Here is a 144,179-nt window from a genome sequence, read left to right as displayed (position 1 = left end):
TTGCTTGGCTTTATCTTAAATTAATATCCTAATAGAACCCATGCTGTGGAATTTGCAACAACTTATTTGGGGAGGGAAGAGGAGGGTTACTTATGACAGCCTTCTACTCTTTTATGCCAACCAAAACATTGCAATATAAATTAGCCTGTCCAAACTGCTTACCCCCCGTAATTATCTCTGCTCTAGGAATAGCTGTTTTATAACTGTTGCAAATCAAAGTACTATGCCATTGAAGTATTCACTTGCCAGGAGACCGTGGCATCTCATCCATTAAAGGGATGATGTTTAGGATGATGTTTAAAAGCACCCTTTTCTTTTCTTTTTGAAAGATTGTTTCACTGAACGGACCTTGCCTTGAGTTGTATGGGGAGAAATGGGAGTTGAATCAGCAGCACTGGTACAATGTACATAACTCCCCTGTTGCTCTCCTCCCAGGTGCTTTGGAATTTGCCTGGCTTAGCAGGCTGGAGGCTGCAGTGATAGAACTCAGAGTGGGCCGACAGCACTGGAATGTCTAAGATTGTACTCGGCTCATAGTCTCCATTTTTCAGAATTTACCTCTTAAGAGGCAGACAGTGCTTTTGAGGACAAGGCTAATAGTTCCTAATTCCTTGGGTGTTCATTGTGAAATGCTATTATCCATGCTAAGGTAATTTGCTATTAATATGGATGTAATACACAATGCTATCAAAATTTTCACTGTAATGCAGTCTTCATAAACGTCTATTACCGTTTCAACAGCTCCTGATTCCACAGTTTGAATTAACCCCCTTGAAGAAGAGTGAAAGTTATTCTGCACAGTGCAGCAGTGTATATAGTTAGTTGCAAATGGCGTGGGGGCCGAGAGCAGGGAGCATCAGTTACTCACATAGACTGCAACTTTCTCCCATGGATGTATGATTCATGCCTGGACAGTATGCATCACACAAAATATGTCTCCTCATTATGAGAAATTCAATAGCAGAATAAAACTCATGCCTCTGAAAACTTGCTCATTATTTACTTCAAGTTAATGCTATCAATGTAATGTGTTGAGTATATTGGTTAGATGTTTCTGCTTTTTATGCCTGTAATGAGAGTAGCTTTATTTTGCCCCATCAGTTGTTACAATCAGGAGTTAAGAAATTTTCTGTACTTGAGACACAAGATAATGTTAATGACAAATTGCTGTTAACAAATTTGAGGGATTTTAACATGGGGATTTGGAAGAGAATAATTAATCTTTGAATAAACACAATTTCAAAATGCAGATAATTAAAATTTTATCTTTGATTTTGCAAATAGCTTTGCAGAAGCAGGAGGTCCATGAAAAAAAAGCAGTCACTCTTGGCAAATGGCTTTTTCCCCCCATTTCTTACTTGTTCAAATCCCATTCTTCATATTCATCCTGCACAGCTGATTTTTGTTCTTGCTGTACAGGGGTCCATGATCAACTCCCTTATTGGACTGTGAGCTCAAGGTAAGAAAGTAAGTTCCATTCAACTCTATACCCCCTTCAGTGCTTAGCATATTTTGCAGAGTAAGTATTTAAAAGCTGTTTGTTGAATGGAAATACGATGTAAGTGGTGGTGGTTTGCCTTGGTTCAATATAATCCACAGTCTTCAAACAAACCAGTAAACATATTCTGATTTTTTTTTCTTAACAGATCCCCTACTCTATTTACTTTGGACCTCTCCTAATTTCTTAATGTGCATTTTCACCAGTGTTAGGATGCCTGCCCATATTTAGCTCTGGTGACTCTTTGCCTCATATTTATCATTCAAAGAAGGTTGCATAAAATTTCCTGTGCCAACCAAGCCTGCAAAAGTTGGTTAATAAACCATATGATACTTTGCACACATAAATCCAATATACCAGCATTATGCAATTTTCAATATGCAGAATATACTCACACCCCATTTTTTTTGAGAAAAAAAATAATTCTTGGCCTGCAAAGCAATGCAAATAGATGTCCTAAATTTGCAAATATTTGCCTGGCACTGACACTAGATTTATTTAATGCCATGACTTAAACATATTTTAATAGATTCTCAACATAAAAAAGACAGTGAAAGAGTTTGGCCTGCTCAAATAAAATGATGAATAAATAAATATAGCAGCTAATAATAGAAAGAAATATGACACAAATTACGGTAAGCTGGAAAGTAATTGTAGAAGTTTATGGTTATTGGGCTGAATCTAATATGATGTTCAATTTCTACTGGCATTTCAAGAGCTGTCCTAATTAATCAATTGGTAATTGCAGCTATGATTACTGGCTGTGATGATGATTAATTGCCAATTTTGATTGATCCTCCAATAATTCTGGCATGTTCTTCAATATAGAATCTCTGCTGCATTAAGTAGGATTTTGGAGGCAGAGTTATTAAAAGCAAATAATCAAACCCTTCACTCTCATTATGGATCTGTCCTCAGGGGACAAGATTTGTGATGGTAGAATCATGGATAGATTCACAGTAGGGGAAAGCCAAGAGAGGACAACATTATGCCAGAGATTATTTTAATAAAATAGACTCATTGTGGAGATGGAGTGTACATTTTATAATGATTCATTCACTTCAGGCTTACATTCATTACACCCCCTACTAGTTGAGCCTCCTTCATTATAACAGTATGATCTCTTCAGCCCAGTCCAATCACTACTACCTTTTTCAATCCTATGGGGAGTAGAAATAAATATCTCTGTGCTTTTCCAACTGTCACATAAGAAATGGTTCATTATCCAGTTCTTTAGGCAAGTACCATGAACCTAAAGTCACAAACAGAGGAAATATTTCTGGGATTACATCATAAATAAGAAAGTCTTGAAAGTCATCTTTTCTAATATGTTATTAACCTGGTGCAGGAGGGGCTCTGCAACCATTTTAACAGGGAACAGTCTAAAAAAGCAGCTTGGTACCGGGAGAGTCACCCGCCCCAAGACCATAAATACAATTTCTCTTTGAAGAGCCTCACACTTCAGGCTAAAGCAGGGACTTCAGAAAGGTGAATTCGGGCACCTGGGTGGCTCAGTCGATTAAACGTCCAATTTCGATTCAGGTCAGGATCTCGTGGTCTGTGAATTCAAGACCACATCAGGCTCTGTGCTGACAACTCAGAGCCTGGAGCCTGCTTTGGATTCTCAGTCTCTCTCTCTCTCTCTCTCTCTCTCTCTCTCTCTCTCTGCCCCTCCCCTGCTTGCACTCTGTCTCTCTCAAAAATAAATAAACATTTAAAAAGCATTTTAAAAAAGGGAGAGTTCATTGAAAATACTGAAAATCAGATTCATTTTCAATGAATAAGGAAAAGAAATCAGAATACATGTGCCACAAGGGCAGAGTACATATTTTTTATGCTCTGCTGCAAACTGAGTACTTTTAAAGTACCCATACCAGGTAGAAATCCAAAAAATAACTAATGAATAAATGAAAAAATGAGCATTTGTACATACTCCCAAGGGTAGAGACTTGCCATATATTGAGAATTGATTCAATATACACATTTATATATTGTTTACATATATTTTATATGTAACATGTATTGAACGCACATATATTACATAATACATTACATTGCCTTACATACATTTAATCCTCCTAACAACCCTGTGAAGGAGGTATTATTACTCTTATTTAGAACTGTGAAAACTTAACATTAGAAAGGTAAATAACACAGTTAAATCCATATAATGAATAGTTGGCAGTTGAACAAAGGAGTTGAACTAAGCTCACTACAGCTCCAAAGCTCATGCTTTTAACTATTATGCTATTCGGCCCAATTGTCAGAAAAATCTAGAGGGCCAATTGCTTTGTCCCCATCTTATAAAACAATGGTTAGCAGAGTTTATAGAAGAGTTTGGACTTGAATCCAGCAGTCTGTTGATGCAACACTGTCCTCCACCCACTGTCTCCCCCTCATCTTTACTTTCTGTGTGTTTGCTTCCCCAAGGAGCTGTGCTAGGAGGGGCTGATCTTCCAGCTCTGAATGAAGCCACCCTCATTCCTAATTCTGTGGTTGGTATATGGGCTTGTACCAGTTTCCTATTGCTACTGGGACAACTTACCACAAACTCAGTGACTTAAAACACCACACATTTATTGTTTTACCTTTCTAGATGTTCTAAGTCCAAAAGCAGTCTCACTTAGCTAAAGTAAATATGTCAACAGGGTGGGCTCCATCTGAGGCTCTTGGGAAGGGTCTGTTTCCTTGCCTTTCCCTTCTAGGAGCCCTGTACATTCTCTGGCTTATGTCTCTTTACTCCATCTCAAAGCCAGCAGCATAGTGTTCTTACATCCTGTCTTCTTTATTGACTTGCATCTGTCTTCACATCATCTTCTCTGATTCTGACTCCCTTGCCTCCCTTTTATAAGGAGATTTATGATTATTATGTTGAGGGCAACCAGGCATCCAGGATAATCTAAAATAACCTTCCCATCTCAAAATCTTTAATTTAATCACATCTTCATAGTCTCTTTGGCCATGTAGGCTAACATTTTGAGGATCTAAGGATTAGGGCACAGACGTCTTTGGGGAGTTGTTACTCATCCACTGTAGACCTATATGTGAACTCATCTAGAATGTCTTGCCCTTCAATTTACCCAAAGCACACCAATTTTCCTGCTCCTGGGTTTGGATTAATAATATATCCATCATCTAAAAAAGACTGAGAACCACAGTTCAGATGTGACCATGACAGTATTAGTTATTCTTGGCAAATCTTGGAAGCCATATCACTATCATTTATTAATACTATTAGTTCTTGAAATAATGATGAAAACAGTGCTAGAAGATGAAGACTTGTTTATATTGTAATTTAAAGAGGCACGATACAAGATAGTGTCAGCCTTGTAACATTTATGTATTCAAATAAGTCTAGAAGAAAATATAGGAATTTGAGTTTAATTTATGGGAAATTATTTTATTTACCTTTCTGTAGCATTGTTATCTTATTTTCAGAGTGTCATCTCCCCCATGTTATATCCACTACACACCAGCCTTCACTGACATTCTATCTTTCCTAAATTATGCCTTATAAAGTGCACCTGAAAATGCAGTTTACGTATAGTATGGTATGCTACAATCATTTCTACCCAGCTTGATTGTATGTTTTGGATTCCCAAATCACTTACGTGTAACTGAACATTCAATAAAATATCTATAAATTATGTCAAACTCAACAAATATTTGTGTTTTAAATGTATTTAAATGCATTGTTACCAGGTGTCCTACTTTGGACTAGAACAATTTATGTTGGTCTTCCTGTAGTAATTATTAGTAAGACGGCCTCTTTCATTCACAAAAGTATCCTGATTTGAATGATAGATTATGTAATTACCCTAAATATATAGCAAGTGTTATGAGTTGGTCTTAGTAATAACAGTAAACTCCTAATCTCAACAAATGCGCCCTCGGCAACTTGAGACAGCATAGCGGGTAGAATAATGGTCCCTCCCCAAATGCCTACATCTTAGTCCTGTGAGCCTGTGAATATGTTACACTATATAGCATAGAGGAATTAAGGTTGCAGATACGATTAAAGTTGCTGTTCAGTTGACCTTAGAATAAGGGGATTATCCTGGTTTATCTGGATGTGCTGAATACAATCACAGGGATCCTTAAATGGGGAAGACAGGAGTGGAAAAGAATAAGAGGGAGACGTGACTATGGAGGAAAGACACAGAAAGATGAAACATTGCTAACTTTGAAGGTGGAGGAAGGGTACCATAAGCCAAATAACACAGGCCACCTCTAGAAACTGGAGAAGGCGAGGGAGCAGATTCCCCCCTAGAGCCTCTGTAGGAAATGCAGCCCTTGCCATCACTTTAATTTTAGCCCAGTGATACCCAGGATAGACTTCTAGAATTGCAGGATAATACATCTGTGCTGTTTTAAGCCACTAAATTAGTTAGAATTTGTTATAGCAGCAATAGAAAATTAGTACATTTTTACAATTCTGCCTAGACTGGAGTAGAGGGGTGAAGAAGTGCGGTAGTCCTGGGGAGAGCAACCAGCCTGTGTTGAGGAGTGGGTTTATGAACTGCTCCCGGCGTGCTGAGGGTGAGCCTGGGGCACAGTGGATGGTGAAGCTGCAGGCCGTGGCAAGGCTGAACAAGCAGGCTGGGCCAGTATGCCAGGTTCACTGACCACAGGGTAGATTACTTGTCTTTGCCTATTCCTTCATTGCTTTAAAATGATAAAATGGCTGGGACGCCTGGGTAGCTCAGTGAGTTAAACGCCTGACTTTGGCTCAGGTCATGATCTTAACGGTTCGTGAGTTTGAGCCCCATGTCTGGCTCTGTGCTGACAGCTCAGAGCCTGGAGCCTGCTTCAGATTCTGTGTCTCCTTCTCTGTCCCTCTCCTGTTCGCTCTCTGTCTCTCTGTCAAAAATAAATATTTAAAAAAAAGTTTTTTAATGATAAAATGGTCAATCAATTTTTTAAAAATTCTCCCTATTTCCTTTCTCAACAAGATAACTGGCACTAATGGGGACCAACTCTCCTGGTCTACCCAGGACTAAGGGATTCCCTGGAATGAGACACTTTCAGTGCTAAAATGAGGACAGTCCCGGGGCGACTAGAATTGTCATTCACCTTAAATATGGCACTATATTCCATTCACTCCAAAAAGATCTTTAGGTGAGAATGTTTAGCATAAAAAGCCATAAAAAGAAAATAGAAATAAGCAAAAGCAGCCTTTGACTATTACAGTTTTGAAACTTTGGTTCATGACTTCAAAGTATACAAAGGAATACTCTTAGATGTTCCTATAAAAACAGAAACTATATAAACTCAATCTTGACAAATAATGCCACATTTAAAATTTTGTGGGCTGTCTTAATCTAATAGAAGACACAGAAGGAAATGAACCAAATTGGCTTAAAAAAATTTTTTTTAAATCATGGAGTCATGGAACTGTATATTTGAAGGGACTATAAATTTGTCAAAATGTGTTTCTGATAGGCCCTAGTGGCTGTGGGATACTTCAGAGACTATAGTCAGGAGCAGGAAGAGGACCAAATGAGGCTTTCCCCCTCCACTCCTGCCTAGACTAGAGCTAACTACAGTCTTTATTTCACATTATCATTTGCAAAAGCACTCTTTGATTGGAATATGAGAGAGGCCACTGTTTTCTTCCAAACCTGTTTTTTGTCCCAAGTGAGGAAACGAAATCCCAGAGAGAGAAATTATTAGTCCAAAGTCATATAAGTTCAACTTAAGGCTCCTGACCCGACCCTATTTCCTTGCTACAGGCACCTAGAATTGTCTTAGGAATACATGTAAATGTTGTTCTTTTTTGAAAATATCTTGCCTGATCGTAAGACAGATATCAACTACCTAGTGATCTGGAAGGTCAGAACTTTTATAATGTTTTTTATTGTATGAAATCATAACATCATTAAATGTTAGAGCCAGAAGAAATCATTTTCCAGTTCTCTCCTTTTAGTTAGGATCCAAGGAGGTTAAGTGAGACTTTCTGAGGTCATTTCAACTAATGGATGGCAGCATCAGTACTGAAATTCCCAGGAAATTTCATGATACCACACTTCTTTTGGTGTCAGTTGTCGCTACTGTTCTTTTATTTGCTTAAATGAACGTCTGTGTATTCAAGTCCAGCCTTTTCTTTTGAAAATAACTATAATAAATATTGCCAGGATAAAATATTCAAGTAGTAAAGCTTTAATTGCTGACTAAGAACTGAAAAAGGGAAAACAAGGACTAAATTTACTTATCAAGTCAAGTCAATCTGCAAGAGTCCTCAGACATATGATGATTTCATAAAGAACTGGTCTAATCCAAAGGCTGCTTTGACTTAGTCCAGCCATTTCTCTGAATAGAAACAGCACTGAGTGTAGTTTACTTCCTAAGTAAATAAAAGCTATGCTATTCGGGATTCCAGGAGAGATGTTGTGTGTACCACGTGTCTGATCAAAGTGCTGAACTCAGGTACAATTGTGGCTGAAAATTAAACTTGAGATTGCTGCTTCTTGAGGTGACAGAAGTGAAAGTGGAGGAAGGAACTCCCACTCTGTATAGCCTCTTCTTGAAACTTTTCCAGATTTGACAACAGCCTTCTCCTTGAGTGAAGGGTTCTGGAGTCTTTGATCTCCATCCAACGAGATAGGTCACCCGCTTTCTCAGTGAAATTGTTCAGTAGTGAGAAGGAATGAGTGCTTCAAATAAGGAAAAGAAAGAGAGGAACATTTGGAAGGTCTTGGGCTAGATACGTGATATACCATATCTCAGTCAACACACAACACCCTAAGGGATATTTTTGCATTAGAATTCTTTCTATTGCAGTGAAAGAGTCATAATGCAAACCATGTTAAGCATATATGGGATTTGAGGGTCTCATGCAGTTGAGAATTCTAGGAGCTTTGGACCTTAAGAAATGGGAGCCTCAGATACTTTCCTTTCTCTCTCTTTCTACTTCTTTCTTCTCTCTTTCTCTTCCTAGTAGAGCATTATGCCATGCACAGCAGGATGGACTAGGCAATTGGGACTTCTGGGTTTAAATCACTTGAGTAACTCAGAGGATTCTGGTTAGACTTGCATGGGTCATGCGGCCAGCCTTGAGCCAATCTTCATAGCTAATGAGATGGATATTAAGACTGGTCAAATCTACATTACATGAGCAACCCTGTAACAAAGGAGGGGGTAGAAATGACTGAAATGGACAGACCCACAGAGGCCATGTTAAATGGGGGGAGGGGCAGTTTCCCAAAAAAAGAAGACTTATGCTAACAGAAGAGGGCGACTGAATTAGCAAATGTAAAGAAGTGTTGATTAGAGTGTAATTTTCCTGATGTAGAAATGAGTAAACAAAGTATCAGAAAGGTTTCATTGTTCTTTTAAAGTTTGTAGGACTAATTCATACATGATAGATGAGAACCGGACCATTTTATTGGACCCTGAAGTCTGTACTATGTCTGCTGTGCCCTGTGCCACTGCAATATTCATAGACGTTGAAAAGGATAGCTTTTTTAAACATTAAAATCACCATATTCAATTTAATAAGAGAACTAAAAATTGTGCTATTGAGTTGTAAAAATGATTATTTTGGGGGAATATAAATGTTTCTCTGGAAATTGTTTAGCAAGGAGCTTGGCTTTCATTGTGTTCTAAAATGTTTTAAATGGGACATCGTGATCTCTTAAGACCTCATTAGAGGAGTCTTTTAGTGGCTTAAAATGTTTTTTTACATGATTCAAAGACTTTCCTCACCCATACAGCTCATCATCAAAAAATTACTATCTTAACTGTTCAAATGGGGTAAGACAAATCTTTCATTCCTAGACAATGCTAATAGGATTTCAAATTGGTCCACTTTTTTTTGGCATGGGGAAATTTGGCCACAGAAATCAAAATCCTAAAAAAAATTAATTAAATTAATTAAATTAATTTAAAAAAAAAAGAAAAAGAATCCTGCACTTTGGAATTCACTTTAAATGATTTCTCCTACAGAGGTACCTGGGTGGCTCAGTCGGTTAAGTGTCCGACTTTGGCTCAGGTCACGATTTCACTGTCTGTGGGTTCGAGCCCCCACATCAGGCTCTGTGCCAACAGCTCACAGCCTGAAGCCTGCTTCGGATTCTGTGTCTCAGTCTCTGCCCCTCCCATGCTCATCCTTTGTCTCTGTCTCTCTCAAAAAATTAAAATGAAAACATACAAAAAATTTAAATGATTTATCCTACAGAAATAATCAGACAAGTACATAAGTTTGATTTCACAAGGAAACTCCAAAGTGTTAGAGATAATAGAGAACATGGAAACAACCCAAACATGTAGAGGACTAGCTAAGTAAATCATGCAATAATGTCCAGTGTTTACTGAACCCAAGCAATGTGCTAAATATTGTATATAATATTCAAGGCACTTATTTATCTCATTTCATTTCTGACAATCAGTGGTTTACAAATTAGATATTATCTCCCTTTTCTTCTTCAGTTAAAATAATAGAACAAACAAACTATGATTTGGAGAGAGCAGATTAAATGTCAAGCATACTTATTTTCTAATTAGCTGAGAGCCTGGACTCAAGTTCAGGTTTATCTGACTCTAAAACCCTTGCTCTTAATTATTATACAATATTCTTATTTATCTATTCAATGGAAAAATATCCTGTGATTTAAAAAAAATAGTATATTTATCTATGTAAACATGAGAAGGTATTTATGAATATTATTAGGTTAAAAAAAGCAGGTAACAACTGAGAATACATATTGGGTCCCAATAGTTATTTAAATTCATATTTACTTTATGCATGTAGATACACTAACTTGTTAAGCATGATTATCTTTCGGTAATGAATACAGGCCATTTTTACATTCCTGATTTTATTTTTCTATAATGAATTAATTATTTATAATAAGCATGAGATACTTTCCTAATTATAAGAGTATATTAATTACTTCCATTTTGGAAAAGAAAAAAAGTATTTGCCCATCATTTCTTAGCTCATTCCATCTAACTTGGTAATTCACCTTGTCAGATACTCTAGTCAGTGTGATTTAGATAATTTGCTATTTGTATCCAAACCTTCCCAACAGCAAAGTTTTGATATGTAGGATACTGGGTACCTGATTAACAGCATAACAAAATTGAATTCCTAGGGCAGAAGACTCCAGCTTATAACTGAATCTTTATGCTTCTACTTGGGAAACATCAGCAAGGGCTAAAAATAATTTTTTAAAAATGAGTTCATCAAATATTTTCAACCTCCAGAAAGATTCAGGACTCATTCGACTCTGGGAAATGATTAGGCTTTCTGTTTAATCCCCTGCTGAATTCATATCTTGCTAATCCTGTGCTGTTCTGTGAATGATTACAAAGCTCTGACTCACAATGCTCCAATATAAAAAAAATAATCATTATTATTCCCTTGACCAAAAGGACTTTTGAAAACTGCAAAATATTCCTCTGCATTTGAAAAATGGAGCAAAAACTATAAAACTAAAGTTGTTTAAAAAATAAGACATGGCTAAAGAGGTTAGAGTGGGAGGGAGCCAAAGCATAAGAGACTGTTAAAAACTGAGAACAAACTGAGGGCTGATGGTGGGTGGGAGGGAGGGGAGGGTGGGTGATGGGTATTGAGGAGGGCACCTTTTGGGATGAGCACTGGGTGTTGTATGGAAACCAATTTGACAATAAATTTCATATATTGAAAAAAAAATAAAGAGATCTCAGGAAAAAAAAATAAGACATGGCTTTAATTGAATAATTTACTTAATGATAAGACAATTTTGAAGGGTTTCCTGTCTTTTGTGTTTCTGAAATTATAAGCAGAAGTTCTGAATTGTTTCTGGCCTCCTTTCTTTCAATTGCAGTAATACTAGGAAGACAAAACAAGGCTTAGAATCACATCCAAATTCAACACCTTCCATTGACAGACAACTAATGGATAGGAAACATGTTTTTTTCATGATGTAAGAAAGCTTTCAAACAGGATGTCAAAATGAAGATGGGTCTTGGATTTCACAGTGACATACCACAACACCAGTCCCTTATGACTTCAGTCCATTTTTCTCCTTCTGATATTACAAGTCCACAGGGATTCTTGCCCCAAATCTGTGAATAACAAAATAGCTTTTAAAATACTCTTGAAGTTTTTGGCCTAATTGTTAAATCTGCTGCCATCATATGGTGACAAGTGAAAAGAATAAGGGCACTCATAGCTCTTAAAGCTAAGGTCCTAATTATATTTATGAAGGGGCAGAAAAACCCCGTCTGCTTTTTCTCTAACATTGGTACAATTCCCCAATACCAGTAAACAGAATATACATCGTTTCTTTTACAGAAATATAAGTGCTCCCACCAGAAAACCAACAGAACAAATCCTATTCTACTCTGAGCTTCACAGTCAAATTCAAGATATGTTGAGAAAAGCGATGCAGGATAGACTGAACTGACAACTTCTGATAAGACAGAGGTAAGGATAGAGGTGAGTATCAATATATGACAGGTTTCAAACCTGACAGGTTTGCAAGCACTCTCTGTACATGTGATTGCCTGTCCACCAAAATTCTCCCTGACTCTTGACTTTCCTACCATAGACATTTCTTTGCTATCTAGAAATTTCCTCACCTCACACATGTAACACTGGGAAAATAGTTCCTTTGCATCAGGGTATTTGTAATAGAACTAGATCATAAGCAAATCACTGAACATCAAATCTGAAGGAAACTTCTGTGATTACCCCATTTTAAGGATGTAAAAACCAATAAGTACAACTACTTTCTCCCAATCATGGATAAATTCGGGACTACAAACAGCATCTCCTGATCGTCAGTCCTGCCACCCTCTTTTGTCTACTCCTTGTCCAGCTGTGGCTAACCATTGATATAATGATATGTGTTATGTACCGGTTTAACGATTTGCAAATCAAAACTAAATACAACTAGCACCCAGTGAAGTCCAATCTTTGTGTAGAGTCAATCCAAAGGAAAAAGAATCCAGCAGAAAACTATTACCAAAACAATTTTAATGTTTACTTCATCTCTGGAGAAAATGGTAAAAGGTAGATGGCTGTGGGGGTTGGGGGTAGGGACAGTAATGAGCAGGGAAAAGGGAAGAAGACATTTTAATTTAAGCAATGATTCTCCATTTGGCCCCTCAGAGAATATTTAGCATTGACTGTAGACACTTTTGTTTGTTACAACTGAGGGCTGCTACTGGCTTCTAGTATAGGAAGTAGAGGATGCTTCCAGGCATCCTTACAATGCATATGACATTCCTCCACAGCAAAGAATTGTCTAGTCCAAAATGTAAACAATGCAGAATTTGAGAAAATCTGTTCTGAGGTATATCTTTGAAAACTTATTTCCATCCGTATCAACTGTTGGGCTACCCCACCTTTTCTTCCCTTCACTTTCAATTTCTGTCACTGATTCTCCTAATGCTGAAAAGAACTCTTTTGTCTTATAGCTCTTTCTTTTAGCTTTCTATGCATTTTGATTGAATCTTTGTCTTCATGTTCCATATCTGCAATTTCCTTCCTTTCTCAATATAACCCCTCCTTAACCATAGTACAAAACGCAGAAATCCTCTTGGAAAGACAAAGATAGGATTCTTGTCAGTAGGCAAAAGGGAGATTTACACACATCATCATACACATTTTAAAGGATCAGACTGTGAGAAATCTCTATATTTTTATATTTCAACTCGTGTAATTGCAGACTAATTCCAGAATTTCCCAGCATAGAAGAAAGGAGTTTTCTCTTTGTATGTGGCAGAAACCAGAATGTGAAAAAAAGCAAGTGAGGGAGGCAGGGATTTACAGGAGACTTCAGACTGAGTGTAAGGACAAGCTGTCCAAGACTGTAAACTGTGGGAAATTCCATTGGTTCATAAGGTGACCTTCACTGAGCTAGTTCCATTCCCAGCTCCATTTGGATTAGGATCAAAAGTTATCATCTGCAGGAATAATAAACTCCTTGATCCTATATTCTCATATAATATGAGAATAGATAAAGGGAATTTTATGAATTGATGCAAATGGACAATTAGAGGGAGAAATAAAAATTTGTTTGTAGAAGACAGGTATGTATTCTTTGCTTTTATCAATTGCAATACAAAACACTATGACACAAAGATCTTAAAATGTTTATGAACCATATGGGCCTACCAATAGGCAAGCGTTTTATGTGACCATTTTGCTATTTTATGAAAAATATGCTAGAGAAAATTTCATTTACCCAGAAAAATGATAGTCCAGGGAGAAGAATAAAAATAACCCCATTTTTAAACCTGCTAACTTTTTGATATGTAGAAGATTCCCAAATGCATATTCATGTTCTATCTATACAATTCTAGATGTCAGGGCTTCTTGTTTTCTCTTCTTCTTTTTTTTAAATGTTTGTTTATTTATTTATTTTGAGAGAGACAGAGACAGCGAGCAGGGGTGGGGCAGAGAGACAGGGAAAGAGAGAAACTCCCAATCAGACTCCAGCTGGCTGTCAGCGCCGAGCCCAATGCGGGACTCGAACTCACAAACCACGAGATCATGGCCTGAGCAGAAACCAAGAGTCGGACGCTCAAACGACTAAGCCACCCAGGTGCCCTACCTCTTATTAATCTTAATGGAAACTTTGTAATCAAGAATTTTAGAATAAATTATAGATTATTTCAATGTGAATATATAAGTACAGAAACTTACTTTTAACGAGCCCTTCATAAAGAAACTACAGATTAGATTATACCAAAATGTTTAATAAGCCATTACACATATATTTAACTGATTATTTTGCAGACACTAAAAAATAACATTTTTAAGTATTTTAAAGAACATAGGAAAAAAGGCATATACAAATTATCTCATTCTTATTTTATTAAAAATAAACTTACATTTTTTTTTTAGAAAGAGAACTTCTATAAAAATTCCAAAATGGTGATTTTATCATTACTTCCATGATTGTGAACAATTTTTACTTTTTCCTTTATTTCTATGCTTCCAAAATTTGTTTCTGCAATGAAAAGATTTTACTCTTTATAAATAAGGGGAGAAAATGAATGCTATTTTTAAATGGGTCCTACAGGGAAATTTTTCTTTTTCTTTATCTAATGCATTGCTAAAACCGTTTCCATATCAGTTCCATCCACTGATCTTGGAAAATACGGAAGAAAATGCATCGGTAATAAACGAAGGCAGCAAACAACAAAATGTGGCCAAATCTATAAATCCCTTTGCTTAGCAAAGCAATTTTTTGCTGCTGCAACAGTTGGAATCTATTACTGTAGACTTTAATATCATAATGTCGAGAGTCTTAACTTCTGGAGTTGAAGCATGAGAAAGAATCTCTTGCACTGGGCAGAGGGGCTAAGAAAAAAAGACCAATTTGATCAAAAATGACTTCATTTCACGAATCGTTATGCTATTACCCTGTGCTTGAAGATAAGCTGTTTAGGTGGGGTCTTGATTTAGCAGTCTCTTGAGACCCTGCTGTCTAATTAGCACGGCTCTGGAAAAACTGAGCTCAGTTCATTTCTCATTGGGCCGGTAGGAAAGGAAGGCGTGTTTTTCTCTACAGTCAGCATTATGCTAGTTTATTAGTCCTGTGTTATATGTGTTACAAATGGGAATTTATTTTTGACTCAGTAAAAGTCAATGGGCAGAATTCAGCCAAGACAATATCTCCAAAAGAGTCAAGAAAAGCACAACTTTCTAATGCTCAGGACCCACGAACAGACCATGTCTGTTGCTTTAGTTTTGCAAACCTTGATTTGCGTTGCTTTTGCAAAGCCTGTCAGCAAATCCTCAGAATCGTCATTGCAAAGGTCACCTGGTCATTTGAACTTTGAGAAATGTTGCTTCTAATAGTGATTGTCATATCATTCTTTGGACCTAGGTAAAATTAGGCCAAAAAGCCTACAAAAAACTGCTTATAATGAACCAATCCATGTATGTGACCAGGACAGCAGTGCAGAGGTCTCTTTTAATCTAAAAGCTCTTATGTGGTGGCCTACTAGAAATCTCCATTTGAATGCCTCATGCACAAGTCAAATTAACATGCTAAACATTGAACACTGTTTTTCTTCTTTGTTCTTTCTCTTTTTCATTTTATTGTGGTAGAACACTTAACATAAGATCTATCTTCTCAACAAAATTTTAAGAGCCCTTTACAGTCTTGTTAACTACAAGCACAATGTTGTACAGCAGATCTTGAGAATTTACTCATCTTGCATAACTAAAACTTTATGCCCTTTGGCAAGCAACTCCTTATTGAACTCTGGATCTCCTAATCTGATATTTCACCCATCCCAGTGAAAGTTCTTTATTATTCCTGAAGCAAGAAACTTTATAATTCTTGACAACTTCCCTTTTGTTAGCACCACATCTCACTTACCAGCAAGTCTTTTTGACTCTATCTCCTAGATTCTACCTCTGAGATTACACCTTCTTTGATTCTGATCTAGTGGCTGTGCACTTTTCTCTGTCTCCACTTTCATTTCTTGGTTTGCGCCACTATTCTAGCCTTTCTCGGCACATAGGTGGACCTTCATTCTTCCCCCCTTCTACTCATTCCTCATAAATGCTTCTGACACTTCCTAGAAAAGATTCAAGCACTCCTTTGGCCACAACCTATCAACATGTCCTCATTATAGGTAGATTAAAACTCAGCTCTTGAATACATGGCCTATCGTCACTTGCTTTTGGTCCTTTAAAATTTCCCTGCTGCTACTTCCCTGTCTTACATGTCACACTCCAGTCACCATCAAATACAGCAGTGTTTTCCAGCATTAAGGCTCTTCTCCATGTAAGTTTACACCACTTAGTTTCTCCTGGCTAAATATCTGCCTGTTCTTTAAATCACAGCCAAAATGTTGCTTTCTAGACACAGCCCAGCCTGAGTGCATAAGTGAATACTTCTCCGAGTTGCAGACTGTGGAGCGCTAACTTGGCATGGGGCTGCAGAGGAGATTCCTCATAGATCTGCAGGAGCAAAATCAGGGGCTGAAACTCACACTTGAAGACTCTCTTGAGTGCCTGCGTAAGCTCACCCAGCTTCCTCTACTGCAACACCAGAGGTTTGGCCCTGATGAGTTCTTGGACTCATTTACCCTACCAGTATAGTTCCAATATGACTCCTCTTGCAGTTAGTAATAATTGGAAACCCTTAATACACCATAAATCAAATCTGGATGCTCAAGAAAAGTATAAACTTTGGATACAAAGTATGGGTTATTTTTATAGGGTCCTTATTTTTTCAAAATTGGGGCAGAGTGTTGTTTAATGGCCCAGCTCCTACATTTAACCACAGGAATAAATATCAATTCTGCCTTAGCACCTGCTAAAATCCAGGCCATGATGTTACCTAATATTTGATTCACCATCATTAGTCGTCCTCATCGAAGAAGCTGCTTGGAGTTATACAACCTGCAGAGACTTATGCAGGCAGTGCTATAGACACAAACATATTTTTATAGTGTGTTTCCCTTCTGTATTATTTCAACTCCTACACTACTTACATATTTATAGAAGCCTCTGGTGATTCTTAATGATGTTGTTCAGTTTAGTTTCTTAATAATTTCCTTGGTTTTATGCTAACATTCCTGCTGTTGATTGTTCTTTTATTTTAATTATGCCGCATTCTAAGCAGTGCTTCTGGGAGTGGGTTGGGGTTTACACTGCAGTACATTACAGGTGAAAATAACTTTTAAAATCCCATTAGGACGAAATCCCTTCACACTTTGGCAGGGGTAGGTGGGTAGGGCCCCATCAATGCTAAAAAGTTATACTGCTTGACTGTAAGGGGTGACAGGCAGCTCTAGTAAGTTAGCAACTACAAATGATGGTAGTTAACGCATATTGGACATATATTACCTGCAGAGTCTGGGTTAGGTGCTCTATGTTCATTCTATCCTTTAATCCTCACCACAACCCTGTAAGGCATATGTTAATACGCCCATTTGCCTCCCATGGAACAGAAGCGTAGAGAATCTCAGCACTTTGTCCAAAGACACACAGAGCCAAGCAGTGGTAAGAAAGGAAGCCTTATCTGACTCCACAGCCCCTGCTTTCAACCACTCTGCTGCCCTTCTGTTCAAGTAAAAGTAAACCTTAGCCCATCATAAAAGTTGGAAGGAAAAAACACACCTCTTAATCCAAACTTTTCCTTGCTTACAAGCACCAAGGATTTTAAAAACTGGGACACCTGGGTGACTCAGTCGGTTAAGCATCTGACTTGGTTCAGATGCATGAGATCATGGTTCGTGGGTTCGAACCCCGCATCGGACTCTGTGCTGACAGCTCAGGGCCTGGAGCCTGCTTCAGATTCTGTCTTTCTGTCTGTCTCTCTCTGTCTCTGTACCTCCCTGCTTGTCCTCTGTCTCTCTCTCTCTCTCAAAAATAAACATTAAAAAAAACATTGTCTTACTGTGAGGGGTTAATCATTTAAGAAGAGGTAGTTGCAGTGTTCAAGGCTGAAGAGAAATCAAGTCATTTTTATTCAAACTTGGATCAAATATCATGCTCAAAAGAATGTAACGTTGGAATCACAGTACTGATTTTGCATGCTGTATTGCTGTATACTCTCAATAACGTTGGGCAACGACTTAAACTGTCAAGTCCTACCTCTGCAGGTAGAAATAATAATAATAATAATTACATAGATAACTTTGTAGGAGTGCTAACAGCACTGACCCCATCTTTGGCCCTCCATCTTGTTTATGCCTGTGCCATGACCTCCCTGAGGCTTTGATTTCTAGGCCCCTTGGAGGTTAATGTATGTCCCGACCAGAATGTAGGAAGGCTTGTTTTGATCTTCTCTAAAGTGGCCTACAGAATGCGCCACTATAGGTGACAAGTAGTGCTACCTGATGTACAGGTGGGATCACTTTAGAGAACTAGTAGCAAAGACTGCCACACAGGTGGCAACACTTTAGGTAACTACCCTTTGACCTCACCGCACTGCCTCTCACTCTATAAAAGCTATGGGTTAAGGTCCCAGGTTGAGTCGGGGTACGGTTGCGTAGTACCTAGGTTGTTCATCTGCCCGATCCCCCCCCGTCAGTAAGTTACCCTGAATACATCTCTGTAAACAGTATGGAGGGGCTTGATTTGTCTTTGTCTCAATATGCCTTGTCAGTTTGGGGGATCCTTTACCCTCTCTCCACCTTCTGACATAGCTGATGGGTAGATATCTAGAACCAAATGAGGTAATCTATAGAGGATGCCACACATAGTGTCTGTCACGTATTTACCTAATCAATATGATTCTCCCCTGTCCTCTATTTCATCTATAGAGCAATAAATAATTCCATATTTTTGTCTTATAGATGTCACTTAGGAGGAATAGATGCCCAGGGGGTGGTCTGCCAATCACTTTACTGGCCCTTCAGGGCCTTTACAGGGTCTTCAGCTCTGCTGTCCCCGTTGCCACTTCTTTACCACATCAGGCACATCTCACTGTTGGGCCCCTTGCACTGGCTCTTTCTTCTGCCTGGAATGGTCTTCCCTAGACATCCACCTGAGTTACTGCCTCATTGTCTCCAAGTCATAGCTTAAAGATCGCCTTCTCAGTGGAGGCTTTTCTGACCATTTTATTTAAAATTGCACACATATACTTCTCCACTTCAAGCCTTCTGGGCTTGATTCCCTTGAACATATAATTTATGTTTTGTATTTATTATATGTGTCCTCCACCCCCTGTAATGTAAGCTACATAAGGATAGAAATGTTTGCCCTTTTCCCCCCTACTGGCTTATTTTTATTATCTAGGACAATATGTGGTTTATAGTAGAAGCCTGTTAAATATGTGTTGAATAAATGGATGGTTTTCAAAATGAATGCTTTCAATAGAAAATTCAAAGAAGGTAAATATCACTGTGGAATGTGTTGAACTGAACATTCCATGGGATTGGATGGAAGATTGAAATATTACTATGAGTAGTGGTATCCTATTAGGATAGCTTAGTTTTCTGGACGGCAGTGGGAAAGCAGTGTAGCATGATTTTAAAAAAGCAAAACAAAACAAAAAAACCCCAATTATACCCATGATAGATAAATCGAAATGAATTTCAAAAGAAAAGGACTTGGACATCCAGTGATGTATCTACTCGTTGAAATCCCATAGCATTTTCTGTGACTACACTTAAAAAAGTGTAATGACTTATGCCTTGTTTTTTCCCCATTTCTATTTGTGTCGCATACAAACATATGGTATTGATTTAAGAACTTGAGCTCAGAATTCAAATAAAACTCAATTAGACTGAATCCAAATCTTGGCACCTCCACTTTCTTAAGTCCTGAAGCTTGGAAAAGTTAGCAAACTTCATAGGTTCCTCTTTTGTAAATAGGGATAATGTCAGTACCTACCTCATAGAGTCATCGTGATGGATTAAAGTGGTAAACCTGTGTGAAGGGTTTAGAACAGGCACCTGCCCCACAATATGTGCTCAGCTGGTGAGCTATTACAAATTTTATTGTTCTTACTCCCTGGTAGACTATAAGCTGCAGGAAAAAAAAAAAAATATATATATATATATATATATACACATACATGCATGCGTCTATATGTGTACATATAGTATTAAATACATATATTTGATTTCTCTGTTCACAGGTATTTTCCCATTGTGAAACTTGTTTGAGAGGGATTGAAAAGGGGTAGAATCTTCCTAGAGGATTCATCCATTAGTCTTAACACATAACATGAAGTGAAATGGATTTCTTAGATTACAATAATAAGGACTACTTTTCATTTGACAGCCTTGCAGGGCGTGAATGAAAACTGCTGTTTTAAAGTGGTTATGTTCTATGGATGAAACTGGTCTTATTGAATGCACTGATGAATGTTTTATGGTTTTATTACAGATTTAATCATAAATCATTTTTATGAATTAATGAAAAATAGTATTTGTAAAGGTTAATAAATTTCTTGACAAAAAATGTATTTTATATATATATATATATATATATATATATATAAAATTATTGAATAAATGAATATAGCAGACACTACAATGGGAGGTAAGCCAGAAAAAACAAGGAGATGTTGTCAGTATTCAAGGAAATTAACAATATCACAAGGTAGAGAGGAAGTGATATGAAGAGGTAGGGAATATCTCAGTTTAAGGAGAGTCATTAAAAGTGGCACCTGGGTGGCTCAATTGGTTGAGCATCTGCCTCTTGATTTCAGCTCAGGTCATGATCTCACGGTTAGGGAGTTTGAGCTACAAGTTGGGCTATGTGCTGACAGCATGGAGCCTGCTTGAGACTCTCTTTCTCTCTCTCTGCCCCTCGCTTGCACGCTCTCTCTCTCTCTCTCTCACACACACACACACACACACACACACACACAAATAAATAAGCATTAAGAAAAGTGGTGTCATAAAACAAAGAGTGATGAGATGAAATGGCTTTAGATCTCCAAAAAATCATCTAAGGATCCCTCCCGATCTACTTACCTATAAATTAGCATTTATAGGTATGGTGATTTTAAAATATGTACACAAATTCTTTGATATCTCCATTTGAAGAAGCAGAACATATTCTCTCTTGGATCTAGTGAGTTGCTTTTGATAAATAGAATAAAGTGGAAGTGATGATTTCCAGCTACTGAGACAAGGTCATAAAAGGCATTGGGACAAAAAAAAAAAAAAAAAAAATACTGTTCTCAATCTAATCTTTAAAAACAAAGTGATCCCACTTTTCACATATTCATGTTTTTTTCACCTCCTAAACCCTAAATTCCTTGAAATGATAGCCCTTGCCCAGATCTTCTGTGTATGCCTTAGAATCTAGCGCATAGGTTAACCTGGCTGACTGAGCCCTCAGTCAGAGTATATTTGATTGGCTATCATCTCCATATTTTTATGAGGCTCTTCTTGATTAGAAAAATAACTTCATTATTTGAAATAATTATTTTTTTAATCATTGTGCAGAATTTTACCGGGCTAAAAATAGAGATCCGAAGAAGAATGGCAGAGAACTCCTATGGGATTCTGAAGGCTCCATCTCTAGATGTGACCATGTTCTGATCAGTTCGACATTGAAAGAATCATCCAGCTGGTTCATGGTAAGTCCATGAGCTTGGTGGTACTGATCATATGATCTAAATCTCAGTTTCTTTTCCTGTTATGTGTGAATGATAAAAATAGGGTTATCCTGAGGAAACAGTAAGATAATCTCTGTAGAGTCCTTAATAAGTGTCAACAACTATTTTTATTTTTACCTTTCCCTTTTGTCCCATTTCCTCCACTAAAGGACATGTATTGACTTAGATGTTGCTTTAGACTTTTTTTAGTATTTCTTAACCATGGAAGACCTTTTGATACATGGAGTGGGCCTTAAATATATGCTATGTAAGGAAGAAAAGAACAGGGATAAAGGTATTCATATCAGCCCTACATAAAATCTGAAACAATGCAACCAGGAAGATGATATTTAATGTATTTCAAAGCCATAGCCAGTGACTGGAACAGACCAAGATGAGACCAAGAGAAGACATGGTAACACATGGAGAGAAATTTCAGAGGAAAAAAAAAATCTTGCCCAAGGTTCTTATTCATGCAAAGTTGTAATCCCCTGGTCACCAGCATCTCGGAGGGATACAAGTAAACATGCAGAATACTATAGGGATATTTGCATTTTTGTATGTACAATTTTTTAATGATGTCACTGAGAAATGTTAACTAATTGCATTTTTAATTAGTTTTAGGGTATAGAAGAATTAAAAGTGGTTATATTTAGAACTTATTTAATTAAAATGGATAAACTATATTTCACGTGCATAATATAGATAATCTCACTAGGTTCTACTCCTGGCTATACTACTGATTTAATTAATTGGGAGAACTGCAGCATATTAATGAGAAGAAAATAGAAACCATTGCCTTCTTCCTTTATTGTGATTGCAAGCCATTCCAGGTTCTGGATAAGTGGATAGTTGATATTGAAGGCAGGAAATGTTTATTATTCAGTGCAGCAGGCTGTGGTGACATTTCTTATCATTTCAGCATAACTGTGCCGGAGGGTCTGTAAATAGTATTTGCCAAAGGCAATTTTACACATTCATAATATTCTTTGATGTCTGGGCTGGGCCCAACTGACAGAGCCCCCGAGGCTATCTTTCTCCTCCTCCTCCTGCAGGCTGATAAACCAGTGTGTGGGTTTACAGAGAAACAAAACAAACTCAAGAAATTTCATTTAGTAATTTCTGAAATAAATTCACCTTAAGGAAGCCAATGCCTAGCAGATAGTGGCCGTTTAATAAGTAGTTATTGAGTGAGGGGTGGTCCACTTGCATCCAGGTTATGGAGAATCATTTCAAGAGGGAAAATTTACCTGCAGGAAACATTCTGGGTAAATTTGATTTTATGCTACTTCTGCGTAGGAAAGAGAAGATGAGAAAATGTGAAACCCTCATTCTCAGCAATATGAATAATAGTTAATAATGAATTAACATTTATTGCATTCTTACTCTGTTCACCAGTTGAGGAAACTTTTGTACATTGACTCATTTATCACAGCAGTAGACCTATATAAGATTGATGAGAAAACTGAGTCACAGATTAGCCAAGAGCACACAGCTAGTAGGTAATAGCACATTAAAAAAATAAAACACTAGGGGCACCTGGGTGACTGAGTTGGTCAAGCATCCAACTCTTGGTTTTGGCTTAGGTCATGATCTCTTGGTTCCTGAGTCAAACCCCACATAGGGCTCTGCCCTGACAGGGTAGAGCCCACTTGGGATTCTCTCTCCCTCTCTCTCTGGCCCTCCCCTGCTCCTGCTCTTTCACTCTCTCTCTCAAAATAAATAAACTTTAAAAAAAAATCATAGTCTATTAAAAAAAAAAATTAAATAGGGCTCCTAGGTGTCTCAGTTGGTTAAGCTTCTGACTTTGGCTCAGGTCATGATCTTGCAGTTTGTGAGTTCCAGCCCCACGTGGGGCTCTGTGCTGACATCTCAGAGCCTGCTTCAGATTCTGTGTCTCTTTCTCTCTCTCCCCACCCCCTGCTCACATTCTGTCTCTCTCTCTCTCAAAAATAAAGATTTAATAAATAAATAAGACACTAGACATATTTCCTATCATTTACAATACCACTATTTGTTCAGGCTCCAAATAACCCTATCTACCACCTCTGACCCAGGAAGTACCCATAAAATTACCCTGTACATTTTCTTTCTAAAACATACAGTTTTCTGAAATTATTATATTCATATAATTATGTTTTTTGTTGTTTTTCCATTTATGTTTATTATTTGTCTCTATCAATTAGAATATAGGTGGTTTGCATTCTCATCTTCTGCACTTATTTATTCCACATCCCTCTGTGAGTTTAATTTTTAAAAGTCTGACATCCATAATGAGATAATAGTTCTGCTTTTTTTTTTTTTTTTTTGAATGATGTCCAGTCTCTTCAACCTGGCCCTCAAGGCAATCTGTCATGTGATACCTTTTTATCTTTTCAAATCTGCCTCCTTCTAGTGCAAAACATCCTTGCTGTCTCCCTGTTGATTAGTATATCCTCTGCCTCCTTCATCCATGGTGTGCACAGTCTTCTCTCTTTTGGCACCAACAGACCTATTCCCACCTGCATGTTTGAACATAATTCTGCTTTCAAAGATGTAACCATAGCCAAGCTCTCATTCCTGTTGATTTCATTAATATTCGTCACCATCTTCTCCCTGAGCCTGTGGTTCCAAGTTTCTTTCCCTTCAGCCATCACTTTGTAGCTTCATGTCTTGTACTTTGGTAGTGCCACATGAGTAAATTTAAGTCTCAAACAAAATATCCTGTACCAGTTAGGTTTTCGCTCCACTGTATCTCTTGCGGTGTTGGACATAGACTGTGTTACAAGTAAATAATAAACTGATAGCTAGCTACCTATACTGCTCATGCAGTCCATTGCTAGGTAATGAAAAATGATTATTCCATTTAATATAAAGGATGTTGTGCTGTCCTGCCTGGACTTCGCGTCAGGAATGATGATCTTTTTCTCCCAGCTGCTAAGAATGCAGTGGGAAGAGAACTTTGACTACTGGCCCATTTCAGAGATTGCCTCTACTGAAGAGACCCCACCCTGCCTGATCCTCTGTGCCCCTTCCTGGGATGCGTATATCCATGACTGCTTTACGTGGGAGTATAAAAGCCTGACACCATCGCTCCACTGAGAACAACTCTGAAGCATCAGAAAAAAAAATTATATATATATATATGGCTCTTCAGAGTCTGTTTTGCAGAGAACCCAAGTAATAATACTCACTAATCATACATTCCATGATCACACATTTTTTTTTTTTCTAATGAAGATTAGGGGATATGGATGAAAAGTAGTAAGAGAGAGAATCAAAAAAGACAATGAGGGGGAATCAGTGAACTTCTCTTTGCATATCGTGGAAAGTTTCTGTTTCGTTTTCCTTATTCATTGGATCATTTGCCTTAGACAATTTTGCTCTGCTTTTTAAAAATTATTATCCCTATAAGTGTAGATGATGAACATTGTCTTTAGAAAATGATGCATAGGAATATATGAGAGGAAGAAAATTAAAAGGACAATTTAGGTTGAACTGCACAGTTGTGGTGAATGAAATGGGGACACAGGGCCAGGACACTCAATCTCTAGCCTCAAGGAGAGCTGATTCTGTCTTTTATTTTATCCAAGAAAAAGTAGGGAACATACTAGAATCGCCTGAGAATGCTCCCTTTATTTATGTATTTTCAAAAGCCCAAAGTTGGACACTCAGAATGCCCTAAAATAGGAAGAGTATGTCATTCCTTTATCTGAGACCCAAATACCAGCTGTTTAGAAGGCTCCAGCAGCATACATCATCATGCATTTGCCCCCTCAGTGAAATCAGCTGTGTGCAGTCACTCTCACAGCCCCGACTAATTGGCTCCATCCTGCCAAGAAGGGCCTTTGCCAATGGTGCCACTCTTCAATTTTATAAACATTCAAAAATATTAAGTCAAGTTGGCCAGCTTCTTAGCAACCATCTCTGCAAAAATGAACACCTTTGATGGTGAGAACAAGCATTTCAACCTCTTGAAAATAACAGTGAGGTGTTGTTTTTTTTTTTTCCTACTCTCCCTCCCCAATGAATATTAAGCCTCTTTTTCTTGAAAAGAAAGAACAAATCAAGCACAGAATTTTCATTCCTCAACTTCATGTCAGTGACAATGGCGCGTTGGTGTGTCTTTGGGGGCTGCCTTGATGCTTATTTTTTCCTTCTGAGCAAAACTGCATTAGACCAAAAAAAATGCCCCTGAGATTTAATTATCTTTCTATATTATTTTTCACTACAAAGACACTTACTCTTTTATTGTGTTGCTATGTTGGGGAAAAAAAAAGTCTTTAATAGATGCAATTTTTTTTTCTAATGGTAAAGGCAGTATCACTTCAAAGATGGAGAGCTTGCCTTTTTTGTGTTTGACAAAAGGGGCTTAGTGCTTTGACTAATTTCAAGGTGACATGAAAGTTGGTGGTCAAGATGGCTATAGAAAATAAAGGAGTCAGGAATTTGGGGTATTGTCCCTTCAGGTGCCTCATAATTTTGCCTGGTTTTAGGTCTATAATGATTGCTGGTAACACAAACTGTATGTATTTAAGTTATTCAAAAGAGCTCTTTTCTATAAAACTAATAAATTGTTTTCATGGACCTACAGGGCAGGGATAACAATGGACATCAGAAAGAGATAGAAGCCAAGGACTGTAACATGACAGGGACCCGAGGAAATCCTCTCCTGGATCTTTGATCTCTGCTTCTCTTTGTACATCTGTTGTTGTTTTCTTTTCTCTTTCTTACCAGGTTTCCCAGTGTACCTGGTGGGGCATAACTGCCATCAAACATGGCTAGGTTTATGATTTCACCACTCAGCCAGACTGAGACTCTCATATTCCTTCAGTTTTAAATTTTCAGGGAAGACTTTTGCTGATCCAATCTAGAGTGTCTATTGTCTCCCTGTTGTCCAGAAATTATATCAGAGTCAGTCATGCTGGAAAATCATGGCTGGTCCCTTCTCAATCATGTGGATAAAGAGAAGGGGACATATTCAAACAAGTAATCAGGACAGTTACCTGAAAAGTAAGGGTTGTATTTGTATTACTGTTTGTAGCATGATGGTCAACTATGAATCTGAAAATAGGAAAGACATAGGAAGAAATGTTTGAGGCAAAGTCTAAATGGCTCAATTTTTTAGTTTGAGCAATATATGTTTGAATTTGGCATTAGCCTATCAGGGGAAGCATCTGGATACTTAATTGTTAATTAATTCACTTTGTGTTCCCCTGTTTATTCATTCATGTATCTATTCACATGCTGAAAGTCCTTTTGTGTATTTATTGAAGGGATACAGAATTAGAAGTGTATCGGAGCATTTACATAAGAAATACATCCAGAAAAAATCTCAAGGATAGTGGGTATGTTGGGCAGAGTATGCTAGCTACTAACGCAGACACATACGCACACACAGTCACAATGGCTCAACACAAAAACTCTTTATTAAAGATGGGGAGGCGTTTTCTTTATGCTGATACTTAGAGACTCAGGCTCCTTCTCATGAGTAGGCCATCCCTTAGACTGCCAGAATGTTCTGCTGGTCCTCTGCATCTGATCAGCTGATGAACGAAGACAGACAATGGGAGGATTTCATGGAAATCTTTAAGGACCAGACCTAGAAATGGCATGCTTTACCCCTTGCCGCATTCCTTAAATAGCTGGACCTAAGTCCTAAGGGGTCTTTGATATGAAATCACACAGGAAGAAAAAAGATGAGTACTGCATTTAGTCCCTGAGCAAGGGAGTCTCCTGCTCTGGGCCAGGCCTTTTATTCTTCTTCTTATTTTTTAAATGTTTGTTTATTTATTTTTGAGACAGAGAGAATGAGCTGGGGTGGGGGGGAGGGGCGTGGAGGGGTAGAGAGAGAGGGAAAGAGAATCCCAAGGAGGCTCCGCTCTGTCAGCACAGAGCCCAACATGGGTCTGGAACTCAAGAATTGTGAGATATGACCTGAGCCGAAACCGAGAGTCAGAGGCTTAACCACCTGAGCCACCCAAGTGCTCCTGGGCCAGGCCTTTTAGACAGATAGTCTCAGGATTTCCTCCAGTTACACCGCCCCCTCTGGGAAATGAGACTACAGGGCCAAGATCCACGGGTGCCTGGGAAGTCGGAGTTCTCTGGAAACAAATCCTTGTAATTATTTCCAGGTGCAGCTTGGTTGCTCTTCTCTGGGTTCACCTTCCAAAGGTCCCATATACACATCCTTAGGTGTCAGGCATAGCCAAGTACTGGCCATTTGTGAGGCATTTGGACAAAACTTGCATGGGCAGAAATGGGTGTGCATGGCGCCTCTTGTAGTGCAGGATGAAGCTTGGGCTGGCTGGAAAGGGGGAGGCCATGGTAGAGGGATGAGGGCCTGGGCCTAGGTCTTCCCGTGTGTTTCTAGCATGAAACTCTGAGGAATTCCAGAAGTCTAAATTCAAACCTACCTTTCCATGTTTTTATGAATGTACTTGATAATGCAGGAAGCTAGAATATATTTTACCTGGCAGGTTGTCAGCTTGGTTTATAACATTTAAACACTGAGATGTGTGGTATGTGGGCCTCTGCTATGTTCTTGTCCCCAGCCTGGACAGTATTAGGGATGCTCCTTGTGGTGAGCTGTGGCAGCCTCTGACACCGTGCACGACCAGGGTGATTTTATGCTCCGCTTTGTATGTTTCTCAAAGGAAGGAGAAACTTAAAATAGTTCACTTCTATTAGACAAAAATAAAAATTTAATTGCTGTGTTTCACCAAGCCTTATTCAATGGACCATTTCTGCCTGTATTACCCTAAGCACTAATAAACTCTAGAAAGTTACTAATAAACACTCTGGTTTCATTTAATAATAACTACCCTTTTTTTCCCCTCAACTCCTAGTATGTGCTAGACACTGCCATTAATGCGTTATCTCATTTAATTCTAACAATTCTTTTAGTTATTATCCCTATTTGACAGATCAGGAAACATAAGCTGAGAAAGGACCTCACAGATTTAAAATTCAAATGCAGGTTGGATTTCATGAAAAGTTTGCCTTCTTGGGGTACTTGGGTGGCTCAGTTGGTTGAGCGCCCGACTTCGGCTCTGGTCATGATCTCACAGTCCGTGGGTTTGAGCCCCACGTTGGGCTCTATGCTGACAGCATGGAGTCTGTTTCAGATTCTGTGTCTCCCTCTCTCTCTGCCCCTCCCCTGCTCATTTTCTCTCTCTCTCTCTCTCTCAAAGATAAACATTAAAGAAAATGTTAAAAAAAAAAAAGTTTGCCTTCTTTCCAGCAATGGCACACAAATGTTTCAAATTAGAATGCATCACAGGTATGAGAAAGGCCAGTCCCCTCCATGCCCATTTTGATTCTGGGATCATCTCTGTCACAGTCCAAAAATACTTGACCTGTCTGGATAGAGACACTTCTGGTGACATGTTTCTTTATATATTAATAATTAATTAAATAAACACTGGGACCATTAGCATAGTAAAGCAATTTTTATTTTTATTTTTTTATTTTAATCTTTTTATTTATTTTTGAGAGAGAGAGAGACAGAGCCTGAGCAGGGGAGGGGCAAAGAGAGAGGGAGACACAGAATCTGAAGGAGGCTCCAGGCTCTAAGCTGTCAGCACAGAGCCAGATGCAGGGCTGGAACTTAGAAACCGTGAGATCGTGACCTGAGCTGAAGTCGGACGCTTAACCGACTGAGCCATCCAGGTGTCCCTAAAGCAGTTTTTAACTTACAAGTTGGGATGCATTTATGTGTTTTTTTACAGTAAGAAAAAAAAATTCAGCCAAACCAATGGGACTTCTATGTAAATCACAGTTCATCTTATTTTTATTCCATGTAAAATTTTGAATATTCCAAGGCCAGTGGGTCATGCACATGAATGTCCATTTGGGAAAAATAACTGTATTCAAAATTTAAAGATCTAAACTTGGTAAGTTGTGTTTGTGTTTCCTTTGTTTTCCTGGGTGAGTGGAGATTTTTTTTTTTCCACATGCAGCCTTAAACCAGTCCTCTCTGGAAACGGGTGTGTGTGTATATGTGTGTGTTTGTGTGTGTGTGTTGTTACTATAAGTAGAGAATCTTTTAATTTATTATCCAGACTAGGACACTTTTGAGAATGAAATGGGGTGCTATTGATAATTATGCATAAACTGAAATAATCCCGGGAAAATGGAGTCCTGGTCCATCCTAGTCATAAATAAAAATGAATGGGCCAGGTTGCTTATTTATAGGACATTCTCAAGAAGCCCAAATAAAGGGAGACACACAGATGAATAGCTGACAGAGACAGAAGGTGGAGTGAATGGGCACAAAGGAATGTTTGGAGATGATGGGATTGTTCTATATCTTGATTGTGATCATGTGTTCATAACTGTATGTACTTTTCAGAACTCACAGAACTATGCACCAAAAGGGGGATTTTACTCTCTGTATAATTATACCTCAGTTACAAAAAGATAGCAGAGTGGGGCAGCTGGGTAGCTTATTCAGATGAGCATCTGACTTCAGTTCAGGTCATGATCTCACAGTTTGTGAGTTCAAGCCCCACATTGGGCTGGCTTCTGTAGCCTGTCAGCACAGAGCCTGCTTTGGATCCCTGTCCCCTCTCTCTGCCCCTTCCCTGCTTGCACTCTCTCATAAATAAACACTAAACGAAAAGTAGAGTTAAGAGATCCTATAAAAAGAATGGCAGAAACGTGAATTTAGAAAGATCCTTTCTTTTTTACTTTTGACTATAAAATGAAAAAGAAAAAGAGCATATGCCCTCTCAAGAAGAAACAAAATAAATGTAATAGTTATAAGCTCTGCTTTATGGCAAAGTTAAAGAATTAGCACCACTCAAATCATTCTACAAGAGTAAAATCTGAAAAAAACAAAAACAAAAGAGGTTTCTTCCTCTATGACCACCACCACCACGTGGTGGCCAGGGGACATCATGGACTAACAGAGTCACCCTTGTGCTGTTGTACTCTATGATGGGACAGAAGTAAGGTGGTCCTAGAGAGATAGGACCGAGGCATATCTGAGAAACGTGGCAGGTGGATATGGTGAAACTCAAGAATAAATAGTGGGAAAGAGTGCTCAGTGAACTATCTGGACAATTCTGATTTGTCCATGAGAAATATTTCAGACATCCCCTGAGTAAAAGCGTGAATAGTTGGGAGGACTGTTTTTACAGATGACTAAGGAAGCAGGATAAGAGTAGTTCAACACAGGCTCTTTACATTAACGTGAAGCATTGATATCCCCAGATTGGTGAAGTCAGCAATGCTTGACTTCTGTAACACAGTACGTCAGGGAAGAGCATTTTAATTGTAGGACATCTTTCTAATAGCAGATATCATTTTCATGTTGGCAATAACACCACTACTCAATTTAAATAACAATAAGCTCCCTGATCCTTAAAAGAATGCTGTGTGTAATTAGCATTAGTTCATTTGTGACCCACAATTGCTTTATGCTATATTTTGTCCTATTTTTCTACTTCAAAAGAACCATGTCATTAATTTTCCTGTGGTGCACTGAGATCTCTGAGACCCATTACAGCTCTAAAATTCAAAGATGCCACAACTGAATTTGTATTTAAAAGTCCAAACCAACTTGGTGCCACCTACTGACATTAATGGAAGGCAACACACATGGTGTTAGAAGAGCTTTAAGTTCTAGCCCTACCTCTTACTATGGGAACTTAAGCCCCATTTCCACATGTGTAAATCCCTGGTATTTGCTTACTTTCCACATCTATTTTTTTAAAAAGAGGAAATCCCTGGTATTTTCCTACATGCGTAGGGGTGTTGTAGAGATAAAATGCAGAGATGAAATACTTATACTAGCCTTGGCTACAGGGTGGATATTCAGTTGGTGTTGACTATATGGTGTAAGGCCAGAAATAAAGATTCAGTATTATATGTGGCCTTGATATCTGAAACCACAAGGGTATGTATGACTAATCAACTGCTGTTGATCACATCTTTCCAGCTTTAGGTGTTGGGTGTGTGGTAAAGAAGAGGCAGTCAAATCAAACTTGTTACGGTTAAGTAACTGTACAGACTACAACAGGATACTGATCAGTATAACTCCCTCTGGACTTGTGCTTCAAAACTTTACACTTTGATGATTTAGATTTCTACCTAAGAGGTTAGCTAAACATTATGGTTTACACGGAACTGTTTATGCCATAAGAACAAACTTTAACAGATTCACTGTGGGATATGTTAGTCATTCCCAAAGATTATTTTGGGGAGCCTAACATACAGCTGCAGCTTCTCCCTAAATTTTGAGGACTTTGGGAATATTTATGAGGATTTTAGTAAGTTTACAGAAACTACTCAGGGATTTTTGCACATCCACTACCCAGACTAAACTGAGTGGAGATTGAAACGATAATCTCTGGAGATCAATAAAGATGGGGGGGGACTGCTGTGCCCCCAATGACTTACACAAAATCCAGATATCCCCAAGCCACATCAGCTATGAGTGCTAATAATGTTCTGTACTCACACACGTAAATAAATCATTGTACACTGTTGTGGCCCCCACCTGATTAACTCAGGTCCATCACAAAATCCCCAGTGAATTGATGGCTTAAGGATTCTCTGGGATTATGTGACATGATTTTATCCTTCTCTGCTATCATTTCGTAACTTTTCTTGGCCATTTAATATGTGATTGCTGCCACTGCTATTTCTGTCATTTTTTGCCTTGTTAATGCAAATTTCAAGGTTAGTAACTTCCAGTGTTTCAAACCCTTATTGTATGGAGTCGAAACAGCCCTCCTTTCGCTTCTTTCTCTGGTGAAGTCCTACTAACTTGTGCAGGAAGACAATTTTGTTTTTTCCTCCCCCTCACTTTTTGCTTGTGTCCATCAGGCAAAAAGCACCTCAACAGCTCTCTGAGGCCCTTCCGACCACAGGCCTGGGCACCATCATGCTCTGCCCTTCGTTGTTTCTCTTTTCTTGGCAAGAATTGATAGTCATTTTCTTGTCACACTGACAAAAGTGTCCTAAGAAAACCAAATCCTCGATGTCAATCTATGCATTTTACCAAATACACAGACATGTCTGAAATTTCAATTAGTCTCAGGCCAGGATCTTTAATTTATAAGATTGGGGTGGGGAAGAGAGAGAGAGCTCTGCAGCCTATGTGTTCATTCCAATATTCATTTCATTTCTTTCATTCATTCATTCATTCATTCCATCAGTAAATACATATTGAGACCCTTCTTTGTAAGTTCTTTGTTAGGCACTAGAACATATTGGTAAACACAAATAGATCCCTATGTAATTTATGGTCCAGGGCAGTGGTTCTGGAATGAACCAGTGAATGGCTGCAACAGGGTCAAGTAAAGTATTGGCCAAAAATATGTATTCCTGGACCAACCCCGGACATACTGAATAAAAATCTCTCTCGTATGGGGAGACAGGATCTGGGAAGTAGGGTTTCCTTATTGAAAACAGAAGACTAATTAGAAAAATATCACAATTAGAATAGTTATGGAGCTCTTGGACAGAAAAGCTAAGAAGATTAGAATAAATAGCAGAAGTGAGGAGTTAGTTAAAGAGGAGATTTGAATCAGCCAAGCATGTTAACCACAGGAGGCTAATGAATAAATGGGGTCCTTCAGAAATTTCCCAGCAGAATCTGAGATATTCACCGATCTCAAGGTGGAGCAGGCCTTGCCGAGGCTTGGCAGTTTTAGTCCAATAATCTGGTGCCTGCATCCTAAGAAGTGGGCTTTGGGAAGAGGTCTTGAGATCAGGCTTGTTAAAGCACAGAGCATCGCCTGCTGTAGTGACTCTATCAGATCTATGACCTTCCTGTTTAGGCCAAAGGAAGGAATAGAAGTTCTAGGGAATGTATTCTGAGAGCCATCACTGATGCTTCTCCCCTCACCAGCTTGCAGCCCTGGCTGCCTCTCAGGCAAGACACCTGACTGATTTTTCTATCACTCTTTAATAGTTAATCCCCACCTTGTCAGTTAAAATATTTCAGTAACTCCCTTAGGCCAGATAAATCCAACAAAGTTTAAATTAGATGCCTCAGCAACATCAGTCATTGAAAAAGCTTCCAGATAGAGTAAGCCACACCATCTCCCTCATTATAGACAGAGGGTCTTGAATGAAACCCCTTAATGGGCTTTCATCACGGCTCTGGGGCAGAATGGGATACATTTGTATTACACCTCAGTCAGGATTTTTTTGATAACCCTTGGGAAGGATACATTTTACATTAACATGAAGCCTCAACATTTCTCAACACAGCTGTAAAATTCTGCTTTTAGCAGAATGCTGTTAGCAATGCAGAAATCTGATCATGTCACGCCTCTGCTAAAACACTTTCAAGGACTCTCACCACCTACTGAATTGTGTCCTACCTCCTCTGACTAGAATAGAAAACCTACCGTAATTTAGTAAGACACTACTTTGCCAGTGTCACCTCCCCTTCACACCCCAAGCACTTTTACACCCGCAGCCAAACAGCTCCGTGTACTACTTTCTAGGACCTGCTTTCCTGAATCCTCTACCCTGCTGGGCTCCAGTCTGCCTTCTGTTCTTCCAATTCTGTTTACCCACCCTTCCGAATCTTTTTCAAGTACCAGCTTCTCCATTTTGCCTTTCTATACCTGAATGTCTCCAACCTATAAATTCTCATAATATCCTTTACTTCCATTATCTGATCGTAAGTACACAAATTGCAATTCAACAAAGCCTTCCTTCTTGGTCCTGATCATATTCATCTTTGTATCGATCAGCTATGTCTAGATCAATGCCTTTCATTTACTGTCTTCTCAATAATACACTCTCATTTCATTGGATATAATTTGCCTTGTTCTTGCCTTTTTTGTCTCTTTCATATAGTAACTATTAAGTCCACTTGAGGTCCAATGAGAAAAGTGATCTTCAAACAAACGCCAAACCCTACTGTAAACTTTAGGGGAATAAAGTTTGCTTTTGGCTAGGAGGATTAGAGAATATTTGTAAAGCACTTGGGAAGGGAAAATCTCTATGCTCCTGTTAATTGCTGTTATTATTAGTGATTTCCAAGTTGCAGGAAGTCTTAGAGGCTTAACTAACACTCACAAGAGTGAGTCTGCATGGTGCACTCACAAATTTAACTCGTGGGAACTGGTGAGGAAGTTTTAAATGGCAGAGTCTCCTTGAGTTCTGAGCTTAACCCTAAGGATAATGAATTTCCATTGTGGAAACCTGGTCAATGGCAGTGGCATCTGCTTTGAGGAAGAGGAAAACTTGTTATTACTAGTTCCTATCTGGACTCAATTTTTGCTTGCTTTCACAAAAATTAAAACATTTAACTATGCTTTATGTTAGTGGATTTTCTGTTTCCAAGTTTAACCACCTTTTGGTGCTTAATAGACACTTTATGTTTGCTAAAGCCAGTTTTCAAAAATGCATGATGATAAATGCATGATGCGAAAAATCTTACCTCTACCTTGAGACCTATTTGTAAGTGACCTCGGGGGGCCATTTTCTGAAATTGTGCAGTGAGTGTTGATTTGCAAACTGCATAGCCTCCCTTCCAAGGGAGTCAGTGCTAAAAAAGGGTTGAAGGCCCTTATTTATCTTCTACAAAGATAGTTAAACAGTAGGCATCAAGATGTAGAAAATGAGACTGGAGTGAACCATGAAAACGTGCTTTCAATTCCTTTAGTCTAACTCAGGAGATTTCAACAGTTGAAAACATAGTAATAATTTTTCTCAAAATATAATTTCTGTCAGCATCTATTTTGCAGAAACTTAAGAGTGTACACAAGTAAAATCATAACACTTTGGGCACAACGGGAATCCAAACAGTGGAAAAAGTTATAAAGAAATTCATATGCACACTCTATGACCAACGTGGGGTTCAATCCCACGACCTTGGAATCACGACCTGAGTCAAAACCAAGAGTGGACACTCAACTGACTGAGCCACACAGGTGCCCCTAAAATACTTTGGTTTGTGATTAAACAGGGCCCCAAAAATATATATTTTTATAATTAGGACTTTTTTTATAGTAAATGTGTCTAGAATATTAGGTAGTTATGAATCTCTTTAAGCAGAAATTTCCCCTTCCCAATTTCTAAAACTGTATCAATTTGTATGGAGTACATTGTACTTAAAGTACAAAAATACATTTCAGATGAGAGTGAATTTAATCAGCTGCATTTTACATTTAAAGAGCTCAACCTAAATTAGTTTGTATATTAACTTATGTATTTAATTATGTTAATTCATTAACTTATTTAACAAACACACTGTAAGCAATGTGCTGGGTACCCAGATTGCCAAAAGAAAGAAAAAAAGTACTATATCTTGACCTCAAAGGATTCATCCTATCTCTAATCTTAAATCCAACCCTTACTCTACACATACCCTATCACACACAAACTGTAAGTCACATGTCACCACAATAATGTTCATGGTAGAAGGAAAAATGAGATATAAAATGACACAAAGGAATGAATGCCTCATGGGAGTTTGTATATTATCTACTAGAACAGTGGAGGAGTCCAAAGTGGAGTGAGCCAGCCACAGAGGTGCTGAAGACAATTCACTGAGATAATAACTAAAGCAGAATAAGGAATATCTATTTACATTTATTTTTATCTTGTATTTATTTTATGTGTGTGATTTCTGATGTGCACATTTTATGTGATACAGAAATATATAATTTATAAGTAAATAGACATAGTCTGAGAGTGTTTGCTCTTTTTGTCTTTGACTTACCGTATGCACAATATAAAAATTCCAGACTACTTGGAATTGTCAAGCCACTGGATGATTTTAAGATGGCAAGAATATAGACTGGCTTATATTTTAGGAAGACTACTTGGTGACCATGAGGAGAGTAAATGCAGGGAACTGAAAAACGGATAAAGATGTAGCTGAAAGATGATGCATTTCTGAGCTGAAGTAAAAGATTGACATGAAATGCGTCGGGGAGAATGAATGAGTAGGAATTAACATAATACGAGGCATGAGGGAAGAAGATGTCTGGAGAGACTCTGCCTCCCAGTTTCAAAGTTGGGTGCTAGAATAAATGGTACATCATTAATGGAGATACTTAATACAAGAAAGGATTGGAGCTGATTTAAAATAAGAAGAAGCAGGAGTTCAGTTTAGCATTTGAGTTGGAGATGTGTGGAGGACATCTTTCTAAATAGAAATGTTCAGGTAGCAGCTGAATAATTAGGTATTTTACTGAAGAGGGACCAGATGGTGACCAGATTTATGAGTGCTTTTAAACATAGATGCTAGTAGAGTTGTTTATCTTTTAAAGGAGGAGGCCAATTTTAGATTTCTTGGAAGTACTTAAAACCTTTTGCATGGATAGAATAAATAGTTCCATAGTATCATTTCTTCGTGCCAGAAGTTAGTTTTTTTTTTTCTGAAACAAATTATTTGTTGTATAGGCCTATATGCTGTTTTAAAATCTTAAAGGTAGGAATCTTGGGGTATACACATTTGAAAGAATGAACAAGATGGCCTAGCCATTAGGATGGCTGCAGCAATCAAAACAGAGCCAAATATAATTGTAAGATTACAGCCAGGCCGAGGGATAGAATAGCATTATGAAGGGTCTGCATTGAACTGGGATCGTGATAAAGATTTAAGGCCAAGAAAAATCTGAGAGATATATCTAAACAAGGAGAGAAAAGGGACAGGCTTTGAACTTACGTGTCCTGTCCTCTCTGTACTGCCCACAGTTTGCTATGGCATGGGTTTTGATTACTGTTGATGTAATGAAAGCTGAAAGAGTTACACACAGGAGAAAATGACATAATACCAAACGAGAAGCCAGTTTGTTGTGAACATTATTAATTGATGGTCATTGGATTTTGAATCACAGAGTCATGTCTGTTACATCCTTCCCCTCTTGTAACTAAATGTTACATTGAGGGAGTACTATAGCAGATTCCAGTAGCTTTTAAAAATTTTTTCAAACAATTAATCTCCCAGGGCTGATGAGTATCAGTGTATTTGTATGGCACATCCTGGGCCTGTGTGTATGCATGTATGTGTCTGTAGTGGTAAACATTTTGAGAATGTGTAGATATGTGTGTGTTTGTATGTGTGTGTGTGTATACATATGTGTGTACACATATATTTTAATGAGATCACACAAATTTAAACTAACATGTAGTCGTAATGTATCGTTCGCCAATTTTTTCAATATATTTCTCATTTTTAAAAGGTGCATAGTATTCCACACTAAGGGTATTGTAATTTGCAAAGCAGAGGCCCTTTATGTATGTCTCCAGTTCATTCACTGTGATAAACAATGTTTTAGTGACCCAAGGGGTAGTGTTAAAATTATAACTTCCCAAGAGGTAAAGTCTATTATATGAAAAATACTTATTTAAATTTATAACCATCAACATAAAACACTTCTAGTATGAGAGGAATATACATACTAAAATCATCTGGGGGAAGAGAATATTATAACTGCCATCTCAAGTTCATTCTGGGCAAGCAGAATCACCTGAAAATTTTATATTTTATTTATAAAATGTGTATGTGCATAAGCATGTGTCTATGGGTATATGTATATCTATGTGCCAATAATTGGATTTGTAGAAGTTAAATACATGGATGCATGTCTGATATGACTACTAAGCCTTAATTACCCAGAACTATGAGTTGGGGTAAGATAGAATCATGTTGTCTGAACAACACCTAAGCTCAAGAAACTTAAGTTTGGAAAACACTTGATATTTTTCAGGTGTTTTCTTTGCTGCCATTAACAACTAAACAAACTATCTTAAGCTATAAATATAGACTATAGACTTTAGAAATGACTTTTAGTGAGAGCCAGATTCTGATATTTAAGTAATGTTATCAGGCTTTGATTTTCTTTTAGTTTTCATCTCAGGGAGACTTTCCTTGTGAGGGATGCAGAGCTTGGTTGCAAGTATTCTTTGGAAAAGTGAGTGGTGGTGAACTGTATTATACTCAGAAATAAAGAAGACCATTCTTTTTGCCAACATTGTAGAAAAATCCCATAATTGAGCCCCATAGCTTGAGTGTGGGTCACTGATCTATCATTGCACCAACTTTGTGATCAAGAGTAGAAAATGCACAGACGGGCCAGGTATCAGTCTCTGAGATATACAGGGAAGGATACAATTTGGCCAAACACATCTGTATTGTAAAGCACAGATTTATGACTGGTAGTCTACTAGATGTTCTAAAAGATCTCAAGATGTGTATTATATCTTCTCTGTCTTAGAAGAATTCAACACCTAGTAAAGAAATTAACAACTCAGACATGGACTGGTAAATTTGATATTATCTATCCCTTCTATTTCAAGAAACTTCTAACTAGTACACATCATATAATCTGCAAATGAAACCATATAACTCTGTCAAAATACTTTATCAAATTATTATTATAAAAAATAAAATGGCATTCAACAGTAAAGTGTTTTTATAATAAGTTCATGCATTTTGTTTTCTAGATTTAAAAAGTTATGTTTATTTATTTTTTGAGAGAGAGAGCGGGACAGAGTGTGAGTAGGGGAGGGGCAGAGAAAGAGGGAGACACAGAATCTGAAGCAGCCTCCAGGCTCTGAGTTGTCAGCTCAGAGCCCGACACGGGGCTTGAACTCATGAACCATGAGCCAAAGTCGGCTACTTAACCAACTGAGCCAACCAGGCACCCCTGTTTTCTAGATTAATCATTACTACATTTCTGTAAACTTCTCCAAAGGAAATTTATCCCAAAAATCTAATATTGTTTATTTATCCAGAAGAAAATACAAACTTTAAAAAGTCTATTTTTTTTTTTGGAGGATGTAAAAATAACACTGCAATGAGATACTTGAGTCAAAGCTGTGATCATGCACAGAGAGCCATGTTATAGTTTATTCTTCATGGTGAGGCCATATGTTCTGACTTTACTAAAAGTTACAAGTTATAACTCACTCTTGAGGCCAAATGCATGCAGTTACTTGGAAAGCCAAATGGAACTTGGTTGCTTATCCTATCAACTTTTCCATCAGTTAAGGTCTTGGCTTAGGACGTTTTACTGATGATGCAAGAAAATGTAGCATGGTTTGTCAGCAACTGGAATGAATGGAAATGATGTTTTGTCTATCATCAGAGTTTTTGTACTGAGAGGATTAAAGCTTCTAAATTGACCCATATGAAATTTCCCTTTTTTAAGCTCAAAACTGCCAAATATTGGGGCACCTGGGTAGCTCAGTCAGTTAAGCATCCGACTTCAGCTCAGGTCATGATCTCATAGTTTGTGGGTTCGAGCCCTGTGTCGGGATCTGTGCTGACAGCTCAGAGCCTGGAGCCTGCTTCAGATTTGCCTCTCTCTGACCCTCCCCCTCTCAAAAATAAACATTAACAAAAATTTTTGAATGCCAAATATCAACATATGATTCCATCTCATATGTACATGAATAGAGAGGACATGGTAAAAATAGATTCAACTCATTTCCCCTTTGTTGTTTATATTTCTGTGTAGGTTAGCCAACCCTTCACTGACAGTTCAAGCACAGCTATAGTATCACAAATATTTAATTAGTGTGGCCTAAATTAATGAGATTGAGGTTCTGCTGTATTGCCTTGTTAAACTCACATACGTCGACTTCTTACGGGAGGGGAGCCTCACACAAGTATTTCTCCACCTCTACCCAGTACTCCAAATTCAAATAATACTGGCTTTAGCATCTCATCATGGGAAATTGACATAATTAAGCACTCTTCAAAGAAAAATAGACTCTGCTGCCTCTAATGCTATTAAATATTTACTATGCACATCATTGCAGTAAATTTCCTGACGGAAAGTGATTCTACCAAAGTAGATCAAATGAGAACATCACATCGCCTTGTAGCAACTGTATCCAGCTTTATAAATTATTAAACAATATATATCTATATGCATAAAATATAAATGTGGTAGCCGCACAGTGTGAGGCTGAAGAGTCTATAAAAGTATGTCTGGAATATGTTTCCCTGTACACCCAATTCTTAGTTCAGTCATGAAGCTTACTATGCTGATGTCTGCAGGCAGGGATTCCCTCATACTGAATGTTGGCCCCACGCTGCAATTAGAATCAAAGAGAAAATACTAACAATTGTAATAGTGCAGTTCCTTGCGGAAAAAAAATAGGAATAAAGGAATGAAAAAAAGCTTACTGAATTAGAAAACCCACCCAAGTTATGTCGGGTCCAAAATTGGCCTTTTCTGATGTGAAAATCAAATAGGCAAAGAAGAGAAAAATATCTGGCTGATGTGTGTTAATTTGTTTTCACACTGTCCAGAAAGACTGGGGTCATCAGGAAGACAGACCTAATGAAAATGGCAAAGCTATCTTTTGTTACAATGCCATTAAATTGTAACCTTTGAGTGTCTCTGGATTCCAGATGGGAGAACAGAGGTGCTAGACATTTTTCACAGTGACTTTGTTAAAACAATAACTTGAAAAACCTAAGACATTTGGTAAAGACTAAAAGGAGAATTTGTAGTAAGTTAGTTTGAACACCTATAAACTATATTCTAATTACTTAACTGGATAAATATTACCCCAGCCATTCTCAAAGAAAACATACTGGTTATAAAGTTAATTAGTCACTGGCATCACATTTCAAAAAGAATATCTTCAAAACACCAGATAAATACAAACAGACGTGGAAGGGAGAATTGAAACATGATTATTGACCAAACATGAACTGGATACAATCATAGTGCTTGCCTGCCTTACAATTTTTAATCAGCAAGAGGAATTTGAAGTAAGTAATAAAACAATCCCTTTCTAAATGAGCAACTGAGGTTTATACAGGGAGAATATTTCAGGCCTTGAATTCAAATCCAGATCTGATTCAAAGATTCATGCTCTCATTCATGCATAACATTGCTTCTCTAAAAATAAATTGAGACAGAATAGAATTAAGTGACAAAATGCTGTATTGCAGAGTTCAGATAGAGAGATACAAAAATAAAATAATAAGGAGTTTGTAGGATTTTTTTCCAAGAGATCTCTTACTAGGATATACCATACCTTTCTTTTCCATACTATCAGCTCCATTACGTGAAGCAGGCAGAATTAGAGGTAAAACCGAGTCAATAAAGTCAAGATACTCTGTTTTGTTTGTTCATTGTTTCATTTTGTTTGTTTTTTTACTTCTTGAATTCTAATTTCAAAATAGACCGAGCATTTTCTACTGATTATGGTAGATCAGCTCTGTTGTATTTTTTTCAATATAATCATGATATGACTGGTTCTATAAATTTCACTCTTAATAAATAGAAAGCACTTAATAATAATGATTCTTAAACATTCTAAGAAATCTCCAGGGATCTGAAAGCTTTATGAAATTCTTTATAAGATAGCTATATTTTTCTTTAGCTAACTCTTTAACTTTTATGATCAACTTTTTTTTAATTTCAAAAAGAAAAATTCCAAAAAATTTCAAAAAAATATTTAAAAAATGGCTTACAGACAGAAGATAATTCCCTAAACCAGTTAAAAATCATTTGCTTAGATAATTGTTTATTCCTTTACTAGTTATCAAATAAATGAATGTAAGCATGTATACATATTAGATAGAACAAGAAAATCACCCATAAAATAATTGTTAGCATTTTGGTATGCTTATTTCTTATTCTTTCTATATTTACCTTTGTAAACTTAATTTTATATATATCCATATATAGATAGATAGATACACACACAAATTGTTTATCTAGCATTTTAATTAAATGTTTTAAGAATTTTTCCCACATCACTATAAATTCTTCATAAGCATAATAATTCAAGTTTCATTAATGTTTAAATTCTCAAGCTGCAAATTATCACCCAACAGTCAGGTGGGTTTTGTTTGTTTGTTTCTTTGTTTACCTACTAAATAATACTTTGATCAATATCTTTTGACAAAATTATTTGTCCACACTTTTAATGATTGCTATACCGTTGCTTCCCAGAAGGGAACTAGTTAAATTAAAGGATGTGAAATTTATTTTATTTTGTTTAACTTTTAAAGTTAAACTAACTTAACAGCAGTTTAATTTTTTTTTTATTTTATATATTTATTTTCAAGAGTGAGAGAGAGCAAGGAGGGGCAGAGAGAGAGGGAGAGAGAGAGAATCCCAGGCAAGCCCCCCCACCAACCTCCCTGTCAGCAAAGAGCCTGACCTGGGGCTTGATCTTACAAACTGTGAGATCATAACCTGAGTCAAAATCAAGAGTTGGTCGTTTGACCGAGTCACCCATGTGCCCCAGATTGTGAAATTTAAAAAGAAATCAGACTTTCATTCTGAAATTTTTCAAAAAGATGTAAGGGTAAAGAGCATAACGTAATAAACCATCAACCATCCCCTCATCCGTACACCACAGTTAGCAATATTTTTTCCCCTTAGGTTCGATCTATTTCTTTTCTCTCTCTCTCTCTCTCTCTCTCTCTCTTTTGTTATCTTTTAATCAGTTTTGCAGAAGCATTTTAAATCCCAAACTATCATTATATTTCACCACCAAGTTTTTCATTATGCATTTCTAAAACATAAAAAAGAAAAGAACACTTTACATAATGGCTGAATCATTATTGTACCTAAAAATTCATAGCTAGTTTTTGAAAATTAACAATGATTGCTTTATGTCATCAAGTACTTAATCCATATTCACGTTAAAAAAGAAAAACAAAGAGGCCCGTTATCCAGTTGGTCAGTTGAAGCCATGATCCATCAGGTCTCAGCGATTGCACTTGTCATCCTCTATTGTTTCTTACATCTCGTAATTTATGAGTGTCTGCTTTTCCATTTTACTTGCTGTGCCAGTAATTGTTTTAAGGAAACAAGTTGGTTTCTGAGTAGAGCTTCCCACATTTAGGATTCATTTGATTGCTTATTCGTGGGTCCTTCAACTTACCTTTGTACCTTTTGTTCTTGTAAACTGGAGGTTGGACACCCAAATCTTGGCAAGGTTAGTCTCTAAATGCTGTTTTGTCCTTCATATTACATCACATCAGAAACCATACAAGGCCCTGCTTTTAGTGATGGTAAGATGATCGATTTCCTAGTGTCATCCTGACTCTACTGTAAAGTTGCAAGTTTCCCTATACCATCAGTAAGTCATTCATGGATTCATGTTTTATTCTCTGTAATAAGCTCTTTGTTTTTTTTAAATATATGAAATTTATTGTCAAATTGGTTTCCATAGAACACCCAGTGCTCATCCCAAAAGATGCCCTCTTCAATACCCATCACCCTCCCTCCCCTCCCTCCCACCCCCTGTCAGCCTTCAGTTTGTTCTCATTTTTTAAGAGTCTCTTATGCTTTGGCTCTCTCCCACTCTAACCTCTCTTTTATTTTTTTTCCCTTCCCTTCCCCCATGGGTTCCTGTTAAGTTTCTCAGGATCCACATAAGAGTGAAACCATATGGTATCTGTCTTTCTCTGTATGGCTTATTTCACTTAGCATCACACTCTCCAGTTCCGTCCATGTTGCTACAAAGGGCCATATTTCATTCTTTCTCATTGCCACATAGTACTCCATTGTGTATATAAACCACAATTTCTTTATCCATTCATCAGTTGATGGACATTTAGGCTCTTTCCATAATTTGGCTATTGTTGAGAGTGCTTGTAATAAGCTTTGTTTACTTTTCCTCTAGAGGCATTAGCAACCGTAGATGAACTTTACTTAAATCAATTATTTGGTTAGGGATTGCAAAATGAAAATACAAGCTTTTAATTTATGTTGCTTAATTGTTTTCCTGAAAGATTTTGATCAAATTAAACACTCATATCAATGTATAATTATATCTTTACCAACATGCCTTTGCTGCAGTATTGTTTTAAGGAAAGTATTTATTTACTTGATAAATAAATATATATACATATATAAATATATATATAGTTATATGGACTTTTTCATCACAATTTAATAAATTTAAGCTGTACTAATAGACACACTTTATGAGAGACTTTTATTTGTTCGTTATCTATCAAACATCTTTTTTTTTTTTTTAATTTTTTTTTCAACGTTTTTTATTTATTTTTGGGACAGAGAGAGACAGAGCATGAACGGGGGAGGGGCAGAGAGAGACGGAGACACAGAATCGGAAACCGGCTCCAGGCTCCGAGCCATCAGCCCAGAGCCTGACGCGGGGCTTGAACTCACGGACCGCGAGATCGTGACCTGGCTGAAGTCGGACGCTTAACCGACTGCGCCACCCAAGCGCCCCTCAAACATCTTTCTTGATTTGTGTTTGTTTTTGCATTCAATCTTCTAACTATAGTTAGATTATTTATACCAAACTGCATATTGATTACTGTGTTTCATGCTCTTAAAAGATTTTTATCTAATTTATAACCATAAAAATTGAGATGTTTTTATTATTCTTTGCCCTCTTAATAATAGCTAATATACTGAGAATGTACTTTGTGCCACACACTGTTCCAAGAACCTTATATTAATTACATTGTTTAATACTCAAGGCATCTTCACTCTCAGCCACATTTTGAACATGAGGACATCAAGGTACCATAAAACCAATGGTGTAATCTTCACCTCAAAGCCAGACTGTCTCTAGAACCTGCATATGTAATCAAGATACTGCACTGTTCCTTAGCTATGACACACCTTCGAGTTGTTTTCCTTAAGGGCTATTTAAATAATCAGAAACACTGGGGCACCTGGGTGGCTCAGTTGGTTAAGAGTCTGACTTGGGCTCAGATCATGATCTCACAGTTCGTGAGTTTGAGCTCCAGATAGGGCTCTATGCTGACAGTGGGCTCTCTGCTGACAGCTCAGATCCTGGAGCCTGCTTCAGATTCTCTGTCTCTCTCTCTCTGCCCCTTTCCCACTTGCATTCTGTCTCTCTGTCTCTCTCAAAAATAAATAAACGTTTAAAAATTTTAAATAATCAGAGGCATAAAATACCAAGTGATGACTTATTGTCACCTTTACATATAAATGAAAACTTATCTGGGTATAAATTTCTTAAATCACAACATTTTCCCCCTCAAAACTCTGGAGAAAAGTACTTTTAAGTAATTTGCTTCTTGGAATAACATGTGTTAACATAAAATAATATATTTTATGATCAAACAAGGCAGGGAGTTAATAAATAAGTCATTTGATTTTGTTTCATTCAAGAATCAGTGAAATTTTCCTGAAAAGGGCCAGATTAAATATTCATTGCTATGTAGTCTCTGTTGAAACTATTATAGTGCAAAAGCATTCATAGGCAATCCATTACCTAATGAGTGTGGCTGTGTTCCAATAAAGTTGTATTTACAAAACAGGCAGTGAGCCATATTTGGCTTATACGTCATAGTTTGCAGATTCCTGATTTTATTCTTAACTCTTGGGTATTCAGAGTATTTATTCTGTTACCATACATTACTAATTTATTTATTTACTTATCTTTATTTTTAAATATTTATTTACTTATTTATTTATTTATTGAGAGACAGAGAGAGACAGAGAGAGAGTGGGCACACATGGGCTCACACGCAGAAGGGGTAGAGAGACAAGGAGAGAGGGAATCCCAAACAGACTCCTTGCTGCTGTCAGCATGGAGCCTGTTGCAGGACTCATCACCAACCACGAGATCATGACCTGAGCCAAAATCAAGAGTTGGACGCTCAACTGACTGAGCCACCTAGACACCCCACATTATTATTTTTAAGATAGCTCTGAGAGGCCACTTTTACACATTGTATAACATTTAGTTGAAAGAAGAAAGGAATGCAGGTCAACAGAAGTCATTTTCCCAATTTTCATTATCAGTTCTCTACTCAATACCTAATCTTGAAGCCACTGTCACATATTTTGGGTGTTATTATTATTTTTTTGTATCTGTCTATGTGGGGTTTATACCCCATATCTAGGTACAAACTTCTATCTAGTCACTTGTGCCTTATTGGCAAATAAGGCAAATCTCAGGGGCATAGAAAGAAAAAGACTGTGTAATCCTCACATTATAAAATGTCAGTTGAGAGTCAGTACTGAATTCATTCCTACTCAATTCTTGCTCTTTTCCGTTGCCAAAATAATATCATTCTCCATATTGTAGCTGCTTCTTCAGCATAATCCTAGTATAAAGAAAATCTCTGGAACACAGCTGAATTAAAAAGAGCTGTATCTGAGCCATCATCAACTTGCAACTGGCATGTAACATATGTGAGAAATAAATCTTTGTTTGTTATAAACCACTGGGATTATGTGGTTATTTGTTACTATAGCAAAGCTTACAAATACCCAGTCTTTTAATAAATGTACCTAGTAAGAAAGGAGCCTATGGGAAATGGGAAAGGTAGTCTGGGGCAAATGGCAGAAGGGCATACATTTGGCTGTTGAGTTAATTTCCATGTAGTAGAACAATAAATATATATGGGTTTATGTGTGTTTGTTTGCATATATGCATTTGTGTGTACATGTGTATATATAGAGAGAAGGAAGGAAGGAATGGTGGGAGGGAGAGAAAAAAAAAGAAAGAATTATTTTAGGGAAGCTCCCTTACCTCAGATTTAGGAACAGAATTATGGGAGGAGGTCAATGAACCAAACACTTTTTAGCTTCCTATGGCCATGTGGGCTATTCTGGTTCAGAAAAAAAAATTACATGTGTAGTATAAAAATATTCTTCTCAATCCATCTTTAGCGGTTGTGTTGTTATTAGAGATTTCCCCTCACACCTTGCTTTATGGTCTTATTTTTCATTTGTAATCTGGTCGTTAGCTTTTGCCTTTTTATATCTTTGTAAGTATTTTTAAGGAAATTTATTGAAGAACATATTGAGAATTATTAGTTCTTCAATATTAAACTAGGTTTATTTTTCTAATAGTTTTGAGCTGGTGTTTTCTCTTTCTGTTTTTTTAACAATATAAATAGGACATTGCATATTTTTCCTAATGTGATTTGCTTACTTAGAAACAGAATTAACCTCTTGGAAGTAAGGAGATAGTAGTTTGGTTAGATTTCTTTGTGGCCATGATCATCTCAATTGTTGGCGTGTTTTGGAACTATAACAGGAAAGACTAATTTGGGGGTTGGGGACAGATCAGAGCCTTGGTATTATAACTTTCCCTTTCTATCCTCAACACATGTTCCATTCATGGTAGAGAAGTGCTGTTTCCTTAGCCTTCTCTTCTATCAGAAGACAGTATCATACTGTATGTCAGGGAAGATTTATAGCCTGTTGAATTCACTTTTTTTTTCTTCTCTAAGAGTTAATATAAGCAATAAAGAACACAAGCCCATGAAAAGACATAACTCTTTTTGTCAGTTGTGTCACTACGATTCAATACATCTACGTACTCGAAGACAGTAGTGGTACAGCTTTACACACTCTTACCCTTCCCCCAGCCCACTTTCCCAGAGAAATAACAGGAAAAATAGTACTTTGTCATATTAAAATTTTACCACAGCAGAGGACATATTTGCTGAGAAGCTAAATCTCCCACAAAATCCAACGCTGTCATTAGTTGATTTATAGTCTTATTTCAGTATCAAGCTCTTCTTTTCCTACAGGTTGGGGAGAAAAGTTGGACTAGACTTTTAAATTATTATTCTTTATTTTTTATTTTTTAATGTGGTTTTTTTTTAGAGTAGCCTTTTTAAAATTCACTCTTTTTAACTTGTTTATATTTGCCACTCAGAACAAATGGTGATTTCAATAGATGAAAAACACAAATTATTTTCTTTTTCTTCCAGCAGGTACCTAGAAAAATCACTTTCTCATTGAGAGAGAAGTATATTTATTGCTGCCCTCACCTCCCCACCCCCCTTCTTCTCGCAAATAGAATTTTTTCTATTAAACAGACTTTTTAACTATTCTTAAAATAGTTGTTTAGGTCAGTATTTCCCCTCTCATTGGTAGTGTAGAAAACATATCAATAACGATCTGGCATTTATAGAGAAAGAACTATATGATTTCCCCAAAGTTGAACGAATTTCTTCTCTGCTATAATCATTAGGCTTCTGTGCATAAGATCTCACAGTGATATTTTTAAAATTAAATTTCAAAATTTATAATAAAAATAAGTATATTTGGCTGTTTTTTTCCTTAATGTCTTGTAGAATAAGGAATAGGCAGTCAACTATTGATAGTAAAGGCTGAAACTGGGAAATTCATAGAAAATATTATATACTAACGATAAAGAAAAGAAAGGAGAAAGAGAACGTGAAGAAATTATACAGAAATGAGTCTGACCAAGAATTTCTGGTATTTAAAGAAGCACTTACAAATCTCATAGTACAGAGTATAGCACATAGTAAGTGGTCTATAAGTGTGTGCTAAATAAACATAAAACCTCTCCTCCTCTGTACCTCTGAGCTGAGTGGTTAATGAAATTAAATCAAATAGCAAAATCTAATTGATATTGGGAACATTATTCTTCCCTTCACTCTCAGACAGCAGTATCATTAGCACATTGGAAGGAGTTTTCAATTTTTGTTCCCCTTTTCACTTCATCTTGACAGGTCCTATTGATGATGATGAATCATTTGTGCATCTGTTTCCCTTTTGGACCCTCATTGCATGCTGACACTGGCACATTTTTCACTGCCTCTTTTTTTAATTTGGTGGCAATGAGTGAAGCCCTTGGTGTTAGCACAATTGCTTCGGTTTTGAAAAACCAAATCAGATAATGAGACCCCAAGAGTCACTGATGGAGAGGAGAGTAGATCAGATGGGGTGATGACTTTTTGTCTCCAGAGATTCTCAGTAGCTAAGAAGCTGCTTAAATGTTCATTCCATAATGAGTCTGATTTCCCTGGGTTTAAGCTGTGAACCAAGAGCAAATTTGGTGCTTGATAAAGTTTTGTAAAAGTCAGGGTACACGCTTACAGTCAAAGAAACTAACTTGATCTCTATAAGTAGAAACAGGCCAACAATGAGTACCTGGTGAGATGACAAAAACCATAGAGAAAGACATGTGCAGTTTTACCAGAGTAGAATGGACAGTCAAGATACTGGCATGTAATTATGTCTCTTACCAGTTACTAAGTACAACAGGCCTTTTCAAAATTTGAGACCATTGCACAAAAGAATCAGTACCCTGGATGGTTGTTAATCTGTCATTTTAGAGTCTCCATTCAGTGCCTCCGATGCTCAGTTAATGCTGAAATATCCTTGTTCTAACATAGTAAAGGTGAAAAATGTGCATTGCTAATGTCTGAAAATGTACCCAGGCCCTTATTCCACACAGTTGTTTTTGGATACCTAGAAAATGTTTCTAACATGCATGGACCTTCAGCCATTACATGTGTATGAGATATGATGAATAGCTTTAACTGGGATTAGTCTGGGATACAGACTGACAGAGTTACAGATTAGCTCAGGGAGTGAGTATTGCAAGGACATGCAGCAAATGTGGCATATGATCTTGGCAAGATATAATGTGATTTAGTATTTACATCTTCGTTTTGTCGCTTTTAATTACATGGCTTTAGCCTGCTGCTTGCCCTCTCTGAGAGTAACACGGGTACAATAACATGTCTTTAACATGGGTACAATAAGAAAAAGATGATGATAAATGAATTGCCAACTGCGAAGTAGTGGATATACAAATATTAGTCTTTATGATGCACTAATTTAATCATCATGTATTAAATCAGTATAAAGCATCAAGTTTTGTAATAAGAGCTGGAAATGCAAAGCTCACTAAGACTCAATGTCTGACCTCAAGGATAAATACATAATTATTAGTACAATACCCCAAATTCAAAGCTAGTCTTAGAAACTTCACTTCCTAGTTTCATAAACAGTAAGAAGGATGAAAGCGTGTTTAATACTTTGAGAGACAGGCCTGTTTCAGAGATCTTGCAGGTTTGGTTCCAGACCACTGCGATAAAGTGAATATTTCAATAAAGTGAGTCAAATGAATCCTTTGGTTTTCCAGTGCATATAAAAGTTAGGTTTACACTATACTGTGGTTTATTAAGTGTGCAACCTGTGGTTTATTAAGTGTGCAATGGCATTAAGTCTAAAAAAAAAATGTGGATATCTTAATTAAAAGTGCTTCATTGCTATAAAATACTAACCATCATCTGAGCTGTCCGTGAGTTATAATCACTGATCGCAGATCACCATGGCACATTAACAATAATGAAAAAGTTTGGGATATTGTGAGAATTACCAAAACGTGCCCCGGAGACACAAAGTGAGCAAATGCTGTTGGAAAGATGGTGCCGATAGACTTGCTTAATGAAAGGTTGCCACAAACCTTCAATCTGCAAAAATGCGGTATCTGCCGATGGCCATCAAGCAAGCACAATAAGGCGAGGTATGCCTGTATTTATATTTCTGATAGAGTAAGTGCTCAAAAGGAGTGGCTACTACTTCCTAAGGTATTAATTTCCCCATCTGTTTCATTTCTATGTGCAGACCCGCCAGTGTAGACAGCATTCCCACCATTGCTGTAAAGTGGGCAGAGACCAAAAGACACTGTTCACCCTCCTCTTGTAAAACAACAAACACGAAGAACTCTTAGAGTTTCGGACCACATCTCTCCATTTCTCAAAGCCTCCACTGACTGCCGATTGTACTTAGAACAAACCCGCCATATTTGCTGTGACAATGCCTTAGAGCTCATCTCCAGTCCTCCGCCATGTCCACCTTGTCTCAGTCACACTGCCCCTTTCTGTGTGTGACACAAGCCTTCCCCGAGCGCACCTCTCCTCCCTCTGTCAGTGATGAAATCCCGGAGATATCCATCTGCACAAGACTCTCTTTTCCACTTTCCTAGGTCTCTTCAGAGGCCCCATCCACACAGAGGCCTTCCCTATCACAATACTTTCTGCCTTTTTATAGTTACACTCACTGGGGTACATGGGTGGCTCAGTCAGTTAAGCATCTGACTTCAGCTCGGCTCATGATCTCACAGTCCATGAGTTTGAGCCCCACGTTGGGCTTTGTGCTGACAGTTCAGAGCCTGGACCCTGTTTTGGATTCTGTGTCTCCCTCTCCCTCAGCCCCTCCCCCGCTTGTACTCTGTCTCTGTCTCTCTCTCTCAAAAATAAATAAACATTAAAAAAATTATCGTTACATTCACTTACCAATTCTTGATATCTTATTTTTGCATTTTCCTTCTTCCATGCAGTTCCCTCTACCTATAACTTGCTATTGCCACTTAGGCTGCATCTGGCATCTGAGGCTGGTGGAAGTGAGTTAATTACCCATCACCTCTGCACAAGTACCACTGGAATGTTATCTCTGGAAAAATAATCTAACCTCATTATATAGTTAGCTATGATTTTGCAAAGGGTAGAAAAAGGAAAGTGGATTTGAATGGCCTCTGTTGTTTTCTAGATTGTTTAAGGACTAAGTATATGTGCCATGGAGCTGAAGCAGACTTGATTTCAATGTTATCTTCCCCTTTGTGGTCCATAGAAAGTTTTTCCTCCTACAGCCAGTAGCCCTCCACCTAAAGATCAGATGCTTAATTTACATATGCCTTTCAACTGTGTACCAGTCCCAGGCTATTCGTAGGAGGATCTCAATTGTACTGATGAGGAATCTGAGTTTCGGGAATGTCCCGTAACTTGTATAAGGCAAATGGAGGTGGGGGGCAGGGAATCAAGGTTTGGAATCCACCTCTCTATGATCTCAAAACTGCTACTCTCTAAATTATGTAATACTTTTTCTCCCTTCTTCATACTTCAAAATCATCACATTGTTCTGGTGACTCTCAAGGAAAGTACTAAAAACCACCAACAAGATAATGTACTGTCTTCTTATTGTCGTTAAATTGCTAGGCCTTTTATAAAAATTAACCAGTTATACCCAGCCCTTCTACAGTATTTAATGTATTTAGTAAGTTGGTAAACTGAGGCAACTTGGAAAACGACAAGATATACCCATGCACGTATATCCCCCCAAAGGAAAATCAATGCTTCTCAGTAAATGCTGACATTGCCCATATAGCACTAAGCAGATCTGCTCCAGCAAGAAAGCACTTTTCTCCCCTCTACAATCATGACTGTACAGGCAATAAACATGAAAAAGATTATAAGACAGTAAGCATATACTTTAATTAGCCGTTATCTGCTATCCCAACAGAAAACAAACTTCAACTACAACAGTCACAACAGAAGGCTGAACATGGAGCTCCCTTGATGAACGCAAACCAGAATTGTTATTTCTATCTAAGACAAGTGGAGGTCAGCACAAGTGATTAGTTAGATGATTAGAACTGCTTTCTCCAGTGAGTCTGAGTTAGAATATATGGGCTTTGGGAATGTGCAATAGATGGGGTCCCTCACACTGTGTTGTGCAGGAGTGATTCACCACCCACTCCTGTTAGTTGCTATACTTAGTTTAGGAAGGTGTATCATCAATGGAATGAGAGAAGATGAAATAAAAAGGCAGAGAAATAATAACTCATTAAGTAAAAATATCAACCATCAAGTGCAGTTTGGGAAATGATTTTTTAAAAATCTTTGCACCCTAAAATCAAGGAAATTCTGTATCAGTGACTACTTAAAACTTCTTACAAAGATCCTTAGTAAAAATTCTTAGAGAACTGACAATTGTCTTTAATTATTCCTGAATTGTAATACCTCTATGAGGAGTCATTTTACTTTTGATATACATATTAGCCTGCAACATTTATTGAGTATTTACTAAATGCCTGATACCATACAAACACCATTTAATTTAACCCCTATACCAACTCTATTTTGTAAATTCTTTTATCTCCATTTTGTGAGTGCAGAAATTGGGGCTTAAGTAGAGCGAAGAATGTACTAAATATCTTGTGATCAGTAAATGATAGAAAAATATATAAATTTAGATATAGAGATTCTAAAGTCCTCACCTGAGCTCTGCATCAGTTAAAATCTCTTGGTTGTAGGCAATAGAAACTGGCTATGACTAATATAAGTAGAAAATGAATTCCTGGAAAGATACAGGGATTAATATAAAGGAAGACTTGAGAACCAGTGAAGCTCTGGGCATCCAAGTTGCAGAAATTATTGGACAGCGTCTATGGTTTCTATCATTATTATGAATCCACTCCAAACATTTTACATCTTTTGGTCACCGTTGACAAATTTCAGAGAAAGAGCACACAGTTGTTTAATCTTGGGCCACCTTCCCACATTTTAACTATTGATGGGCAGTGTGCCATACTTAATAGTACAGAGATAGAGCACGCAGTTGTCCAATCTTGGGCCACCTTCCTACATTTTAACTATTGATGAACAGTGTCCCATACTTACTAGTCCTCCCAAATTGAATTTAATGGTGGGTTGCAAGTGATACCCAAAGCAAACAGTATGTTGTTACTATAAGAAGACAGAATAGGTGGTAGACATTAAAGATCAAATGACCATTAAAAAAGGTTTTGTTGATGGGGCATCTGGGTGGCTCAGTCGTTCAGCGACCGACTTTGGCTCAAGTCATGATTTCACAGTTCATGAGTACCAGCCCCGTGTTGGGCTCTGTGCTAACAGCTCAAAGCTTGGAGCCGGCTTCAGATCCTGTGTCTCCCTCTCTCCCTGCCCCTCCCCCACTTGCACTCTGTCTTTCTCTCACTCTCTGTGTCTCAAAAATAAAATAAATGTAAAAAAAAATTTTAAATGGTTTTGTTGGAAGGCATCTCTTTTATGACAACAGAATTATATTTTTTCATAATAGGAGGATATGGATTTAAATTTGAATAAACAAAGATGAGGCACATTTTAATCCTAACTCTTTATTTACATAATGTCAATTTACAACACAGCAGGAAGCCAGCCCTCCTGCCACAGTCCTGACATTCTTCCTCTTCACCTAATGCTCTAGTTCTGCCATCTTGTTTGTGCTTGGACCTCACGGCAGGAATGACTACCTTAATAAAATATCCAATCTGTCCTTTACTTTCTCTCCTGGAATTCATTTTTATCTGTTAATTATTGATGATCTCATAGGTGGTAAGCAATGTACTTGGTTGTGAACGCATTTAATCCCTATGCTTATGGAGTTTGTATTCTAATGACCTTGGATAAGAAAACCCCAAGTAAACATGTAATTTTGAATTAAAATATTACAATGACTGATAGCTAAATTAATATCATCAGAATATATAATTCTATCCTTAAGTAGTTTGAATATTAATTTTTTTTCTTGAATCATATATTTCCATTTTTTAAATTGTTTTTAACATTTATTTTTGAGAGAGAGTATGCAAGTGGAGGAGGGACAGAGAGAGAGGGAGACACAGAATCCAAAACAGGCTCCAGGCTCTGAGCTGTCAGCACAAACCCCGATGCGGGCTCGAACCCATGAACTGCAAGATCATGACCTGAGCCAAAGTCGGCTGCTTAACCAACTGAGCCACCCAGGAGACCCTTTTCCATTTCTTTACTAGCCTATTGACCTTAATTTTAACCTCTGGAGCATGTTGTGTATATGTTTATGTGTATATGCAACGTATCCTTTATCCAGATAAAGACCTGCAGATGGTAAAGACAATTAGCAAGCTGCAGGTACTTCCAGAGTCATACTTTATAAATACACATATTTTTAAAGCAAGCTGTATGTAGCACCAAACTGTTCCCTGAAGCAAACCATTGGCATTTAATTCAGCTCCAGTGCATAAAATGTATTACCATCTTTCATGAAGTGTTTGTCAGACTTTTGACTGGATGACCTGCTGAGGACCCCTGAAATGCTAAAATCATACTACAAATTGGAAAATCAGGATATTGAATCAGTTGACCTTTAAGATCCCTTCAAGTTTCAGAATTTCATGTTTCATTATCATTATTTATGCAATAGAGTGACTTAGCAAACTAAGTTCCAGTGAGACCACATATACAAGCAGATTCCTTAATCTCACAAGTCAAGGCAATAGAATGGAAAAACACTGTAAGTAAATGAATTAATCCATCTATCCATTCAGAAGCTGTTTATTGAGTCCTGTTTGCACAGTTTCCAGGACACACAGCGTGAGTGGACTCACACATAATTCCAAGAGAGGACAATTCTGAAGGAGTGAAGGCAATTCATTAGCTAATTTCCAAATACAAGGTATCGGGAGAGATTTATATTCACTGCGGTGTGTGTACAAAGTCTGGAAGTGCGTGCTCTCTATTTGTTAAAGTGATTTTGGTTAATGTTGCTAATTGTTTTTTGGCTCCTATCTGATAGAGGCTGTTCAGGAGGTCATAAACACTTTAGGGATGAAAGTCCCCTCCCTTTCTTTAAAGGGACACTAAAAATGGAAAGATTAGATTGTATTTTTTTTTTTAATGTTCCTGACTTAAGTCTGATAACCAGTGAGGGAAAAACAAGTGCTATCAATTATTACATAGGAGAAGAATGGGAATTTCTAGTAAAGATGTCTTCAGAAAAAAAATAAAGAATGACTTTTCTTCTACCTGAGTGAGACGTTTAGCCATAGTATCCAACACTTTGTGGTTTCTCTAATAACAATTTAAAGGAAGGTAGTTTACCTTCTCCTAGAGTTTAAAACCAAAAACTGGCCCCCGTGTGGAGTATTATTTCTCCTTGAAAAAATTGTTACATATTTCATTGAAAACTTCTTAGCCTTAATTACATATTAGCTAGGGTGGTAATAAACAAGCTGACCATTAATAAAAACCTTTATTTAGCACTGGATATTGACTGCTGCTTATGCTAGTATCAGGGCCAGAGATGGAATCCTGGGGTCCTGGAGTCTAGCCATTCTCTCTCTTCTTGTTAAATCATACTTGGCTCTGATGTGAGTGTAAGATGTTGGGCAGATGTTATCAAATATGCTTCAATGAGAGGGGATCATAAAGCTCTTAAGTCATTTATCCTTCTAAATGTCAAGTAACTAAATTGATATTCCCATCTGCTTAAAACCTTACTGGGAAGAAAGGAAAATGAGGAATGGAAATTCTAATTTTCTTTCAAAATGACTTCAGTGTGTTATCATGCCAGGGACATCTATTTTTGATGTTTCAAGTTTAGAAAAGAGGGATAGATAACTTTAGCGACTCTTTCAAATTTTATTTCTTTGAAATGCCAAATAATTATGTGCATTCTCTATGCCCATGATTGAGAGCAAACAGCGTTGTCCTTTAAAGAAAAAAGTGATAAAATGTTAGGTTAAAAATGGCAACCGGTCTGCCATTGTTGTGAGTTTTTTACATAGTTGCCTTTCTTTCGTTTTCATTATCACAGCTGAGAGACCCTCTTTTTTCTTGCCTCTGCCTTCCCTACCAGCATGACCTCAATTTTCATAGCTGGGTGTGAATTCTAAAGTCTGTCAACCATCCTCCAAGTTTATGCAACAAATAATTAAGAAATGTAGATGTGCCCAGCATTTTACGTTTACATATTTATATATTGCATCTTTTGTAAATAAGATGTAATATGTAAATACGTGTTTATCTATGTATATACTGCATTTAATTACAAATTATATATTGCGTTTTTCAGTGTTAAAAGGATAGAGACCAAATCACTGAGACAATTATTGCTGGCATCCAAGAAAGTGCTTAGAGCTAATGCATATTAAGTAATTGCCATAAGCTAAACACTACTTTAAGTGATTAAGCTTTGCATTAACTCTTTTAGTACCCTAATACTATGAGGTTGTTAGTATCATTATTCCCATTTCACAGATGAGGAAAAATGAGACATGGGGTGTTTAAGAGAGCTCTCTAAGATAACAGACCTAGCCAGTGGCAGAACAGGAATTAGAACTCAGGTCTACTGGCTCTTAGGTTTTATGTTGCTGTTGCTATATATAACAAATTAGTACAACTTCAGTGGATTAAACAATACAATTATATTACAGTTTGGAAGTCAGAATTCCATGGGTTGGGGAGTATGGGTGGCTCTATGGGTTGCGTGTCTGACTCTTGATTTTGACTCAGGTCATGATCTCACGGTTCATGGGATTGAGCCCCACATTGGGCTCTGTGCTGGCAGCACAATGTCTGCTTGGGGTTCTCTCTTTCCTTTGCACTCTGCCCCTCTCACTCACATGCTCTCTCTCTCAAAATAGTAAACTTCAAAAAAATTTTTTAAAAATCTGAAGTGGGTCTTCCTGGGCTAAGATCACAGTGGTAACAAAGCTGTGTTCCTTCTCAAGGCTTTAATGGATAATTCATTCCCGTTCCAGCTTCCAGAGGCCATTGCTTTCCTTGGTTCCTGTTCTTTTCCTCTCTTTACAGCCAGCAACAGCAATGTCAAATTGAGTTGTTCTTATGTTACCAGCTTTCTGATTTTCTCTGCATATTCCTTCTTCTACTTTATAGGATCCATGTGATTATATTGGGTCCACACAAACAACCTAGGATAACCTGACTATGTTAAAGTCAGCTCATTAGAACCTTCATTCCATCTTCAATTTTAATTCTCTTTTGTCATGTAATATAATATTCACAGGTCCCAGAGATTAGGATGTGAACCCATTTGGGGTGCCATTATTCTACCTACCATAGTGCTATGGAGTGAAGATGTGTGTGCCCTCAAAATTCATGAGGTTGAAACTTAATCCTCAGTGTGAGGGTATTTTGGAGTTGGGGACTTTTAGAGGTGGTAAGGGCTCTAGATTAGTGCCCATAGAAAAGAGACCCCAGAGTGCTCTGTTGTTCCTTCTGCTGTATGATGACACAATGAAAAGATAGCTGTCTATAAGCCAGGAAAAGAGTCACACCAGACCTTGAACTCCCCATCCTCCAGAACTGACAAATAAATGCTTTTTGTCCATAAGCTACCAGTCTATAGCATTCTATTATAGCAGCCAAAATGGACTAAGACGTATAGCTTTTGCCATTATACTACATTACCTTCCTAAAGATTGCCTTAATAATATTAGCTACCTTTTATAGACCAGATTAGGTTTTATTACATACATTTACACTTGGTCCTCCCTGAAAGTAGGCAGGCTTCTCTCCTATTAACAGGTGACAAAATGGTTTCAGAGAATTGAGTCCCTTATGTATAGTAAATATGAGATGTGAGCTGGGGTTTGAATCTATATCTATCTACTATTAAGTTCTTGTTCTTTGCTATACTGCGCAATTTCAGCTAACTTGTCTGTTCTTGTGTTAGGATTTTTAGATAATAAAGTTATTATGACCCTTTAAAAAAGTATAGTTTTAGCCAGTCTTTCTAAAATTCAAGACCCTATTCCTTGCTTTGGTAAGAATACTTGGCTGAAATTGCTATGAAATATTCTAGTGCAATGTCTAGTATATTAAAAGTGATAAGTGGCACTAGGTGGAGCAGATGGTTGAGTTTCCAACTCTTGATTCCAGCTTAGGTCAGGATCCCAGGGTCATGGGATCTGTCCTTGTGTTGAGCTGTGTGCTGAGGATGGAGCCTGCTTGGGATACCCACCCCCCCTTCTCTCTCCCTCCCTCTGCACCTCTATTCCTCTCTATCTCTCTCAAATAAAAATAATTAGGGGTGCTTGGATGGCTCAGATGGTTGAGCATATGACTTTGGCTCAGGTTGTGATCTCATAGTTCGTGAGTTCAAGCCCCTCATAGGGCTCGCTGCTGTTAGCACAGAGCCTGCTTCAGATCTTCTGTCCCACTCTCTGCCCCTCTCCCACTCGCACTTTGTTAAATTAAATAAACATTTTTTTTAATGAAAAAAAATTTTTGGAGGCGCCTGGGTGGCTCAGTCAGTTAAGCGTCTGACTTCACCTCAGGTCATGATCTCACACTCCGTGAGTTCGAGCCCCGTGTCAGGCTGTGCTGACAGCTCAGAGCCTGGAGACTGCTTTGGATTCTCTGTCTCCCTCTCTCTCTGCCCCTCCCCTGCTCATGCTCTGTCTCTGTCTTTCTCAAAAATAAATAAAAACATTAAAAAAATTTTTTTAAGTCATAGATAAAATTGGACTTTTCCCTGATGATGGAGGAAACAATACCATGTTAGGACTGCTGTCATGGTCCTTAATGATCATTGTACAGTAATGTAGAAATAGCTCTGAAGGCTTGAATACATTAGGCCATCCTTGTGGATCTTGCATATTTTGTGTTTCCTTATCTGTAAAATGGGTATGATAAAATCTACCTTGAAGGTTTGTAAGAATTATAAATGATAGATTTAAAGGAAACTGCCTGTTGAAGGTTTGACTCTTAATAAATGGTAGCAATCAGTGGAATTTCAAAAAATATGTCTCTGGTTGTCTTGGCTTTTTGTGATTACATATACCTCCTAATAGTATAATAATAAACACCAAAATGTTTGAAAAGATGGAATTTATCAGGTTTGGGTTAAATTGTTTTGTTTTGTTTTGTTTTGTTTTGTTTTGTTTTGTTTTTAGAGAATGAGAAAGAGAGCACAAGTGTGAGTGAGGGGGAGAGGGACAGAGAGAGAGAGAGAGAGACAGGGCTCACCTGAAGCAAGGATCCTGCTTACCTGAAGCAGGGTTTGAGTTTACCTGATGCAGGACTCAAACTCACAAAACATGAGATCATGACCTGAACTCAAGTCAGATGCTTAACTGACTGAGTCACCCAGGCGCCTGTGGGTTAAATTCTTTATGAATAATTAACCATCCAGAAGGCTCAGAGGAGGGATCCAGGAAAACCATGGCAGAGACTGTCTTACTCAAGGGTTTGTGGGAATGGCAGAGAACAGTATTCCAGAAACCTGTGGCTCAAAACTTCTGTTTGAAGTTAAAACCCTCAGAATTATGACACCCTGTAAGACATTCCCTACTAAAGTCTAATAGCTCCTTTGATCACTGTCATTAAGCATGCAAATACCACATTGTACCAACTAAATCTTTTACCAAAGCAACTCAACTCTATCATTTCTTACCCCGGAAAGGAGAGGTTTAGGTATTAAAGCATATCTGTAGGGGTGGTATATTCACTCATACCAAACACTTTAGCATTATCTTTGACCAACTGCCGATGTCAATCTCATCCCATCTGTCCCCTGGCTCTATAGGCAAATCTTAAAAAATTCCACCTTAAAGGACCTGAATGTGAGACAGGAAACCATCAAAACCATAGAAGAGAAAGCAGGAAAAGACCTCTCTGACCTCAGCTGCAGCAGTCTCTTATTCGACACATCCCCAAAGGCAAGGGAATTAAAAGCAAAAATGAATTACTGGGACCTTATGAAGATAAAAAGCTTCTGCACAGCAAAGGAAACAACCAACAAAACTAAAAGGCAACCAACGGAATGGGAAAAGATATTTGCAAATGACATATCGGACAAAGGGCTAGTATCCAAAATCTATAAAGAGCTCACCAAACTCCACACCCAAAAAACAAATAACCCAGTGGAGAAATGGGCAGAAAACATGAATAGACACTTCTCTAAAGAAGACATCCGGATGGCCAACAGGCACATGAAAAGATGCTCAACGTCGCTCCTTATCAGGGAAATACAAATCAAAACCACACTCAGATATCACCTCACGCCAGTCAGAGTGGCCAAAATGAACAAATCAGGAGACTATAGATGCTGGAGAGGATGTGGAGAAACGGGAACTCTCTTGCACTGTTGGTGGGAATGCAAATTGGTGCAGCCACTCTGGAAAACAGGGTGGAGGTTCCTCAGAAAATTAAAAAAAGATCTACCCTATGACCCAGCAATAGCACTGCTAGGAATTTACCCAAGGGATACGGGAGTACTGATGCATAGGGGCACTTGTACCCCAATGTTTATAGCAGCACTGTCAACAATAGCCAAATTGTGGAAAGAGCCTAAATGTCCATCAACTGATGAATGGATAAAGAAATTGTGGTTTATATACACAATGGAGTACTACATGGCAATGAGAAAGAACGAAATATGGCCCTTTGTAGCAACGTGGATGGAACTGGAGAGTGTGATGCTAAGTGAAATAAGCCATACAGGGAAAGACAGATACCATATGTTTTCCCTCTTATGTGGATCCTGAGAAACTTAACGGAGACCCATGAGGGAGGGGAAGGAAAAAAAAAAAAAAAAAGAGGTTAGAGTGGGAGAGAGCCAAAGCATAAGAGACTGTTAAAAACTGAGAACAAACTGAGGGTTGATGGGGGGTGGGAGGGAGGGGAGGGTGGGTGATGGGTATTGAGGAGGGCACCTTTTGGGATGAGCACTGGGTTGTTGTATGGAAACCAATTTGACAATAAATTTCATATATTGAAAAAAAAAATTCCACCTTTAAAATACACCAAAATTCAACCCCTTCTACCACCACAGCACTCCTTGGATCTACACCCTTTGTTTTTTAATGTTTTTTTATTGATGTCGAGAGAAAGAGAGAGAGCACAAATGGGCAAGGGACAGAGAGAGAGCAGGAGAGAGAATCCCAAGGAGCTCTGCATTGTCAGCACAGAGCCTGACACAGGGCCCGATCTCATGAACCTCGAGATCATGACCTGATGCTAAGAGTCAGACCCATTACCGACTGAGCCATCCAGGGGCTCCTACACCCTTTGATAGAGTCAGTTTCATTCATAAGACAAACTGAAGTCCCTATGGTCATTTACAAGTCTACACAGGATGTGGTCCCGGGTCACTGCTCCGGGACCTCAGGTCATATTCTTTCCACTTTCTCACTGTGCCCCAGCCACACTTATCTCCTTGCTGCTTCTCAAATATACAGGCCACAGCTGCCTCAGGGCCTTTACATTTGCTAGTCCATATATCTATAATGATCTTCTCTGTATATTTGCATGGTCGGGTCCTTCACATCCTTCTGGTTTTTGCACAAACATCACATTTCCAAAAAGCCTTCACCCTATTTAAATTTATCCTTTCCAGAATTATAACTCTTTCCTGTATTTTGCCCCCATGGTACACTGTATATTATCAAGTCTTAGATACCAATGTTATGAGATACAACATTTGTATATATACTGCAATAAAATAAAAAAAATTAAATTAACATGTACTTGAATGTAAGATGTACCCTGATTTCAGAGGTATTAGAAATATACAAAACAATGTGCATTTTAGGATTAACAAAATACAACTGTATGCATTTTCTTTTCTAGGATGCATATTTGTTTATTTTTTTTTTTTGAGTCAAATTCTATAATTTATTTATTTTTTATCATTTACATCCAACTTAGTTAGCACATGGTGCAACAATGATTTCAGGAGTAGATTCCTTAAGCCCCTTACCCATTTAGCCCATCCCCCCTCCCACACCCCTCTAGCAACCCTCTGTCTGATCTCTATATTTAAAAGTCTCTTATGTTTTGTCCCCTTCTCTGTTTTTATATTATTTTAGCTTCCCTTCCCTTATGTTCATCTGTTTTGTTTCTTAAAGTCCTCATATGAGTGAAGTCATATAATATTTGTCTTTCTCTGACTAATTTCACTTAGCATAATACCCTCCAGTTCCATCCACGTAGTTACAAATGGCAAGATTTCATTCTTTTTGATTGACGAGTAATACTCCATTGTCTATATATACCACATCTTCTTTATCCATTCATCCACTGATGGACATTTGGGGTCTTTCCATACTTTGGCTATTGTTGATACTGCTGCTATAAACATGGGGGTGCATGTGTCCCTTTGAAACAGCACACCTGTATCCCTTGGATAAATACCTAGTAGTGCAATTGGTGGGTCATAGGTTAGTTCTATTTTTAATTTTTTGAGGAAACTCCATACTGTTTTCCAGAGTGGCTGCACCAGCTTGCATTGCCACTAACAATGCAAAAGGGATCCTATTTCTCTGCATCCTTGCCAACATCTGTTGTTGCCTGAGTTGTTAATGTTAGCCATTCTGACAGGTGTAAAGTGGTATCTCATTATGGTTTTGATTTGTATTTGCCTGATGATGAATGATGTTGAGCATTTTTTCATGTGTTGATTGGCCATCTGGATGTCTTCTTTGGAGAAGTGTCTATTCATGTCTTTTGCTGATTTCTTCACTGGATTATTTGTTTTTTTGGGTGTTGAGTTTGAGAAGTTCTCTGTAGTGTTTGGATACTAATCCTTTATCTGCTATATCTTTTGCAATTATCTTCTCCCAGTCTGTCGGTTGCCTTTTAGTTTTGCAGATTGTTTCCTTCGCTGTGTAGAAGCTTTTTATTTTCATGAGGTCCTAATAGTTCATTTTTGCTTTGGTTTCCCTTGCCTCTGGAGATGTGTTGAGTAAGAAGTTGCTGCGGCCAAGGTCAAAGAGATTTTTGCCTGCTTTCTTCTCTAGGATTTTGATGGCTTCCTGTCTTACATTTAAATCTTTCATCCACTTTGTGTTTATTTTTGTGTATGGTGTAAGAAAGTGGTCCAGGTTCATTTTTCTGCATGTTGCTGTCCAGTTTTCCCAGCACCATTTGCTGAAGAGACTGTCTTTATTCATTGGATATTCTTTCCTGCTTTGTCAAAGATTAGTTGGCCTTACATTTCTGGGTCCATTTCTGGGATCTCCATTCTGTTCCATTGATCTCAGTGTCTGTTTTTATGCCAGTACCATGCTGTCTTGATGATTACAGCTTTGTAATACATCTTGAAGTCCCAGATTGTGATGCCTCCAGCTTTGGTTTTCTTTTTCAAGATTGCTTTGGCTATTCGGGGTCTTTTCTGGTTCCATACAAATTTTAGGATTGTTTGTTACAACTGTACATATTTTAATTATTTATTTTGCTTGTGGTGTGTCTCCTTCCACTAGGAGATAAACTTCATTAGGGAAGGATGTCTTATTTATTTATTTATTTATTTATTTATTTATTTATTTATAGAAAAAGAGAGTGAGAGTGGGGGGGGGGGGCGGTGGGGGCAGAGAGAGAGGGAGAGAGTGTCCTAAGCAGACTCCACACTGTCAGCATAGAGCTCAACATGGGGCTTGAACTCACAAACTGTAAGATCACAACCTGAGCCAAAACTAAGAGTCAGATGTTCAACTGATTGTGCTACCCAGGAGCCCCTTCTTTATGACTTTATACTGTTATTTCCCCCAGCATCTAAATCATTGCCTGAAACACAGTTAATGCTTAATAAATATTTGTTGAATCAATGAATGAGGGTGATTTCTAAGGGCATTAATCATAATCTTGCCCTATGAGAATTCCCTGTATAGTATCAAGTGACAAAACAGGATACATATAATAATAAAAATTTCCTTGCATATAACTTGTCATTTTCTCAAAGTAGCTCAACATACATTTTTTTTTCCTTTGCATATTACCTCCATGTGTAACATGGTGTAGAAAAGAAAAGTACCTTGCCCAGGCATGGCCATGGTCAGACAAGGACTCTTAGTCTGACTCAGAAACTATCTTTTTTCCCCCTATATTATACATTATTGAAAGTTCCTATGGAAAAGAAGTAAACTGAATGAATTATATTTATGAATTGATTGCTGTATTGATTTACCTGGGTCAGTCTGCCAAAGTGGGCTGATACTGGTGGATTCAAGATCATGATTTACTGTGGTTGGTTGTTATAAAGTTTAACCTTTGGGCCTATCACATAAAATTGTCCAGAGAATTGATGAGATATGGTAATCATGAAGATCATCACAGGGCCAAGAAAAACTGAAGCCAGGACAGGCCTATAGGAAATGTTGGAAGCAGATTAGAAAGCAAAAGACTTATAAGAAAAATTAGATGATAGATAGATAGATAGATAGATAGATAGATAGATAACATATGTCTATGGGTGTATATAAAACAAAAATACATATAAATATATGTTATGGTGTAACATTATGTATAAGGAAATAATATTTTCTATACTTAAACATTTTTTAAAAGGATTTTGTAAAAAATAAAAATAAAAAAATTTAGATAGCTAAGTTCCCTACAACTTTTCCCATGCCCCTATATCTCCAGCAATAACAATGATCATTAACAATTGGTTATTACATTTTTAGACACATGTTCTAAATGAACTCACATATGTATATACACAGTATGTAACAAAAATGGTATCCTACCATGCATACATTTTCATAAATTGTCTTAATCACTGAACTGGATCTTCTTCAAGAACATAACTTATACTTCTTTTTAAAAGCTGTTAGTTATTAAATAGTATGGTGGTATTAGGATTAGTTTAGCTAGCCTGCATTATTTCATATGTGTGTTTCTCTCACTGCGTATAATATACAACTGTGCATAAATATTCTTTAAATGTATATTGTTTCCCTCTTTTCAGTGTTTTCTTATGAAGTTCTCTTTCATATGTGTTTTTAGTTGTGCACTGTATGTTCATGTCCTGAGATGAAGGACAGAATGTACAAAAGGGAACGTAGTCAGCGGCAGTAAATGTATGTTGAACTGAGAGCAAGCGTTTTTGTTTTTTTAACTATCATTTAAAAATTTGTTGGTTTTTACATCGATAAAACCTGTTTCAAAAAATTGAACAGTAAAAACTTAGATTTGGGAAACTCTGACATGTTATCCAGCTTGACCACCCCACTTTATGAAGAACCCTTCCCAGTAGACCTTTGAATCTTATCATAAGCTTCTCTCACTGTGTGACAACCTTTGGTTCCTTCATCTAAAATATCTGTACCCTTTAAAAGTCAGCTTCTGACACTGCCTCCAAGAATCATCCTCTGATTGTCCCAAGGAGTTAAGATGTCCCTCTAGTACTCAAAAAGCACCCTGTGTTTGTATTTATCAGTACATTTTCCAATCACTGTTGTAATTGTAGATATGTTTACCTGTTTTTTCTGCTAGATTATAAGTGGCCTCATTGGTGGGAAATCTGTCTTCTTCACTCATTTCTCTGTTTCTAAAGGCACAAAATGATGTCTAAAGGCACAACACTTCACTTCTTTTTTTTTAGTAGAATAACCAAATGAGTGAATACATATATGATCATTTTTTTCCTTTTCTTGGCTAATAAGTGTGTTTGATATTTTAATAAATGTATATGGTGCATCAGTTTGAGGAATAGAATGCTGGTTGGAAAGATGGTACTTAACTTTGTTTTTCTTTAATTTTTATTTATTTTGAGAGAGGCAGAGACAGTGGGAGTAGAGGAGGGGCAGAGAGAGAGAGAAAAAGAGAGAGAGGGAGAGAGAGAGAGAATCCCAAGCAGGCTCCACACAATCAGTGCAGAGCCTGCCATGGGGCAGGAACTCACAGACTTTGAGATCATGACCTGAGCTGAAACGAAGAGTCGGAGGCTTAACCAGCTGAGCCACCCAGACGTCCCTTGGTACTTAACTTTAGATAACCCTATCCAATAAGTAACTGTGTTGTGAAAGAAGGAAGAAAGAGGTGGTTACTTTTGCAAGGAGAGCTCATTTGCATCAGCTTATTGATGGAGAAGGGTAACCTAGGTTTCATTCTGTTTGCTATTTCTATGTGAAACCATGCAGCTCATCTTTGCAGTATCTGTCTCTCATTGAAGAGTTGTCTTAAGGAAACAACTCAGCAGCTGTCAGGAGGTGTCAAAATGACTCATTGATTTGAATGAATCATTGGTCAGGATGACCAATGCTAATGGATTCACCAGTTTTTCAGGGCCTCTCAGAGCTCACCTTCTTGTCACATCATGGTGGCTAACTTTGAAGTGAGGAATGTCCTGTCACTGGGACCCAAGCGGTCTACCCCTCTGTCAACAGGTTTTAGCTTCTAGGATAAGTTTGTACTTTTCACACCAATGTGTGTTACTAGAACTAAGGGTTAAGAAATTCTTCTTGATGTTTTCTCCAGATAAACCGTGATGGTAAAGACACTCTCATGTAAGCAGTTGAGGCTCCATTTATGTGGGAGAATGAACCCATTCAACCAAATTCCCGGTAGTTCAACACAATCTGCAATGTTAATTATTTCTTGATTATGAAATAGCCAAGGGACCTGAAAAACCAACTAATCTTACTTCAGTGGAAATTGAAGCCCAAAGGGCTAAGAGTTTCTGTGGTCTCTCATCCAAAATCGGGTGAATCAAGGTTCAGATCTGAGACTGATACCCTTCTCACGTTGCTAGAAACAAATCCTTTCTTCTTCTTCTTCTTCTTCTTCTTCTTCTTCTTCTTCTTCTTCTTCTTCTTCTTAATTGATAAGAAGTCCTGGAGATTAATATGACTGGTTGGTGAACAATTAGAATATTCAGTGGCTGGTGCAGTTCTTAAGAAAGCCATCCTAGATCCTTCTTCCCTCTTCTCCTATTTTCAGAAGCAACATAGTACAGCCTTTAAGTGTAGCAGCTCTGAAGCTAGACTATACAGGTTAGAATCAAGGATTCATCTCTTACTAACTAGAGGAATTGAGCATGTCGCTTAATATCTCTGTGCTCCAGTGTCCTCAAAAAAAAAAAAAATAGTATAGTCATAGCACCTACCTCATATGGTCATTGAGAAATTTAAAAGAGTTAGTCAGGGACACCTGGGTGGCTCAGTTGGTTGAGCATCCAACTCTTGGTCTTGGCTCAGGTCATGATCTCATGGTTTGTGGGTTCAAGCCCCACACTGGGCTCTGTACTGACAGCATGGAGACTGCTTGGAATTCTCTCTCTCCCTCTCTTTCTCACCTTCTCTCCCTTTCTCTTTCAAAATAATAAACTTTAAAAAAAGTTAGTCAAAGTTATGTACATAGAATAGTGGCTGACACATGTTAAGCTTTCACTAAATATTTGCCTGTGCTTATCATAGGAGTGTGTGGAAATGAAATGGGAACTTCAGGTTTCTTATGTCTCCCTTCATATTTAGAGTGGGAGTGAACTCTCATTTTACTGTATATTTCTCACATTTTCATCTCCATCTCCTTTGTTCCAGGAAAATCTTAGGTCCTCTGCTAATATATGAGTTATAAAGGGATTAAAAACAATTTTAATTTTTTTTGAGAGAGAGAGAGGCAGAGAGAGAGGGAGACACAGAATTCAAAGCAGGCCTCAGGCTCTGAGCTGTCAGCACAGCTCTAAGGGCTTAACAGAATGTTTTCTGTATCAACATATTCATCGTGATGTCACAGAGGACTAAGGGACCCACTTTATAGCAAAGGTGGTGTGAAAGTGTATAAAACGTGTATGAATTCACTTGTACTTTCATATATCACACCACCCAGAAACTGCTGGCCTAATAGAGCAACAGACTGAGCTGTTGAAGAGACAGATGAGGAACCAAGGTGAAGATAATACCCTGTGAAGATGGAGTGTGGTCCTCTAAAATATCACATACAACTTATACCAACATCCATTATACTATGCTGTGTCTCAAGTAGGTAGAATAGATGGATCCAAGAAACAATAGGTGGGGGCTAGAAGGACTGTACTTTCCATTATTTCCAGTGATCCATTTCAGAAATTTGTGATTGACACTCTGTGGACTCTGTGCTCTTCAGGACTAGAAGTTATGCTTCCCAAAGAGGGAAATGCTTCCCCAGCAAAAGATCCATTGAACTTTGAGCTAAGACTGACACTCAAGTATTGTGTTCCCTTCTTGCCAAGAGACCAACAGCGAAGAGTAAATTTCACAATCCTGGTAGGGACACTTGACCTGGATCATGAAGAGGAACACTGTCACACAATGGAAGCAGGCAGAAATATGTTACACATCCACTTGGCTATCTCTAAGTTCTCCCTAGCCCAATATTGATGTTACATGGATAAGTTTAGTGGCCATCTTCGGAAGTGGAAATACAGACTACTCAAGAGTGAGGGCCTTTATTCACCCCACATAGTGAGCCACCAAGACCAGCTATGAGTGAGGGAATCTATAATGGGTAGTAATGGATGAAGATAATTATAATCATTTACAGCTTCAGGACCAGTTATAACAATGGGAACTGCAGTTCACTGTGTTTTTTCCAGCAGAAGAGGCCCACGAAAGGCTTGCATTGATATGATCCAACTGGATTTAAGAGACAAAAAAGCTAAACTGTCATAAATTCTGTGTCATGTTGCATTGATATCTCTTTTAGGACTGATAGAGTCACCCAACTGCAATTAGGTTGCTAGCTGAAAACTTTCAGTTCAGTTGAAGAAGGTTGACTAACTCAAAAATCATACCCCTTTGCAGGGTAATCTCATAACCAGTTACTGATTGTTGCTGTGATATGAAGCCTGGACCTCTCAACCTATTTTGTGATAACTCTAAAGGACTATCCTAGCTCCAGAGCTTCTGGTAGGATTGGCCAAGGCCTTAGTTAATACTGTAATGTAGTCTGATTTCTCCTATTCAGTCATGCTTATTTTTTTTTCCTTCCAGGGTTTCAGACTAAGTGCTTTTCCAATAAACCCCCTGCATGCTAATCTTTGTCTCAGAGTTCCTGGGGACTTGTACCAATAATAATTCCTGTATAGGTGTGTATACACCTATATAAGCAGGAAACAAGATAGGCATAAGTCATTCATTTCAGTAGTAATCATAAGAATAACATTTCATTACAAAGCTGATCTGCTCATTGAATATCCAACTATGGCACCCTCACAGTGCAGTACCATGTAACTATCAAAAAGAATAAAGATGTCTGTAAAGTATGTGGAGATACTTCATATTTGTTTAATGTTTATTTTTGAGAGAGACAGACTACAAGTGGGGGTGGGGCAGACAGAGAAGGAGACACAGAATCCAAAGCAGGCTCCATGCTCCAACTTGTCAGCACAGAGCCCAACACAGGCCTCAAACCCACAAACCATGAGATCATGACCTGAGCCGAAGTTGGATGCTCAAGTGATATAGCCACCCAGGCGCCCCTGAGATACTTCATATTTTAAATAGAGAAAGAAAATAAAGCTGAAGAACAATGTATGTAATATACAATCATTTCATATGGAAGAAAAGGAAATTAAAATATGAAAATCATTTTCCAATTTTGACATAATAGATAATAAATAATGAAATGGCTACATATAGCAGATTGGTATGAATAAAAAGGAAAGGAAAGTGTTAACAGGACTAAAATTTTCCGAACTTTAAAATATCATCCTTAAATACATGTAAACATTTCACAATGAAACAACAAAGATAAATTTGTAAAGAAAATACAATGAATCTTAAAATTGAATTCAAATACCAAGATATAAAGCATTTTAAATTGATGACATAAACTCATAAGGACAGTAATTGTTTCAAGGAACTGTGGAACACAGTACTGTATGCCTAATAGAATGTATTCTCAGGGGGAAAGAAAAGAAAACAATTTAGATTTTACTTAGTAGAATTATTAATCATAATTTTGATATTGAAACTGTTATGTGTGGGGCACCTGAGTGGCTCAGTTGGTTAAGCATCTGACTCTTGGTTTCAACTCAGGTCATGATCTCAAGGTTCATGGGACTGCACCCCGCATTGGGCTCTGTGCTGACAGTGTGGACCCTGCTTGGGATTTTCTCTCTCTCTCTCTCTCTCTCTCTCTCTCTCTCTCTCCTCTCTCTCTCTCCCCCTCCCCATCTTGTGCTGTCTCTGTCTCTCTCTCAAAAAAAGAAACTGTTATGTTTATATTGGAAAACAGAACAAATAGTTAACTGTTTTGATATCATTAGTAACAGTGGGAAAGAATATCCAAAAATAAAATAATAAAAGGTATTTTGAAAAGCTCTGTAATGTTAACTTTGAATTAGAGATATCTATGAGTTTATTTGAATATATTTGAATATATATAAATATCAAATAAATATATACATGAGATATATTTTAAGTCTGTATATTTAAATAATACATAGTCTAAATATATTTTAGAGACATAAAATTAGTATAAATATGTAAATAATCTATATTAAACAATGTCTATAGAATTCAAATATTCCCAATTTAAAATTAACATTAATTTAATAATAATGACTATTTTAAAATTAATATGTTAAATTATTCAAATGGTGTCAAGGTATCACCCCACAGAGTGTTTATTCATTACTAATTGGAAAGTATACCTTTACAATGGAAAGATGTGGCCGTTACCTTGTCGGGGAAGATTCTAAGGTGACCCCCATGATCCTTGCTTCTGGGTGTTCATGACCTTATGTAATTCTCTCTCCTTGAGTGTGGGCAGGATTTGTGACTTGCTTCCTAATAAGCAGAATATGGCAAAGGTGAAAGAATGTGCGTGATTAGGTGTATGTGATTACATTACATAATACTATAATACCTGTTCTACTGAGAACTTTTCTTTCATGGCTTTGAAGTAGCAAATTGCCATGATTTGAGCTGGCCTATGGAGAAAGCCACATGGTGAGTAACTGAAGGCTACCTCTAACCAAAAGCATCCAAGACACTAAAGGCCTTCAGTCTGGCAGCCTGAAAGAAGCTTAATGCTTACTACAATCATATGAGCTTAGAAGTAGATCCTGTCCCAGGTGAGCATCAGGTGTGACCATGTCCATGGACTTTGTCTTGATTGCCTCATGTGAGACTCTGAGGAAGACCAAGCTAAGCCATGCCCAGACTCCTGATCCAGAGAAAATATGAGATGATAAATATGAATTGTTTTCTTTCTTAACATTTATTTATTATTGAGAAACAGAGAGAGACAGAGCATGAGCATGGGAGGGGCAGAGAGAGAGGAGGAGACACAGAATCTGAAGCAGTTTCCAGACTCTGAGCTGTCAGCACAGAGCCCGATGCGGGGCTGGAACTCACAACCTGCAAGGTCATGACCTGAGCCGAAGTCAGACGTTTAACTGATTGAACCACCCAGGCACCCCAATATGCATTGTTTTAATCTATATTTGTGGTAATATTGTTAAGCAGTACTACTGTATAACCAATCAATATACCTCTCAACAAAGTGATAAAAATTAGCATCACTAATATTAGCACAATTTAACAATATTTATACCCTGTGGTGATTTCATGTGACATTTCCAACATCACCTATAAAGTGAATATTCTCGCCAAACTCAAAACTCATCAAGTCCTGAGGCGCCTGGGTGGCTCAGTCAGTTGAGTGTCCAACTTCAGCTCAGGTCATGATTTCACGATTCGTGGGTTTGAGACCCTGTTGGGCTCTGTGCTAACAGTTCAGAGCCTGCAGCCTGCTTCAGATTCTGTGTCTCCTTCTCTCTCTCTCTCTGCCCCTCCCCGACTTGTTCACACTTTCTCTCTCCCTCTCTCTCTCTCTCTCTCTCTCTCCCTCAAAAATAAATAAGTAAACTTACAAAAAAACTCAAGTTCTTAGATCTAATTTCTGGATTGTAGAAAATACGGATGACAGAATGAGAAGGTTAAGTGAAACTGTAAGGAAACAGAAGAGTCTAGAATGTTGTACATTCTTTATGTCAGCAGACCTGGAAATGGAGGTGGGGAGGTGGCAGAAAGGTAATCTACATTATAGAAGCTGTTAGAGGCAAAAGGGTCAAAATAGAATGTGTAAGCTTTCTTTTGCTCCTGGATCAATACAATAGAAATAAAAAATAAACTGTAGAAAACACTTGTTGACAATTGGAGAAATATAGACAGTAACTAGAGGTCAGATGATATTAGGAGATGCTTGGAAATCATCTTAGCTGTGACAACATTATCGTAATTACGTGATAAAATGTTCTTATGTGAAGGAAAAAATCCTCCTGTGGGTCTCCTCCTATCATCAGTACTTCACTTTGGTCACCAAATATGGGGGTTTTCCCCACACAGCAAGCAATTCTGCTACACGAGGTGGGTGTCCCACAGTTGAACTCGATTGTTACACTATCTACTGGGAACAAAGTCAACTCCCACAGGTTAAGGACTGAATCCTACAAAACTGCTTCCCTGCCCTCCACTTCAGATGCCAATTACAGATTCAGGTTGTTACCTGTTCTTCCGATTGGCTGGCTATAAATTACAGTTTCCTACAACCTCCCCCTGCCCCAGGTTTTGTTTAATTTGCTAGAGCAGCTCACAGAACTCAGGAAAATACCCTGTAATTTAGGAACAGCCATCTGGAAGGGATGCATGTGGCAAGGTATATGAGAAGGGGCATGGAGTTTCTGTGCCCTCTCTGGGCATGCAACCTTTTCAACATTTCTTCATGTTTACCAACACCACAGACTTTTGTTTAGGGCTTTTTGGAGTCTCCATTATATAGGCATGGTTGATTAAATCCCTGGCAGCTGGTGGTTAATCCTAGCTCCAATCCCTGTCCTCATGCTGGAGACTGGAGGGGGCCACTGAAAATTCCAACCCTCTAATCACCTGGGTGGCTTCCCTGGCAACCAGTCCACACCCTTAGGGGCTTCCTAGAAGTAACCTCATTAACATAAATTCAAGTGTTTTTGAAAGATCATTATGAAAAACTGGAACTATTTGAATGCAAAAGACCAAATAACAAAAGAGTCTCACATTGTTCCTATCATTTAGGGAATTACAAAGGTTTTAGGAGCTGTGGGCCTGGGATAGTAGGGACAAAGACTCAATAGTATTTCTTATATGTTGTAATATTACACCTTGTTTTTAGAAATTGGAAGTTGGAAGGAGCCTGGGTGGCTCAGTCAGTTAAGCATCTTGACTTTGGCTCAGGTCATGGTCTCACTGTCCATGAGTTTGAGTCCACATAGGGCCCTGTGGTGACAGTTCAGAGCCTGGAGCTGCTTCAGATTCTGTCTCCGTCTCTGCCCTTCCTCTGCTTGCACTCTGTCTCCTTCTCTCAAAAATAAATAAACATTAGAAATTGGAAGTTAGTAGGCTTGAAGTGTCATGATGATTGAACTTTTTTTTAAAGGTTCATCAAAGTATTATGTGTGCGTGTGTATGGAAAGATACACACACAGAATGTTAGCCATTGTTGAATATAGATGAGTACATGTTTTGCTATACTTTCAACTTTTCAGTAATTTGCTAGAGCAGCTCACAGAACTCAGGAAAATAGAATGTAACTCAAGAACAGCTAAATGGAAGGGATGCATATGTATTAGAAATGCTTGAAACAAAAGTTTGGGAAAAACATAAATTGTTGGTGTTTAAGCATGATGTCAGAAGACCAGTTTGGCACAGCATGCTGTTAACAAGAGGCACTCAGTGCAACTGTAAAAAAAAAAAAAAAAAAAAAAAAAAGGTCCAGTACAGCCAGAGGTTTGGACCTACTTCCTTCTTCTATGTAACTTATTACTATGGATCAGTTCACAGACTTTGTAAAGTTATTTTATCTATCTAACTCTTCCAGAATAGTTTTTGTTTTTAATGCTTACCAATCATTTTGACATATTGATTGTATGTAATTATCAGGGTCCATCTTGTCTTGAAGGGTGAAATACTTAACTCTGCTTTGTTAAAGTTCCCAAACTGCCATCAAATCTAGCAATAGCATTTATTTTACTTTGGGCATTTGTGTACAAGGAAACACAAATGGGGGGCTAATACCACTTGTTTAGAGCATTTGTTTTGTGTAGGTAGGATCTTCTTATAACACACCTGGGGAGAATACCTGCCAATCTCTTCTGATAAGTAGATTTATGGAAATTTGCAGAAAGCAAATGACTGTATTAATAAAATGTAAGAAATTCAGGTATGTTTGAAAATGGGGGTCTGGTGATCTAATGACACAGATGTGAGCATACAAAAAATTTAAAAGGTACTATGTGCTACTAACACATGGAGTTTATCATTCGCACCCATGAAATAAAAGTACATTTTCTTTTGTTTTCTGTCTGTACATCTTTCTCTTTCTGTCTCTCCTTTCCCTCCCTTCCTTTTCTCTTCTCTCCCTCCTTTCCTCCACAAACTGGCCTCAGGTTAACATTCTTATCTCAACTGTTGATGCCTTTTCCAGAGAAAGTGAAGAAAAGGGATATTTCTTTTGTTCTATTTTGTTTGGGAGAGGAAACCTGACCTTCTCAATTTATTAGTTGGGCTTTGCAGATTGAGAACTGATTATAAAAATCGTTTAAAACTGGGCCAATGTAAGTTTTATAAACAAAAAGAATATTTGTTAATGATAATAAATAACGATCAGATAGTTAAATGTAATGATTTTTCTCAAAATTGGATTTTTTAAAGTGGACGTTCAAAAGTTGAGTGGCCCAGAAGGAGAATGTAAGTAATTATAAATTTTTGATTTTGGAACGGAAATTATTGAAGTAGGATTGTGCGACACGTCTTGGGATGGTGATACATTTATTTGGGAGAAAGGAAATAGGAATGGACTTCCTTTAATGGCTCTAAAAGAGAATTAATGTAGTATTAACTTGGCCGGATTCTAGCCCCAGAGTAGTAATAGTTTAGTTCTGTCACTACTTATTCTTCATTCCCCCCACTGTGATACCCTCTGACTCTTACAAATGTAGGTGTTTCTGCTTTAAAGAGATGCATGCCTGGGCAGGCAGGCAAGGCTGAGACACATTGATTAAAGTGCTTGGCATCTGTTAATAGAATTGCAGATGGGGACAGAAGTGTTTTGACTCAATTATGCCTCAACACGTAAGGAAGTGGCTTGTATTGATTCTCCCACCTGACACTTAAGGCTTCAGCAAATGGAAAAAAAAAAAAAGGCAAAGAAAAAGCAAAACAAATAGGACAATAACAATAACAAAAACAACAACAACAAAAACACACCTTTTTTCTCCACTGCTGGATTCTTTCATGATTATTGTTTATTGAAAGATTGCCTGCTATGTGTCAAACACTTTGTGTTTATTTTCATAATGGGCAATATTATTGTATATTACATATATAATATAATAGTAATATCATAGGTAATAGATTGCTAGTAATAGATACTATAGATACTATATTTCCCATTTGACAAATAGGAGAAATGGAAGAGATTACCAATGAATTAACTCAGTCCTTCAGCACAGCAAATTGTAGAGTGTATATGAGAACACGCCCTAACCCAAAGCTACATGGCTACCTCAGGAGAATGCTTTTAACTCTATCTACCTCAGCTATGACACAGGGTTGGTTGTGTAAACACTTCACAGGTGACAGATGACATGATTGCTCTGAAGTGTAATAATCATGACAAGAAGCAAATAAATACTGCGAATGAAACTTGGAGTAGAGTAGATAAATTAAGGGATTAGAGTAATCTCTTTGGAATTTGGTATTTTTCTTTGCAAGGCTCTCAAAGAATTCAAGTAAGTAACTAAATTTGTGAAATTATAGCATTTTAGAATTAAAAGGACATTGAGGAGACTAGTTTAGTGGCTCAAAACCTGGTAGAGTATGATGATTCTTTGTTACAGTCAACCCACCAACTCAATAGAAATTGCACTCTTGCTGTATAGTCCTGTGAAAGTGTAAAATAGGGGGAACTGACCTAATCTAAGAGGTCATGGAAGACTAGAAAGGGAAATGTAATTGAACTGACATCTCTAAGAATGTTGAGAGGCAACCAGTCAAAGGGAGAGTAGAGATTGGGAAGAGAATTCCAGGCAGATGAAGAGAAGGTCCCCATGATAAGAGTAAGGAACAGCCAAAACACAGAAAGTACCAAACAGCTAATGTACAGAGCTACCAATGTAAAACTGAAAAGCAATTGGAGCCTGAACACCCAGAGCCTGTGGACCAGGTAAAGAATTCAATGCTTAATCCTAAATGCAATGACAACCCTTCAAAATGTTGTAAGTATGGATGGGACAGGTCTAATTTGCATTTCAAAATCATCACTCTAGTTAAGGTTAATAATGAGTGGATGGCAGGTGCACCTATGGGAACTGCAAAGAGGTAAAAATATACCAATCATACTGAGGAAAATAACTGAAAATTTCAACAATTTTGAGATGTAACTTATACAAACTTAAACTCACCTATCTTGAATGCTGTGACAATGTAGCCACTACTATAATCAATTAATATACAGACAATTTCCATCACTCCAGAATTTTCCTTATGATCTTTGTCAATCCATTTTTGTCACATTGGCTTTGTCACCTTCCTTTTATCAATGTTTTGTAGTTTTCAATGTTCAGATCTTTTACCTCTTTGGTTAAATTTATTCCTAAATGATTTATTATTTTTCATGCTGTCATAAATGGGATTGTTTTCTTGATTTCCTTTTCGGATAGATCGTTGTTGATGTAAAGAAATGCAACCGATGTTCAAACATTTATTTTGTATCCTGCAACTTTACTGAATTTGTTTATTGCTTCTAACAGTTTGTGTGTGTGTGTGTGTGTAATCTTGAGGGTTTTCTGCATACAAGATTGTATCATGTGCAAACACAGATAATTTTATTTCTTCCTTTCCAATTTAGATGCCTTTTATTTCTCTTCTTGTCTACTTGCTCTTTCTTATACTTCAGTACTACGTTGAATATTGAATAGAAGTCATGAAAGTGGGCATCCTTGCCTTGTAGCAGATCTTAGAAGTTTTCAATTTTTTCCCCATTGATTATGACGTTAGCCCTGGGCTTTTCATAAGTGGCCTTTATGTGTTATCTGATTTATTTCCATATAATTGTTTATAATCGTTCCTTTTAATGTCTTTTTTTTTCCTTTTAATTTCTGAGGCATCTATAACAATGCCTCATCATTCATTTCTGATTTTATTTATTTGAAGTTGTCTTTCTCTTTTTTTCATTTTTCAGCTAAAGATTTCTTGATTTTATGTTTTTTCAAAAAAAACAACACTTAGTTTTTTTAAGAAAAAAAGTTTTCTCCATTTTTCTATTTTCTTTTTGATTATTTCTGTTCTGAAGTTTTATCATTTCTTTTTTTTTCTGCTAATTTTGGATCTAGTTTATTCTTTTTTTTTTCTAGTTCCTTGAGGTTAACTCAAGATCTCTTTTCTCTTATAACATAGGTGTTTATTGTTATAAACTTCCCGTTTAATACTGCTTTTGCAGCGTCTCATAAATTTGGGTAAGTTATGTTTTGCTTTTATTTGTCTTGATATAGTTTTTACTTATTTGTAAAAAAATTTAAGTTTACTTCTTTTGAAAGAGAGATCCGGTGGGGGAGGGGCACAGAGAGAGGGACAGAGGACCCACAGTGAGGTCTGTGCTGAGAGCAGAGAGCGGATGCAGGGCTCAAACTCATGAATCACGAGATCATGACCTGAGCTGAAGTTGGACACTTAACCAACTGAGCCACCCAGGCTCCCCTGTCCTGATATATTTTTTTAATTCCCTTTTAATATTCTATTTGACACAGTAGTTGTTAAAGACTATGTTAATCAGTTTCCAGGTATTTGCCCAACTCCATTTGTTGAAGAGACTGTCCTTCCCCTGTTGAGTATTTGTGGTACTTTGTTGATTATCAGTTGACAATATATGCATGGATTTATTTCTGGGTTATTTGTTCCATTTGTCTATATGTCTGTCTTTATGCCAGTATAATACTGTTTTGACTGCAGCTTTGTCATATATTTTGAAATCAGAAAATGTGATACCTGCAGCTTTACTCTTTCTCAGGAATCATTTGGCTATTCATTAATGGTATGTGTGGGTGTGTGGGTAGGTGTGTGGGTGTGTGGTTCCCTATGAATTTTAGAATTGGTTTTTCCATTTCTGTAAAAAAAAAAATAATAACATGCCATTGGGATTTTGAAAGGCACTGCACTGAGTCTGTAAATGGTTTTGGGTAATATGGGTATTTTAACAATATTGTCTTCCAATCCATGAACACAGTATATCTTTCCATTTGTTTGTGTCTTGTTTAATTTTTTCATCAGTGTTGTATAGTTTTCAATATAGTAGTCTTTTTCACCTCCTTAATTAAGTTTATTCCTAAATATTTTATTCTTTTTGGTGCTATTGTTGATAGGAAGGTTTTCCTAATTTCCTTTTAGAATCGTTTGTTGGTAATATATACAAATGCAACTCATTTTTGAACATAGATTTTATATCCTGCAACTTTAATGAATTTATTAGTTCTAATAATTTTTAATGGAGTCTTTAAAGCTTTCTATATATAACATCATATCATCTGCAAACAGCGAGGTTTTACTTCTTTCTTTCCAATATGGATGGCTTTTAGTGCTGTTTCTAGTCTAATTGTATTTTTCTAGTCTAACTGGAATTTCAAGTACTATGTTGAATAGATGTCAAGAGTGGGTGTCTTTGTCTTGCTCATGAACTTAGAGGAAAATGTGGTAGTTTTCCACCATTAAGTATAATGTTTGCTGTGGGCTTGTCATATGTGGGCTTTATTATGTTTATTTTACATAGAAGGAGATATACTCCTTCTAAACCTAGATTATTGCTTGTTGAGAGTTTTTATCATTAAAGGTTATTCAATCTTGCCACATGATTTTTTTTTGCATCTATTGAGGTAATCGTATAATTTTTATCCTTCTTTCTGTTAATGCACTGTAGCACAATAATTGATTTTTGTATGTTGAGCCATCCTTGTATCCCAGGGGGTAAATCTGGCTTGATCATGATGTATGATCCTGCTAATTGCTTCAGTTTGTCAGTATTTTCTTGAGGATTTTGCATCTATGTGCATCAGGGATTTTGATCTGTAGTTTTCTTTATCTGGCTTAGTATCATAGTAATGCTTCCCTTGTAAAATGAATTTGGAAGTGTTTCCTCTGCTTAAATTTTCTCAAATATTGAAAGAGATTAATGTTGTTATGTTTTCTTTGAATATTTGGTAGAATTAACCAGTGAAGTCATTTGGTCCTGGGCTTCTCTAAGTTGAGAGGGTTTGATTACTGATTCAATCTCCATACTACTTATAGGTCTGTTCAGACTTTCTATTTCTTACTAGTTTAGTCTTGGTAGGTTGTATATTTCTAGGAGTTTATAAATTGGCATTATCTAGTAAGCTTTAAATTATGTATAGCCTGGAGTTTCACACCAATACATATAACTTACAAAAATGTTTGCCTGTTGGCAACAGGGGTTAAGTTCCAAAGTATTTAATTATCATCCTTTACAGTAGCCCCCAAATGGAAACAATCCAAATGTCCATCAGAAATAGTATGGACAAATTCATGTTTATACAACTGAATCCCAAGTAGCAACCAAAATGAATAAAACATAGCTCACATGGCAATGTGGATGAATTTCCCAAGCAATGCTCATCAAAAATTCAGACATGCAACAATTCCCACTGGCCATTTTTTAATATAAAGTCCAATGAGGAAGAACTAATCTATAGTCTTTAAGGATACATATACAGGTGGTTTAACAATAAAAAAAAGCAAGACATCAATTACTTTAGATGTCTAGATAGTAGTTACAGCTGAATGGGTGTCAAGGAGCTCTGACTGGATTGAGCTGAGAGAGAAGCTGCTGATGGAATGCTTGTGTTGGTTTCCTGACCTGAGTATTGGCTCTAAGTGCATTCCATGTATAAGAATATGGTGTGATGTAGATTTTCATGTTTTTCTGCGTGTATGTGATGTTTTATAGTTGCCATTTTAATTTCGTATTAAAAAGCAAATTAAAGGTAGGAAGGGCAGTTAGGAGGCTACTGCCCAATTCTCCAAGGGAGAGAAGATGGTACATTGAAGAAGAAAAGATGTAAAAAAAGTTTAAGGGATCTCAAGAGGCATTTAGAGGGGGTGAGAGCTAGGGGAAGTAAATTAAATTCTTGTGTTTCACAGTCCAAGTAGCTAACACTACTGGGTCAGTTTTCATTCTTTTCTATATGGATACCAATTAGCCTAGCATCATTTATTAAAAAGAGTTTAAACTTCACATCAGTCCCATGTAGTAGGATTTATTACAGTCCTGATTTTATGGGTGAACCAACTGAGACAAAGAATAGTTAAGCACCTTTCAAAAGAGCAGCATAACGTAATATAGCAACTTCTACTTTCATTTGAAACTAAGGACTATTCATTTATTGAATAGCAGTGTTTTGAGGCATGAGGTAAGTGCCTTAAATGCATATTCACGTTTATTTATTTTAAATGTTTATTGAGAGAGAGAGAGAGAGAGAATGCGAGCAGGAGGAGAGAAAGAGAGAGGGGAGAGAGAGGGAGGGAGGGAGGGAGGGAGAGAGAGAGAGAGAGAGAGAGAGAGAGAATTCCAAGTAGGCTCCATGGTGACAATGCAGAGTCCAACATGGGGCTCAATTTCACAATCTGTAAGATCATGACCTGAGCCGAAATCAAAAGTCAAATGCTTAACAGACTGAGCCACCCAGGTGCCCTTATATTCTCTGAGAAACCTGTGAAGCTAGTCCTACACTATGTCCATTTACACCAAAAGAAACTGTCTTAAAAGAGATGAAAAGCAAAATATTTGTAAGGGTGGAACCAGGTCTCAAGCAGATATCTATTACTCTTTAAAACTTAGGCTCCAAATTATTAATGTGTACTGCTTTGGAAATAATCTAAAAGTGATTCTAGATTTGAAATTATAATTTCTACTTTTCTATTATAAAGCATTCACAGGTTTTATTTGAGGATTTCAACATAAATAATCCTTGCTCCATATTTCTTCTAAATCACAGAGGAAAGAGGTTGAAAACAATCAAAAAGCCCCAAATTTGTACTATTTCTTTTTAGACATCATCTGTTCATACACAATCTGTAAATATAACAGTTAACACCATACTGTGGATAGTTAATATTAACTTTATCTACATTCTTTTGATTCTGATTTTTCTCTTTGCTGAAAAATTCTCTTATCATGGCTCAAGATGCAAATTCAGATTTAGCAGTTACTGAGAGTTCACTGTATGCTTCAGCTACAAAATGTTAATATGCACAATTAGACTTTACTGTTTCCTATCTCCTATTTCATTGGTTTTATTCTATAACTCTGCTTCTCTGCCTGTTTTTCTCACAGAGTAAATACCTGGCATTCTGATAACTCGCCTATCGTAATTCTTTACCATTAAATACATTTTATTTCCCAAGTGATGTTTCTCCTTCTGGAACTTTGTGACCTTTGAGACCCTGCTGAGCTCATTATTATTGCCAGTAGCAGATACCCAGCCCTCATCAGAATGCTCTGATAGACACTTCCTTTTTTGCTTGACATCAGACATTTCACTTCCTGACATCTACAATTTTGTAAGAATTTCAGTGGCTGCTGCCAGCTGGCATTTCATCCCCACTGATAGCATCAATGCTAAACATGCAAGAACCCCTCTCTCTGTATCATTAATGCATTACTGTGTCTGTTAAATACATCTTTGTTGGCAATGTTTGATGAGCCAACTTAATTTCACATAATTACTTAGGCTACAATATTAGATTATTTTTCTGGCAATATTAAATTATTTTTCCAAGGTGTCCATTTATATACAATATTTGCATTGCATATGTCCCTTTAATTTGTGTCTATTTTTTGCTTCTGCAAATGCTTATTGAGCACTATTGTGATATAGCATGAAAATTACAAAAATTTAATTATCAACAAGAATAACATAGTAGGTGCTGTAAAAACATTTGTTGAATGAATAAATTCATGAACAAACACAATAATGACATAGATATTGAATAATTGCATACCTTGTCAAGAGTTTGTTTGATCTTCTCATGGGAGAAATCCAGAAATCCATCAATTTAGGGACATTGGTTACTGGCACTGATAAGGGAATGGGTATCACTTAGCTCTGGTTCTGGGCTAAGGAGCAAAGGGAAATATTTTCTGAACCCCCGTTGAGAGTTAATTTCAATATCTAAGACTGAAGAAGTGGAAAGAGAATAAGACAACAAGTTACTTGAAAAATCACCAAAATAGAACAGAAAAAAAAAAGAGGAAAAGAAAAAGTTTGGGAATTATCTCATGATGGCAAGGTGTGCAGAGAAGGTGTTAGTAGCTGAGCTGGTAGAAGAATAATAACTGCTAATGTTGAAACTAGTTTAGAAGAAAGCAGCAAATTCCACAGGCCTTGTAGTTTCTCAGTATCCTTTATATGATGTATAGCTCTCTTTTTTTTTGTTTTGTTTTGTTTTGTGTTATTACAGAGAGAATGAGCCATTACCAAGATGGCTGAGCTTTAAAGTTTAAAATGGGATTAGAATCAAATAAAGGCACACAAAGCATAGTTGATTAGTTCACAATAAGGTGGTAGACATTACTCATAGTTAAAACACTAGATGTCCATTCCCATCAATGATTCTTTCCAAAGAGAGCATGTGCATAGCAATCACTTCTGGGCAATAGGGCCAACTGTGTGTGGGTTAATGAAAATGAAATATGGTATCCTCCCATTCTAGAATTTAATCAATAGTCATGGAGAATATATATTCATGATTTATGATACTTCCTCCGATTGCATTCACTTCTAAACCTGCACCCTCCCAACACTGTTGAATCAGTTCTCATAATGGTTTTCAATAACTCCCTATTTGCAAAATTCAAAAACATCATTTCAGTTGTCATTTGCTTTGGCCTCTCCGCAGTCGTCGACACAACTGACCATTTCATTTTTCTTAAAACATTTGCTGTGTTTGGCTTCCAAGTCGCCAGTGATATTCATCATTCTTTTTGGCTTCTTAGTATCTGAATCCCCTTCTTCTGTCTGGAGAAGTCTCACTTTTTTGAGGTTGTGCCTTTCTTCCATTTTGGAAGCTGAAAATGCCAGTCAGCTCCCATGGCAGCAAGGAAGCAAAAGCATGCCCAATTCCTAAATTCTCACATATATCAGCCCTAGATTTTGAATCAGAATCAGTGATGCAAACCAGCAAAGAATACACAGAGTCAGTCTAGGTGACCAAGGACAGTAGGAGCAGCCTCTATGTGAAGGTTCCAGATGCAGTAATTGTAGATTTTCTAGTGGTGGGATCCAATGTCCTGTGCTGAGATTTTGTTGGTGCAAGCTGAGATGCCTGTGAAGGATTTTAATTAGGTCATCTCTATAAGTGTGGTATAATTTCAACCGTTGTTCATGTTTTTTCTCCCAAGGTATGTGCCGCATGTCACACAAGTTATCTTAATGGACTCCAGGTAGAAGAATGCCCAAGTATTATAGAACATTAAAATGGCTGCTTCTGAAAATCTATACAAAGAGAGTGACATTTCTCCTCTTTTCTGGATTCTTCTACCCTCCTCTCTCTTTCATTACACATTTTAACAATTTTTTTGTTTATAATTAGATGATAAATGAGAAATGGTCAAGTATGCCTTAGTAACCCATTAAAGAAAGGGTTAAGAATCTAGTTTGGGTTAAGTGCATTGAATCCTACAGTTAGAAAAAAATCTCCAAGTAAATTTAATTCCACCTCACATTTGGTGGTTAAGTCTCTTGTAATACCTCCAACACTCAGCAGTCCACCTTCTGTGCAAACACCTCAATTGTTATAATTAAAATCTTAGATCATGGAGTAAGCCTAAAAAACTACACCAACATCACACTTTTTCAGGAGAAGAAAACCAAGGCCAGGGGAGAATAAATGAGGACCCAATGGCTGCATATTCATTAGTGGTTGATCCCTGTCTTTGGGTTCACTGGTTTCTTCTCTGTACCTCTGTCTTTACTCTTGAGGCATCTATAGCTGACCCTGACTATTAGAACATTTTTCCTTATAATGAGCCCAAATTTATCTCTCTGAAACCTTCTTGGTCCATTGATTCCTAAACATGTAGAGACATAAAGAATGAGGTTAATCCCTCTTTGAGAAGACTGCTATTTACTTTGCTCAGACTTTCTGATAAGTGTTCTCCAGGATAAAGATTTCCCTAATTCCTACAACTTGGTCCTCACATATTGGCACCCTCTGAGTCACCCTCACCATTCCTGGCAGACTTCTGGGCATACTCCAGTTTAATTTATAGGCTAGTAGCTAGAACTATGCATGCTATTTCTGTTGTACTTTCACCAGCTTACTATTTGTCTTATTCGTGCTCATGAGTAGTAAAACATCTGAGTCTGAAGTGACTCATAAAGTCTTGGAAGGAATCTTGATATGTTGGAGGTGGTTTGGTAAACATGGTGTTTGGAGAACTGTCTCAGATGGAGGATAGTGGAAGCAGACCTGTAAAATACCAGCTGCCTGAGGCATGCCAGAAGTCCTCTTCTAACAACTTACAGACTTTAGGGGAAGTCATTTAAGCCCTTTGGGTCTGTGTTTGAACATGTGTAAAATAAGCCCTATGACTTCAGTGATCGCTAAGGAGTCAGCAAACTTGGTGGAGTGGAAAGAGCAAGAAGGTTTGGTTCTGAGGGTCACACCATTCATGTCTGAGCTCTATTATTCCCTAGCTGTGTGAATTTGGGCCAGGAGCTCATGTGTCTGGCCTCAGTTTCTTCCTCTTTAAAATGAATGTGTGAATAGGGGAAACTGAAGAGAAGAAAGTTATTGGAATTTTATGGTGCTGAAGAATATATCTCAACCAGCAGACAAACAGAAAACATCTTCCTGTTACTATGCAATCCACATCCCTTACTCAGCTATGGTACTTTCAAAGTCAGAGCCACCACCTTGTGTAGAATAACTGAGGTCCTGATTTTATGAAAAGGTATCATTTATTTCACAGCTATTCTGCTCTTCCTTGGCTTAATTAGTCTTTCACTGGAACTGATGGAATTGTATATTATGTAGTATTTCAACAAGTTTAGGAAGAGATTCCCTTGAGCTGCTGTCATAAAGAGCCGGAAACCAAGACTTCTCAACATGACCTCTTCCAGTAATGAGCTGTTTCTAACTTTATCCACTTCACAGGCACTCAGACCATTAGCTGGTTTTGAAGAGCAGGTTGGGATACCAAAGACCATTATATGTGATTATTGATTTTTCTAAAAGCTGCATCTGGGGATTATCAACCAAGCAAGTAGGAAGGAGACAACCCTGGATGTCTTTCTTTAGTTGAACATCAAGATGACCCAGCTTGTAGCAGATTCAGTCTGCTGAAAGAGGGTGTTTTTGTATTTTTTTTAACAACTCAAAGCAACCTCCTCCCAACCAGCTCAAATTAGCTGCAGCACAGGGGAATGGTCCATGTATTATTTACAAAAAAAAGCACATACAACCCACTCATCTTTTTCTTCAGCTGTGACTTGTCATGCTCCTTCCTAGAAGAAGCAGAGGATGAGCAGTTTCAATAATATTGTGTAGTAATATCCTCCAGGGATGGCCTTTGTTTTTTTTATTTTTTTATTTTTTATTTTTTTTTGCTTTGAGAAAATTGACCAGAGAGCTGAATCTTGAGCAAATATTGCCTTACTAACCTGTAGCTCCAAGAAGATCTTTCACAAGGCATTTGTTGGATGGCTGGTACAATTATGTTTCTTTGAGCCAAAAATTAAAATTAAAAAAGAAATCTCTCATGGAGATTAAGGTATGGGACACATTCTAAAACACTGATTCTTCAGTAATCACAATTAATTCAAAATGAGAACTGATATTAATTCAGCGAAGACCATGTGCCTGTCACCATGCTGGATGCTAGGTATGTTACATGTTACAATACATCCAATCTCCATAACCCTGACCTCACAACCGAGCACTTTTTATTCCCACCTTAAAGATGATGGAAATAGATCAGAGAGGTTTGCTAGCATTTCAATAGGGCCTGGTGTTTTACAAATTACTTTAATACAAATGATTATCTACAATTCTTTTGCATAGTCTATAATGCAGGCTTAAATGGCCTCATTTTATAAATAAGCAAACAAACTAGGAGAAATTTGGCCTTGGATAGCAAGACTGTGCCTAGGCATCTGTGATGCAACAACTTGAATGGCCATTTGTTGAGAAAGTTATTTCCCAAAACTTTTCTAAGGACTTTACCTATCTGACTCTATTGACCTTTCAACCAGTTGTGCCAAAGAGATACTTCCATTTTATAGATGAGGCAAGATGAAATATTTTGTGCAATGTTATCCAACTAATATGTGGCAGAACTAGGATTCCAGTTCAGGTTAGCTGGACTCACTGTCTGTGGTCTTCCTCTAAAAATACCCTGTGCCACATTGTAGGTAATGATGTACTCCTTGGCTCCAACCATGACTTAATCTTCTTGGGATTAATGACACATTAGAACAGAGGTTAGCAGATAGAATTATAGAATGCAGGCTAGCTATTGTTTTTGCCAGTGCTATTGTTGTTCTTTGCGTCTAAAGGAACATAGACTATGCTAAAAGTCTCATTTTCTAAAACCCTCCTTGAATCAGGTAAGGACTTCTTTGGGATCAAAACTCATTACATTCCTGTGGACAAATGCTAGAAATACAACCCACATCCTCCAACTTTCCTTCCTGGTATTCCCAGGTGGTCCAAACAGAGAAGTTCTCAAGGTGGCCTTGTTATCTGCAGCTCTTCTTTTTCACAGCTCCTTCCTGAGTGTCCAGTTGTCACAGTGACACTGACAAGCACTGACAGGCTTGTAGGCTTCCCTCAGGAGTCTCTCTGTAGCCAGCCTGGCCCCACCATTAGCAATCACCGTGTGAGTGCTGTGTGTTGGCTCTCGCCTGCTGGTTACAAGTCAGACAGGCCCTTGCCTCGCAGCCAGCATTCCCTGCAGTCTGCAAATTGACACAACAGAATAGAATACCTCTCTCTTGCCACAGCCTAATCAAGCCAAAGGCCCTAACTATCAAATTAGGATTCTTCAGGCCTTCAGCGGAAGAACTTATTTTTCTCTGCTCACTCTAGGGCATTAACCTGCTTGTCACATTCATCTGCATATGATATTTTCACTTAAGTGTCAGGAAGATTCTTTGGGAAGAGCTGAGTCAAACTGAAGGGAAAGAGGATGAGTGTTTGGGATAGTAATAGTCAAGACAGAATGTCATTTACTCAGGGACGTAGTAGGTTTTGCTCTTAAAATCGTGGAGAATCCTGTCTAAACTGGTCATCGTTGGAATGCAAATTGGTGCAGCTGCTCTGGAAAGCAGTGTGGAGGTTCCTCAGAAAATTAAAAATGGACCTACCCTATGACCCAGCAATAGCACTGCTAGGAATTTACCCAAGGGATACAGGAGTACTGATGCATAGGGGCACTTGTACCCCAATGTTTATAGCAGCACTCTCAACAATAGCCAAATTATGGAAAGAGCCTAAATGTCCATCAACTGATGAATGGATAAAGAAATTGTGGTTTATATACACAATGGAATACTACGTGGCAATGAGAAAAAATGAAATATGGCCTTTTGTAGCAACGTGGATGGAACTGGAGAGTGTGATGCTAAGTGAAATAAACCATAGAGAGAAAGACAGATACCATATGGTTTCACTCTTATGTGGATCCTGAGAAACTTAACAGAAACCCATGGGGGAGGGGAAGGAAAAAAAAAAAAAGGTTAGAGTGGGAGAGAGCCAAAGCATAAGAGACTGTTAAAAACTGAGAACAAACTGAGGGTTGATGGGGGGTGGGAGGGAGGGTAGGGTGGGTGATGGGTATTGAGGAGGGCACCTTTTGGGATGAGCACTGGGTGTTGTATGGAAACCAATTTGACAGTAAATTTCATATATTAAAAAAATAAATGAATTTAAAAAAAATAAATAAATAAATAAATAAATAAATAAATAAACTGGTCATCGTTGATGCCCTCTAGAACTTGATGCATTGCAGGGGCACCTGGGTGGCTCAACTGGTTAAGCACCTGACTCTTGGTTTCGGCTCACGTCGTGATCTCATGGTTTGTGAGTTCAAGCCCTGCTTTGGGCTCTGTGCCGACAGTGCAGAACCTGCTTAGGATTCCTCTCTCCCCCCTGTCTCTGCCCCTACCCTGTATGCACACATGCTCTCTCCCTCTCAAAATAGATAAACTTAAAAAAAAATTAGAACTTGATGCATTATGACCTAAGTAATATGAAGTGCCAAATTATGTAGGTCTAAAGAGAAAATCTAGTATCTTCACTAGGGATAGTTGGAAAAGCTTTTTGTGACATCTCAATCTATGCTATGCAATAGCATAGACTTTTTACCTGCACATCACGTAGAAAAAGTTTGAAATTTAACATAAATTATGTGAAGTTGAATCCTCTTTCTAACTCGTATAAGATGGTAAACTTGGGTCAGATATTTTAGCCCCATAAGCCTTTGTAAAATATATATATCTCATATTACCTTGAAGGGTTGTTTTGAGAATAAAAAATGATGATGATGATGATTTCAAAGAAGTTAGAAAATGCTATATCCTCACGTGATTGGCTCAAATAACCTCACTCATTACAGCCTTCTCTGATCCCACCTCATATTGCCCCTTTTCCTTTATCCTGTTATTTATGATTTCTCTGTTTATGTAGTTCATGGAAATGATCACTATGTGAAACACTCTTGTTTTAGCTATGTGTTTGTTTTAGCTTGCTTATTGTTCTTTCCACTTGGCATCTTGGTTTTTCCTGGCATTCAGAGAGATGCCTGATAATGATCAGCAATAAAGAAAAATTGTGAATGGCTAAATGATTGTATTAGTTTCTAACGGCTGCTGTAACAAATTACCACAGACTTGATCGTCTACGACAACACAAATGGATTCTACTAGACTTCTGTAGGCCAGATGACCGAAATCCATATCACTAACCCCAAATCAAGTATAGGCAGGGCCATGCTTAATCTGGGCTTTTAGGGAAAAAAAATTATTCTTTGTTCTTTTCATGCTCTTATGGTTGCTTGCCTTCCTTGCTTGCAGCCACATCATTCTAATCTCTGCCTCCATGGTCACATTGCTTTCTCCTACCCCTCTGTGCCAAATTCCCCCGTATTTCCATGTACTAACGATACATGTGATTGCATTTTGGGCCCACCTGGATACTCCACAATAATTTCCCCATCTCAAAAACCTTACCATAATATATTTCTGCAAAGACCTTTTTAGTCATATAAAGCAGCACTTACAGGTTCCAAGGAGTAAAGATGTAGATATCTTTTAGGGGAGGAGATCTTTTACTTTACCATATGACTATTTTTTATTAATTTTTTGACAACCCTTCCTTTTATCCTTTCAACCCCTACCTTTGGACTTTGTGCTATCACTACTTATCATCTCTACTCTTCCCTAACCCTTCGCTCCCCCCTTTGTCTCTCTTTTCTTGTTTCTTAGCTTTCTCTCTTTCTTCATTTATTTCCCCTTCTTTCCTAAAGGAACATTAAAATTTAAATAATCAGCTTAAGTCCTTATTTGGTCTCAGTACTTTCCCACATGCGGTATAAAATGAAACAATACACAATATATCCCAGTCAAAGCCCTCACTAAATTTTGGGGCAGTTAGGTGGACTTTCTTTTATTTCTTTTGATTTTAGGGCTATGATTACCATTCAATTTACCTTTAAAGACCTCTTCTTTAAAGGTTCAGTGAATCCATAAGTAATTATCAAGGACAATCCGTGTTTTGGTAAAGAGGGCCAAAATAATTATGGCACTAATCTAAGATACCAATTGCTAGGTAATTATTGAGCTACCACCTGATAATTAACGTGTGTAACTTGTATGATCAACCAGCTAACATTTCAATTAGAACCTGATGTAGGTCGCTTAGTGTCCTTGAAAGCTAGAGCAAAATGCAAAAACCCAACTACCCCAAAGAGTCTTTATTGATATTTAATTGATTAATCATATTAGACTTGACTCATAGGACTCCAGGTCATTTGGATGGCAGGTATCTCAGCTGATTTCAATTAATTAGCACCTTTTTAACCTTGAGTAAACACAACACAGAGTAAAATATAATCAGCATTGTAAGAAATATGCCAAAATCAAGACTATCTTTTGCATTTAGCATGCTGAAGCATTTTCCTCATATAGAATGGTGGCGAGGAACTCCTACGTAAAAATCTGATTGGTCCCAATATAAATGTTGATCACCAGTTTGTGTGTCCTCTGGCCAGGATTTCTGGAAGGTGGCATCATTTGATGGCATATAATTAAGCCCACAAAAGTTTCTGAAAGGCAGCTTAATATCACTCAACAAGGCTAAGCTGAATTGGATTTGTCTGTCTAAACACGGGGCTTAAAATGAAAGTGCTAATCAAGCATCTTTTAGGTAAGCACCTCTTTCTCCTGTTTATTTTTGTCTGTGGGGAAATAGAGCTGCAGAAAGCAAAACCGAAGAACTGTTGTTGCTTGATGAAATGTCAGGGGCCCTGAAGCTGCTCTCTTGTTAATCCAGTGTACTTATTTCCATTATAAGGGACTTACTTGGGAATGGTAGGCAGTGAGAATGGGCAGCATGGAAAATAAACTTTAGCCTAAGGCAGTTGCATTGAACATAGAAGAAATGGAGGCTTTGGGTTTGCTGAAACAGAACTCTGAGAAGGATGGGGCAGCCATCATTTAGTTAGTTCCTGATGATTGCCTTTGATCAAAAGGACAAGAGGAAATGCATTGTTAAGGTCACAGAGGGTTCTAAGGGAAATAGGAACCTAAGGTTATTATCCAGGCAATTCAGGCCAATTTTCCTCTTGAGTAATATAAATTAAAGCTGTTTAATTCTATTTTTCTCTCACCTCTCTTTTTAAATAATATCTAGCATAGCAAGCAGAAAATAATAGTATCTATCATGGTAAGCAGAAAAGCAAAACAAACGACACCAATAACAAAGTTTATAACACTATAAACATATCTGAATTCTAAACACAGAATTCTAGGTCAAGAAAGGTGATTGTGTGCATTTTACACAACATCTCTGAGCCTCAGTTTCCTAATCATGGGTTCTGGTGCTGGAACACAAGTTTCAGATTCCAGCTTTACCTCTTACCAACTGTGTGACCTCAGATAAATTATTCAACCTTGTGGCTTCCTCATTTGTAAAATGTAGACGACACTAATACCTATCTCACCCATTACTGTGAGGAGTAAATTAGTTAATGTGTAGAAAGTTAATACATAAGACCCACTTAAAAAGAGTATAAATAAAAGTGCTCAATAAATGTTACCAGCTATTGTCATCCTTGCCGTTATTGTCATTATTTCCTCATCTGTCAAAGAAGGAACAATTTCTACCTCCCTGAATTGTGACATACATGAAATATTGATCTGAGTATCATAGAGCAATAATTTAATCCATGACATGTACTGAAAAATGTATACAATCATCCCTCCCCATGTATGTACTTTCTCCTGGCTTTGTGCCCTCAAAGAAGTCAATATTCAGAGAAACTATGAGTCATTTTACGGCCAGAAGTACATGTATAGCTGTACATATTTTCTAGTTCTCTTCACCTTTCTTGAAAGAGTGTTTCCATATAAACTTCCCAGAGAAGGTCAATTGATACAGTGATCTGGACTCACCTTAAGTTGCCTGGAAGCCATAAGGCTATATATTACAAAATATATGCCCACATTTTAAGTTGAGATTGGAGAGGAGGAAGAGTTGAATAAAGACTTCAAGTTCCTCCTTCCAGTAGCTATAACTCAAAGTGTATACTGCAACTCCCATTTGCCTGCAAGAAAGAGTTGCTGATGGATTGGAAAAGCAAATTGAAGAGCAAAGCAAGACAGTGGTGATCTATCCCTCCATGTTTGCTTAGTCTAGAAAACGTGATGACTTTTCCAGTCCTCTGGACTAGTTCCAAAAGAAGCACAGCTATTTAGCTGTGGAGACCCAGAAGAAATTCCAGCTAAGTCCATTTGGGAGAAAAATGACGATGTTTCAACTAGTCTTGAATAAAACCAAGTTAAGAAGAGAGGGAGGGTATAATGTTTAGTAGTGACAACAACATAGTCTAAGAATGGAGGGCACAATGATGCCTGCCTTTATACCATCTTCATCTTGGAGAACTAGTTATTATATTTTTAAATAAAGTGTGAAGGAGGGACAGAGACAAATGTTCCTAAAGGAAGCCTGGCTGGATTAGAAAGCTGCCATTGGATTATGTGGACACCATGGAAAACAATTTGCACAATTGCCACTCTCAAGGAGTTTATAGTCTAACATTGAGTACAGATAGGCAAAAAAGGAAGAATGAAAATAGATTATGGGTGTTAAGAGAAAGCAAATACAGCATAACAAGAGAACCAAACTTGGCCTATGAGTCAGGCAAAACCTTTATGAAATAATTCATTTAAATTAAAGCTTTATTAAAAAGAACAGGTAAATAAAACCTTGGTCTCCCATTGATCATCTTGGATGATATCTCTATTTAGTCATACATTAGGCATTATGTATGAAAATCATGTAGGTGTATATATACACACTTTTTTTAAATTAGAGAAATGAATTCCTCATGATAAATCCGAGGGGTAAGCAAAACTCTAAAAAGCTGGTGTCCTTAGAAAAGTAAAAAACTAAAAGTGGACTTTGCTGATGGGCTCATTGGAAATAGCTGGTATAAACAGTGTCTAAAGTTTCTTCAAACATTAAAATTCTATGATTCCTTAATTAGTGCATAAAACATGACAATCATTTATGGGCATTTGCATATCATTTTACAGGAAATATCTCTATTCTTTTTGCTTGATTATTTCTTGAAATCCTCTCACCATTAGTACACTTACAAATTCCTGTGAGTTTTAGGGAATGGCCAACAATTGTTCAGTTAAATGGAGACGATATAGCAGAATGATTCAGCATCTCTCTCTAGAGTCAAGCTGTAGAGCTAGCATATAGATAGCAACTATTATTCAGTCCCCCTACCAGCTCTGAGCAAAGTGCATCTGTCTCCTCTACAGATGAGGAAACTGAAGGTCTTGGGTTGTTCAAGTTCAGCAACTCATTCAAAGTCATGGAGTACAGGAAAAGAGGGATGCAGAATCAGGTCTTCTGCATCCAAGTGCATCGCTCCTGCCTTAGAAGAACAGCTGTGCCTATCACAGAGTTATGATGATGTCTGGTAAGATCAGGCATGCAGAAGCCCCCCCCCCCAGCCTGGTACTTGCTGCATGCTCCTCACTGTGTAGTGTTTTACTGAATTGAATGGGAAAAAGAAGAACCTCTTCTCTTGTTCTGAAACATTAAAACCCCCAAAGTACTCTGTCACGATGTCACAATACAAGAAAATGCCTTGATCTACTGGGAAATGTGTCCAAATAATTCATTACTGATAATAGCCAGAGTGGTAAAATTTATGACTATCATGCATTATTTTAAAGGAAGCAGATTGAAGGTTATCTACATACCAACCTCTCTCTCCCTCATTTGCATTCATATATACTTTCTTGAGTAGTTGCAAAGGGGTAGTGTTTGAGCTAATTTGGGAACTTGCAAATGAGCACCACACATACAGACATCATCTGTCAGGTGTGTCCGATGGAGAAAAAGAATGAAGCATTGCTGCTCTAAATGGTGGCAAGTGATGTCAACCTCAGTTCTCAGCCTACCACCCAACAAGTACTTTTCACTGCTTTTCTTCGCTCTTTGGGATGAGTGCCCCCACTTTCATCTTTGCTGGGTTATGTGAACCCTCAGAAAAGCTATGGCCTGGGGCTGCTTACTCTGATCAAGCTGCTGCTGCAGTCTACCAGAATGATGTCCTTGTCAAAGCTCAGCAAGATGGGCACTCCCTGAAGACTCATAAGCCTGGCACCCCTCAGCTCCCTGCAAGCCTGACCTGCAATGGCAGAAGCCTCTGGAAAAACAGCAGGGGCAGGGAGGAAAAGGGAAGGGGGAAACAGAGTGTTATACAATATGCACCAACTCAACTCCTTGAAATCCCGCTCACAGGTTTCTAGAACGAGATTGAAGTGACAAGGAGGAGGCTGCTCTGACATGTATCCAGGAGGTGCCTTGATGGTGACTGACAACTTGTTATGCAGAAGCTTAATTGAACCTGATGGCCTCATAAATGAAAGCCAAGTGCTCCAATCCAAGGGGAAAGGAAGTGGCTGTTGGGCTTACTGTCTTCATTTCCCCAACAGTGGCCAAAAAACTGCCATTTTGCAGGGGCACCTCCTGCCAACTAGTTTCCTGGGCTTTGCTGTTCCTATAATTAATTCTTGACCCTGGAGCCTCTGGCATTTACTATGCAAGGTTCTCTGCAAGAGGTATATTATGTTAAATAAAGTTGTAAGGCCAGGGGCCTTGACTGCAGCTGCTTTAAGGGACTATGCACGAAGAATAACCCAGATCAGAAAGACATTCCAGATTCCTGAACCAGAGCCTTTCTGTAGAGGAAGCTTTTGGAAATTAGAGGCCCGCAGGAAAATCTTAGAGTAATCCTTTCCTCTCTAACAATAGCCACCTAGCATTTATTAAATAATTGCTGGAATTATGTTAGGTTGCTTTACATAAGTGATCTCCATCACAAAGCTGGAATCTGATCATTCTCATCCCCATTTTAGAGTTAAGGAAACTCAGACCTAGCATAGATGCCGAGGATATTTACCCAAGGATAGTGAACAGTGGGATGAGGACTTGAACCCCTATCTGTTTGAGTTCCAAAGCTGTGTGGTTTGTTCTAAAATAAACTGACAACATTTATAAAGTATTTGCTCTGGGCTGAGGATTCTGAGAAAAACTGTTAACAAGGACTCAAAGATTCCATTGATCATGTTGATATTAGTAACTGTAAGGATGAGGATAAAAAGATGAGCATAATAATAACCACGATAATAGTAGCATAATATTTTGAGATAGTAACTCACGTTTGCTCTACTCATTTTGAATTTCTTGTTCCTTTACCCCTCTTCCAGCAGCAACTACCTCTTGTGCTTTTTCCAAACGTGCTGAAAACAGAAATCTTTACACCTTTCATTTTAAAAACTAAGAACCAGAGAGGGGAGAGGATTTAGGATACAGATAAAAATGTTTTAGATAGAAACAGGAAACACAAAATTGCTCCGCTGTATTAAGAAAGGGAGAGAACAGAGAAAGCAGAGTCACTGCTTTAGTGTGTGCCAGTGAGACCCCAGAGAGGCAATAGCCACTTAGGGTATGGAGGATGGGAAAAGCAGCCTTGAAAAGAGTTCCCTAGTTGTATGGAAACCAATTTGACAATAAATTTCATATATTAAAAAAAAAAAGAGTTCCCTACACTCAAGAGTGACATGGACATTGCAGAGAGTAGAGAGTCATAGTACATGTCCTGGTGACAAATGAGTAACCAATGACCTGGGACCAGATGGGACACCTCCCTGACTCACTCCAGCTACTTGTTAGCAATCAAAGTTTAGAGCCACGGCCCAACCATGGAAGAGGTTTGTGAACACAAAGTCAGCTTCAGCTCTGAAGGTGAAATCTAAAAAATAGAATTCCACTGTGTTATATTTTTTTAGCTAAAAAAAAGGAAAATGGTATTTGCATGTTTTGCACATTTGCATATATAGACTCATACTAGCTTTAAAAATAGCCGTAATTGCATTATTATTATTGATCACTTAAAGGTGTATGACTACCCTCTGAACCCTACATTAAGTACTTTAAAAATATCCCCTCGTTTACCTTCCACAAGTCTATAGAATAGATGCTTTTATTAACCCCATTTTATGAAGGAGGAATCTAAGGCTTAGTAACTTGCGTAATGTTATACTGATGCGACATGCACTTATGGTGGCAACATTTGCCCCTTGCCATGGCCTAGTGATTTTTCTTTCTTGACTAATTCTTTCAATACAGGCAATGCCATCTTTACTGTTCCATCATAGTTTTCCTGATTGTATCTGTAAGACACATGTGAATCTATTTGTCATGTGACCCTGAAGAGTAAATAGTGAGATAGAAGTAAATGTGTTGGAAACAAGTCTAAGTGGAATACTAGAAGGGGCAGAAGCATGATTAAACTCTAGAGCAGTCCATCTTTGATCTGAAGAAAGTAAACGAAAGATTTTAACTCCACACTTAATTTTCAGCCTAATTGTTGAAAGAAAGGAACCAAGATTACATAAATATGATGATATGATTAGGATAGATCAGATCATCTTCAGCAAGTGGTCTCTCTCTCTCTCTCCTTCCCTCCCATCTTTACGAGAGGAATACACTTCCCTGTTTATTGATCAATTGATATTGGGCTTGGTCATGTGTCTTTCTCTAGCCAATGAGATATAAGCAGGCATGCTGCAAGCTTGTGGAGTTGGTTTCACTATCTTGGACTTGAGTGATTATCCCTGAGAAAAAAATTACCCCTTCCCACATCTCACGGTGGCCACTACCCCTTGAGCTGTGTCCAGAATGAACAAAAAACAGAATGAATCAATCTCTATCCTAAACCAAGCCTGGATTAAACCTTTAACCTAAAAGTAACACCACCCAACACGATCCATAGATACAGGAGCAAGAAGTTAATGTTTATTCTTGTATATCACTGAGATTTTGTGGTTCTCTTTTATAGAGCAAAAACTGATGACAATGATCAATATGAAAGATTGTCCAGATGGTCATCTCTTCATTTTTAGTTTGTCTCTCTGGAGTCAAATTTTGGTGAAGAGAATCATGAGATTGATGGCCTCCAATTTTCTGATATAGCTAATTTTTTTAGAGTTCAATGTACCTCATGAACTGGAAGGTAGAAGAGAAAAGCTTGACTTAGGAGCCTGAAACTATATGGAAATCTATATCTTCTTAGTAAGTCCCAGAGAAGAAAGCAAAGATATCTTCACTGAACAATGAATGTGAGCATTAATTTCATATAGTGGGTGAACTTTCAGAATAGGAAGAATTTGGAGAAAAGCGTTAGTGCAAACATTTGTGGGGGAAATGTTTAAGATACTCTTTAGGCTTCAATGTCTTCATCCAAAAAATGTAAAAAATGTCTACTTTATGGGAGTGTTTCTTGTTCATTCATTTTACAAATATTTATTAAGCATTAATATTTATTGATTCACAATTTGCTATGGTATGTGTGGAAGATAGGAAAAATAGGAAAAAGGAAAGTAGGAAATTAAGAAAAAGAAATTTCTCATCCCATGGTGTATATTGTCTGGTGAGCTAGATGATGTTCATAAAACCAAATAATCACAAGAGTTAAATAATGTATAATTAAAAACTTCAAAACATATTATAAAATACTAAAAGACATATAGTAAAGTATTTAGTGCTAAATTATTGGTTTTTTACACAGTAATGCTCAACAAATGGTGGTGGTAGTCAGGGCAATGTGGCAGTTCTGATTGTCAGAGTAAAATTCTTATATAGGTCCAAGTTCTCATGAGACTTGGGATTTTTTTTTGGTTTGTCTCTCTCTTTCCCTCTCTTTCACTCTGAGTTTGATTCAGATAAACATAATAGCAGCAACAAGTTTTTAACTGCTGGTGTGTTAATGATGAACTACGTGGTCTTAGTTCTCTGGGTTTGTCTTTCTTTCCTTTTTTTAAATTTTTTTAATGTTTATTTTTAAGATACAGAGAGACATAGCATGAGTGGCAGAGGGGCAGGGGCAGAGAGGGAGACACGTAATCTGAAACAGGCTCCAGGCTCTGAGCTGTCAGCACAGAGCCCAATGCTGGGTTCGAACTCATGAACCATGAGATCATGACCTGAGCTAAAGTCAGACGCTTAACCGACTGAGCCACCCAGGTGCTCCTGGGTTTGTCTTTCTTTTTCTTTTTTTTTTTAACTTTTTTTTTAACATTAATTTATTTTTAAGAGACAGAGAGAGACAGAGCACAAGTAGGGGAGGGGCAGAGAGAGAAGGAGACACAGAATCCAAAGCAGGCTCCAGGCTCTGAGCTGACAGCACAAAGCCTTTCTTAATACTTCACCCAGAGCTTCTGTACCAAATAAGGCGATGGTCTTCATGGAAGAAGGCATCTATGTAAAAACTTCGAAGCCTGCCATTTCATTTTGAGCTTAAGAACCAGTAAGGAGGGGGATCACCACAGGAGCAGTTGTCTACCATGTCTCTGACATTTCCTTGCCAGTGGTGTTTAATGGAAACCATAGGGCTTACAGCAGATGCCCCAGCAGTCTCATGGAACATAGATTATGCTCAACTGTCTTGGGTCTGATAAATTAATATAATCAGGGAACAATGAAAAGGAGCAGTAGAATGCCTACATTTGTAGGTACTGTTTCTATTCTTACTTTTTATACATAGGCCACTATCTTTAGTTAAGTCACTTAGTAGTGCTGAGTTTATTTTTTCTCATCTATAAAATAATGGGATTTAAGTCGAGATGAACAGTTAGGTCCCCCTCTCTCCAACCATCTATGACTATATGACTCTATTTCACTAACATCTAAACTGGCCATATAAGTACCAGAGACACAGACTTTAGAAAAAATTTAAGATAGGCAGAAGTCTAAAGATTTATACACCATGTCTTCCTAATGTATTTTTGCCATGAAAACCTTGATTTCCATGATGACATTGATACTGAAATTTCCCAAGGAGAAGAACTTTCAGTTAGCATGCTATTTTAAGTTTAATACTACATGTACATCCATTATAGAAAGTATATTTCTGTGGCAGCTGAACTTCTAAGTCTAAAAATCAATGAGGCAAAGCTGCTTTTATTGAGTTATTCCAATAATACCTATTTGCTTTTTAAAAAATTTTTTAATGTTTTATTTATTTTTGAGACAGAGAGAGACAGAGCATGAGCAGGGGAGGGGCAGAGAGACAGGGAGACACAGAATCCGAAGCAGTCTCCAGGCTCTGAGATATCAGCACAGAGCCTGACGCGGGGCTCGAACTCACGGACCGTGAGATCATGACCTGAGCTGAAGTCGGACGCTTAACCGACTGAGCCACCCAGGCACCCCCCTATTTGCTTTCAAAGGGGCCTTTGTCTAATGATAGACTAGTATGGCTGAGAAGAGTAATAGACTTCATCAGATTTAAACCATTATTTCACAAATGGGAGCATTCGTATCTCCTTTTATCCTGTGCCAGCTTGGATTTGGTTTAACTTGAGATTATATTACTATATTGTTGTCACTATTGTTACAGGATGAAGGGAATGAGCATTTATTGACCACATACTATGTTAAATACTGTGACAGACAATTTCATATCATCACATTTTGTACCTCACAGTTTCAAAGCAAAGTAAGTATTAATATCACCATTTATAGAGGAGGGAACTGAGATTCCAAGTAAGGTGAATAAGCAAACTTTCTTTGTTGGTAGCAGAGCCAGAGTTTGAAGGTGTCCATATTTATTGTATCTATTTGCTCTCCAAAACCTGTGTGTGTGTGTGTGTGTGTGTGTGTGTGTGTATTAGTAATTATTATTTTCCCTCTGGAGAGAAGAGCTTTTAGCTTTGATCAAATTTTCAATGGGGTTAATGACACACTTAATATTCAAGACCCTTGAACACTCGTTCATATTATTATACTTGTTAATATCATTATTAACAACTACCTTATTGCAAAAATAATTTGGAAAAAATTTACTGCGTGTATCAGTTAAGCTGGGCTCTATGATGCCTTCCATAGCCCAGTAACTTAAAATAACAAAGGTTCATTTCGCGCTCAGTCTCCATGACCATGTGAAGAAGGTGATAGCTTCTGGGTGGCCTGCATTCAATAAGCCAGAGTGTCTGAGTCTCTGCCATCTGGAATATCACTGGCTAGGAAGACAGAGAGAAGGGAGAATCATTTAATTGGCTCCTACATGAACCCATAATCTCTGTTCATGTTTGGTTAGCCAACATTAGCAATATGGCCATACCTAACTATGGGAGGCATGAGGCCATAATGTTTCTGGATGCCCAAAGTAGAATGGCAGTGATGTATACCCCACTAGAGTGGAAATATAAAGAAGGAAGAAAGAAATACAAAGGAAAATTTAATATAGAAAAGAGGAATGTATGTAACAAGCTTCTCAACCATTGTTAGTGTTGACAAGAATATTTGACTGAGTTTCCTTGCAACTAAAGCACATAAAATATATAATCATTTAAAAATTTATATTGTCTTTGGTGGTTGGCAAACTTTTTCTGTAAAAGCCAAGAGAGTAGTTTTTATCAGCTTTATGGGCCATTCTTCTCCGTCAAACTACTCGCCTCTGCTGTTGTGGCAGCCATAGACAAGAGATAAATGAATGAAAATGATAGTTTCCATTTGGCCTAAGGGCTATAGTTTGTGGGCTCCTCACCTATAGGATCAGCATGCATTGGTTGCTTAAAAATATCAAAGCTTTTTCTAGGTTAATGTCAAAGACAAATTTGTCCATTGGCTGCACATAATGGAACTTTAGTGATGAACTGGGCATCTTCAATGAAATTCCCATAACCAACACATTATTGCATCCTAAAAAGTCATATGGCTCTTTCTAAATGAAAGCTAAGGCATATCATAATTCTATGAGGTGAAAAAAAGTGCATAAATTCACAAGCTTCTGGTAGCCTTGCTTAATCTAGGGAAAACATCGGGAATAAATAGAAGATGCATAGAATATCCTTAACACACATTGATACATCAATATTATTTCTTGCAATTTAGCACTTGAATAAAAACCAAAAGAGGGCAGCTGATGTCTAGCAAGAGTGTGGAGTACAGATAGTCCGAGTTGTAACAATATCACAAACTTAAAGAAAAATTAGAATTTCCTGGGAAGAGTGAGCTAACGTGCTTTGAAGATCCTCTCCTGAGCTGACAGTGACTGAAGTGATGGATATATTTCATTAGAAATATTGTCGATCTAGAACCTAGGTGTTCCTCCTCCCATGTTAGGTCTCTTCTACTCAGCCCATGAACTTCCCCATAACTGCATGGGATTACATGTAAGAGAGTTTCAAAACTGCGCCTCTGGAAACAGGCGTACCTGTTATGCTTAGTTTTGTGTTTATCTTATCTCCCTCACTTACTTGCCCTGTGAACTTGGGAAAATTATTACAATTTTACAAATCCCAGTTCCCTTATTAGATGAAATTATGATAATAATACAACCTCCTATGTAGAGTTGTTCTTAGTATTCAAAATGGTAAGGCACGTAAAATGCTTAGTCCAATTTCTGACATATAGTAACTGCCCAACAAAGTAGAGCTACTATGTTTTACTGTTACCATTAGACTCATCTTCTTTCTCCGTATAAAATAGCATATGTTTGAATTCAATCAATCTGCAAGCTCTCTGCACCTCACTTATGCAAATAAGTGACTCCTTCGCATAAACAAACACTCTTCACTGCCTGGAGTTTGAGTGAACACAGTTTTGGGGGGATAGTGAGGATTTACTTTTAAATCACTTTATCTCTCTGGACACAGACAGCAGAGCAAACCAGAGCATTCACTTCAGCACTTTTCATGGAAAAATAAGCAACAATAACAGGAGTGTTAACTTTTAAGTTTCTCAACTCAGCATCTGTTACCAGCTTTAATATGTTCAGAGAAAACAGGTGTGCACTCACATGCTCACAAGCTCACATGTACACACACACACACACACACACACACACACACACACAGCACTGAGGTCAGAGAAAAGGTCTCAAATCCTTAAGTCCATTCAGCTACACAGTGGGACATCCCTGCCTTAGCTTTAAACATCTATTGAACAGTTAAGGGGCACTGTCAATTTTTTGTGTGGGCCACCCACTAGGTTAGACAGACTTTCCACTTATTATGCCTAATGCTTGGCTTTGTGTATGTGTGTGTGTGTGTGTGTGTGTGTGTGTGTATTTATATATACATACATATATATACATATATATGTATATACACACATATATATATTTATATATATATATAACATATATATGTGTGTGTTATATATACTGTGTGTGTGTTATATATACTGTAAAATCTTTGTGAGCATAATTTGTTCTGGAAACATGCTTGTAACCAGAAGCACTTGTATATCAAAACGAATTTTAAGAACCATTGGCTCAGTTGTGGTCATGTGACATTCGGTTTCATATACTACTCGTATTACAAGGCATTGCTCGTTTATGAAGTTAAAATTTATTAGAAATGTTTGCTCATCTTGCGGAACATTAACAGAACAAGTTACTTGCTATCCAAGGTTTTGTGAAAATGTTAAATGGAAAGGAAACAAAATACTCCTGTATTTTACATAGAAATTGATGGTCAGATTTTTCTTTCCTTCTAACAATGGTTTAATCACTTTCCTGATGCAAAATGTAACTGGACACACAAAAAAACAAACTTTAAAAGTTGTCTTTGCCAAATACCATTTGCCTTTGGACAAGGTGAAGACAGGTTTCCTTCCTTCGTTCTTCCCTTCCTCCCTCCCTCCTTTCTTTCATTTTAGGAAAATAAGATGAAATATTTATACTGATCCTCCTCCCATGTTTCCAAATCCTCTGTAATATGGTCTCTGCCTGCTTTTTAACATTATTACCCATTTCTCTTTCTCATGAAGTTGCCCCTCTTTTCACACTGAACTATTTCTTACTTTGTTTTGTTGCTAAGGTCTCTTCTTCGTGTATTACTCCTCCTCTTGCCCTGTCACCATCTGAATAGATCTTATGCATTTAAATTTTTTTTTAACATTTGTTCATTTTTGAGAGTGAGAGAGACAGAGCATGAGCAGAGGAGGGGCAGAGAGAGAGGGAGACACAGAATCCGAAGCAGGCCCCAGGCTCCTAGCTGTCAGCACAGGGCCCAACGCGGGGCTCGAACTCATGGACTACGAGATCATGACCTGAGCTGAAGTCGGACACTTAACCGACTGAGCCACCCAGGTGCCCTGTACAGATCCTGTGCATTTACAACAGTGAGTTACAACTGTACAAATAGTCACTAAGCAACTACAAGCTGGATATATGGAAATGGGATAAAGGAGTTATTTTCTCTTCTCTGGAATATATACTTGAAGGAAAGGATCTCATCCTTTCACTGTAAACTCCATACTTTTTAATATAAAGTACTTAATAATGGTTGGAGGATGTAAAATAGCTGCCCTAAAGAGTTCAACAGTGAAAGAGTTCAGAAAATGGGGGCCTCTGATTTGGGTCTCAACTTTAGGGACCACCATTCTTGCACCTTCCCTAGGAGGCGGGAGAGGAGGAGTCAGTTGGGCTGAGGAGAATATTCACCCACGTCACACTCCAAACTGCCTTAAACCCACCACCTCAGTGACCTCTTTGCTAAGTCTGTCCTCCTCAGGGTGGGCTTCACTGTCAGTGTGTGTAGCCTGGGTTCAAGGGATGGCATGGATGGAGAGTGGACATGGGTGGAGGCAGTGTCGTCTCCACAGGTACATGTAAGGCCCTTCTTGCCACAAGTTGGAACCAGGGATAAGAAGAAAAGGAGCATGAAGCTCCAGGAATCAACCATTCTAAATTAAATCATTACTTTCCATGTTGTGGCAAAAGGATATTTGTCAAGGTAGATACAACATGGTTTATTTAAATTCGTTAGTCTGAGGTAGACATGTGTGGCTCTCCTTTTGTGTTCTTACCCCAGGCCTACAAATGTTAGGCCTGGGAGGGATCAAGTGCTCTCTCCACTCTCCAAGAGGTCTTTCTCAATCTTCTCAGCCACCTCGGAACTCCCCTTTCTGTAGCTTGCTCACTCCAGATGCCACTTGTAGTTGTGGATCGGGGATACTTATGAACAGACATTTCCATACCAGATTATAAGGTTTTCAAAGCAAGCTCCACATTCCAGATTCATCTTTGCATCTTCTCTACTCCCATGGCAGTCTGTCTGACAAATTATAGATAATAAATACGTGTTGAATTCATAGACAAATAAATATCTCAGAAAATGTGTCAATTTTGCCTTCTTCTAGAATGTACCAGGCGCCTAATAATTGCTCTCATCAAAGCCATTTGGCTGCAACACACACACTCAAGTTAATACAATAAAGAATTCAATGAGACACCCAAGATCTCAAGGGGATGGACGCGGACTGGGACTCACAGCCACTGAAGCTGAGGGTTTGGGAATGTGAGAGTGGGTTTTCTCTAGGGCTAAATGACTGCTCTTCTCGCTGCTGCTGCTCTACAGAGACTGACTTCTCCTGCTCCCCAGGTTTGTACCCTACTTATAGCTCTATCCTTGGTCCTTTTGTTTGCCTTTATCAGACAGAGTTCAACCAGAGAAACAGAGCCACTAAGAGATACATATCAAGAGATGTATTGCAAGGGATTGGCTTCTGTGGTTGTGGGGGCTGGGCAGGCAAGTCAGAAATCTGTAGACCAGGCCATCAGGAGGGGCAGGCTGAGGCTGCAGTCCACAGGGGCATTTCTTCTCCATAGGGAGCCTCAGTTCACCTCTGAAGGCCTTTCAGCTGATTGGATCAGGCCTGCCCAGATCCTCCAGGATAATCTCCATTATTTAAAGTCTACTGATTTTTGGACTTTAATCACATCTACTAAATACCTTTACAGGGACAACTAGATTAATTTGATTGAGTAATTTGGCCTGTAGCTTAGCCAAGTTGACACATAAAGTAGGCCATTACGCTGCCTCTGGCCCTTAACTAGCCAGACCCTTTGCTTAACTTCCCACATTGAGACAGTCCCATTTTTATAGTTAAAATGATCAAAAGGATTATATTAAGTTCTAGAAATTAATGGTGTCATCCCTGGTGAGATAAAAGAGGCAAGAAAACACGAGTGCACGGATCTGCTCCTTCCAGATGCTGGCATGGAAGGGTTCTTTTTTTTACATTTATTTATTTTTGAGAAACAGAGTGAGACAAAGCATGAGAAGGGGAGGGGCAGAGAGAGAAGGAGACACAGAATCTGAAGCAGGCTCCAGGCTCTGAGCAAGTGGTCAGCACACAGCCTGATGCGGGGCGCAAACCCACGAACTGTGAGATCATGGCCTGAACTGAAGTCGGATGTTCAACCGACTGAGCCACCCAGATGCCCCTGGAAGGGTTCTTTAAAAGCAGTGTGTGTGTGGCTAACAAGAAGCCTGTCTTCTAAAATGTCTACCTTTCCTTGGCTTTTTCCTTAATACCACGGAAGTCAGGGGCAGACTATGAGAGGCAAGGCATACTCACAGTTTCTGAAACATCCTTCCCCCAAACAAGAGTTTTATATTGATGAAATAAATTTGAACCATACATCAAAAACAAAAACCAAACCTCATTCATTACAAGTATTAAATATAAAGGCAAGCCAATAGAACGTAGCATGGTCATAAAATTTCTAATTTGCTTCATACATCATCATCATCATCATCATCATCATCATAGTAATAACAATAATAAAATATGTGAGTGAATCTTGGCTATTTTTTCCCTGTGTGTCACTAACACAGCTTAATTTTATCATTTTTTTTCACTCAGAATTATATTTATTTGCAGGGTAAACACCAACTTGGCTTCATAATTCTGCAAGTATATAACTTTGATAGAGATGATAAAATTTTACTCACCAATGGCAGGTTTTCCCCTCAATATACCCAATTAAGTTTTCATCCTAAAGCAAAGTCCTACAGATCACAGTGGAAACAAACAGTTGTTATGAGCTGTGGCTGAACTGAATGCTAATCATGGCTGGCTTCCTTCTCCATGAAATGCATTATTTTACAGTGACATTCAGAATAATATAAATGAGTCGTAAATTGCATTTTCATTCTCTAGGCTCCACTTTGCAAATTCTCTAAATGAGTCATGCACCTATCGGTTTGCTTTTGATGCCACAGATTGCTGTGTTCTGTGGTTTTAGATACCCAGTCTCTCTTGCTAATAAGCCTCCTTGTCCTAAGTGGAAGACAGAAAGGTCAGAGGTACAAAGGAGTGACTGTAAAAACAAAGAGGAATCATAAGAAAGGATATTTAAGGTGTGTTTTCAGTGTCACTCATTTATGACTGATTTGTAAGGAACCCCTATTTCATTTTCTTTTATTTCATTTTATTTTTTTAACGTTTATTCTTTTTTGAGAGACAGAGTGTGAGCGGGGGAGGGGCAGAGAGCGAAGGGAGACAGAATCTGAAGCAGGCTCCGGACTCTGAGCTGTCAGCACAGAGCTCTATGCCGGTCTCGAACCTCCAAACCACGAGATCATGACCTGAGCCAAAGTCAGACACTTAACCGACTAAGCCACCCAGGCACCCCAGGAGCCCCTATTTTGTAAAAGATACTGTGTTAGGAACTCTGAGTCCTATATACAAAATACAGATCAAGTTCTAAAAATCCACTATCCAATCTTAGGATAAGACATGTTACAGAGAGTATGACAATATTATTTAAAGCAGGAATAGAGAAAAAGCATGCATTGGTTTATGATGTCCAGTGGAGGACCAGATTGCATCCAGTGGAGAGAAAGCATGACATCATGGAGGAGTTTTGAAGGACACTGAAGATGGGACAGCCAAAGCAGTGCAGAGCTATGAACAGCTTAGGCAGTGGCAAAATGTGGGAAAGCAGGTGTGTGTGGGCACAAGAAGTCATCCTGTGTGAATAGAGGAGGACACAGCCAAAATAATATAGCAGGACCCAGATTATGAAAGACCCTGGATGCTAGGATAATATGTGTTTTTATTTCCAAGGAATGCAGCATATAATCTGTGAACAAGTATGATGAAGAGTTGATGGCAGAAACACATGCACTCAGGGGCTTTGCTGCTTACATATCACCTTCCACGCTTAGACTGTGGTCCATGGACCTCTGCTGGTTCTGTTTGCTACTGGTTCATACTGACATAAGTACAGAAAATGAAGTTACGTATTTAAAATTTTTTTTTAAAGAATAATCTCTGAAATACATGATATTGTATTTTCTAATACATAATGGATTGAAAAAGGATTGATTCTCCACCAGAGGTAATCTGAGAGATATCCCAGTGCTTCCCCTGCAGGATGCTTAGCCTACAGATATATTCACTTTACAATTGCAGTCAAAATTTTGTGTCTGTTTTTCTCTTGTTCCTAAATTCCCTCATCTCATTGGACATTTTTCTTAACTTCACTTTGATCTTGACATTTTAATACTGCATCTTAATCATGGCCTGTTAAAAGGGAAGATTTCAGAGCACAGAAATTCACCCCACGTAATCTAAAGTAGGGGTATAAAACCTCACGCCAGTCAGAGTGGCTAAAATGAACAAATCAGGAGACTATAGATGCTGGCAAGGATGTGGAGAAATGGGAACCCTCTTGCACTGTTGGTGGGAATGCAGACTGGTGCAGCCGCTCTGGAAAACAGTGTGGAGGTTCCTCAAAAAATTAAAAATAGATCTAGCCTATGACCCAGCAATAGCACTGCTAGGAATTTACCCAAGGGATACAGGAGTGCTGATGCATAGGGGCACTTGTACCCCAATGTTTATAGCAGTACTTTCAACAATAGCCAAATTATGGAAAGAGCCCAAATGTCCATCAACTGATGAATGGATAAAGAAATGTGGTTTATGTACACAATGGAATACTACGTGGCAATGAGAAAGAATGAAATATGGCCTTTTGTAGCAACATGGATGGAACTGGAGAGTGTTATGCTAAGTGAAATAAGTCATACAGAGAAAGACAGATACCATATGTTTTCACTCTTATGTGGATCCTGAGAAACTTAAAAGAAGACCATGGTAGGTGGGGGAGGAAAAACAAAAGGTTAGAGAGGGAAGGAGCCAAAACATAAGAGACTCTTAAAAACTGAGAACAAACTGAGGGTTGATGGGGGGTGGGAGGGAAGGGAGGGTGGGTGATGGGTATTGAGGGGGGCACCTTTTGGGATGAGCACTGGGTGTTGTATGGAAACCAATTTGACAACAAATTTCATATTAAAAAAAATAAAAATAAAATAAAGTAGAGGTTTAAAAACTATATCCCCTGGACTAAATCTTGTTCTCTATTTTGTAAATGAAATTTCTATTTGAACACAGACATGTTTATTTATTTCCCTTTTATTTAGATGTTTTCGTGCTACCACAGACTAGATGCTATGACGACTGTGTAGCCTTCCAATCCTAAAATATTTACTAGCTCGTCTTTATAGTAAAAGTTTATATGGAAATTGATTGAGTCTTGGAATGGAGATTATTCACTGGATACCCCAAATTCTTCCTTTCCTCAATGACTAGCCAAGAACAAGTTTGGGACTATGCTGAGTTTTCGAAAGGCATTGAGAAACAAGAAGGCTCCCAAATACAGATTTGCACACCTGCCTGGGACAGGTGTGAAAGGAAGCTCAGAGGACAGGCTGCATCAAGTAATCTCTTATACTGATTTTTCAGTTTAGCACAGATAAGGATGTGAGCTAATGAAATTTTATGGGACAGATGTCATCCCTTTTACCGAGTTTAAAAGATCATGTCAGGTATATATGCCAGAGATTATAATGCCCACATAAATACACAGGAGAAGCTGAGATCATTTCAGCTAAGAATTTCTTCAGAAATGTATTTTAGTTTTTGCTTAAGCTTCTAAAAGCATCAGGACAATCAGTAGAGAAATTGACCTGAAGAGTAGGTTCTTATATTTGCATAACTGGAATTATATAAAAAGGGAAAGATGTTAAGTAAAACTATGTTATTTTCTTCTCTCTATATTTCTTGCTACATATTTGTGTAGTTGCCATTGTGCAGCAGATCCACTGCCATATAATCTGCTACACGGCACATTTTTTCATACTGAGCTATATTCTCAGAAGCAAAATCACTCTGCAACTAAGAATAAGAGGAGAACTCAGTCTTCATGTAAATCCTTTGTAAAACAAGAAAGGGTATGCTGTTAATCTGCAAAATAAACCTAAGTGGTAGGAAGTCTTACCCCCCACCCCCCCACGTTATGAGCGAAGATGCTGAGATGAGAGAAGTTATATAACTTGCCAAAGTCCCATAGGTAGGAAGTGAAGGAAACTGTATTTAAATCTCATATGTTCTTCCACATTCTCCTGGGTACAGTTTGATAAAAATAAATACTGTGTCAGAATACAAATTCAAGTGGAAGAAAAGAAAAATGAGCAAGATTGGGGTCCATAGGGGTTAAAAATTCCTCCAGTCGACATAGACAAGATCAGGTGGGAAAAGAATGGAAGCAAGTTGATTATATAGATGTGAAGAAAAGGTAGGAGTAAAAAGAGTGATGTTGGGTAGAGACAAGGGTTAGAGGAATATTGAATATATTTTGAATAATAAAGCAGGTTCCAAATTTTCAAGTCTCTGCATACATATATATTTATGAATACCTATTATGAACAGTGAAACAGAACATCTGTATCCCACACATAGAGGAATACAAGGAGGTGGAATTAGTCCTGTGGCTCACTAGGATCTACTGGCATTCAGAAACAAATTCATATTTAAATGTTTTGTGGCTCATAAATCCAGCCGCAGGTGAACAATGTTTGCAAATCACTAATAAGTTACAAATGTATACTTACTGTGTCAGTACCTAGACTATTCAAAGTCATTGCAAGGGTATATTTCATTCAACTAATTTTTAGGAAAATGAATCTTTTTCTCTATTCAACTGTCTTAGGAAAAGGAATCTCTCCTCCCCCACCCCACCCCACCCCAATACGTCTTTTCACACAAATCTTAATCAAACCTTAATACCCATTTCTGTGTGTGAGTAAAACAGCAAAATTTGTATAATGATTCTATAGTTCATGATTTTTAGAGAAGTTTTTGACTTAGAATACCTTTGAAAGATGGGTTGTGTTTCCTTATATGTTTCTGTATTATATTAACAACTGCTTCTTATGCTCTGTAGGCCAATTTCAATATGAAAAGAAACAGACTGCCAAGCTTAGAGGTGAGTCATCCAGGAACTAATCTGCTCCTGAACATCTTCCCAGGTACTACAGAATTCAGACACTAGCCCAGTGTCCCATAAGAATGTGAAACTGTAAGAATTCCAGAGCTATGGAGGCCTGCCAGTCACCTGCTGGCATTCTAGTCCACCTGGATATTCTTCAGATTCTACCACACAAACATAAATCCCCCACTGTGTGTGTTCCTCTGTTCTAGAGAAAGAGCCTCCCATCCACTCAGTTTTTGAATCTATACAACAGGATATCATCCTTACCTCTCCCTCTTCATCACCATCAACACGTAGTTGCATGTTTTTAACCAGTTCCTAAGGACTACCTTTCTTAACACATCTATTCTGCCTATTTTGCATGCCCTGGCCTTGTGTGGGTGACCATTTTCCCAGAAACTGCTGCAATTGCCTCAGACTGATCTCTCCACTTCCATTTTTGTCTCTCTCTAATCTATTCTTCATGGAAAAGCCTGGGTGGCTCAGTCAGTTAAGCATCTGACTCTTGGTTTCTGCTCAGATCATAATCTCACAGTTTGTGAGTTTAAGCCCTACATTGGGTTCTGCACTGACAGTATGGAGCCTGCTTGGGATTCTCTTTCTCTCTCCCTCTGTCTCTGGCTCTCCCCTGCTCTCACACTCTCTCTCAAAATAAATAAATAAACTTAAAAAAAAAAAAAGCATTCAGCTCTAGAGGAAAGGCAAATATCTCAGTGGCAAGATGACTGTGACTTCTCCATAGCATGTTGTCCAATTTGATTAAAAAGAATAGTTTTATTTTCCTTTGTTAAAATACAGATGTTGATGATTATGGTGTAGTCTTATTCTGTGAAGTTGAGAGGAGCACGATCTGACTAGGCCCCCTTGTCAGTGTTGGATCTTTACCTGAGTTATGACGTCTTTAGGTTTCTTTCTAATATCTATGAATAAAAGTTTGAGACTCTTGTACAGTGTGATGAAATAAAACGGTGACCTATATTTCACATAGAGCTGATTTTTGTCTACTGTCATATACTGCATGGATTCTCAACATTGGCCCTGCTAATATTTTGGACTAGATGAGTTTTTATTAGAGAAAAAGTGTTCCAAACATTGTAGAATGTTCAGCAAGATCCATAGCCTTTACCCCCTAGATGCCAGTAACAGCTCCTGAGTTGTGACAGCCGGTAATATCTTCAGATGTTGTCAAAATGGTCCCAGGGGGTAGGAGATAAAACCATCACCAGTTGAGAAATACTGATACAATGAATTATATCATATTTAAGACCGTTGCATCATTTTTCCCTTGAAGGCTCTTGGGTATTATGGGAGGGAGGAGCTTTGATAATCTGTGTGTGTGTGTGTGTGTGTGTGTGTGTGTGTGTGTGTGTGTGAATGTGTGGGTATGTTTTACATTTTGACGTAGAGGTGGCATAATTTCTGAGCCCCCCTGCTCAAGGGTACTTTGGCTGACCATAACAAGCATCCAAACTAGAGAATTCTGCCTCTTGTTCCTTTTTTCACTCTTTTTCAAGAATTAGAATTCTTTTATGTCTCACTAACTTTTCTCAGTTCTTATAACTATTATTTGCCTGTGCTTATTATGGCATAGAAGTCATTATGACAGATTTATAGACAGAGCTCTTCTCCTCTTTTCCCCCTTTTATCTTTCAGTGTGCTAGTGAGGGAATTTTGATAGCCTCTTAAATGAACACATTTATGTGCATGTATCATGTAAAATAACAGCTGCTTTTAAAACATGACCCAGAAGAGCCAATCCTGTTCTGGGTGGTTCCTCCTATTCACCGCACTTCCTGTGCTAGGAGAAACAAGTGATTGATTCTGGACCATGTTATTTGCTTATGCTGATCATCTGAAGAGCAACACAACTGCCCAGTAATTGGTTTTATTGGCTTTTCCAGAGTTCTGCATGGAGTGTAAGCATCAAAGAGTGTCTCTCTGTTTCCAGTGAAAATTGCTTTTAATTTTTTGGTTGCCTGATAAGCTAGTGAGAGAGAAATGTTTTAAGCACATAATCCTGGGGCCTATTGTTAGGAGTGATTTTATTTTCTTATCTGTTGACATCCGTTCCCAAGCAGTTTGTGCCTTTAATCAATAGTTTATCATTCCATAGCAAAGAAAAATCAGGACAATTTTTGTTTGTTCATTTATTTGGATCTACTTCCATTTCTTTGCAAGATAAGCTTGTTGGCTTGGTCTTTGATGTACATAATTTCTGGGAACTACAAAGAAAATTTGACTGCATCTTGCCCCCAATGCTTTTCTAATGTTCAACTTAGAAATTTATTTCTTTGACAAAAGTTTTGGAATACTAATCAAATCTGGATAATCTGTCTTGACTTAATAACAATTTTGTACAGCAACGTGTAATCAATAGGAGTAAGAAAAGAGCATAGATCAATTACTGGTAGGAATAGGGAAGAAAGTTCTGGAGAGTACTGAAGATCATTATTGCCTATGTACCAATTTGTCCCCAGTGAGTCCCAAGTATTATCGTACCTTTCATTAGGCTAAATTAAGTAAGTGTGAGTACATCTTTCTGTAGCTTTCATAGGTACATTTGAGTACTGACCATATACTTTTAACGGATGGGTTTCTTGTTTTGTTTACATATGAGAATTATATCCGACCACGCTTACTAGGAAATAGAAAAGTTCTCCATAAAAGTAGGTTATTTGTCTGTTTTTTCTCACTATTTTGTATTTAGAGTTCTTAGTAAGTTTATAATGAATGAATAAATTCATGAATGAATAAATGAGTGATAAGAAAAAAGAGATGTGGTAAATATTCCTCCCTATTATCTTTAAATTGCTGTTAAATTTGGGAAACCTCTGGCCAGGAGGGTTGTCCATCAAAGTCCCATTTCAGATATACAATGCACCCGCAAGACTTTACTGGTGTTCACAGTAGTTGTACTCCAGGGATCTGCATTGTGTTTGATGTCCTGGGCCTATAGGCGTAAAAGGCTGTTTGGAAAGTGGAAAGTGTCTAGGCTTTTGTGTCCTTTGATATTACTCTGTATCCTACATGTACCTCTCACTAGCTTCAGGACCTTAGACTCCCTGTGCCTCCATTGCCTCCTGAAAATACAGAAAACTAGCATAAGCTGTTGATTCCCTCTTCCAAACAACCTCAGAGAAACAACAGATCAGGGAAGAATGTTTGGATCTAAGATTTTTTGTGAAAACTTCCCTGGGGATACCAAACAGTTATATGAACTGACGTGTGGCAAGTGGCAACCTTGCAGCCCTAATGGTGGGATACCAGGAGCAGAGAGGTTACAGAGAGCACTGAAGGTCTTTTATGCCTCCTCACCACTTGGCTTGAAGGATTTCTGACTGCCCTGATGCCCCAGGGAGTCACTGGTCAGTAGCAATTTCTTGGTCTTTCTGGTGTCAGCGGAGCTGAAGTCCAGCTCAACCTGATGGGAATGTGTGGATGGCTTTACCCCCCTCTAACATTCATTCTTCCATCTCTTCCCCTTTCGAAGTCCCCAGCCATGGTACATTACAATCTAAAGAGAATGTTTCTGGGGCACCTGAATGGCTCAGTTCGTCGAGTGCCTGACTTCAGCTCAGGTCATGACTTCACACTTCTTGATTTCAAGCCCCGTGTCGGGCTCTGTGCTGACAGCTCAGAGCCTGGACCCTGCTTCAGATTCTGTGTCTCCCTCTCTCTCTGCCCCTCCCCCACTCATGCTCACTCTCTCTCTTTCTTTCTCTCTCTCAAAACCAAAGAAACATTAATTTAAAAAAAAATAATAACAAAGAATGTTTTCTCCCTCTGCTAGCTTGATGTTCAAAGGGTTTAAAGGAGAATCCGTGGTCATATTATTTGTCTAATGGAAAGGCAGCAAAGGAGGTGGCTGACAACAGTTCTGAGGCACATTCCTTCTGACCCCCTTAAATTCACAGGAAGAACACAGACTACTAGGACCTTGGGTTCAGCTGCTTCTCTATACCTAATAACACCCAGATTTTTCTGAAACCTTCTGGGTGACAGGAGTTCCTCACCAAAATAACCAGATGCTTGGGAAATACAACCATTAAAAGAAAACATTAGAGAGAGAGCAACAGTTATTACATAGATTTGAAAAAAAAAGATTTAAATTAATTAAATTTAACTTAATTAAAAAGTATATGCAGTGACATAAGGGAGAATGTTCATAAAATTAAGAAAATTATGAACAAATTAGTCATCAAAAGTATAGTAGTTATTGTCATAGTCAAGAGAACTCTAAAGAGAATTGATGATTAAATGTAATGTGGTATTCTGGATGGGATTCTGGAACAGAGAAAGGAAATCAGGTAAAAACTAAGGGAATCTAAAGTATGGATTTTATTTTTTAACATTTTTGTTAATGTTTATTTATTCTTGCGGTGGGGAGAGAGAATTACTTCCCTCTCCCTGTAAAAAGCACAAGGGGATTTTTTTTTTTCTCCAATATTTGCTGTAAAATCTGATCAGGCTCCTGGAGGTAAAATTCACAAAAGTGTGGGGGCCCTCCTAGGACTGGTGTGAGTGTCAGCAAGGGAGGGGCAGAGAGAGAGAGGGAGACAGAATCCAAAGCAGGCTCCCGGCTTCTTGCTGTTAGCACAGAGCCCAACGTGGGGCTTGAACTCATGAACCACGAGATCATGACCTGAACCAAAGTTGGATGCTTAATCGACTGAGCCACCCAGGTCCCCCAAATATGGACTTAAATAATGTGTCTATATTGGCTCATTAATTTTGACTAACGTACATCAATAATGTAAGATGTTAGTGATAGGGAAACTGGACGTGAAGTATATGAGAATTCTATATACTATCTTTGTGACAATTCTATAAATCTAAATCTATTTTAAACTAAAATATTTATTAAAAATAAGTAAGGACTTAACGGTTTTCAGTCCAACATGAAAGGAGCTCAGAACCAGACATCCTAACAATAAGCAAAAAGCTGAACAAACTGAAAAATCAACAACTCTTCTTATATCTTCCAGAAAAATAAGATTGCAAGGCAAACCACTGACTCTAAAATTGGAGAGACAAAGAGAAAAATGCAAGTAGTCACAATTTACCAGAACAGAAACCCAAGAGCAGAAATCTGCGTGAGAACCAGTACCAGGGTTAAAAAAAAACCCATAAACTGTAACATATTTCTTGAGGCTCAGTGTGGACAAATCTGGGAGTTAAAAACTCCAGAGCAAACCAGTCCTGGGAGGGCCCCATACTTTTGTAAATTTTATCTCCAGGAGCTTGATCAGATTTTACAGCAAATATTGGAGGGAAAAAAAAAATCCCCTTGTGGTTTTTACAGGGTGAGGGGGAAAGTAACCATTTATAAATATATCAGATTGTTTTGTTTTGTTTTGCTTTAAGATTCACTCTCAGAAGAAACTATTTTATCATAGCCTAAACTATCAGAGTTTCATCAAAGCCTAACTGATCTGGGAGAAGGGAAATATCCAGCCCCACTCCAGCTATCCTGTCCCATCAAAGGGAGAGAGAGGTGGAAAAGCCCTTGTCAAGTTCACAACCCAAGGGCACAGACTGATTAAAAACTAAGACCTAATCATAAGACCATAGAATGCATCCCTTCCCCCCATATCTTACCATCACATTACTAAGGGTCTATTTACAGCAAGTTTTTAACCCAGTATATAATATCAAGCCATCAAGAAAATATTACGAAGCATACTAAAAGCCAAAATTACAGTTTGAAGAGACAAAGCAAACTTAAGAACCAGACTCAGATATGTCAGGGATGCTAGAATTACCAGACCAGTAATTTAAAACAACTGTGATTTAATATACTGAAGGCTCTAATGGATAAGTAAACAGCATGTAAGTATATATGGGCAATGTAAGCATGAAGATCAAAATTCTAAGAAAGAACTTAAAAAATTGAGATAAAAAACACTGTAATGCATTTGAAGAATATGTTTAATGGGTTCATTAGACTAGATGTGGCTGAGAAAAGAATCTCCAAGCTTGAGGATAGCTTAATAGAAAGTTCCAGAACAAAATAGCAAAGATTAAAAAAAGGAACAGAATATCCAAAAAATGCAGGCCGTATATGTAATAGGAAACTAGAGGAGAAGAAAGATAAATAGAAGAAATATCTGAAATAAGTAATTACTGAGAATTCCCCCCAAATTAATATCATACTGCAGATCCAGGAAGTTCAGAGAATACCATGCAGGATAAGTGCCCCCACAAAACCACACCTAGCCATCATATTCAAACTGCAGTAAATAAAAGATAAGTATCCTGAAAGAAGCCATAGGGAAACAATACCTTACCTACAGACACAGTAAGAATTTCTGACCTCCCCTCAGAAATTATGTATGCAGGAAGAGTGGAATGAAATATTTAAAATGTTGAGAAAAAAAATCCAACAACCTAGAACTCTGTACCCTGTGATATTACCCTTACAAAATGAAGGGGAAACTAAGACTTTCTCAGGCAAATAAAAATTGAGGGACTTTGTTGCCAGTAGACATTCCCTGAAAGAAATGTTAAACATTTTTCAGAGATAAAGAAAGTGATTCAGGTCAGGAAACTCAAATATACATTAAAAAGAGAGCATCAAGGAAGGAATAAGTAAAAGTAAAATAACAATCTTTTATTTTTCTTAATAAGAAAAATAATATTCAAAATAATAATAGCTTCAGTATATTTATATATATACACATATATATGTGTGTATATTTGTACATACATGCATATATGTGTGTATATGCTTAAGTATGCTTATTCATTTATTTTTATTTTTTAAATTTTTTAATGTTTATTTATTTTTGAGAGAGAGAGAGAGAGAGACAGAGTGGAAGCAGAAGAGGGTCAGAGGGAAACAGAGACACAGAATCTGAAGCAGGCTCCAGGACAGAGCCTCATGCAGGGCTCAAACTCACCAATTGCAAGATCATGACCTGAGCTGAAGTGGGACATTTTACTGACTGAGCCACCCAGGAGCCCCAAGTATGCTTATTTATTAGTGAAATAAATGACAGCAAGAGAAGGAAAAGAAGGGAAGAATTAGAATTATTTTATTATTATAAGGTACTTGCACTACTCCTGAGGTGGTATGTTAATTAAAGTTGGATTTGGATTAATATTGTAAATGTATATTGCAAAATTTAGGGCAATCACTAAAAAACAAAAGAAGTATAACCGACATACTAACAAAAGAGTGAAAATGCAATCTATAAAATGCTCAGTTAAGACCAAAAAAGGCAGAAGAAGAGTAGAAAACACAAAAAGAACAAAGAACAAGGGTAACAAATAGAAATCATTGATAAATATACATTAATTCAACTATATCAATAATCATTTTATTTTATTTTTTTATTTTATTTTTATTTTTTAAATGTACATCCAAGTTAGTTAGAGTATAGTGCAACAATGATTTCAGGAGTAGATTCCTTAATGCGTCTTACCCATTTAGCCCATCCCCCCTCACAACCCTTCCAGTAACCCTCTGTTTGTTCTCCATATTTAAGAGTCTCTTCTGTTTTGTCCCCCTCCCGGTTTTTATATTATTTTTGCTTCCCTTCCCTTGTGTTCATCTGTTCTGTATCTTAAAGTCCTCATATGAGTGAAGTCATATGATTTCTGTCTTTCTCTGACTGACTAATTTCACTTAGCATAATACCCTCTAGTTCCTTACACGTAGTTGCAAATGGCAAGATTTCATTCTTTTTGATTGCCGAGTAATACTCCATTGTGTATGTGTGTGTATATACATACACACATATATATATATATATATATATGTGTGTGTGTGTGTGTGTACACACACATATATATACCACATCTTTATCCATTCATCCATCTATGGACATTGGGCTCTTTCCATACTTTGGCTCTTGTTGATAGTGCTGCTATAAACATAGGGGTGCATGTGCCCCTTTGAAACAGCATACCTGTATCCCTTGGATAAATACCTAGTAGTGCAATTGCTGGGTCATAGGGTAGTTCTATTTCTAATTTTTTGAGGAACCTCCATACTGTTTTCCAGAGTGGCTGCACAAGCTTGCATTCCCACCAACAATGAAACAGAGATCCTCTTTCTCCGCATCCTTGCCAACATCTGTTGTTGCCTCAGTTGTTATTGTTAGCCATTCTGAAAGGTGTGAGGTGGTGTATCATTGTGGTTTTGATTTGTATTTCCCTGATGATGAGTGATTTTGAGTATTTTTTCATGTGTCAGCTGGCCATTTGGATGTCTTCTTTGGAGAAATGCCTATTCATGTTTTTGCCCTATCAATAATCATTTTAAATGTCAATGGTCCATCGGCACTTAGGTGGCTCAGTCAGTTGAGTGTCCAACTTTTGGTTTCAGCTAAGGTCAATATCTCACTGTTAATGGATTCGAGCCCTGCACTGGGCTCTGCATTGACAATGTGAAACCTGCTTGGGATTCTCTCCCTCCCCATCTTTCTCTGCCCCTCCCCCACTCACGCACTTGTGTGCTGTCTCAAAAAAAATAAGATAAATTTAAAAAAATTTAAATGTCAATGCTCTAATTATACCATTATGACACAGAGATTGTCAGAGTGAATCAAAAACAAGACCCAAGTATATGTTGTTTACAAGAAATCCCCTTTGAATATAAAGATGTAAAATACAAAGATGTGAAATATAAAGATGTGAATATAAAGTATAGAAAGTATATGTTGTTTATAAGAAATATAAAGTATATAAAGTATACATTGTTTATAAGAAATCCCCTTCGAATATAAAGATGTGAAATATAAAGATGTGAATATAAAGATGTGAAAGGATAGAGAAAGATATACATGCTAATTAACACTAATCAAAAGAAAGTGAGAGTAGCTATATTAACTTCAGAGAGTGCAGAACAATGGAAGTTATCAGGAATAAAAAGGGACATTATGTACTGATGAACAAGTTAGTTCACCAAGAAACCCTAACAGTTATTAATGTGAGTATGCCTAACAACAGAGTGTCATAATATGTGAGGCATAACTGATGGAACCACAAGGGGAGATACACGAATCCACCATTATAACTGGAGAATTCAGCACTCCTCCATCAGAAATGGTAGAAAATAATAAGTACATAGCAGAACTCTGTAACACCATCAATCGTTCATAATTGACATCTCTGAACTACTTCATCCAACAACAGCAGCTCAAGCTTACATGGAACATTTGTCAATATAGATTACATTGTGCACCCTAAGACATAACAAATTTATTTATTTATTTTTTTATTTTTTCAGTATATGAAGTTTATTGTCAAATTGGTTTCCATACAACACCCAGTGCTCATCCCAAAAGGTGCCCCCCTCAATACCCATCACCCACCCTCCCCTCCCTCCCACCCCCCATCAACCCTCAGCTTGTTCTCAGTTTTTAAGAGTCTTTCATGCTTTGGCTCTCTTCCACTCTAACCTCTTTTTTTTTTCCTTCCCCTCCCCCATGGGTTTCTGTTAAGTTTCTCAGGATCCACATAAGAGTGAAAACATATGGTATCTGTCTTTCTCTGTATGACTTATTTCACTTAGCATCACACTCTCCAGTTCCATCCACGTTGCTACAAAGGGCCATATTTCATTCTTTCTCATTGCCACATAGTACTCCATTGTGTATATAAACCACAATTTCTTTATCCATTTATCAGTTGATGGACATTTAGGCTCTTTCCACAATTTGGCTATTGTTGAGAGTGCTGCTATAAACATTGGGGTACAAGTGCCCCTGTGCATCAGCACTCCTGTATCCCTTGGGTAAATTCCTAGCAGTGCTACTGCTGGGTCATAGGGTAGGTCTATTTTTAATTTTTTGAGGAACCTCCACACTGTTTTCCAGAGTGGCTGCACCAATTTGCATTCCCACCAACAGTGCAAGAGGGTTCCCGTTTCTCCACATCCTCGCCAGCATCTATAGTCTCCTGATTTGTTCATTTTGGCCACTCTGACTGACGTGAGGTGGTATCTGAGTGTGGTTTTGATTTGTATTTCCCTGATGTGGAGCGACGTTGAGCATCGTTTCATGTGTCTGTTGGCCATCTGGATGTCTTCTTTAGAGAAGTGTCTATTCATGTTTTCTGCCCATTTCTTCACTGGGTTATTTGTTTTTCGTGTGTGGAGTTTGGTGAGTTTTTGGTTTTTTTTGTTTTGTTTTGTTTTGTTTTCCAACGTTTTTAATTTATTTTTGGGACAGAGAGAGACAGAGCATGAACGGGGGAGGGGCAGAGAGAGAGGGAAACACAGAATCGGAAACAGGCTCCAGGCTCCGAGCCATCAGCCCAGAGCCTGACGCGGGGCTCGAACTCACGGACCGCGAGATCGTGACCTGGCTGAAGTCGGACGCTTAACCGACTGCTCCACCCAGGCGCCCCTGGAGTTTGGTGAGCTTTTTATAGATTTTGGATACTAGCCCTTTGTAAGACATAACAAATTTAAAAGAATAAAACTCGTACAATGTCTGCTGTTAGATCACAATGGAATTAAAGTAGAAATCATCAACAGAAAGAGAGCTGGAAGGTTCCAAAATATTTGGAGATTAAATAACACACTTCTCAATAACATATGGGTCCAAAAAAATCACATGAGAAATATAAAAAATATATTTGGAGCTACATAAATATTAAAATAAAATATCAAATTGTGTGGGATGAAGCAAAGGCAGTGCTTAGAGGGAAATTTATAGCATTGAATGCCCACATTAGAAAGGAGAAAAAATCCAAAATCAATAGTATAATCATCCACCTTAGGAAACTAGAAAAAGAAGGGCAAATTAAATCTAAAATAAGCAGAAGAAAAATAATTAGAGCAGAAAGCAATAAAATTGAAAATAAGAAATCAATAAGGTAAATCAATACAACCAAAAGCTTTTATTGTTTGTTTGTTTAAAGATCAATGAAATTGATAAACCTAGAGCCAAGCTAAGAAAAAAGGAGAGAGTATACAGATTACTAATATCAGGAAAAAAAATAGGATAATTCACTGCAGATCCCATGGACATAGAAAGGATGATAAAGGTATATTATGAACAGATCTATGTCCACAAATGTTATAACTTGGATGAAATGGGCATTTCCCAGAAAAACATAATCTGGCAAAACTCACACAAGAAATAGACAATTTGAATAGGCTCATACCTATTTTGAAAATTGAATAAATAATTAATAATCTTCCAAAACAGACAGCATGAGACCCAGATGCATTCACTGGTGAATTCTGCCAAATATTTAAGAAAAAATTATACTAATTCTTTAAAATCTCTTTCATAGACTGGAAGGAAAAGGAATGCTTTCTAACTCATCCTTTTAAGCCAGTATTACTCACTACCAAAACCAGACAGACATTATAAGAAAACCATAGACCAATATCTCTCCTGAACTTAAATATAAAAAAATCATCAACAAAGTACTAGCAAAATAAAACCCAAAAATGAATAAAAAGAATTATATACCACAATCAAGTGGGATTTATCCCAAGTATGCAAAGCTGGTTCAACATTTGAAAATCAATTAATATATTCCATCACATCAACAGACTAAAGAAACAAAAAACATATAATCATATCAATAGATACAGAAAAAGTATTTGACAAAAACCAACACCCATTCATAATAAAACTCCCAGTAAACTAGGAAAACAAGGGAAGTTCCTCAACCTGATAAATAAAATCTACAAAAACCCTGTAGCTAACATCATACTTAAATGGTAAAAAATCTCAAAGTTTCCTGCAGAGATCAGAAACAAGGAAAGTTTGAAGGATACAAGTTTAATATTAAAAAGTCAGTCATATTTCTATATATCTGCAATGAATGATTGGAATTGGCAATTAAAAACACACTACCGTTTACCAGTCTTTTTTTTTTTTTTTTTGAGGCGATGTAGCATATCTTTATTTTGATTTGTTTTCTTTTCTTTTTTTTTTATTTTTTATTTTATTTTTTTTTATTTTTTAATATATGAAATTTACTGTCAAATTGGTTTCCATACAACACCCAGTGCTCATCCCAAAATGTGCCCTCCTCAATACCCATCACCCTCCCTGCCCTCCCTCCCACCCCCCATCAACCCTCAGTTTGTTCTCAGTTTTTAACATTCTCTTATGCTTTGGCTCTCTCCCACTCTAACCTCTTTTTTTTTTTTTTTTCCTTCCCCTCCCCCATGGGTTTCTGTTACGTTTCTCAGGATCCACATAAGAGTGAAACCATATGGTATCTGTCTTTCTCTCTATGGCTTATTTCACTTAGCATCACACTCTCCAGTTCCATCCACGTTGCTACAAAAGGCCATATTTCATTTTTTCTCATTGCCACGTAGTATTCCATTGTGTATATAAACCACAATTTCTTTATCCATTCATCAGTTGATGGACATTTAGGCTCTTTCCATAATTTGGCTATTGTTGAGAGTGCTGCTATAAACATTGGGGTACAAGTGCCCCTATGCATCAGTACTCCTGTATCCCTTGGGTAAATTCCTAGCAGTGCTATTGCTGGGTCATAGGGTAGGTCTATTTTTAATTTTCTGAGGAACCTCCACACCGCTTTCCAGAGCGGCTGCACCAATTTGCATTCCCACCAACAGTGCAAGAGGGTTCCTGTTTCTCCACATCCTCTCCAGCATCTATAGTCTCCTGATTTCTTCATTTTGGCCGCTCTGACTGGCGTGAGGTGGTATCTGAGTGTGGTTTTGATTTGTATTTCCCTGATAAGGAGCGACGTTGAACATCTTTTCATGTGCCTGTTGGCCATCCGGATGTCTTCTTTAGAGAAGTGTGTATTCATGTTTTCTGCCCATTTCTTCACTGGGTTATTTGTTTTTCGGGTGTGGAGTTTGATGAGCTCTTTATAGATTTTGGATACTAGCCCTTTGTCCGATGTGTCATTTGCAAATATCTTTTCCCATTCCGTTGGTTGCCTTTTAGTTTTGTTGGTTGTTTCCTTTGCTGTGCAGAAGCTTTTTATCTTCATAAGGTCCCAGTAATTCACTTTTGCTTTTAATTCCCTTGCCTTTGGGGATGTGCCGAGTAAGAGATTGCTACGGCTGAGGTCAGAGAGGTCTTTTCCTGCTTTCTCCTCTAAGGTTTTGATGGTTTCCTGTCTCACATTCAGGTCCTTTATCCATTTTGAGTTTATTTTTGTGAATGGTGTGAGAAAGTGGTCTAGTTTCAACCTTCTGCATGTTGCTGTCCAGTTCTCCCAGCACCATTTGTTAAAGAGACTGTCTTTTTTCCATTGGATGTTCTTTCCTGCTTTGTCAAAGATGAGTTGGCCATACGTTTGTGGGTCTAGTTCTGGGGTTTCTATTCTATTCCATTGGTCTATGTGTCTGTTTTTATGCCAATACCATGCTGCCAGACAGTCTTTTCAACAAATGGTCAGGAACAACTGAACATCCACCAAAAAATGAATCTAGACACAGACATTACACCTTTCACAAAAATTAGCTCAAAACGGATCAAATACCTAGATGTAGAATGCAGAACTATAAAATTCTTAGACGATAACAGGACAAAACCCTAGATGGCCTTGGGTATCATGAGGATTCTTTAGATACAATACCAAAGAAACAATCCATGAAGGATGTAATTGACAAGCTGAACTTCATTAAAATTAAATGCTTCTACTCTGCAAAAGACACGACAACAAAGCCACAGACTGGGAGAAAACATTTGCAAAAGAAACATCTGATAAAGGATTATTATCCAAAGTATGCAAAGAACTCTTAAACTCAATAAGAATAAAACTAGCAGCCTGGTTAAAAAGCGCACAAAAGACCTGAATAGACATCTCATCAAAGAAGATATACAGATGGCAAACGAGTATATGAAGAGATGCTCAACATCATATGTCATCAGGGAACTGCAATTTAAAACAACAATGAGATACACACAACTATTAGAATGGCCAAACTCTGAAACACTACAAACAGCAAATGCTGATTAGGATGTGGGACAACAAGAGCTCAAGAGCTCTCTCTCACTCATTGCTGGTGGGTATGCAAAGTAGGACAGCCACTTTTGGAAGAAAATAGATACAAAAATAAACTATAATGTATTAAAACCAATGCAATCCAGTCATATTTAACTGAAGCTTACGTTTTGTTTTCTTTTCTTTTGTTTTTATTCATCAGAAAATGAGGAACACGTGTTTATGATCTAACTTTGGGAAAGGCTTTTTGTAATAATACTAGTACAAAAGAGCAAACTATGCCAAAATATCTTATTCATTTGATTATACCAAAAATTAGGAATTTAATTATCTTAGGGAAATGTGAAGAAAGTTAAAAGATAATAGATTGGGAGAAAAGATAAAATAAAACTTATAAGCATTTATATCTAGAATATATTAAGGACTTATGTAAAAGAAAACGCAGAAAACTCAACAAATACACAGTAGTATAGTATCTATGGATACCAATTAATGTATGTAGATAGAATATGTAAAGATTTTCATTTATTTGGCAGAAATAGCATGGGTTTCAGTATCAGACGTGGTTGATACTCTGACTCTGGGTGGATCAAATGCCTTAACCTAACTATGCTTCAGTTTTCTCACAAGTAACAGGTACAATAAAATCCACCATTGCATGGTTTTGTTTATTTGTTCTGGTGAGGATTGGAGAGCATCATCTAAAATGTCTAGCCCAGTAAATGCCATTTATGAAGAGCTCAGTAAAAAAGAGTTCAATACATGGTATTATTATATTAAAGAGCCTTGATATGTTAAATCTTTTATCCAGAGAGTCTGTAAAATTATCTTTGCATGTTTTAAAGCCTCTACCTGTGATAGTGAGGTCCTCTGATTTATCTGATGTTGAATCATTTAACAGAAGGCATGTATTGTAGTCATAAATTTTTAAGTTGTAAATGTTCCAAGCAGAAAAAAAAAGCTGTAGTTATTTTCACTTTATACACTCTTTGCAATTGAGATGCAAAGAGTTCTTCACAATTTCAACTCTGTAAATTACAGAGAAGTCTCGAACTCTGATGTTTTTGCCCTCTAGTGTTATGTTCGTTCTGTAATATTTATTGTCATTACTTCAGTTTTGTTTAGGCTTTTTTTTTTCATACAGTTTATGCAAGGCATTGCAAGTGCATCAGACAGAATTAGACAAAGTCTCCTCCCCAAAACAGCATGTTAAAAGTGTAGAAGGATTAAAAAGGTAAGCATACAAACAATTGTAAAATAACAAAGCCTTTGGTAATGCCGTAAGAGAGAGGTTCACAAGTTGCATACAGACTCAAGCGTTTGCTAAAGGCTTGGTGGCGGGGTAAACATATCAAATGGCTTTAGAATAGGGGCTACTCATGCTCGTCATAAAAAAATGGGAGGAAGAGAGTGTTTGGGGTAGAAAAAATGTGAGCAAGGGCACAGAGGATGAAAGATATGACTAGAATAAGAAAAATGGTCCAGTTGAGCTTAGGAAGAATGTTTTAGACACCAACAAATGTTTTATTTATTTTTTTTAATGTTTATGTATGTATTTTGACAGAGAGAGCATGCGTGTGATCAGGGGAGGGGCAGAGAGAGAGGGAGACACAGAATCTGAAGCAGGCTCCAGGCTCTGAGTTGTCAGCATAGAGTCCAGCGTGGGGCTTGAACTCACGAACTGTGAGATCATGACCTGAGCCGAAGCCGAACGCTTAACCAACTGAGCCACCCAGGTGCCCCAAGGCACCAACAAATGTTTTATTAAGGAAGGAAAAGATGGAAGGGAGGAAGGAGCCACAGAAAGGATAAAAGGATAGTGGAAGGGAGGGAGGGAAACCATAAACAAATGAAGGTCTTAAATACGAGGCTGAAGGTTTAACATTAATTCAACAGACAGATGGATTTAATTAATGCTTTTTCCTTTTCAAGATTTTATGCTGGCTTCTTTCTAGCAAACTTAGTTCAGAATGGGTGGTCATGGTATATAGGGCTTGATGCCCCAGCTATCAGGCTTAAACTTATGATTCTTGCTGTTCCTTCCTTGGGATGATAATCTGAAAGAACAAAAGCAAAAGTAGTGTGTGAGGAGAGCAAATACATTGTAAGTCCAGTCGGAACCCAAGCAAAATAAGCAATGTTTCTGAAACACAGTTGTGACCGAAAAGAATGGATGAATTATTACTCTGGCATTTCCTTTGTTATTTATGTCTAGAAATCAATCAATAGCTGAAGGAACTGAGTAATTTATAAGTCAGGTGCTGTCACATGCTTGTTGGTCTCAACTGGTATAACCTGTCCATGAATTCCTATGAAACTTGATGACAAAAGAAAACAATCTTATGACAAGCCTGACATTCATAATCCGGTGCATATCATTCTAACATGTTATAAAAACATAAATTAAAAATACAGTAGCTGCTGAAAATAGAATTGCCCACTGACTGTATAAAATCTTTCCTCCGTCGTCACCACACCTTGTTTAATAAAAATAGATGTAGGTGATGAAACATTTATTATGGAAACAAGTTAACCAAAAAGACCTGTCAATTTGATGGAGGAGGTTATTTGTCCAACAAAATATCCAAGCACATGAAGCGATCTGGAAATCCAATAGGGAAGGCAGGGACAGCCCTGTTTTTAGTTTTTCCTACCTGCCTTCTCAACCAGAAATAAATGGCTGAAGGGCACTGATTAAAAGTGTAGATATAGTTTTATGAATGTATTTTGCCTCATCCGATTCAGAAGGACTAAGGGGTAGTTGGTCATCTCATGAGAACAGAATTTAAACAAGAATCTTCTCTGAAATAGACAGAGAATTTCTTTCCCAGTCCCTGTCCTTTTGTCTCCCTCTCCTCCCCCCACCCTCCCTTTTTTGTCTCCCTCGTCTCAGAAGCAGTTGTGTGGCTCTGCAAACCCACTTTAGCCAATGGACCTATGCTCATGTGGTCAGTCTGTCAGGGCTAGAGCTATATTAACCAAACTAACAGAAATCTGATGAATAATTTGGAGTGCCAGGTAATTAGTTCAATAGTGAAGAAATATAAATGACAGGCAAAGCAGATGTTTCATATCAGCCGACTAGAGTACCACATTCCTCCAGCCTACCTGGTAAGAAAAGTTCTCGTGGAAGGTATTTTGGTAAGGCATAATCAGATAAAGATGAGTTAATTAGGCAACATTTGAGGCTCATGGCACCAGATGATTACAGATGAAATCATTTCCATTCCTCAGGTTGACTCAGAATCCTCCGCCATAAATAGCATCAGATTGGTTTGCTTTTTTTCAGGATATGCTCTTTATGATAAAGTTCAAGCCATGTCCAAATCTCAGTAGTTTAAAACAACACGGGTTTATTTCTCATTTGTACCACGTGGACCCAGGCTGATGAAAGCCTCTAACATCAAGAACCTTACCAGTCATTGTGGCAAAAAGCCAAATTGCACACTAACTCTTAACTGGTTTGGCTCTCCAAAGTGTAACACAAAGCTTTCTTTCAGATTCTGTTGGCAAAAGAAAGACGAAGGGTTGTGCCTGACTTCAGAGAACGGGATTCGCCAAACATATTCCATACCTGCACAAACGAGAATTGGAATATTGTAAATAGTCTCCCACAACACATTAACAAATTCATCCATTTGAGTTCAGCTTTTCTAGATATGTTATTCCATCTGCATAGTAAGCTTTGCCAGTTGTCTGTAACCTGGTTTTGTATCTGATAATGATATACATTCACATTCTCTTAAGTTTTGTTACTTTAACTGATACATTTGGCCTCTAAACCCAGCAATATATTCACTGTATAGTGCGGACTACTTCTATAGAGAACTGAACTCAATCATTATTTGTTGACTTTTTCAAGTTTCTCTTCTTTGAGGGTCATCGGTCTGCATGCTGATATTCCTGTGTACAGACATCAAGAATTATCCCCTGAACTATACTGGATTAGAAACCAGGTAGATCCAAGTGTCATTGTTCTGGAAATTGAAATCCACTAAGCTTATGTGATGACTATTTATTTATCATTTATGCAAAGTTCTGGCTAATTTCTCAAGAAAAAAATTGTTACCTAGCCATAGATGATACCTCCATTTAATAAGAGGCCATATGATGTGGTAGGGTAAGGTCAGAGACTTTCTAGCCAGACAGATCTGGATGGGAGTATGGGCTCTTTCATCTACTGTCTGGGCTACTTTGGGTGTCAGCTTCTCTTGGCTTCTTTTTCCTTATATATAAAATGGAACAATAATAATCACCTTGAAATTTTGTCATGAGGTGCGTTACATTTGAAATGTGATCAGCCAGAACCTGGCATAATAAACCCTACTTCAGTTTTAGATAATGTTTGCCGAAGCCACTTTATGCATATAGTGCCAGAAGACAGAATTTGAACTAGAGACTCTTCTAGGTATGTGTTTATTCATCTCTGCTTAGTACAGTACCCAGCACAGTGCCTGGCAGAGTAAATGCTAAACAAATGTTTGTCAGGAAAGCAGACAAGTTGTTCTAAGTAGGAAGCCTGCACTTACCCGATTTGCCACTAGATGGTGAGTTGAGGTAAAGCAAAATATCGGCTCAGACTATTATTTTTTTCTATGTCCTACCTGGAAATTATCCACAAAGTAAAGTACAGGTGTTTATTGTTGTTTGTTGGTTTTTACACTAGGTGAGCAAATTAGGTGAATCAACAGTATCAATAAGAGGGTTTCCGTAGTACCTTCTCACCTAACAATCAACAATGGAGCGTAAGATCCATGTTTGTTAACGAACTGATCGCAAATCAACAAGGTTTGATTCACGGCTGGTGCTGATTGAACTATCTCAGTTCTCTCTGGTTTTTTGTTTGCTTGTTTGGGGGGCTTTATTTTGTGTGATTTTTTTGTTTATTGTTTGTTTTGCTCGTCAGTAAATTGTTAATCAACTAAAGTGAACCAAAACAAATAAATGACTCTTAGAACTTCTTTTCCTTGTCATCACCACACAGCCGTAAATATACATTTTTTTCTTTCAGTGGGGGAAAGTTTTTTTGGTCTGAACTTTCTCAGAAATTGGAGCTTTACCTGTTTCTTGATACGTTAAAGCTCTTCATTTCTTCGTCTTGGGTAATAAATTTATGAAAGAAGATAATCTCTGAATTGCTTTTTTTTTTTTTTAATTTAAAACCTATCTTCTTTCTTCTCTTTTTTTCTTTCTTTCATTTCCACTCCCTGCTTCCTTTCTTCCCTCTCCCCTCCCTTTCTTCCTCCTTTATTCCTTGATCAAGTATTTTTTGAATGTCTTTTATGCATCAGAAAGTGTTCTAAGCCTTAGAAATACAGCACTAATATTCTGCCCTCAAAGGAATGGCAAGATAGATGGTAAACTGAATGCAGAAAGTGATAAAAGCTGCAAAAAGAAACCAAGCAAGTGGCAACCAGGATGTCTCTGTTATAGATCTGTTGTTCCCGGAAGTTGACATCTGAGAAGAAATTTGAGTTCAGTCATAGAGAAAGCCCTTGGAGTCTTAGAAAGAGATTTCTAGGAATAGGCAAAAAGAAGCATTGAGACTCTGAGCAAGAACTTGTTTATAGGCAGAAGCCCAGTTTAACCAAATACAGTGATTGAGGTAAGAAATGAAAGCAGAGGAGTGACTAAGAGCTGGAAGCCAGGTTGGGTAGAACCTTGTGGACCAGGCAAAATTCTGCATTTTATTTTGAATATGAAGTGAAGTCATAGAGGGTTTTGAGTAGATGAGTGATATGATCTGGTTCGCTCTCTAAAAGAACCACCTTAGCTGCTGTACAGAAAAAAGACTTTAGGGAAAGCAAGAAAGAAAACAGTGAGACCAATCAAGTCACGACTGCTTTCATCCAGCTATGATGATGACGTGCACTGGAGTGATGGCCAGGGACAGAGTAAGAAAACATTGGATCACGGGATCCATTTTTCTAGTTGAATTAAGATATCCCATAGGACCTGAGAAAGGGGAGCATGGTCCTACATAATTTTGTGATGCGATCTCCCTTGACAGATTGAGTGGTATAAGAACTCCATTGATCAATGGTCAATCCAAAAGGAGCCCCTTGACTTTTCTTCTACATTTCTCTCTGCCTGTTGAGAGTATATGTTAAGCAGAGTTTTGAGTTTTGAAGATCTGACAGCTTAATACAGGTTCCCTCAATCATCACAGAAGATGGAATTTGCTAGTATGAAAGATAGTTTTATCTCCAAATGGGAAAGGGTAGTAACCTCCAATACATTTCACTCACAGTTAGCAACTAATGATAATTATTAGGATGTCCATTATGCAGAATCAGAGGCTTGACATATATAGCATTGTCTAGAGGCTTTGAAATTATGGACAAATAGTAGCCACTGGTCTAGTTAATGTGAATCTTCACATTGCTGATTTTCCAGAGATAAAACCCCACCGTCTTGAGGGAGGTAGAAATTAAATCTTGTTATAAATTATGTGCTATCTGAGACTGTACTCTGCTATGATCCCACCCAGGCTGCCAATAAATAAATAGTTATAAAACAGACTCTGTCACACACCCAGAGTTCTATTGCCTACATCCACTCTCTGTTCATTCCTTTCCATTTTATTTTTCTCTTGAGTTCTTTAAAAGGGAACAATCCCCGTTGAGTTATTTTTATCGCCATCCATTTCTTTTTAGAAGTTAACAATTCATGCAAAATAGGCTGTAATTTTTTTTCCCTAAGTATTTAGCAGGACAACTTATCTTGATTTCAGAAAGCTATCTAGAGTGTTTTTCCCTTTCCCATCAGTCTGGACAGATTTAATTAGTAACTGTAACATAAAAATGCCAAATTTTCCTTGCCTCCAGATTGGTGTGCATATGAAAGGCATTTCCCAGCCCTTGGGATCACCTCTGAAGTCCTAAAATTGAATGGTCAGTAGATTTATACATGAGGGGATTACATCCCAGGTATTTTTCTAAGGACCTTCTCTAGGACTGATTCCCTCTATTCCTCTCTGAGATTCCCATCCACTGATTTCTCTCTCATTCCTGTTCTTTCTCACTTGTATAAGACCAGTGATGGTTGCCTCAGCCACCCTCACTACTCTGACTTGTCATCAGCTTGGGTGATTTTGCTGTTTACATGTTTAATGCTTCCAGCACCCTAACCTCTTAGTTTTTAAACTTTTAGTGCCTCATGTTGGAAAAAAAAAATGCTACCTACGAAACATCATTGAGGATGCTAAGAATCTATGTGCTAGAATTCCTAAAATGGAGAACTTCATTAGACAGACATTATTTACATTTTACAAGGGAAAAAAATGGGAGATTCTGATATGTTCTCTAGATGATGAAAGCTAATGTACATTCCCAATGAGAATTATAATTTGGATTCAGCTCAAGGTTGCTGTGACTTCACTTTACTACTGAAGTAAGACAAAGCACAAAGGAAATCCATGACTTAAGCACAGGAATGGATGTGGTGTTCCCCAATGCCTCCCTGGTTCCTCACAGAGATCCATCTGAAAATCATTGGTCAAGGCAGCCTCCCAGAAGGGGGAAAAATGCTTCTTCAGGAGGTCAGAGCCTTGGATTTACTGCCTTTTGCACATTTGGTTGTCTTGGAGGCTATGTCAGTACACAAGAGTCCACCCTAATACCATAAAACACATTCCTCATGAGGCACAGTTAACAAACATCTGCATAGGCCTGGCTATAGACTTCTACATTGGGCCATAAGCTTCCAAATTTTTGCAGACATTAGGCAACGATCTATGATAAATTATCAAACTGCTCATAAGCCGTCAGTGTTTTTGGATGCATTGTGAAAATCCGTTCCATAAAAGCCTGATTTCATTTGTTTACCATTGAAGCCACAACACTTGGCAGTGCCTGGTTCATAGGTGGTACTTACTAATATTTTTAATAACATTAGAGAAGATTAGGCCAAAATAGAATTCATTACCATTTCTGAAAAAATTTGCTACGTTGATCATACAGTCATAAAGTTTTAATATCTCATAAGGCATTTAGAACAAACCTTCCAGATATCCATGGGGTGAAGATAGAGAAATGCACATCATAGAGTAATAGGTAGGTTTTCAATCTGACATTTTCCAAAGTATGTTTATAAAGTGTGCTTCAAAAACATGCTCCAAAAAAAAAGAAAAAGAAAAAGAAAAAGTGAATACAAACAAGTTTTTATTTCCTTAACAATTGTTTCAATTTTCAGTTTTTAATAGTTTTTTATTGTTTAGGTGTGTTTTTTTTTCTTTTTTCATTTTTTCTGTCCTCCTCCCCACTCTAGAATATAGCTCTATGAGGTCAGAGGTCATGTCAGTTTTGTTCACTGTTTATTGCTAGTTCCTAACACTCCGCATAGTTTATAGAAGGTAGTCAACAAAATGGTTGTTTAAATGGATGAGTAAATTCTGGTTTAGACAAAGTATGAGAGAAGGAAATTCTCAATTTAATATGCTAATGTGTTTGGGGAATCTAGAAAAAATGAGTATAATAGGTAGAATCTGATGTAATCTACTTATAAATAGGAAGAAGAGATGAAAAAGATTTTTACTTTTGTAATATCCAGAGGCTCCAGGGAATGAAATCCATTATTGAGGCCATGAAGAAGAATGAAAATTGAAGGGAATAGATGGAGTTTTGCAGAAGAAAAACACAGTGAATGGCTTCCATGATGTTCCAGGCATCATGAAAAGGCAGAAACAAGATGAATCTATTCATTCAACAACTATTTATCAAATCCCTGCTATGGCTGTCATTTCTCTAGGATCTGGAACCACCTAGATAAAACCTAGAATTTCTACTCTCAAGAAACGTATAGTTCAATTAAGGAAACAAATGGATAAAACTTTGTTTACACAAGTAAGAAAATTGCTCTTTAAATAGTGACTTCTATGAAGATATATGCAATTAAAAATCTACAAAAATCCCAAAACCACTTTCACTTACTTATCAACAGGTAAAGCCAAGAGAAAGATCGTTATGAACAAAAATGTATGGGGAAAGTTGGAAACTTTATAATCTTTTTAAAGGAAATAAGAGGTCAAGAATACATATAGGAAGAGAAAGTTATAGTTCTGGTCTAATTATACTATTTTGGATAAATTACTTCATCTTCATCTGTAAAATTAGGCATTAGGCTAAATAATTTGCTAAAATTTCTTAGATTTCCTACCATTTTTATTATAACTATTACTATATTTGCTTAAGTTTATTTATTTCAAAGAGAGAGAGTGTGCACAAACAGGGGAGGGGAAGAGAAAGAGAGAGAGAGAGAGAGAGAGAGAGAGAGAGAGAATTCCAAGCAAGCTCCGCCCTGTCAGCACAGAGCCCGACATGGGGCTTGAACTCATGAACCTTGAGATCATGACCTGAGCCAAAACCAAGAGCCAGATGCTTAACTTATGGAGCCATCCAGGAGCCCCTATAACCATTACTTTTATAAACCTGTGTGGAAAACCCAACTAATAAACTAAGGTCAATTTATGATTAAATTTACTCTTTTCTTCCCCCTAAGTTTTACCCTAATAAACAAGAAATACCTAATCTTTCAGTCGATTGATTTGTGTGTTTGGGAAATCTGACAGTTTAATTCAGTTACTGAATGCTTTATTACATATCAGATTGGCAAATAGAAATGAAAATATAACTGCCTGCTGTCTTCAAGTCCTCCTTTCCTAACATCTCCTATTAATATAGGTGGAAATGACCATGACTTCAAAACTGAGAAAGAGAACAAAAGGGGCAGAACTTAAGTGCTTACTGTCAAGATCCTATGAAAATCCCTTAAAATATGTTAATTTTCCAGGAGAAAACTTCAAGGCAGTTTAGAAAGTTACATGCATCTCCCCATAAAGGAAGGATAGCTGTTATAATTGAATATGGACAAGGCGTCTGGGCAGAACGGCCAACTTTCTGATGAAATATTTAATGGGATGATTACTTAATAGGAAGGATTGCTGATCTAAAGGTACAAACTCCAGGGGTGCCTGGGTAGCTCAGTCAGTTAAGCGTCTGACTTTGGCTTAGGTCATGTTCTCACTGGGTTTGTGAGTTCGAGCCCCACGTCGGGCTCTGTGCTAACAGCTCAGAGCCTGGAGCCTCCTTCAGATTCTGTCTCCTCCTCTCTCTGCCCCTCCCATGTTCATTCTCTGTTCTCTCAATAATAAATAAATGTTAAAAAAAAAATTAAAAATAAATAAATAAATGAAGATACAAACTCCACTGAGGAGGAGCAGCGTGTTCTCTGAGGTGAAATAGAGGGGACTCAGAAGATTGTCTCTTCCACAAATTAAGAGGGAAAATGTAATATTTCATTTAGAAGAACAAAATTTTAACCCTTCTCCCTTTTTCTATCTAGAATTCTTTTGTTGTTGTTGTTCCCCTCCCATCTTACATTCAAGAGAAATGTTTAAATCACAATAAAAAGAAGTGGAAATCCTTCACGTAGCCAGTGATCAGGATAATTTTAAGTATGCCTTCAATTCTTGTTAAATGCTAAATTATACTGAATGTTGATTTTAGGAGAAACTAATCAGTGGGTTTCATTCCATTCCCCTTCTGTATCACTCCTTTCCTATTTAATTTTCTTTTCTTAAAAAAAAAAAGCTCTTTGGACTTTTCTCCCAAGTGTACAGAACTATTCTGTTGCTTCTTGCTCTGAGTCATCCTTATCCTTATCCTCCATCAGTTTGTCTATTCTTGTCTATTCTGGGATCCGTTCTCTCCAACAGAAGTCACCCTGCTCAAAGGCATGTCAGCTCCCCACCCTGCACTCATCACCAGACCTGGAGTTTTCAGTCATTATCACCTGTAGATGTCTAACATGAGCTGCTTTAAGATTGATGGTCTTCAGAATGAGTAGGATGTTGGGGATAATGGGTGTTTTTGAGTCGGAGCAGGCTGCCTTTGACATGAGCATGCTCATTCATTCCTTGCTATTTCCATCATACATTCATTATGCCGTCATACCTGTCTTGCACTTATTTGGGTCTTTTGACTGCAGTGTTATATGGTAGAAAGGGTAGACTCCTTCCAACAACATATTAATGATATGAAAATTGGTGTGGTTGCAAGATAATAGGGTCAAAATAGAAGAAGCAATCAAATACAGTGTGTTACAGTGGAATTCACTCAGAATTAGGTAAATGTTGTGTCTATGCTCTCTTCTTAAGAATCAGGGGACGGGGCGCCTGGGTGGCTCAGTTGGTTAAGCGTCCGACTTCGGCTCAGGTCATGATCTCGCAGTCCATGGGTTCGAGCCCCCCGTCGGGCTCTGTGCTGACAGCTCAGAGCCTGGAGCCTGTTTCAGATTCTGTGTCTCCCTCTTTCTCTGACCCTCCCCTGTTCATGCTCTCTCTCTGTATCAAAAATAAATAAATGTTAAAAAAATTAAAAAAAAAAAAGAATCAGGGGACTATAGGGGTGATGGGTAGCTCAGTCAGTTAAACATCCAACTCTTGATTTCAGATAAGGTCATGATCTCAGGTTTGTGAGATTGAGTCCCACGTTGAACTCTGTGCTGATAGAAGGAGACCTGCTTGGGATTCTTTCTCTACCCCCCTCTCTCTCTCTAAAAAAAAAAAAAAAAGAAGGAATCAGAGGACTAGAAGGGTGGCTGGGCCGTTCAGTCAATTAAGCATCTGACCCTTGATTTCAGCTTAGGTCATGATCCCAGGATTCTGGGATCAAGTCCTGCTTAAGATTCCTTCTCTCTGCTCCTCTACCCCCTCTTAAAAAAAAAAAAATCAGGGGACTGCAGTCACAAGTCCTTCTAACTAGGCAATATTAGTGTCTTCCATTTTACATTTTCTTTATAATTATCCCTGTGTATATGTGTGTATGGTATGGGCACTTAAGATCTACTCTTTCAGCAAATTTCCATTGGTGAGAATGGAAATTGGTACGGCCATTATGAAAAACCATATGCAAATTCCTTGAAAAACTTAGAACTACCATATGATCCAGCAATCTCACTTCTGAGTAAACACCCAAAGGAAATGAATTCAGTATCTTAAAGAGATATCTGCACTCCCACATTAACTGCAACCTTATTCACAGTAGCCAAAATATGGAAACAACTTAAGTATCCAGTGACAATGAATAGGTAAAGAAAATGTGCTATCAATTGATCAATGGGTCAATGTAGATATATATTATGATATTACATTTTCTTTAATAATAAATAGATCTATCTATTTATGTGCATAAAATACGACTCTTCCACTTGTATGTGGCAGAAACTTAGTCCAAACTGGTGTGCCAAAAAAGAAAAAAAAAAAAAAAAAGAAAGAAAAGACTTTAGGATATTTCTAAAGCCATGACTGGATTCTGGGGCTTGAGCTGGATTCTGATGTCCTGTCTTGTTTTCATTTTTAGGTACATTCTTCCAAAATGTTAGTCAAGTCACTTAACCAGTAGCTCAAGTTTATGACCTAGCTTTTAACAAATATCTTATTATTGACAGCAATTTCTCCCTGTTTGGGTCCCATGCCAGGAAGTGCATTTCACATAGATTACGATATCCTGGGCACAACTTGGAGCTGTGTAGTGTAGTGTTCTGTTCCCTCATATCTTTCAGGTCTTTAGTCAAAAATCAAGAGTTCAGGAAAGGCTTCCCATGCACTTTGTAAACTTCCAACACCACGCCTTCCTTGCTGCTCTGTTCTCCATAGCACATATCACAATGTGATATGCTGCATATTTTACACGTCTTAGTCTGTGATGTTCTGCCACCCACCCCTGGAATGTAAATTATATGAGGAGCCTGTTGGGTGTTTTGTTTTGTTTTGTTTTGTATCCAAGCCTCTAGAATAGTGCTTGACACTAATATGCTCCAAATTAATGAAACAGTAGATGGATTGATATTTCTTAAGAGATAATTTGGGGCTATTTCCAAATGAAGGAAAAATGAAAGATAGGCTATAACAGTACTTGTATGCTCCAGATCTTTATTCTTTTCATCTTAGAATTTCATGAGTAGAATCCGTATAATTCTATGTATTTCTCAAGCAAACTATTAATGCTGAACGTTACATACCCTTCGATCTCATGTGAAAAGTGTCACAAGACATCAGTCTCTTAACAAGGAAAATATGTACGTATTTCTGCGTTCTGGCAAAATTGGCAAGGCAAGCTGATTCATCTCATCCTTTAAGATGATGCCTGTCTCCATCCAATACAATGTGAAGGTTCACCATGCCATCTTAGAGGAGGACAAATATCTGAAAATCATTTATTCATTTTTTTGGTAGTAAGAGATATGTATGTGTGCACACACAGGTGTGCATACCTTTGGAATACATATTAATTATGCCATTATCTGTGTGGGTAGCTCTCTGACTTCTCTCATTATTTTCGACCATACTGATCTTTGTTTTCTTTTAAAATGAGGGGCATGAACTGGGGACATGAATTATAGATGTAGATCCTTGCCCTGGGGACATCAGATGTAGATGTCAGATCACAAACCTGATTGCCTTCGCCTGGCAATCTGGTTTCATTCTGTCCTGCTTCCTCTCACCTCAAAGCTGATTTTCTTCCTGTACCAATCTGGCCCACTTTACACTAGTCTAGAGAACAGTTCATCAGGGGCAGCCTGAGTTGGTTCTCACTGTGGTATTTTATATGCAAAGTATTTTATTCCAGCACCTAAGGACTCTTGACTTCAGGAGAGATACACATCGGCAACTTGTTTTCCAGTAAAAATCAGAGTTAACTTTAAAAAAGGAATTAATTTGGGACGCCTGGGTGGCTCAGTGGGTTGAGCGCGCGACTTCGGCTCAGGTCATGATCTCACGGTTGGTGGTTTCAAGCCCCACATCAGGCTCTGAGCTGTCAGCACAGATTTAGATTCTGTGTCTCCCTCTCTCTCTGCCCCTCCCCTGCTCACACTCTGTCTCTCTCAAGTCTCTCAAAAATAAATAAATGTTAAAAAAAACTTTTAATAAAAAAGATAATTAATTTAAAATCATTTTTAAGCTATCTCCAAAGTTCCAAAGTATTAATCTGAAGTATTAATCAGTGAATAAATCACCTGGCCAAATTTACACATCTAAATGAACCATCCCGTTACCTTGTACTCATCTTTGGAGGTAAGGCTGTTTTTCTGTCCCCCTTACCCACTTTCCCTCTTTTCATCAATGTCTTAGAAGAAAGGGGGGAAGAAGAAGAAGAATGTAAAAATAACAAAGGAAAGCAATTACTGAGAATTTGCTAAACATCTGGTATTTTTTAAATGTTTGAAACAAATTAACTCCTATAGTCTTCATAAAGTAAATGCAGTAAATGCCATTATAATTTCTACTTCACAGATTCAAAAAATAGAACAACAATAATGGTTTTAAATAACATGCCAAAGGTTACACAGTTAGTAAGAGGAAGGGCTTACTTACTTAATCAATATTTACTTAAACTGTGTGGGGGCCAAATCTAATCCTCAAAACCATATTCCCGTTTATATTCATTCATTTATTCTTTTAATATTTATTTAGATTCTACTATATATTAAATACTCTGTTGGGTACCTGGATTCTGACATGAATAAAACATTTTGATCCCAGCCAAATGGATATTTACTTATGGATACTGTCATCTAACATGAAATATTTTAGATGTTCAAAATGTCCATCTAGTTTCTCCTTATATTTAGTTGATTTTTGAAAAACAATCACCATTTCATGATCTTTCTAAGTGCCTGTAGAGAATAATCCTCCATTCACTAAAAAGCCTTTGTTCCCCTCAACTTCCTTCTGTATTATCATGTATGCATGTGGTTAGAAATCAGTGATATCGTGTATATACTTATGTATATGTATGTGGCACATATGAGATAGTATATGTAGGTGGTTAGAAACCAATCAAGTATAAAAAGTATGTGATATATATTTCTCTGTCAGACTTTTCTCCTGGTCTTCCTCTCAGCAAACATACCTGCTAAACTTTAGTTCTCTTGTTACTGAAAAAACTGCATGTATATATGGTGTTATATCTTACTTGTTCTAATGAGTTTTTCTCGTACATCTTTCTTTTCTCCAAGCATATTTAATTGTGGTCTTGTTCAATGAAATAAGTAGGTCCAAATAAGCCAGATGGAATGGGGATGTTAATTTATTTCAGAGAGGATGTGTCAGTCACACTCAAAAATATGTGTTGTCTATTTGGCAAACGATTCACATCCACCTCCCCATTTAATACAATTAGAGGGTTCTTAGACTTTAATCTGTATACACAGAAAACATATGAATTTTGTTTGTTTGTTTTAATCTTTAGAATTATGACTCTGATTAAATGAAAAACAACTTCTGCATGTGGATTCCACATTATATTTGATCTCATGAAGCATGAGCTCTTACTGTGTGCATCATGTCCCTCCCCAGGATTAGCAATGTGTTAGGCACACAACAGAAAATAAATGCTTTTCTGAAAAGGTAATAGCTAATAACAGAATATTAGTGAAATATTACAACACATGCATTATGAAGCATACATGAAATGGAGAATATTGCACTCATGTGTCACAGTATTTAAGATTGATGCTTGTGATGAAGAACATTCATTACTAGTAGTTACATTCATTGCTAGATGCTTACATCTTATTCCTCATGACAACAAATGAAGGCTGCCTTTTGCTTTGTGGCAGTGAAATTTAAAGAATGAATATGCACAATCTAACCACTGAGTCCAGGAGACTTTAGGCCTAGGTAGGTTTACTAGAAGCCTGAGGAAGTGAATGCAGCCTGAGATACAAAGTGCAGAAAAGAGGCATAGCTATGAGAGAAAATTCCTCTCTTCTTCCCCTCCTGTCCCTTCCCTTCTCTTCCTTTTCCTCCCCTTCCCTTCCTTTCCCTTCTTTTCCATTCCTTAGAATGATCCAATGGCTGTTGAAGTGTTAATGGCAGATAAAGATACTACTTGGAGTCTTGGACAAGCTCCTGTAGATGAACCATAGCAATGCCCTGCCATCATCTAGAGATAACTATTCTTTTGAGAATCAACTGTTGGCCTGCTATTGGGTTTTAGTAGAAACTGGAATGCTTACTATGGGCCACCAAGTTACCATGTGTCCTGAATAGCCTATCATGAAGAGACTGTTATCTGTCCCACCAAACCATAAACTTGGACATTCACAGCAACACACTATCATCAGATAAAAGTGCCGTATACTTAATTGGGCCGCATCCAGCTCTGAAAGCACAAGATAAGTTACATGAAAAAAATGTCCTACATGCCCATTGTCCCCACTCCTGATACCCTGTTTTCTTTCTCTCAGACTGAGTCTATGGCCTTAGGGGATGTTTTCTATGATCAGGATACAGGGGAAGAGAAGACTTGGGCCTGGTTTACAGATGGTTCTGCGTGATAGGTAGGTACCTCCTGAAAATGAACAGCTACTGCACTATAGACCCTTTCTGGGACATCACTGAAGGATGATAGAGAAGGAAATTCTCCTAATAGTCATAACATCATACAGTGCCCCTACTTGTTCTTTTTACTTGGAGGGAAAATTGGCCAGGCATGTGGTTATCACATGAGCCAACTCCTTATGGTAAATATCTTTTTACATTCAATTGGTTCTATTTCTCTGGAGAACCCAGACTAATACACCTTTTTTCCCCATTTCCTCTTGTTCTTTTTTCTTGACTTTAAGAAGTATGTCCAGGATGGAAAAATTGCTAGTTGTGACTCTTGTTGTTTTAATCAGTAATATATTCCCTATATGAAGAGATGGACTCTATTGCCTACCCTTAGATATTATTAGATAGTTATAATCTCTTTATTAGATAATGTTGAAACATTAACATAAGTACTATATAAGTAATTCATTTTATAAATTACTTTAAAAGATTATATAAATGTTATAATATTAAGTTATAATTTCTTGTTTGATATAATGATTCTAAAACTATTTCTGATCCTAAAATTGCTGTCCTGATCAGCTTTTGTCCAACCTTATTTGGGCAACTTTAGATTCCAAATGCTGCCTTCTCTTTAATTTTCTAATGTACACAATGGAAGCCCCACTGCTACTGCTGAATTATAACAGGCAAAAGACTGACAAGATTTAGTATTTGTTGGGGGAGGGGGGGGCGGATGTGGACATAATTATCTTTCCACTTTTCAGGAGCCAGTTGGCCTTACAGAAGAGCAATAGGGCAGTCTTTGTTCCTTGTATCAGAGTCTGGAACAAAACAAAAGGACCAGGACTCTTTTCTAACACCAATGACTAGCACAGTGCCTAGCACATAATTAACGCCCAAGGAACGACTCACTGACAGCGTGACTGGTAGTATTCACAACCACATGTGTGGCTGAATAACTGGATGAAGCAAGGAAGGAAATAGCTCAGTGCCTGCTTGCATTTCTTTCTTTTTTCTCCCTTCTATTAAGAGAATGGGAGGGAGATGGGCAAGAGAATTGGCTGCACACCAGAAGTAGCGTTGGGTAGACTCTTACCACTTGCAGACATGTCATCTGTGCAGCTGTTAGGTCAGCAGATCTTTTCAAGGAGTTGTCGTCTGAGATCATCTTGGGCACGACGCTCCTTGCATATACAGGTGTTGGTATTTGTTTGATTTATGGCAGGGTAGAGAGTATGAGTTCATAAAGTCTGGCACCACTGGAAAACTACTTTTCCTAATCTCCCCTACAATTATATGGGGACTTTACACTGAATTGTAGTTGGTTGGAATATGGATAAAAGTGATGGAACTTTTTTTGAGCTTGGTCACTTAAAAGCTAACAAACAAACAAAATCCTTCATTATAGCTTCTCTCTTGTCCTTTACTTCCTGGCCAGTGGTAGACTTTGGCACAAGCACTGTAGAAGGAGCTTTTGTCCCAAAAGGACTCTTTGAGGAAGGAACAGCATCCCCTGTATTGTCCGATATAGCACAATAACGTGAACAGGGTATAAGTTTTCACTATTAAGCCACTGATATTTTGAGGTTGTTTGTTACAGCACATAGCTTATTCTGACTAATGAGAATCAAAGATGAGTCTGAAAATCATCCCTACTCATAAATATGCCTTCCATCTCCTCCTATATATATCGTTCTTAGGACCTGAGGTATCAGTCTTGGTGTCATTTCTTGAAAACTCTGTAGCAAGTTGATTGACACATTATCAGTGACTGGTTTATATTACTAGAACACTGGATAACTGTGTTATCAGTTACCACGAGGGACAGTTAGCACGAGGTTCATGGCCTGTGCATCAGTAAAAAGGAAGTGTAGTTAGTGTACACATGTAAAAACAGAGAAACACTAAAGACAAGCTTTGTTATTTATACTTTCATTCATCCATGTATTCATTCAAAGAATTCTTCATAACCTTGTAGTGTACTCCTCCCAGATTTGTCTAGAAAGATTGCTCAGAACTTTATGGCCCAGGGATGGCTGCCTGCCTTTCATTCTTCCTCTGTCCAACCAGAAATCTGTGTTGTCCCTAATCTGTCAATGCTCACACTCTGTATGTTGGGTAGGAGGGAATGGATCAATTTGTTGTTGTTCAAAAAGTCTCATGATCAAGAGATAGGATGTATAAGCCTTAGTAGATCATGATATCTGGACTTTAAGCTTGATGCCATGATTATGTGTGCATTGTAAAATATCCTCCTTGGGGATAGGATATCAGTTTTCTGTTGCTATATAACATCATCCCCAAACATTTGCAGTTTAGACAATAATCAACATGTATTATCTCACACATTTTGTACGGGTTATAGATTTGAGAGTGGCTGAGCTGAATGGTTCTGGCTTACGGTGTTCCTTAGGGCCACAGACAAAAGGTCAACTAGACCAGCAGTCATCTGAAGGCTTGACTAAAGCTGGAGGATCCAGCTCTAAGATGGCTCACACGCTGGGCTGGCAAGTTGATCTTGGCTTTGTCAGGAGGCCTCCATTCTCACTGCATGGACTTCTCTGAAGAGCTTCTTAAGCTTTTTCATGATGTAACAGCTGGCTTCCTCTAGAACAAATTCTCCAAGAGGAAAAATTTGCAGTCTGGGTTTCTCATGACCCAGCCTCAAATGACATACACTGTCAACTATTCAACTTCTTAACTGTTTATACAGGCCAGCCCCATTTATCTGGGATGGAGGATACTGTACAAGGGAACAAATGGCAGAAGGTAGAGATCATGGAGAACCATTCTGAAGGCTGGGTAAGGAAGGGTTTGGGATATTTTGAGTTTAGGAGGGAAATATATATTTGTGGGAAAAAGGAGAGACTGGTAGATTGTATTATTTTTCCCTTAAAATCACTCTTTCTGGACCTGTATTTACCAGGTGTGCCGTAAACAACCCCCAAATACCAGTGGAACAAGAACTTACTTTCTTATGTTCCTTATCAGCAGCTATGGGTGAGCCCACTTTCTATACTTTATTCTGTTCTACTCTCCTCCGTGTATTTTCTTACATTTCATATGCCAACAAAGTCACGTGTGCAGGCCTGATACTAGGGTATGGTAGGATATTCTGTCTACAGAACATGGAAAGTAAAGGAACGCAGTCTTCCTTACTACCTCTAGTAGGCAGAATACTGCCTTCCCAAAGGTGTTCTGCCCCAATTCCTGGAACATGTATTTGAGTATTAAGTTATGTTACATGAAAAGGAGAATTAAGTTTGCAAATGGAAATGGTGTTGCTAATCATTTGACTTTAAAACAGAGGTGCAATGAGCGTGAATTATCCAAGTGGGCCCATAGTAATGAAAGGGTTCTTATTAAAAGTGGAAAAGGCAAACCAAAAGGGGATTCAGGGAGATAACAGAATGAGAAAGACTAGGCCCAAATTTACTGGTTTTGAAGATAGAGGATGGATGCAGTGAGTCAAGGAATACAGGTGGCATCTTGAAACAGGAAAAAAAAAAAAGGTGGCATCAAGATATTGATTCT

Source organism: Panthera tigris, chromosome D1 (genome assembly GCF_018350195.1).
Source record: "Panthera tigris isolate Pti1 chromosome D1, P.tigris_Pti1_mat1.1, whole genome shotgun sequence".
Taxonomy (NCBI): domain Eukaryota; kingdom Metazoa; phylum Chordata; class Mammalia; order Carnivora; family Felidae; genus Panthera; species Panthera tigris.
Note: the sequence above shows the minus strand (reverse complement) of the source record.